The sequence below is a fragment of the Phycodurus eques genome, chromosome 7 (genome assembly GCF_024500275.1).
Source record: "Phycodurus eques isolate BA_2022a chromosome 7, UOR_Pequ_1.1, whole genome shotgun sequence".
NCBI classification, from domain to species: domain Eukaryota; kingdom Metazoa; phylum Chordata; class Actinopteri; order Syngnathiformes; family Syngnathidae; genus Phycodurus; species Phycodurus eques.
In genome coordinates, this window is record NC_084531.1 from 18,661,208 (window position 1) to 18,787,738 (window position 126,531).

The 126,531-nt window shown below is 41.0% G+C and overlaps 5 protein-coding genes across 13 annotated transcripts; 4 read left to right on the forward strand and 1 right to left on the reverse strand.

Moving 5' to 3' along the window:
• The first annotated feature begins 3,884 nt into the window (after positions 1–3,884).
• Positions 3,885–5,722, forward strand: LOC133405340 (galactosylgalactosylxylosylprotein 3-beta-glucuronosyltransferase 1-like). Its single transcript, XM_061682206.1, is given in 4 exon segments — positions 3,885–3,890; positions 5,162–5,255; positions 5,258–5,433; positions 5,636–5,722. Coding segments are annotated over 4 exon segments (363 nt in total).
• A 26,872-nt stretch (positions 5,723–32,594) lies between these two features.
• Positions 32,595–45,573, forward strand: ilvbl (ilvB (bacterial acetolactate synthase)-like). The gene is made up of 14 exons (XM_061681712.1): positions 32,595–32,943; positions 33,365–33,566; positions 35,038–35,165; positions 35,268–35,518; positions 37,079–37,178; positions 37,308–37,405; positions 37,535–37,671; positions 38,398–38,532; positions 39,248–39,362; positions 40,610–40,779; positions 40,860–40,930; positions 41,014–41,085; positions 44,630–44,735; positions 44,808–45,573. Exons 1-14 carry the CDS (start codon positions 32,839–32,841, stop codon positions 44,984–44,986), a joined length of 1,869 nt encoding a protein of 622 aa, XP_061537696.1. The 5' UTR covers positions 32,595–32,838; the 3' UTR covers positions 44,987–45,573.
• Positions 45,574–46,444: 871 nt separating this feature from the next.
• Positions 46,445–62,502, forward strand: fam118b (family with sequence similarity 118 member B). Of its 3 annotated transcripts, XM_061681203.1 has the most exons (7): positions 46,935–47,373; positions 47,694–47,783; positions 50,995–51,247; positions 57,252–57,479; positions 58,189–58,317; positions 58,665–58,962; positions 60,934–62,502. In XM_061681203.1, exons 2-7 carry the CDS (start codon positions 47,701–47,703, stop codon positions 60,939–60,941), a joined length of 999 nt encoding a protein of 332 aa, XP_061537187.1. In that variant the 5' UTR covers positions 46,935–47,373; positions 47,694–47,700; the 3' UTR covers positions 60,942–62,502. The 3 variants fall into 3 exon arrangements, with proteins under 3 accessions (XP_061537186.1, XP_061537187.1, XP_061537185.1); XM_061681202.1 differs by lacking the exon at positions 46,935–47,373 and adding an exon at positions 46,445–46,504 and having other exon boundaries at positions 58,665–62,502; XM_061681201.1 differs by having other exon boundaries at positions 58,665–62,502.
• On the reverse strand, positions 61,009–74,682 carry srpra (SRP receptor subunit alpha). 3 transcript variants are annotated; one of them, XM_061681199.1, is made up of 15 exons: positions 74,573–74,682; positions 74,316–74,454; positions 73,955–74,038; positions 73,679–73,842; positions 71,224–71,384; positions 70,981–71,116; positions 69,752–69,902; positions 69,550–69,671; positions 69,344–69,465; positions 69,180–69,266; positions 68,892–69,064; positions 65,100–65,313; positions 63,890–64,053; positions 63,109–63,207; positions 61,009–63,046 (listed from the first exon to the last, which is right to left on the reverse strand). In XM_061681199.1, exons 2-15 carry the CDS (start codon positions 74,436–74,438, stop codon positions 62,918–62,920), a joined length of 1,929 nt encoding a protein of 642 aa, XP_061537183.1. In that variant the 5' UTR covers positions 74,439–74,454; positions 74,573–74,682; the 3' UTR covers positions 61,009–62,917. The 3 variants fall into 3 exon arrangements, with proteins under 3 accessions (XP_061537183.1, XP_061537182.1, XP_061537184.1); XM_061681198.1 differs by having other exon boundaries at positions 70,981–71,119; XM_061681200.1 differs by lacking the exon at positions 73,955–74,038 and having other exon boundaries at positions 70,981–71,119.
• A 4,449-nt stretch (positions 74,683–79,131) lies between these two features.
• On the forward strand, positions 79,132–114,468 carry st3gal4 (ST3 beta-galactoside alpha-2,3-sialyltransferase 4). 5 transcript variants are annotated; one of them, XM_061681632.1, is made up of 11 exons: positions 79,132–79,424; positions 83,479–83,555; positions 90,732–90,813; positions 91,185–91,274; positions 100,331–100,428; positions 100,850–100,913; positions 101,025–101,120; positions 103,202–103,391; positions 103,736–103,873; positions 113,463–113,615; positions 113,698–114,468. In XM_061681632.1, the coding sequence occupies exons 2-11, from the start codon at positions 83,540–83,542 to the stop codon at positions 113,785–113,787; spliced, it is 1,017 nt and encodes a 338-aa protein (XP_061537616.1). In that variant the 5' UTR covers positions 79,132–79,424; positions 83,479–83,539; the 3' UTR covers positions 113,788–114,468. The 5 variants fall into 5 exon arrangements, with proteins under 5 accessions (XP_061537616.1, XP_061537618.1, XP_061537617.1 ...); XM_061681633.1 differs by lacking the exon at positions 79,132–79,424 and adding an exon at positions 83,201–83,367; XM_061681631.1 differs by lacking the exons at positions 79,132–79,424; positions 83,479–83,555 and adding an exon at positions 86,242–86,375 and having other exon boundaries at positions 113,466–113,615.
• The last annotated feature ends 12,063 nt before the right edge of the window (positions 114,469–126,531 follow it).

Sequence of the window (126,531 nt, forward strand, 5' to 3'; positions counted from 1 at the left end):
ATATATATATATATGTGTGTATATATATATATGTGTGTGTGTGTATATATATGCCCGCCTGTGTGGAGTTTGCATGTTCTCCCCGTGCCTGCGTGGGTTTTCTCCGGGCACTCCGGTTTCCTCCCACATTACCAAAAACATGCATGAATTGGAGACTCTAAATTGCCCGTAAGCGTGACTGTGAGTGTGAATGGTTGTTTGTTTGTATGTGCCCTGCGATTGGCTGGCAACCAGTCCTGGGTGTACCCCGCCTCCTGCCCGATGATAGCTGGGATAGGCTCCAGCACACCCGTGACCCGAGTGAGGAGAAGCGGCTCAGAAAATGGATGGATGGATATATATATATATATATATATATATATATATATTTAATCAACTTTCCTTATTGTGTCTTTTACTTTCTGTTGCAGGCTTTTGTCTCTGGATTCCTGCACATGCATTGATCAAGATGGCCTTTGAGGACCAAGATATGAAATTTATCTGAGAAATTGACAAAGCCGTATCAATGTATTATATCAAAGCACAGATTGGTGAGCGGCGGCGTTTATTTATGAGGTGTGCGAAAGAGACATTTTCAAGGACGCTCCAGAAGACAGTGTGGGTGTCTCGCTCGGGCAACCTGACAAAAAGACGGCACAATTTTATCCAAGTCAGGTTCTCGAAAAATAACTTCACCTGAAGAAAAGGAAACTGCTGAAATTCATCCAAGAAGGAAGGCACTTAAGGAAGCCACTCTAAGCACTTAAAAATACACTGATGGTGTTTCTTTGTGATAACGTGTAAATAGAAATTATTCATGGGAGCAATCAGGAACCATTGTTTAAAATGTACCGAAACTACTGTGTTTATGCTGGTCCATTATGAAAAATAGCACACCTTTTTGGTCAGAGGTTCAGTTTGTGTTGAAAAAATCAATGCTGAAAAGCCATTTGTGCAATTGTTTATCGACGTAATAAAGGTTTCCCCTTCTCGATGCATAGTCACGTATACACACAAAACACCAGAAGAAACAAATTAGGCATATTGATCGGTTAGTCAATCATTAAGAATTTGTGTGGATACATACACACCTGCGGGCAATTTAGAGTCGTCAATGAACCTACCATACATGTTTTTGGGATGTGGGAGGAAACCGGAGTGCCCAGAGAAAACCCACGCAGGCACGGGGAGAACATGCAAACTCCACACAGGCAGGGCCGGGGACTGAAAATATGTGGCAAGCACACAATAAGAATCATGCTCATGGATAAACAGACTAAATGAGCACAAATACAAAAAAAGAAATGGTTGTAAAACAAGATTTTCCTCCTGTTCAGTGGTTTACAACCTTTATTTTAAATAATGACTTGACATTACCTTAGCACACTGATCACGAAAGTGTATATGGCCAAGAAACACTGTTGTATGTTCATATGTCAGTTTTAACCCTGAATGCTATATCCAAGCCATCAAATCGAGTTAATGGTGTCACATAGCTTTGGATACAGGATACTTGGGTTTTACATTCAGGGGAATTCCCTGGGAATTTGGGGGAACGTAATGCCCATATATGGGAATTTATGCTATTAGACTGGACATTTTCCACTGGTCACGTGTTGTGCAGTGGATCCTTCAAAGTCAAACACCCCAAGAAAAATCCAAACCAAACAAATTAAAAAAAAAATATGCCTCAAATGTCAAACAAATCCTGGACTTCAAAACATCATATATGACTCCAAAGGGTGCCAGTGATGGTAAAGAGGAAAAGTGGGGTGGTAACCATAGAACAGGAAATGGAACCCCTCGATTGATGTATCAATATTGAATCATTATTGATGAAATGTCTTTATCCGACCGACATGGGCCGGGAGTTGCCTGTCTGATTGGAGGTGGAACAAAAGGAAAAGGAAGCCCGATGCAGCATGTCGCTACGTAGCTCACCAGCAAGCTTTGTGGGCTTCCCAGCCACGCAGCACTTGTAATCACGATCCAGTTCTGACTGTGGGTGAGTAACACCGTTTTCCGATAGTTTGATACGTTCCGTGTACTGTGAACTGTAAGGACACACATAGTGGTCAGTGCATGTACTTGAAGTAAACATGAAAGAATATGTGCGGCAAATAAACAGAAGTGGGTCCCAAAATATTTGACGATATAGTTTATTACAACTAGATGTGTGGCTGTCCTGTGATCTGGAGCAGGGCTTTTTTATGTGTTAGGGTACCTCGCTGGGGAGCACTAAATGACTTCAAAAACAAATAATGTGTTTTTAAACCTGTTCAGCTCAGTTCAGCAAGGCAAAATGTATTGATTTTTTAGTTCCGACAAGTACGAGAGGAGTCTGTCTGGGGTGAGCAAGAACCTCCACAAAATAGTCTTCACATTCACAAAATAATTTGTTAATGGCTTCTAATATTTTAGAATCATCATTTATATATATATATATATGGACAACATACAGTAATAAAATGAATTTTCTGATATGGCAAAAATCATTCTGACTATCATTCTGAAATCACACAAAGGCATTGTAATTATTATTTGTTTTGTTTGTTTTACATTTTTGTTAAAATGTAATTATTTTACTAGCTTTAAGTGTTTCATTCAGGTTTTAAGTTGCCCACAATTTAAGTGTGAATTTAGAAAAAAAGATGTCTCCTGCCAACCAACAAAAGTCTATTTTTCATTTCTTCCCTCGTCATTCTATTGTCTTCAAATTTCATCCTGTGTGAATGTGAGTGAGCTCAAGTGCTTATTATGCCGCGAGTTGTGAAATGCTAATTAAGGTGTTGTAAATGCACCTCTCATTTCCTAGCAATAAATATTCAGGAACATTTTGAATGACTTTTGAGTGAAGTTTATTTTCCATGTGTCCATGCTTGTTTAAGCTCAGAGGCTCACAAGCTCAGACATGGCTGATGATGTGTGCTTTCTTTCTCCGCAAGTAATGCAGAGCCAAATAACCAATTCTGGAGATGCTGAAGAAAAGAGACATTCTTGTCCTTGTGTTGTTACCCTGTACCCTGCTCATCACAGTTTGGTACCAAAGCGCTATCGTTCGGTTCCTTGCCATCCACAAGGGTACGTATATACTGCAGCCACACTCCACAGGCCGTATTGAAGCTGAAGTGGGTGCTCGAACCTCACATCGCACTTCAAGTTCAGACATGGCGCCTGCTCATTTCGAGGCTCTCTCTTGCCGTGACCATCAGCTTCATTGCGGCTCGGCAACACTTATCCAGTCGTTGTGGATTTCTCATTTTGGAGTGCATGATGATGCGCCCCACTAAAATCTACACACAATTATCTACACACAAAAAAAACAACATGAGAACATGATATTGCAAGAGTTGAGTAGTAAATTTACCAAAGGTTTTTTTTGTTTGTTTTTTTTAGTTCCTTCAAATTTTTTCTTGCACCACATGGGCCAAAAATATGGTGCACTGTTAGACATTTCATCTGGTTTTACAGGACTGACTGGCAACAGTGTTGCAAGTAAGTGACTGCTTTTGTTTGTTTGTTTGTTTGTTTTTTCATAATTTTATTTATTTGCTGGAGCATTGTGTGCATCATTCTACTCAAAAATCCAAATCATTTTTGGCACTTATTTTTGTTTAAGTCACGTGATTTTTAGTGTCCATTGTCAACTCTAAAACACGTTAATTGTCCAAATTTGTCCACATTCAGTTTATTAAAACAAAGTAACGACAAGTAGAGTTTACATGGGTGGAAATGTTTTAAGGAACTTTACCTGGGAAGTTCAATTCAGTTTCCACTTTACTGTGGATACTTTGCTTTAACTGTATTGTATTTTTTGCATTGTTTTTTTATTGTTTTTTGCGACTGTTGACTAGAATAAACATTGTCTATGGCAAGCAGCAATGTACATTATACGTAGTTGTATAATGAAGGTTAGTAAATGAACTAAATTTGTGATAGGTCTGGATGTAATGTATCGCCCCCCCCCCCCCCCCCCCCCCCCCAAAAAAATAAAATAAATATAAACTAACCTGATCTGTTGAAATTTAAAATCAAGTCCTGTATATTCTTGTCAACACTGTTCTTTTCCATCACCTGGAATGATTTCGTAGTTCCAATTTTGCATTATTAACAAAGAGCAACTCTGGAATCGAACAGGCACAAATATGTGCTTGATGGACAATGTAGAAACCTATGTTAAATGCATCACATATTAAAACGTGCTTGAACTCCCCCTTTAGTGTTGACAGTGCGTAGAGTTCACAACAATCAATAGGATCTTAAACTGGCTGCATATGGTTTACAGAAACCATATGTGTGACAATAAATTTGTGACAGCAGCACACGGGGCAAATAAATATCTAAGATTTCATGTTAAATCTTCAACATAAGAAGAAATAATCCACCACATTTTCCTTCCTGATACGGAAAACTCCAAAATCCATGTTTGAGGATTAAAAGGCTTCTTTCTGCCCTGTCTTTCTGTCCATCGACTGTGTTGTCCTCTCACAGTGCCTGCTTTCACTTTTTGCAGCATGTCACAACCTAGTAAAAGAGATTTTTATCATTCCAGAGAGGCTTGTGTCCTGCCACCGACTCTCAGGTACACATTACCCCAGTGGTCCCCAACCACATGTCCTGGGGCCATTTGGTTCCTGGCCCACCCCACCCCGTCGATGATTAGACACCCAATTGGGACACTTTGGTTCATGAAAACCAACTGAAGTTAGGCTTATTTGTACAGCCCTTAATCACAAAAGTGTCCCAAAGGGCTTCACTGTCCCACAAATGACAAATATTGACGACATGGGAAAGGAAAACTCAAAACCCCATTCACACCAGAAATGCAAAGTAGAAATCCTTCGTCCCTAAAGTGTTATGTGTTTTGTGTTATTTGGCCTGCAGTGTAGTGTGACCCCATGTGCAGCGCATAGTGAAAGGTCCACCACCCCACGCCAGCGGCTTGATTGGCCATCACAGGTTCGGCGCAACGGCGTTAGGGCAGTCAGCCTCACAGTGGCCGGCCGGGGAAGGAGAAGGAGAAAAAAAATATCATCAAGGGGGACCGTTGCATCACGCTGCTGTGGCCGCCCATAGTGCACTCTTGGCGGCCACAGCAGCGCGTCAACGGTCCAATGAATTTCAACGGAGGCAGAGGAGGGGAAAATTGTCCCATTGTGGCTGCTGCTCTGATGGAACTCAGAGGCTGCCTGGCGCCTTTGTGGGCGCCCTGCACTACGAGCTCCCCAAGGTCAATGCAGCCGGGAAGGTGTACGGCTGGAAGACGGTGTTCGACCCCATCGGCCCTTTGCCATCGAAATGGCCAGCTTTGCCATTAACCTGAGGCTCATCCTCTTCAAGCCTCAGGTGTACTTCAAGCTTCACAGGGTAAAGGGAGGCTACCAGGAGAGTAGTTTACTGCAGCAACTTGTCATACTCAACGACCTGGAACCCAAAGCAGCCAATTGTACTCAGGTAATTCAATGCTATTTAAAATGGTATTATACTTACAATATTGTAAAAAGATTGCCGTGAAATATTATATCAAAGCTGAATGCGTACATCTTTGCACATTACATTCTTTTTTTGCACTAATTAAACTACTATCAAACTCCAATGCACTGTCCATTTTTAAATTGTCTTTTTTAAATGGCTCTTATGTACATTTCATCATCAGACACTTGTTTGGCACACAATAACAGGGAAGCCCGTCCTCATAAATGAAGAGAAAACACGATTCACAGACCCAAATGTCAAGATTTGACCATTTCTCCCAGATCTCCTATTAAGTGAGACCATACAGTGGACTTGAAAATTGTTTACTGACATATTAGTGAGATTTACAGTTGTAAAAAAAAATATATATACGCAAATTTGACACCAGCTACCGGATGAACCTTGGATTTGTTAGCATTCAAAACCAATATATTGTAACCAATAAATTTAAGTCCTGTAAGACCATGCTGAGATTCTGTTGAGCATGTTTTTTTAATCGAGCCATATTGTTTCTTTTCAACCCAAGTTTCATGGCTTGATGTCTAAATAAAAAAGCCTAAACAACAGAGTGAGGATTAAAAGATGTTTGCGTTTCTTGTTGATTATTTGATGTCCACACTCTGAACTGTCAAGTTTTTCATCTTAATTCACACTGTCCTATTTTTTCGCTTAACCACATTAAAATGTAGTGAATCAAACCGCTCTGTAGAAACATTGCTGTTGTAAAGGCAATGACATCTGTTATTTTACTCTTTACACTCACGATTCCTTGTCTTTACACCAGCCTGTTTGAGAGGGTGGCCCAATCTCATGTAAGTGAGCAACTGGACACCACCCCTGCAAATACTGCTGGGCCAAGGGCAAGTATTGCTTTCATTGCCCTTACCACCAGGGATGGAACTAGTGATTGAACAGGCAGCTTCTACTTGTGGGAGCAGAAAAACAGCGAGCATGTTATTTTGCCAGTCGCTGACGACAGACATTTGAGCACATCCATCTCGACAGCAAAGAGCGAACTTACTGTATATGATTGACAGGTGAAGGGCTGTCACCAGCGCTTTCAGTGGAGACATCTACAGTCCTGCAAATCGAGGGCCGACCTTATTTTTCATGATTTCAGACCATTTTATATGCATAGTGTTTTTTTGTATTCATTAAAATTAGGCTTTTTTTCCTCTTTGGTGCATCTATATATTTATAAATAAAGTCAAAGTATGCTCTCTGATGCTTGTGTGTCATGTTATTAATACGATCGCTCTTCTGAGACTGCAGTTATTATTAATAACTGAAACCACACCGCACAATGGAAATGAAACAGAACCACTCAAAATAATGTATACAGTTAAGTTTGAGAGTCAAGTATGCGCTTTGTAAAACGCCCAATCTGATGGACCCAGTAAGTGCCAGCAATTTATTTATTAGAGTGAAGGCCACCATTTGAGGAGATACTGTATGACTGGTAGCGCACACATGCATTTAATTTGATGGCAAATAACTTGGCCTGCTTGTGCAGCTCAAGATCAATATGGTTCTTCCAATTATATAGGACAAATAACAATGCAGCACTAGTCTACAGCATGGTACACTAGTGGTTAGCACGTCTGACTCACAGCGCTAAGGTTTAGGATTGAATCTCAGCTTTGTCCTTCCTTTATGGAGTTTGCATGTTCTCCCCGTGCTCGTGTAGTTTTTCCTCCGGGTCCAGCAGCTTCCACCCACAACAACGAAACGTGCATGTTTGGTTCATCGGAAATTCTAAATTGCCCATTGACGTGAATGTGTACATGAATGGTTCGTCCATCTGTGCCCTGCGATATACTCGCGATATACTGGAAACCAGTCCAGGGTTACCCCGTCTCTCACCCAAAGTCTGCTGGGATATGTAGAAAGGATGGATGGGTTTAGTGTGGTAGAAAGACAGTGCTTACGGAAAATATATCTCCTGGTCTGTCATTTGATTAATAAAAAATAGACTATTTCTATTTTTTTTTTAAAACCACTTTCTGATTAAGTTTTTTTCCTTTCTGTTGCAGGCGTTTGTCTCCGGATTCCTGAACATGCATTGATGAAGATGGCCCTTGAGGTACAAGACGTGAAATTTTTCTGAGACGTGGACAAAGCCGTATCAACGTATTATATCAAAGCACAGATTGGCTCGAGGCGGCTTTTATTTATGAAGTGTGCGAAAGAGACATTGGCAAGGATGCTCCACTAGACAGTAGGGGTGCATGATACTGCAAAATCATGCGATATGCGGTATTGGGGTTGAATATTGCGATATCGATATTATTGCAATATTTATTCTCAGGGCTTTGAATCGATCCCAACTGGACTGTTCTCTTTGTCTTCGAAGACGTTTCACCTCTCATCCGAGCAAAACGCCTTCTAAGACAAACAGAACAGTTTATTTGTGATCGATTCAGTGCCTTGAGAATGATATTACCTGGATGAATGAGAATATTCACAGGCATGCCCGTAAAGAAATGACATTTTTATTATCTGATGCAATCACTGCAACAACGGTGCTTGAGTCTACTGTATATTTGGCTTACCTGTGTTAAGGACCGTCATACAAATTACACATCCCAGGAATGAGAATTATTAACAGCTTGTCGCAAATTCATTCATTTTTTAATTAATAATTTCATGATATTATGTTTTTGTACGTAATATAATAAGAGAAAGGCACGGTGGACGACTGGTTAGCACATCTGCCTCACAGTTCCGAGGACCCGGGCTCAAATCCGGCCTCACCTGTGTGTAGTTTGCATGTTCACCCTGTGCCGCTGTTGGTTTTCTTCGGGTACTCCGGTTTCCTCCCACATGCCAAAAACGTGCATGGTAGATTTATTGAAGACTCTAAATTGCCTGTAGGTGTGAGTGTTTGTTGTTGTTTACATGTGGTTGTTTGTTTATAAGTACCCTGTGATTGGCTGGCGACTTGCCTCTCGCCCGAAGATAGCTGGGATAGGCTCCAGCACGCCCACGACCCTATTGAGGATAAGCAGTACGGAAAATGAATGAATGAATAATAGTATGAATTGAAAACAAGTTTTTTTTTAATAGGAAAAGCAGAATTTGCCTGATGAAAATTTAATTTTGGCCCACAACTGAATTCTCAGGAAAAAATCTGGCCCGAGGCTACCTAACCCTATGGACCCCTGGTCTATGGTTTGTGACAGTAATATTTGCATACATTTTCAAATTAAATTAAATAAATCAGCGCTTATCTTCAGAGCGCCGGGCACATCCTTAAATTTTCCTGTATGCGGCTCTTGGAAGAAAAGCTTCAGCCACGCTTGATTTAGATATTGTAACTACTATAGTTCATACTTTCCTTGTTGTCTATTTAGACATTGGAATTAACGATTCACATCGGAAGGAGCAGATGTGGACTTAAGCGTACTCCTCCGCTGTCTCAATGCAGATTTGCTGACCACAAGCAAAGAGTGGAGGTGTGTCTTTGAGTACATGCTTGACACCTGAGAAAATCTCATCTTGCATCATCCATTTTCCATTCATTCCTGGCCCCTGGCCCTCGCATCCTCAGAGGTCAAATTGCCTTATCGTGAAAGGCTGCTGCTGAATCAGAATCTCACCATCTGCTTGCTGCTGCTCAAGTACTGACGCGATACGTCGTGAAGTGAAAGCTACCAACTCTGCCGAGGTTAAGACGAGGCCAGATGGAGTGGGCGGCCGAGCTGCCTCGCCGGGTGTGAGCACACTGAGAGAAGTTAGAGAAGACACCAAGATGGAGAAGAGTGGATGCAGCTTCTTGCCTTGCCAAGTGTTTGATCACCAAGCGAAACATAAGTTAGTTGGTGGAGAAATCCTTGTTGACAAGTACTTAAGACCTGACCACCATCACTTGTGATCAAATGGTAGAGTCCTAAAACCTGTTTGTGTTCCCTTTTAAATGTTTTATATTACATTGCCAGTTGATTTCATTCAATAGTTGTGTGACAGGCAGTTAAGGATAAAGATTGAGATTTGTGAGGTTTAACGTTTATTACAATTCCTCATACATCATAAAACTTAAAGAGTAAAGTGAGTGCTTGGTTTAAAAATCACAGGTATGGAATTCTTTGATCTGGATGAAAACCTTTGAAAATAGTAGTAAGCTGCTTGAGAGCACACTGTCGGAAATATGTAAATTAATATACAGTATCATCAGAAAAACAGCATGGTGTCAAATCTGTGATTTTTATTCCACAGAGCCTTGTGCAAAATAACAGGAAGCCCAGCCAATAAAATGTGATCAATTTATGTGGCAGTGTATTTAACAAGCAGGAGAACCAGACAGCCTATTGGTGTGCTTCATGAATGTGTCTTTAGTAAAGCTGCTCACGTAGCGTCTGGTTTGCTGAAAAAGAAAATGAGTCTGAATCTGCCAGTCAAGACAACAAGACAAAACATTGTACTCTTCACTTCCTGTCCATAACATTATTTACTACACAAAGACTGTGCTTTATCAAACTCGACACATTTATGTACACAGTCCAATAAAGGTCAAGTGAAAGACTGTGCATGGATGACGGGCAATATATACCAAATTCTTTGCCACCGAGGTTTATCCTACTTTGGCTACTTTGGTTTACATTCTAATCATCCACAGAGAGATACTGCCCTGGAGGGAACCTGCTGCCTATTATGGGATAGCTGAGGATGTCACTTTATGCAATGTTATGTATCTCAGACTGCCCTTCACATCTTAAAAAGGAGACTTATTCTTAACATACCACAGCTTGTTTGCTCAGTGTTGCATTTATGAGTGATGCAGTGTAGGGCCTTGGATTTGAAGTTTATAAAGCCCAAACAGGACCAAACTGTGTTGGCTTGTCTCTAAAGTCATTGACAGTTCCACTTAGTCAGTGAATAAACAGTCCAAGATTTAGAGTTTGTTTGTGCCTGAAGGAGTTTCCTGACTGATTGTGTTTGGAATTTGAATTACCCCAATGTTGTAAAATCACAATATGGATCAATATCTTTCTTTCTTTCTTTCTTTCTTTCTTCCTTCCTTTCTTTCTTCCTTTCTTTACATTTATCTAACCAGTAATAGCCCCACTGAGATTTACAGTCGACAGTATTTTACAGGAGGTCCTGGCCTAGACAGCAGCACAATAGTTCCATATAAAATACAAAAGAACAAACATCAACCCAGTAACAGTATACAAATCACATTAATATATACTGTACATCACACCATCACCGTCAGTGTTCAGTAAGAGGACATGAGCATTCTTTAGTCAAATACTTAATAATTATTGTTTTAAACCGGCACATAATCCAAGATCAGATAAAATTTTAACAAATTTACACCAGGAAGAGGGTGCAGATTCTTCAAATGCATGTTCACTGAACACAGTCAGTCCTTGTCTGTGGAATGCTGATCATAATCTGTCCATCAGATTGAAGATTGGTCCTGGACGTGACTTTAGAAATCAAAAGGGAACCTAAGGCAGCAAGTCACACATAATGGCCTTATCAAGAAAAAAATACCCGCGTCCTAATCTACAAATGTGAAAAGAAGGTCAAAAATTTTCATATAAACTGCAGTGATGAGTAGGAAAACCTAAATCCGTTACAAATCGTAATGCTACATGATGCACTGAATCAAGCATCGTAAGAGAGGAGAGATTTTGATGCCAAGTATAAAATGTCACCGGAGTCCATTATCGAAGAGTGGCCTAGGTAAATCTTTTTTTTCTCGCAACAAAGGAGAAACAACCTTTGTTTCTACAAAAACAAACACAGCTTCACCAGGAGTTTCTTTCTCTGACAATTACATGGTCACATGTATTGTACAAAATGTATTTAAATAAAATCCCTGTTATTTGTAGCCAAAAAACTTGTTTAATCACTTTGTCATTTAGTGTAACAATCTGACAAACATAATCTTTATTCCCTGAGTTTGGACAGCAAATGATTCTTGAGTCCGATTTGAGTAAAAGCCGAAACTAATAAAGAGGAAGATCCCTCAGAATCGAGAGCTTCTGGGTTCGAATCTCGGCTGTATGGCATCCCAAATACTCCAGCTCCTCCCACAATCATGCTAGGTTAACTAAACTTAACTAACTGTCCATCGGTGTGAATGAGACTGTGAATGGTGGTTTGATGTTCGCCCTGTGACTGGCTGGTGACCAGTCCAGGGTGCCTCTCGACCAAAGACAGCTGGGTAGGCTTTAGCTCACCAGCAGCGCAAAAGGATAATCAGTTTTAGAAAATAGAAGGCTGGATGGATGGATGGCTGATAGTTAAAGTGGATAGTTTTGTGCAAAGAAAGTATTAGGGCCACTATACGAAAATAAATTAACATTAATAGAATAAAGCCAGGCGGCACGGTGTACGACTGGTGAGAGCGTCTGCCTCACAGTTCTGAGGACCGGGGTTCAATCCCCGGCAACCGCCTGTGTGGAGTTTTGTTCATGTTCTCCCCGTGCCTGCGTGGGTTTTCTCCAGGCACTCCGGTTTCCTCCCACATCCCAAAAACATGCATGGTAGGTTAATTGAAGACTCTAAATTGCCCGTAGCTGTGAATGTGAGTGTGAATGGTTGTTTGTTTGTATGTGCCCTGCGATTGGCTGGCAACCAGTTCAGGGTGTACCCCGCCCCCTGCCCGATGATAGCTGGGATAGGTTCCAGTATGCCCGCGACCCTAGTGAGGAGAAGCGGCTCAGAAAATGGATGGATGGGATAGAGAACCAAACAGCCTATTGGTATGCTTAATGACTGTGTCTATAGTAAAGCTGCTCACGTAGAGTCTGGTTTGCTGAAAAAGAAAATGAGTCTGAATCTGCCAGTCAAGACAACAAGACAAAACATTGTACTCTTCACTTCCTTTCGATAACATTATTTACTATACAAAGACTCTGGTTTGTATAACCTGTAAAACCTGCTGACTATTGTGGGATAGCTGAGGATGTCACTTTATGCAATGTTATGCATCTCAGACTGTCCATCACATCTTAAATACGAGACTTATTCTTAACATACCACAGCTTGTTTTCTCAGTATTGCATTTATGAGTGATGCAGTGATGGCCTTGGCTTTGAAGTTTATAAAGCCCAAACAGGACCAAACTGTGTTGGTGTGTCTCTAAAGTTGTTCTTTCTTTCTTCCGCCTCCTGCCCGATGACAGCTGGGATAGGCTCCAGCACTCCCGCGACCCTTGTGAAGATAAGCGGCTCGGAAAATGGATGGATGGGGAATAAAGCCATAATAATAAGTATACGATAACATGAAACATAAAAAAAGTTAAAATATAACAGCTGTAATACAGTATACAGTAACTAGAAAAAAACTAGGATTTCTTTATTTTATTTTATTTTTTTTACAATAAGTTAGATTATGAGCAAGACTGTTGATGACATTGTTGTTATACTGAACTATAAGATTCGTAAACAGTGAAATATTCAATATTTATTCCCATCATGTCCAACAGGACCCTGAGAGGCGAGTCAAAGATGCTTTCAGCTAGCATATGGGTGAGTTCATTTTGTGACAAGTATTAGAATTTGAAATTGATTTAAAAAAGATCAATTATACATTAGTGGTGTTCCCTCTATTCCCTTTTTCCATTGTTCACCACAGAGCCTTGTTATCTTGCACAAAGTTCTACTTTGAGTAACCGATCAAGCCGAGATTTCAGGGTTATGACTGTCGCCGAACACCCGGATCTTGCCATTACATCTCCGTTTGTGCCATTTCACACAAATAGCCTTATCTTTAGTAAGAAGATAAGAGAACCGGCTGTGTCTCTACACAAAGACATGAAACATGCTGCCCTCCTCCATTAGGAACAACGGGTTCTTGCCATCTTACAATCTAAAACACCAACAGTATGTGTGTTTACAGATGAAAATCTGGATGAAGAACAAAATATGAAACCCAAAAGTATACGTTGAGGAATGAAAATACACACATTCTGAAGAGAAGCCAACTTAACAACTACTGAACATATCTTTTTTTTTTTGTCCAAACTTCGGGATAAGTTGGGTCTTTTGTAACTGCTGGGCAATAATACCAGAGCACAGGCTGACACTGTTAATTTTGCTCCACACATACACACATCAGGGGTGTGATTCATAAGGAACAGTGATGACTTTGTGCAATCTCACAGAGACAAGTGCAAAAGTTCACAGGACAAATGTGTGACTATCTTGATGTCTGTCTTCAGCAGCCTTCTAATCAGAATCAGAATCAGAATCAGCATCATCTATATTTGCCAAGCATGTCCAAAAAACACACAAGGAATTTGTCTCCGGTAATTGGAGCCGCTCTAGTACGACAACAGACAGTCAATTGACAGAGAACACTTTTGAGACATAAAGACATTGAGAAAAACAGTCACTGAGCAATAAATGGTTGCTAGTTATCTGGTAATGCCGGTACAAATTCTTATTTTTTTTGACAATTGTGCAAAAGATGCAGAGTCCTCTAGCACTTAGAGCAGTTCGAATGACTAATATAGCAATAGTCCGGTACAATGACCATTGTGCAAAGGGCGCCGAGACTTCAAGCGAGTAGTGCGATAATCTGGGACAATGTTGATTGTGCAAATGTTGCAGATACTCCTCAATCAGTGTGCAAATGGAGCAGATGCTACTCTGGCATCAGTGGCCAGTATTGGTCAACATCAGATATGCAAATAGTGCAGCGTGGCAATGTTGCTCTTACACACTTTGTGTTGGTTGTGCATATCAGTAAGTCATAAGATTGACAATTTTCTCTGGTCTTTAAGAGAGTAGGTAGGTAGGTAGGTAGATAGGTACAATAGGTTAAAGGAAATGTTTGTTTTTAAGTGATATTCCCAGGTTTTACTGTGTGTCTTGCAGCTCTCTGTGAGTCCTTGAAGTCTAGGTCCTTCCATCTTGTGTCTCCTCCTGGTCCTTGTTGTGGTACCTTGTGAAATGAGCTTGGCAAGGTTGTCTGTTTTTTGCGATGTATTTTGCCTTCTTTGGTAACGGCTTGACAAAAAAGCTTCCCAGAAAGACATATTTTGTCAAATTAAAAATTAGCTTTCCTGATGGGGCCTCTGAAGTCAATCTTTATTCTTTCATTATTGAGCGCTATTCTTTCACACACCCCTCGCGAGACACATTGTGCATCACCGCAAGACAATAAACTGTTATGACACGATTAACCATCTTCCTCCGAACACATTGACACACTTTGAGACCTCCACTTCCCACTTGCTCGCTCTGAAGAGAGAGGGTCAAGAAGAAAGCAATTGTGTGCAAATTATTTGGGCGGGAGTGTGAATAATTAAAGATGCCGAGCACTTTCTCCTGATGTGCCTTATGCAGACCAACTGTGTTTTCAATGTGTTTTTTTGTTTTTGTTTTTTTCTTTTTTGGTAGGTAATCCTACTTTCCTTCCAAAACAACCAAGAACTTTACAGTCGTAAAGCTGAAGAGGTTATTAATGATGTTCCCTGAGCAGGCGACTGGGAAAGTTGGGAACGGGCAACTGTGTTCGGGGCCAGTTCAGTAGCTGCCATTCACTGGGAGAAGCACCTTATTATTTAACAATAATTGTCTCCTATTTCACCTTCCCCTCTGGCCTTTCTCACCTTACCATTGTATGTGAAAGAGATGTTCAAAATGATGCAGACTCTCAATTTGCTGGTTAAGTTTGAAATATTACAACTCAAAATAAATTTTTATTTTTACAAGTTTTAAAATAATTTTCAAGATCAAAAGATCAAATTCATCCATCCATCGATCCATCCATTTTCAGCACAGCATATCCTGGTTAGGGTCACGGGGTGTTGGAGCCTATCCCAGCTGACTTCGGGCGAAAGGCGGACTACATCCTGAACTGGTCGCTAGTCAGTCGCAGGGCACATATAGACACCGACAACCATTCGCAATCTCAGTCACACTGTCACTGAGTGGGGACTGAACCCACATTGCCCGCACCAAAGTCAGGCGAGTGTACCACTACACCATCAGTGACCGTATTTAACAATATATATATATATTTTACCCAGTAGTATTGCTGAACATGTGAAGCTGCAACAACAATAGCTATAATATTACATTTGACGCTGTTTACTATACATATATGGAGGGGAGCCGCACTGTGCCACACTGTGAAGACATCTGCATTGAAACATATTTTATATGCCTGAATCCATTCATGGTGATATTCATAAGGCACGAAAAAACACATTTATAGACTTGAAGTAGCATCAAAGAGAATATGAAACATTTCACCACAACATGAGAGAAAGAAGAAATTGAAGTAAGAATGCACTTCACTAAGACCAGTGATTCCCAATCACTGCGACAAAATTATCCAATTTCACTTTATTGGTCCAACATTATTACATTTACAATGAAAATTTTTTTAATAACACTGATTTAACTTTCTTTTTCATAATTTTTACATACAAATGCATGAGTCATAATTACAGTAAATATTTGTATAAAAAAACACTTTTAGGCCATGAGTATAAAATCATCAAATGCCTTCTGATTTGTGTCATTTGATGACATATTCTTATGCCACTGGGAACCTTGAAATGCCACAATTATAGAAAATATTTCTATGAAACACACTTATAGTCCATACATATAAAACAATAAAAAAAAATTAAAAACAGCAAGTATAAAGGTGACTGAGCTTGATGAGGTATCCTTACAGCACTCTGCACATGCAGTTGATTGTTTCCCGTTGTTAGCCTTCAAATGTCGAATTAGTGATAAAGGCGATAGTGTTCACTATTTGGTAAATGGGTGTCTACTGTTGTGGAAAACCTTTGAAAATAATACATAAATACACATCACAGAAAAGCCAAGATTTGAAATGTTCTTTTTACCAAGTCGCCCATCTATTGCAAAGTCTATTGGGGTCATCCATTTGTACCTCCACTACAGTGTCCAGTCAGTGTTCTCTCTTACAAGAATAAACAAAGGATGTTCATGCCCTTCTATGGCTTTTAAAGGTGTGGAAGCACATAACGACACCAGCAGTCTCTATGGGGAAAGTTGTGACAGCACTTGTGTATCACCGAGTGGAAACAACGTTTCTCTTGAAGAAAGCCTGTAGGGCAGGGATGTCAAACCCATTTTTGTTGCGGGCCACAATGTAGATACGGTTTTCCTCAGAGGGCCATTATGATTGTAAAACCATATCAATGTTTAATCGCCTCATCATATTATTACACATAGACAACAAATTGATGGATAGCTAGTTTTGAAATCAGAAGTCAAGGATAATTGTTTGTTTAACTATTGTTCAAGTAACTGTAAAAGGGGTTTGGAGGCAAAACATGCTTACAACAGTTCATTACTATTTATTACATATGAATATTGTCCAAAAACTTTGAACCGATTTTAGCTAGAATCATGGAAGTTGACACAGATGATTTGCTTTCACAGGCCACATAAAATGATGTGGCGGGCCGGATCTGGCCCCCGGGCCTTGACTTTGACACATTTGCTGTAGGGTAATGACAGACACTTCTCCTAAAAGGTTCTCGACTCCAGTTTGTGTCTTTAATGGTGTGTAGAATGTGTCAAAGACGAGTGTTTGTAGAAATACCTTTGTATCACCACGAAAGATCCATTTCATACAATGTATAACATCCACGTATGAGGTGTGACAGAAAAAAAAAAACACTAGCAGCCATGCTCATGACTGACAACTCCTAACTTTCTGTCATCGTGCAACTATAAAGCTATGGTATTTTTCTCTTCTCTTAACTCTGAGGATCCTTCTCAGACGTGTGAGCAGCAAACTGCTGTCACGCTTTGTCATGCACCTGGAGGGGACACAAACATGGAGCAAAAAATGGACTTGAAATTTAGAAAGCCGTTGTTTGAAGTTTGGACTATTGTGAGAAACAAAAAATCATTTCATGAGATTTGAATGATAATTTGACGGGAATTGTAATATTGCTTGAAAGAAGTTTGAATATCACACAAAAAAAGTAATTTGCAAACTATCCTACTTGCGATTTTTTCTGTACATACCTAATAGCTGAAAAGCACGCCTATTCACGCATATCTACGGATTTCCAAAAATACAACCCTCCCCAAAAAAATAAGTTTTATTTGAGCGCGGCTAGTGATAATCAAGTAAAACTGTTGAAAGGGGGCTGGGGGTTGGGCACTGCTGCTCGCTGTCAAGTCGGCTGGCTATCAGCTGGTGACCAACTCTAGCTACTCCTCTGCTAGCATGGCTTTCCTAGCATACTCAACATTTTATTTACCCCCATGTGTTATTGTTATGTTGTCCTTGGTTCTCTTGAAAGGAGCTCTAGAAAGCTTAGCTAGTATTAATATGAGAGTTGGATACAGCAATAGTCGGTTTGTCTTCCCTGGAGAGTGGCGTAAGGGTGACCCAATCAAGAGGCAAGTGTTTTAGATGTGACATTGAACATGTGATGAGAAGGAAAAAAAGGATCACGTTTTTTGGCAACAAAAGAGTAACTTCAGAAGCCCTCGCACCTCAGATGCAACTTTATTATTATATCCATCCATCCATTTTCCGAGGTCGGGTCGCGGGGGCAGTAGCTTTAGCAGGGACGCCCAGATTTCCCTCTACCCAGCCACTTCATCCAGCACTTCCGGGGGAATCCCGAGGCGTTCCCAGGCCAGCCGAAAGATGTAGTCTCTCCAGGGTGTCCTGGGTCGTCCCCGGGGTCTCCTCCCGGTGGGACGTGCCCGGAACACCTCACCGGGGAGGCGTCCGGGAGGCATCCGACTCAGATGCCCCAGCCACCTCATCTGGCTCCTCTCGATGTGGAGGAGCAGCGGCTCTACTCTGGGATCCTCCCGGATGACCGAGTTTCTCACCCTATCTCTAAGGGAGAGCCCAGATACCCTGCGGAGGAAACTCATTTGGGCTGCTCTCGTGATTTTTGTGTGCAGTACATCACAGGCATTGGCTGCAAGCTGAAATTTGAATGTAAACAAACAAGTGTAGTTTTCTAATAACCGTTTATTTGTCCATTGGCCAGTGACCTCACATTACCAGAAATGATCAACAGAAAGAACAGTTCAAATCTCATGTCCCATTTAGTCCTCATTTTAACTTTACTATACTTCTCTTCAGCACCAGCTATCGCCCGTCTGCATACCTCCTACGTGATCTTCAGCGATGTTAGAGGCAAGGCAGTAACTCCTTGTGGTTGAAGGTGAAGCATCACAAACAAGAGGGGAAAAAAAGGTAAGACAGCAATTACACTGCCCATCTTGAAGACTCTCCATCATCCATAAGTGTAAAATGTTACTGTGACTGGTTGCTTGTCTGTATGTGCCCTGCAACTGCCCAGCAACCACTCTAGGGTGTACTCAACCTCTCGCCTAAAATCAGCAGGGATCGGCTCCAGATTGACCTAAAGCTGTGTAAACTATACGTTAGAACACAGTTGTACAGGTGTCGTGTTAGTAATCATTTTCCTGTCAGAGTTGCCTGACTCCATTCAAAGTGCTGTCAAAACAACACTGCAGGGCACAGAATCACTGTCACCACGTGCATGACCTCCTAGCCAAACTGTGACAATATATCAAGCTGATATGATTAGAGTACTGGGCCGTATGTTCGTAGGACTTTCCAATCCAGGTCACTGCTCATTGTGCAACAGACTACAAAGCGTGAGAATGAATCATGCAAACTCAGGCAGCCGTTCAAAGCTTCTTCAATCATTGCAACGCTGCGCAAATGATGACTTTGTCGTGCTTGAGTCAGGGCCAGATTGCCCAAAGCTACATTTGAGCGCCAGGCCAGAAAACACTTGAGACTTCTGCCCGCAACCACACAGCAGAGTGGTTTATAAACACGCAATAGATTGTGCTTCATGGTCTACTCTGCAATTTTAACAATGGGCAGTAATGGAGGGTCTCTGACTTGAGTTTATGTCACTCAAATGCACAAACACACACACAGACATACACAAACACACACAAAAACATCCATGCTTCTAATCATATGCAAAGTTATCCTGCAGAGAACAGGTTCTACAAAAAGAATTAACTTTAAGTGGCGAGATGAATGGAGAGGCAGGGAAAAGCGAGACAGAAGATGAGAAGGCCCCTCTCTCTGCAACACCTCTTCAAACTCAAAGTGCAGTAGCGACGGAATACATTCCTCACAAGATGCTCCTTGCTGTTTTAATCCCCAACCTCGGATAATGGAACGTCGTAATCTGGAAGATAAAGCACTATCACAACAGCGGGCTGCGGAGAAGGCGGGAAGCGGAGAGATGCCTCTTAGCGTGCCACATGCTTGCCCCTATCAAACATCTCGAGACGGCAGAAGCGACCAACGGATCATTTTGGGTTACCTTGATGGAAAACTGAGCGTTTTTTTGGCCAAAAAAAAAAATGCTGAAGGTATTCAGTGAACACAAACTCGAAGATTGCTAAAGGTCGGAGATGGCTGTCCCGACTGCGGAGACATTCCTGCAATTTTCCACAACAGAGTAAAAAAAAACAGGCCTCCAACAATATTAGAAAGACCTGCATTGTCGTGGAACTATCTCTCGATCACTATAATAAAACAGGAAAACACCAATCGTTGTCATTTATATTCCTGCGGGAAGAGTAGAAGTTGTTCAGCGCAAGCACACGGAGTGCAGTGTACAAAATCTTCTGACATGGCAGCTAACGTATACTAAACATGACTACTGACATCTGATAGCTGATTGTTGTAAACTGGAATAGAGAGTGCAAAAATAACCTTGGGTAATGAGCCAAGTGTAAGTGTAATGACAAATATATTATTATCTGATCACCTGACACAGACTGCACTGGTAAATTTCCACCACACTACATATTTAATAAGAGCCAAAATGACAGCCCAAGATTTTTTACTTTAACGAACTAACTTAAAATGCATGATTGTAAACATTTACCTCTTAAAGACATAAACATGTATACGTCAATATCCATCCATCCAGCCATCCATTTTCTTCCGCTTATCCGAGGTCAGGTCGCGGGGGCAGTAGCTTTAGCAGGGACGCCCAGACTTCCCTCTCCCCAGCCACTTCATCCAGCTCTTCCGGGGGGATTCCGAGGCGTTCCCAGGCCAGCCGAAGGACATAGTCTCTCCAACGTGTCCTGGGTCGCCTTAAATGGAAGGCGTTTGGTACGACCAAAACCCTTCTTAAAGCTCGCCATCCAAGCAATCTAGGGACAAGAGCCTTGGTGAGACACGTAAAGAAGAACCCAAAGAACACTGTGGCTGAGCTCCAGAGATGCAGTCAGGAGCTCAGAAAGTTCTAGAAAGTCAACCATCACTGCAGCCCTTCACCAGTCGGGGCTTTATGGCAGAGTGGCCCGACAGAAGCCTCTCCTCAATGCATATGATAGCCTGCATGGAGTTTTCTATATAAAAAAAACAAACAAACAAAAACAAACACCTGAAGAACTCCAAAATGGTGAGAAATAAGATTCTCTGGTCTGATGAGACCAAGATAGAAATTGTTGGCCTTAATTCTAAGTGGCATGTGTGGAGAAAACCAGGCACTGCTCATCACCTGTCCAATACAGTCCCAACAGTGAAGCATGGCAGTGGCAGCATCATGCTGTAGGGGTGTTTTTCAGCTGCAGGGACAGGAAGACTAGTTGCAATCGAAGGAAAGATGAATGCGACCAAGTACGGGGACATCCTAGACGAAAACCTTCTCCAGAGTGCCCAGGATTTCAGACTGGGTCAAAGGTTCACCTACCAACAAGACAATGACCCGAAGCACACAGCAAAAATAATGAAGGAGTGGCTTCAGAACAACTCCGTGACTGTTCTTTAATGGCCCAGCCAGAGCCCTGATTTAAACCCAATTAAGCATCTCTGGATAGACCTGAAAATGGCTGTCCACCAATGTTCACCATCCAACCTGACATAACTGGAGGGGATCGGCAAGGAGTAATCTCAGATGATCCCCAAATCCAGGTGTGAAAAACGTGTTGCATCATTCCCAAAAAGATTAATGGCTGTATTAACTCGAAAGGGTGCTTCTACTAAATACTGAGCAAAGGGTTTGAATACAAATGGCTGCAATATAACAAAGAGTGAAATATTTAAGGGGGTCTGAATACCTTTCGTACCCACTGTATTTTCCTCCTCCAATATGTATCTGTCAGGCATCTTTAAAACACGAGTAGTTTTATTTTATTTTAAAAAATAGTATTCAGCATTTGACTCCTTTTCAGATTGGTATGACTGTTAGGAATTTTAAAATGTTACTTAAAGTAACTCAAAACACAAGTATCTCAAACCATCTTTCCCCATTGAATTGAACGGAAATGCTATTAATCCGTTTGAGCGTCCCCCCCAAAAGAATTTTCTTGCAGTATGTTTTTAATGATGAAAAATAGCACACTAGAATATCATCCTTTATTAAATAAATAAATGTTACTCTTACATCATAATTAAAAGGGAATTAAATGCAATTTAACAGTTTTTGTCACAATTTCTCCTTCAATGCACATTGTAGTGCTCATTCTGGTGTGTGCACTTTGGCCACCTAGGGGCAGTACAAAGACAGACACACTGTACAAATACTGCACTGGCTAGAGACCCAACTCCTCGCTTGGCTTCTCAGTACGGCAGGAATATTAGTCATTCTTCGCAGAGGATAAAAAAATACATGCTTGTCAGTATTGTTCTATTAGCTGTCTGTATATGTTACTGCACCATTTGTGTTCAGATATCTGTTGATTTAAGGTTAACAATACCGCCACATAGATGCTAATGCCTGTGGTGTTTCCCGTTCTATGTTAGCAATAAGCTAGTGGAAGCTACGTAGTTGTTTTACATACACGTGTGATTGTCTTTGTTTTTTTGTTTTATGTTTTTTTTTTTTTTTTTTTTTTTTTTACAGTAACCTTCAGCTGGGAGTGTCAATACACAGCTTTAAGTCTCTTTTTTTAGGAATATTTACTTTTTTGAAAAGCACTATATTTATCGACCAAACTGCTGCTTGTTGTAAAGTGAGTTGTGAGTATCAAGTTTGCGGGGAAAAAAATCAGCCCATTGATGGCTTGTATCTCGAAAAACTCTCGTATCTCAAGGCACCACTATACTATTGTGAAGTTATAATGACTGTCTATGACAAAATGTGATTTCTTTTTAAATTGTAAATTTGTTGTTTGTCTATACAGTAAATGCCTGCAATGGCTGATGTACCCAGCCTCTCACCCGAAGTCGGCTGGCATTGGCTCCAGCTCCTCCGTGACCCTGTTTTGGATAAGCGGTACAGAAAATGAATTGATGGATGCCTAAATGCAGACATCACATCACTTGCTTGTGTAAAAAAAAATAAAAAAATAAAATGCAAATCAATGTGGATGGTGAAAGTTTAGCATGAATTCACTAGGGGTAAAAAAAAGAAAATCAATTAACATTTCCTTAAACACTTCAGAGCCGTAGCTTCAATGATCACACTGCCCTCAATTCCATTCCAAATGAAAACTGGACGGACTGCAGCCACAATCCATTTTAAGGCCTATTATAATTTACGAGGCCCGATGGGGCAATACACCCATAAAATGCACCTACATCCCTGGATAAATTAGCTGCCTAGATTTCTTCAACATGAGGCAATTAAGATTTCAATTTAGACTTTAGTGGCCAAATTGGACTGACTTTAATGGTTTGAATCAAGGGCATGAGACTGGGTGAATAATAAGGATGCTGAGTGACAAGAGCTGGGCTCAGCTGCTTCGACAACGGCGCCACTGGCTGTGACCGACTGATATGTTTGTGACTGCAGAGCTGTTAAGCATCAAGGACGTGAATCCCCAACATGGCTTCCATAGATGGACGCTCGCTTTCTACACAATCTGATTTGGTCTGGATCCAAACATAAGAAGGCCGCATCTGTCATTGTGATTGGTGATGGGGATGAATTAGAGACTAAATTGATTAGTCTGTAAATAGAAAATGGATGTACAAGTGCTGAGCTGAGCTGAATTGGATTATGGTTGTTGAAGCTGTCAAAAATGTTCGTCTATTGGCTGTCCAAACTTGTCAACACCTACACAGTCCATGATAGACGTGTGAGGGGATTTAAAAGGTGTGATATGTATTTTTTGACAGATGTTATTGTCAAATTAACACCTATAAATCATTCTGGTGAATATTTCCAGGAAAATAAAACTCATGCTGGCTTACCTTGGGGACCATTTTCACAGCGAGACGACTGACAGCTTTCTCACTAATACTGACAAACCCATTCAAGACACTGACATATGAAGAAGTACATTTTCGGTCATAAAACACTCCACAGGGGACCATTAACTTTTAGTGGATGAAGTACAACAACAATGAATAATTGATCATTGAGAATTTGGTTGATTGTGGGGAATCTGACTCCATTTTTGGCTATCAGCAGAGGTGCTGTTGAGTCAGTGTATTTTAAGAAGTACAGCATTGACTTTAAACTGCCCATAGTTGTAAATGTGAGTGTGAATGGTTGTTTGTCTATATCCGCACTGCGATTGGCTGGTAAACAGCCCAAAGTCAGGTGCGATAGGCTCACATGCAACCCATATGACATATCGCACTCACATTCACACCTACGGGCAATTTAGAGTCTTCAACCAACCTACCATGCATGTTTTTGGGATGTGGGAGGAAACCGGAGTGCCCGGAGAAAACCCACCCAGGCATGGGGAGAACATGCAAACTCCATACAGGCGGGGCCGGGATTTGAACCCTGGTCCTAAGAACTGTGAGGCAGATGTGCTAACCAGTCGGCAATATTTAGGAATATTATTGATTTTATTCACTTGGATTTTGCAAGTGTACCTAAAAAAAAACTAAAAGTTTTTATGATGGATTTTTGTCCAACCCTATAGCACTGTATTTGTCCTTACCCTATCCTATCTTGCATAAAACCTTTTATTCCTAGATTTTTTTTTAAGAAAAAAGGGAAAGAGCATCCAAAGCACTTCAGCCTGAGGCACTATAGGATTCTCAAAAGAGTCTATTTTACTTTCAGAGGTTTTGTATTGGTTCACAGTGCAAAATCTCTGCACCAAAAGTCTATCATCTGCCTGAATTATCATCCTTTACAAGAAAATATATTCCGACTCTATATCAGCAGAGATCTACTCTTACCCTCTTCTCAATGCTGGTCTCGTTGTTGCAGATCCTGCACCCCGCTATAAAAATCGATGTTGTTTGGCAGGCACTGCAGACACAGTAACAAAGCCACAGGCTACAGCTCCCCTGCTGGCGCATTGGAATTACTGTCCCTATACTATGCACCCTGTGCGACGCTCAGAAATTGTGCAACACCCATCAGTGGGAGTGGCGCCGCCCCATCGAATTTAAAGAACCGATAACCGATCACCAAGCCGATCACAAGCTGGAGCAATGTGTCTGTTTAAATGACTTGTTCATTTCCTGAAAATACTCGTGTACTCTCTACTGAGTATCTTCAAAAGTATTCTCTCTTCAGGTCATGTCTTCTTGTCAGTCAGGTCAAACCAAGATTAGAACATGATAGAAATAATGGGTACTAACTTACTGTAATTAAATTACTTTATTGTAACTAAATTACTTCACACACACCGAAACTTTGAGGATGATTCGACAGAACGCCGGCATGTTTACGTACAACCATTAGTGCTAGCACTAACTTGGTAGGCTACATAACGTTTTGTTGCCTGCTTGCGAGCGGTATTGTATTAAAAGTACGTGAACTTACCTCAAGCAATCCTAGTATGAAAGTCCTCTCCCGAGCACCGGTGACCACCAGCAGATGTTTTTTTCCCATTTTGTCCTGATAATACACTCAACGCAATCCATTGCTGTTGTCAGACGTGTTGCCTGTCTCACACCGCCGACGTTTTTTTTAAATAACTTTATTGGTTGTTAGATATTTACAGTACTATGTACACAAGGCTAAAAATAAACTAGCTTTTGGATTCAAATATACTGTACACAATGGGCTGGCACGGTAGATGACTGGTTAGCACATCTGCCTCACAGTTCTGGGGACCGGGGTTCAAATCCTGGCCCCGGCTGTGTGGAGTTTGCATATTCTCCCCGTGCCTGGGTGGGTTTTCTCCGGGCACTCCGGTTTCCTCCCACATCCCAAAAACATGCGTGGTAGGTTAGTTGAAGACTCTAAATTGCCCGTAGGTGTGAATGTGAACGTGAATGGTCATTTGTTTATATGTGGCCTGCGACGCTGAGTTAATGTCTTTTGTGAATCCAATCAATGACGTCATTGATCGGATCGGCGAATTATGACATTAAAGCCGTCAACATAAATGTAATTCAACATAAAATGTTAAATATGGGCCGATACAGACCAAGCCGATCAGATCGGTGTAAAGTGTAATTATAATTCTGATTTTATTATTTATAGATTTTTTTTTAAATCATCCCACTGGTCGGCACTGCTGTGGAGGGGGCGCGCACATGAATGATCGGGGCTGGGGATAGATACATGAGGTCAGGAGACATAATTAAGTCGCTGGCGGTTATCACCTGCACATTCTGTATTCAATATTTATTATTAATACATAGAATTTGATTTAAGAAGGGCGGCACGGTGGACGACTGGTTAGGGCGTCTGCCTCACAGTTCTGAGGTCCGGGGTCAATCCCCGGCCCCGCCCGTGTGGAGTTTGCATGTTCTCCCCATGCCCGCGTGGGTTTTCTCCGGGCACTCCGGTTTCCTCCCACATCCCAAAAACATGCATGGTAGGTTAATTGAAGACTCTAAATTGCCCGTAGGTGTGAATGTGAGTGCAAATGGTCGTTGGATGGATGGACGATTTAAGAAAGGGGACCGGAGGCTGTGTTCCAACTACAGGGGGATCCCACTCCTCACACTCCCTGGTAAGGTCTATTCAGGGGTGCTGGAGAGGAGGGTCCGTCGGGAAGTCGAACCTCAGATTCAGGAGGAGCAGTGTGGTTTTTGTCCTGGCCGTGGAACAGTGGACCAGCTGTACACCTTCGGCAGGGCCCTCAAGGGTGCATGGGAGTTTGCCCAACCAGTCTACATGCGTTTTGTGGACTTGGAGAAGGCGTTCGACCGTGTCCCTCGGAGAGTCCTGTGGGGGGTGCTTGGAGAGCATGGGGTGCCGAACCCCCTGATATGGGCTGTTCGGTCCCTGTATGACCGATGTCAGAGTTTGGTCCGCATTGCTGACAGTAAGACAGACTCTTTTTCAGTGAGGGTTGGACTCTGCCAAGGCTGTCCTTTGTCACCGATTCTGTTCATTACTTTTATGGACAGAATTTCTAGGCGCTGCCGAGGCGTGGAGGGGGTCCGGTTTGGTAGCCTCATACTTGCATCTCTGCTTTTTGCAGATGGTGTGGTTCTGTTGGCTTCATCATGCCGTGATCTCCAACTCTCACTGGAGCGGTTCGTAGCTGAGTGTGAAGCGGCTGGGATGAAAATCAGCACCTCAAAATCTGAGACCATGGTCCTCAGTCGGAAAAGGGTGGCGAGCCCTCTCCAGGTCTGGGATGAGATCCTGCCCCAAGTGGAGAAGTTTCTTGGGGTCTTGTTCACGACTGAGGGAAGAATGGAACAAGAGATTGACAGGCGGATCGGTGCAACGCCTGCAGTGATGTGGACTTTGCATCGGTCTGTTTTGGTGAAGAAGGAGCTGAGACGGAAGGCGCAGGAAGACGGAAGGCGCAGCTCTCAATTTGCCAGCCGATCTACGTTCCTACGCTCACCTATGGTCGAAATGAGTTTCCTCCGCAGGGTGTCCCGGCTCTCCCTTAGCGATAGGATGAGAAGCTCGGTCATCCGGGAGAAGCTCAGAGTAGAGCCGCTGCTCCTCCACATTGAGAGGAGCCATATGAGGTGGCTGGGGCATCTGATTATGATACCTCCTGGAAGCCTCCCTAGTGAGGTGTTCGGGGACACGCTGGAGAGTCTATGTCTCCCAGCTGGCCTGGGAATGCCTCAGGATCTCCCCGGAGGAGCTGGATGAAGTGGCTGGGGAGAGGGAAGTCTGGGCTTCCCTGCTAAAGCTACCGGCCCCGTGACCCGACCTCGGATAAGCGAAAGAAAATGGATGGATGGATGGACAATTTGAGTTACATAATAAAAAACAAGTGGGATGAAGTACAAATGTAGAAATTAATTCAACTACTTCCAGTAGAGTCCTTATCAACATAGGGCTAAACAATCAACAGGTGTATAATGGTTAAGAATGTTAAACATTTAGCTACTAAAATTGCATGTGCAGTTAATAAAAGTTTTATGATGGTGACAGTTTGAGCCTGGAACAGATTAATTCAATTTCCATTATTTCCCATGGGAAACGTTTGTTCCGCCGTAATTCCTTTGCTTTACCTTGGTGTGTTATAGAGAGATTATTGCTTGGAGAGACAACTCACTCCCACGCATTCCTCTTTACTTGTCTTTGAGGGACTCTACACATCTCCACTTAGCACCTGGAACTTCCATATCAAGCAGTATACTGTATAATCTTCTCCTGCACACAGGGATCGGACTCTAAGTGTTGACTGTGCACAGAATATGCAAATCCCTTAACGTTAATTTGCATAACTTGTGAAAAAAAAATGGTAGTGTCACTAATACTGTCATGTAAATTCTCACCAAAGGGATGTTTTGCTCGAAGATTCTGCTAATTATCGGTCAGATTTGCATTACAGAACAATCTCACTATCAATGTAAAACAATGGTTGGAAGGAGGAAACCAAACATGAAATTATGGATTATTTTGTGCCAGTTTTCAAAGCCTAAAAGCGAGTCATCTTTGGACCAGTCGATGGCTGACACTGGGTTACTCTTGTCACATGTTGAAAAGACAATTCTTCCCCTGCCAACATCCTGCGGAGATTGTTCACCTGACTTTGTGCGTGCACACTGCATTGTTTATCAGACAATGCCTCCTTTTGAGACTCAGCGCTCCCTTCTTCTCTGAGGTCAGCCACAGCATCTTTGTGATGCCCCTAAACATTTATGCCTGAAAGGATAACATCAGGCATTGTGACTCAAAATGCCCTTGCTGTCTCCTCTGACCCCCCTTTCGCCTCAGCCACACTTCCTATCAGCTCTGCATCAGATAAAAATACAGCAGGCTACAGCTCCCCGCAACCCTGAATAGAACAGCAATATAGAAAATGGATGCATCCATTATTATATAATAGAAATTACGCGCACAAATTAATTGTACCAGGCAGATACTAACATAAATAGCATGTTTCTATCTCGCTATCTCAGGCTTATTCAAATGGGGTGAAGTTTGACTTTTCTTTTTTTCCTCTGGTTAACTTCTCTTTAAATGTGTACGACAGTTAAGACTTAAGAATCCTCAAATGCCAATTAAGACATTGCCTGCACAGTTAATCGCAGTTTTATTATGGTGACAGTATATGAGCCTGGAACAAATTAACTCACTTTACATGATTTCCTATGGAAAAAACAATAGTTTTGAAATCAAGGAACTGTGTGTTTTTTTTTAAACCCTTAAAAGAAGGTGTGTGTTTGACCCCTTCAAATTAGCTTCGTTCAGCACTTGAACTGCGATAATTGGGTCACCCTTGGAGTACCAAGGCTGTACAAGCCATTGAATATAAGACACATATTAAGGCTTGGCATTTGTTCTTGGCTGTCGCTATAGCCTCAGTGCAGCTGCCTTTTCAAAAAAAAAAAAAAAAAAAAAAAAACACTTTGAAATGGAAATCAGAGTTTGTTCAATGGCGCATGGCACTCATGGAGTGGAAATGTCTGCTGGGTGGATGCAAATTGACCGATTCAATTGTGCATGGTGCATTTGATTGCTTGCCATGGTCATGCAATGTATGCAGTTTGTGCAAAGAAGCCGTATTTGAAACGTGCTAGACTTGGATTCCATATACAGTGGGTACAGAATATTTTCAGACCCCCTTACATTTTTCACTGTTATATTGCAGCCATTTGTTAAAAATAATTTAAGTTCATTGTTTTTCCTCATTAATGTATACACAGCACCCCATATTCACAGAAAAAAACATAATTGTTGAAAGTTTAGCTGATTTATTAAAAAAGAAAAAAAAACAGAAATATCACACAGCCATAAGTATTCAGACCCTTTGGTGTGACACTCATATATTTAACTCGGGTGCTGTCCATTTCTTCTGATCATCCTTGAGATGGTTCTACACCTTCATTGGAGTCCAGCTGTGTTTATACTGATTGGACTTGATTAGGAAAGCGACACACCTGTCTATATAAGAGCTTACAGCTCACAGTGCATGTCAGAGTAAATGAGAATCATGAGGTCAAAGGAACTGCCTGAAGAGCTCAGTGACAGAATTGTGGCAAGGCACAGATCTGGCCAAGGTTACAAAAAAAATTCTGCTGCACTTAAGGTTCCTAAGAGCACAGTGGCTTCCATAATCCTGAAATGGAAGACGTTTGGGATGATCAGAACCCTTCCTAGAGCTGGCCGTCCGGCCAAACTGAGCAACTGGGGGAAAAGAGCCTTGGTGAGAGAGGTAAAGAAGAACCCAAAGATCACTGTGGCTTAGCTCCAGAGATGCAGTCGGAGATGGGCAAAAGTTGAAAGTCTACTCGTCTGAAAGTAATACATGAAAGCATGTCACAATAGTGTTCCCCTTTTTGTCATAAAGATCTAATATATATTATCTTAGCACCACAAGCATAAATATCACAAAATAAAGGTTTCATGCCTCATTGCATGTCCTATGAATATCTGTTGTGATGATGATCAAATAAACATGACCTGGAACTCGCTTCCCCTCAAGGTAAGCACGTCCAAAAATACCTACCTCCAACATTTACCCCATTATCAGTGTGAATCTATTTTGATTACAATATCTAATGAATGCATCCTTTCAGGGAGATACGCCTGTCAGATGCAATTATCGTTCCCCGTAATACCTCATGAAAAGTCTAACAAATCATCAGTGACTTTCATGCGCATATCAGTGAAGGTTCGTTTGTGTGATGTGTAATGCCCTCCATGCATGTCTTACCAAACCCTGTCGTCTTTTGTAGAATACGTAAAAATGTGTGTCGGGCTCATGTTGTTTGGCGATGCTTAGCAACACTTGGCTTGGAACCGTCACAAGACACGAGACAGTAATTCATGTAATTTTAAGAGGTGTCTGCATTTTACAGGAAATTTGTTTCCATGACAACTATATCATACCGCTAGATAAATTGTACAACTGAAAGTTTGTAAAAAGACTTTAAAAATGAATGATTATATAAAAAGTGAAAATTTAAATAGTAGTACAATGGTATATATTTGTTTATTATGTTAGAATATTATTTTTTTCCCTGCTTGGATAAAGATCCATCCATTATTTTACCGTTAGGCAGGTAAATATGTAGCTCTATAAATCCGTTTTAATTAGTCGTCGAAAGAAATACATTTATTTATCCAGACCTGCAAATTACACAAGCAGTAGTTTTATAGTATTAAAACAATTTATTGGCTGATTCTGAACTGGATATGCTCAATAAAATATAATGAACTCTGTACTTATAATAATGATGATAATAATAATAATAATAATAAAATTTGGCTTTTTATGTTTATTGACAACAATGACATTCATTCAATGCGCCATACAGCAGGGGTGGGGAAACTGCTGCCTGTGGGCCATATGCAGTTGAATGTATTTGTCATGTAAGTATCTATCCATCCATTTTCCATACTGCTTATCCTCACTAGGGTCGCAGGCGTGCTGGAGCCCATCCCAACCATCTTTGGGTGAGAGCCAGGGTACACCCTGAACTGGTCACTAGGCAATCACAGGGCACATATAAACAAACAACCATTCACACTCACATAGTCTTCAATTAGCCTACCATGCATGTTTTGGGGATGTGGGAAGAAACCGGAGTACCCGGAGAAAACCCACACAGGCATGGGGAGAGCATGCAAACTCCACACGGGCGGGGTCGGATTTGAACCTGGGTCCTCATAATTGTGAGGCAATGTGCAAACCAGTCGTCCACTGTTCCGCCCTCATGCATATATATATATATATATATTTATAGAAACAATATCAAAAGGATTATCTCAAGGAAACTGTGATTTAAAAAAAACAAAAACAAATGTTTACCCAGGGATATTCATAATATGAAATAATAATGGCTCTTCAGAGCACGAATAAAAGCTGAAATGACAGAAAAAGAGCTCCCCATCCCAGCCCTAGAACGACTCATCAAAATTAAAATGCAGTACAACACTTCCACCTGCAGGATATTATCTCATCTACAATACAAAAACTGTAGTCACCTCCTACATAGTGGTTATTTCTAAATGTAGGTCACTTAATGCAACCAAACTCACCTGTCTAAACAAATGCATTAAACTATATTTTGATCGAAAGACAGCTAATATACCATTGTATTCATTTCTTTCATACACACAGCCAAATCTTTGACGAATTAACTGACCAGTCAATTAAGTCTGCTATAATGACTTTATATGGCTGTCCCCACCTATTATCCCTTGGAGAGGAAAGCCTTACTTGTCACTGCTGGAAAGCAATCCTCGTGAAGAATGTAAATAAACAAGCTATTTACAACCTCAATTCCAATGAAGTTGGGACGTGGTGTTAAACATAAATCAAAACAGAATACAATGATTTGCAAATCATATTCAACTTATATTTCATTGAATACGCTACAAAGACAAGATATTTAATGTTCAAACTGATAAACTTTATTTTTAGTAAATAATCATTAACTGAGAATTTTATGGCTGCAACACGTTCCAAAAAAGCTGGGACAGGTGGCAAAAAAAGACTGAGAAAGTTGAGGCATGCCACTTCATTGGAATTGGGGTTGGGGTATATATATTTCTCATTCTAATCTCTAAGAGTTTTCGTGGCGTTTACAAACATGGCATGTGCTGACACTTTGCCTCCACAAATTTAGCGTCGCCCGCGGCACGCATTTTAAAAGAGGCGTTTCATACCACTAACCGGAAAATGTTTTTCTTTCCGTCAAAATAAAATGCAATCGTTTTCTATGTGATTGGACTAGATGAAAAACTTAGACATAAAGTAAATAATGCTTATATTTAATTTATTTAATTTAAATTCGATTGATATTAGTTGGTTTTAATGTATAATATTTTATTTTATCAATTAAGATCAATTTATTTTGAAAGCGAATGCTCAACTTTGCACGTCTGGCTAGCGTGTCATCTAAATATGAATGGATGTGTCACTGTCAACATAAGAATCGACTGCACTTTCTTAACCTTTCCCCCCCTAAGTAATGTCGTATTCGCTAACTCGACAGTGAATGCACTAGAATGCCACGACCTTCACCGTGTAGCTCTTGTTTGCATCGGCTCCTGAGCAACTTAGCCTAGCCCGCATTGATGAGATTTTGGACTTCAATGTTTTGTTTGTGAAAATAACTTAATTCCGTTTTTCCGGATCTCCCCTTTATCTCTTTCTTCTTAGCATGGAGTCGTTTGTGGCCATTCTCGGATGTTCTGCATGTTTTGCTTTAGGCGGACTTGTGTTTGCTGCCTACCAATTTGGAATGCTGTATCAGTTTTTCCACAAGGTGAGCGTTCATGAGCTACAATTACAGTATTTCTGTCTAGTCGTCTGTATACTACACAGCTGGAGTGTTGAACGCTAATTTGATTTAAGTGAAGTAAATCATCCCACATCGTCATCATCCCAACTATCATTTCCTTCAAAATGTGAGAGAAGATAAGATCGAGTGCAGACGAACATGTCATCTTACACTTTGTATGCCTTTCTAGAACAAAGGTCAACATCACACCCTGGCTGTTGAGGCATTGCTCAAAGTGCATCACTCACTGTGCGCCTCCACAATGTGGCTATTGTGTTTTAAAAAAATGCTGTTTCACAGTGAACTAGTTGGGAAGTCACTTGTTTATAGATCTATTTGTTGTAAATCACTTCATGCCAGTTTACCCAGATTTTCAAATCTCCCGTCCTTTATTGACATCCCGCAGACTGAGACGAACAGCCCTCGACATGGCGGTGAAAGCGTGGCAGAGGTCCTGCGTGCCCACGGGATCAAATATGTCTTCACTCTCGTTGGTGGACACATCTCGCCCATCCTGGTGGCCTGTGAGAAAGTGGGAATCCGGATCGTGGACACCAGGCACGAGGCCACGGCCGTCTTTGCTGCTGATGCCGTGGCGCGGCTTTCAGGTGCACTTATATCACAAAATATACAGTGGCTGTAATAAGACAACACGTGCTTGTTCAAATGCGGTGGTATATATATATTTTTGTGGTATAAAATATGAGATCAAGCTAAATCATATAAAAAAAAAAAATCCACCATAAATATGACCTATAACCGGTACCACTCAATTGAGAAAAAAAAAAAAAAAAAAAAAAAGTTTCCTTGGGGGGGAAAAAAACAACTGAGATAATGCGGTTGCACAGTTTGCACACCCTCTTATAACTGGGGATGTGGCTGTGTTGAGAATGAATAATCCATTTCAAACTCATGTTATGCCTCCAATTAGCCCCAAATGAAGTCCAGCTGTTCTCATAGGCTTTTCTTAACAGTTTCTGCTTTCTAGCAGAAGCCTGAAGATTTTGTGGCTGCTATTGACTGCTATTTGGAACAGTTCATAATTCCCTCCACCCTGACCAAGGCCCCAGTTCCAGTTGATGAAAAGCAGCCCCAAAGCATGATGCTGACACCTCTATGGTTCACTATAGGTAAAAATATTATGAGGTGCCAATATTTGTGAGCATGACTCTATGGTGTTCTTTTGGTGAGTGTGAGTGTTTGGTGAGTGCAGTGTTGTGTTTGCACCAAACATTTGTTTTGTAATTATGGCCAGAAAGTTCAACCTTGGTATCATCAGAGCATTTTTAAACACATTTTCCCCTACATCTGTTAGGGAGATATGAAGTGTTTTTTACTTGTTAAGATAAAGCTAGCATCTTGCGACGTTACTCTATAACCCAGACATGAAGAAGATGGGCGTGTTGTCTCATGTACCAAACAGCCAGTACTTGCCAGAAATTCCCACAGCTCCTTGAATGTTGCTGTCGGCCTCTTTACCAAAACATTTATTTTCGGCTCTTCGTCAATTTTGAAGGTATATCCACCTCTAGTTCTTGGTATTGTCTCTGTTGTGCCGTATTTTCTCAGCAGTCCATGGCTTATGCTGCAAGTTGTGACTAACAACCACATTTTCTCAGTTGTTTACTTTTATCTCCCTTCTTTAGAATGTTTTATTTTTCTTAGACATTTGAAAGTTGTAGAGTTTATGAAGCATTATACACAAGTAATTACGGTAATTAATATATGAAATTAGAGATTGTTAAATACATATAACTAAAGTAAAATTCATTGAATATTAATGTTTCTAGTTGTTTTTGCTACATAATATTGGCAAAATAATAAAAGTGCCTCTCATTATGATGTGCAGTTTTGCACCACAGTAAAAAACCACAACAATAAACATGCTGTTATATTAATTTGTAATTTTCAATAAAATCACTTTTTATCACATTTTTTTAAAGCCATCACTGTAACCGACAGTAGTACATGAGTAAATATGTGCCTCCGATAATGTAACGTTTAGCTTTTCTCGTCTTGGACAGTGTAGATGTAGGTGTACCTAATGTTGTGTCCTGATACTGACTGTCTTTGTATTAGGTACCGTTGGTGTAGCTGCAGTGACAGCTGGCCCAGGTCTCACTAACACCGTGACAGCAGTAAAGAACGCTCAAATGGCGGAATCACCGTTGTTGCTCTTGGGAGGGGCTGCTGGTACACTACTTCAGGTACAGTCAAATACTACATTGTGGCAAAATGTAATGAGTGTAAATAATGTTGCTTTAATGTCACAACCAATGTTTTCCTGTCATTTATTGTTGTGGGTCCAGGGCAGAGGAGCGCTGCAAGACATTGACCAAATGTCTCTGTTCAAGCCTCTGTGTAAGTTCTGTGCCTCCATCCGAACAGTCCGAGAAATCGTGCCTGTTTTGAGAAAGGCGCTGGCTGTCGCCCAGTCTGGAACCCCCGGGCCCGTTTTCATCGAATTCCCCATCGACACTCTTTACCCTTTCCATCTGGTGTCCAGAGAGTTTGCTGTTAAAACCCCTCCCAAAGGTCTGATGGGCAAAATTGTCTCATGGTATGTGTTTTTCACACATTATGGAAAAAAGTAACATTTGTGAGTGGCGTGCACGTATACACTCACCACTCCTGACGTTCATGATATCCCAAAAAATAATTTGAAATGTGGACTTATCAAACCACAGCACACTTTTCCACTTTGCGCCAGCCCATCTCAGATGAGCTTGGGCCCAGAGAAGCTGCCGGGGTTTCTGGGTGTTGTTGACTTTCACTTTGCATGGTAGTTTTAACTTCCATTTGTAGATTTCGCGACAAACTGTGTTAACTGACAAGGGTTTTCTGAAGTGCCCACATGGCAATATCCTTGATCTTGATGCCGGTTTTTAATGCAGTGCCGCCTGAGGGATCGGAGGTCACGGGCATTCAGTGTTGGTTTTCGGCCTTGCTGCTTACGTGCGGAGAATTCTCTAGATTCTCTGAATCTTTTGATGATATTATTTCCGTAGATGATCCATCCATCCATTTTCTTTTACCGCTTATCCTCACTAGGGTCTCGGGCTGCTGGAGCTGGGATTTGAACCCCAGTCCCCAGAACTGTGAGGCAGATGTGCTAACCAGTCGTACACCGTGCCGACTTCCCTCAATTCCTTGCAATTGTATGCTGAGAAACGCTGTTCTTAAACTGTTGAACTATTTGCTCATGCAGTTGTTCACAAAGTGGTGAACCTCTCCCCATCCTTCCTTGTGAACAACTGAGCCTTTCGGGGATCCTCCTTTTATAACCAATCATGACACTCAACTGTTTCCAATTAACCTGTTCATCTGTGGCATGTTATTAACATGGGTTTTTTAAGCATTTCTCAACTTTCTCTGACTTCTGTTCCTATCCCAGGTTTTTTGGAACATGTTGCACACATCAAATTCAATATGAGTCAATATTTGTATTCATCAGTTTGAACATTAAATGGTAGTGTTCAATTGATTATAAATTGAAAGGGATTTGCAAATCATTGTATTCTGTTTTATTTACATTTTACACAAGGTCCCAACTTTATTGGAATTGGGGTTTGTAGATAAAGATGAGACCACATTTTATGAGCAATTTATGTAGAAATTTAAGAAATTCCAATGGTTTACCATACTTTTTCTTCCCACTGTAAGTGATAGGCAGTTGCAGTAGAACCCTGGCAGAGCATCAACAGGAATGAAATTCAGCGTCTGGTGATATTTAAGCATTCCAGACTTCAGGCTGTAATCAACTACTAAGGATTTGCAACCAAGTATTAAAAAGGGAAGTTTGATTTAGATTTTGTTAATTTGTCCCATTAGTTTGGGTCTTTTTAAAAAGTGGGAGGCGTATATACAAACTGTTACAAAAGTTTGTATATATAACAGTTTTACTACACTGTTCACCTGATTTGGATGTAAATACCCTCAAAGTAAAGCTGAAGATCTGCCAGAAGTTAAAGCATATCTTGTTCTCTTCATTTCAAATCCATTTTAGTAGTGTTTAGAGCCAAAAAGAGGAGAATTGTGACAATGTGCCAATATTTATGTAATTGACTGTGTATATATACAAATCAATTGAATAGTATGTATATGTATATGTTCTTGCTAGGTACCTTAACAACCATCTCATGAACATTTTTGCTGGTGCCTGGGAGAGGCGAGACATTTCACCTCTTCCTATTCACATCCCGCAAGCCACAGACAATCAGGTACGTCGACACTTGACGTAGCTTTGTGGGTATTTTCCTTTTCTTGTGGCATTGTTTGTCAACCATTAAACCTGTTTCATACCTTTTTTTGGTTTGTTTGTTTTTTTGTTTTTTGGCAACACACATTAGGTACAAAAGTGTATTGAACTGGTGAGTCGAGCCAATAAACCTATTATCCTGCTTGGAAGCCAAGCCACACTACCACCAACACCAGTTGATGAGATCAGGTAAAACCGTGTAAAGCCAAAGTATTCTCTTGTTTAATGCTCTTTGTTCTTCACTGTTGTTTGGCAGGTTCAGTCTATGAAAGTAAATTAGATGTATCATCCAATCTAATAAGTTTGATGGCATTACAGGAGTGCTTTGGAGGAGTTGGGCATCCCTTGCTTCCTTGGGGGCATGTCCCGAGGCATGCTGGGTAAAGACAGCCCAATCCACATTAGACAAAACAGACGTGATGCTCTGAAGGAGGCCGATGTGGTAGTCCTCGCAGGTCAGTTTTTACAGTAGAAGTAATGTTTCATAGCCTTTTTTTCGTGCAAAATCTTAACTCAAATTTTTTATTTTTATTTTTTATTTTTTTGGGTTGCATGAGGAAATGATACAAAGTGGCAAAAGACTGGAAGAGGTGTGAAGAGATTTTAATTTTTTTAATGCTATTTTCATGTTTTTTTTCTGTTCCATGTCTGTATCTATTTCAAACTCTTTCTCACTATAAACACAGCCCTTGCTCCAAATGTGTAGCTAATGAGAATGGTCTGATGTTTTGGCAATAAGTCTTTCCCCCTTCCTTGTGTAATTTTCACCCCTCATATAATACTTTACTCTACATTTTACCAGTTTATGAATAATTTAACTTAATTTCAAAGCAGCCTCTGAGTCTATTGGTTGAGAAACATCATGGTGAGTATTTGTGTAACTGAAGTTGATGCAGTGTGTGTATCTCTATAATTGTTTAATCTGTGAAATATTGCAAGATTTATTCCACAAATGCCTGTCAGCCTATCTGGACCTTGATATTTACTGTACAACCTGATGATAAATCTCGGCGGACAAGTTTATGCTCACCTTGTTATCTTGAAAAGTGATGTTACCTGCCATGTTAAAGCTAGCCGCAGGCAACTTATTTTGTTAATTCAGCAATCAATCCTCAGTATGAAAAACATTAAAGAGGTTCAGTGTTTCGAAAAGCCATTAATAGTTTTAATTGTTTTGGCAGGCACAGTGTGCGACTTCCGTTTGAGCTACGGCAAAGTTCTAAACAGACGTAGCAAGATCATCGCTGTCAACAGAGACAGGACGCAGCTGCTCAAAAATTCTGATATGTTCTGGAAACCAACTGTAGCAATTCAAGGTGTGTTCATTCCTCCTTTTTTGTCACTAGCATTTTGTTTCTTGCCTCAATAACCCAAAAATATACAGAATTATGTAATGTAAAGTGGTACCTCTGATGTTAGACCGAATCCATTCCGGGTCTTTGGGCAACCTTTAATTTGTTCATATTTTAAAATCAGTAATTAACATTCAAATACATTTCTGGGTCAAACTGCCATCCTAGAACCTTTCATAACTATACCAGGCATTTTTAGCATTTTCACATGCTTCAAGCTCATACAAATATAAAAAGAAGTTTAGTTATAATAGGAGGCAAGTGCGGTTGTTAAAAATGGATCAACATATTTAACGTTCTTGACTGTTCTGTATCAAAACTTTCTTTTTAGGTTTGTTTTGATTTTCATACTGAGCAGTCAGGACAGATGTTGGGTCCTACACTACTGCTATCTCACAATAAGTTTCAATTCAGGTTCCAGGGTTGTTGTCCCTCTTTGCCATCACTGGTACCTATGTCTATATTAGCATTACAAAACATTTTGTGTGACATTCAGGGTTTATTGTTTCAGAAAATCTTCATCAATTTCATAATTGGATGACTTCAAGGGTTCCACTGTATGCTGTATGTTGCTTTAACTCCTTATGTTACTGGTATATGCTCTTTGAGGGGGGGGTTACCTTATAGGAAGAACACCTTAATTTAGACAGTTAATATCTAAAATGTTTGTCTATTATAGGTGACGCTGGTACATTTCTCGTACGGCTTTCCAAAGGCTTAAAGGGCCATCGCTGTCCAGAAGAATGGCCTCAAAGCCTCAAAGCAGGAGATGTGACCAAAGAAAACATAAATAGGTGAGGAAGCTTTGTAAAATATCCATCCATCCATCCATTTTCAAAACCGCTTATCCTCACTAGGGTCACAGGCGTGCTCGAGCCTATCCCAGCTGACTCTGGGCGAGAGGCTGGGGATACCCTGAACTGGTCGCCAGCCAATCGCAGGGCACATATGAACCATTCCCACTCACATTCACACCTACGGGCAAATTCAGTCTTCAATTAACCTACCATGCATATTTTTGGGATGTGGGAGGAGACTGGAGTACCCAGAGAAAACCCACTCAGGCACGGGGAGAACATGAAAACTCCACACAGGGGAGGCCGGACATCGCATCCTCAGAACTGTGAGACAGATATGCTAACCAGTGGGCCACCACCGTGCCGCTGCTATGTAAAATATAATTTTGTATTTGTATCAGGTTATTACGTGAAAAGTATCCCGTAATTCATGGTATAATGTGAACTGAAATCAAGATATGAGTTTTGTGTTTTAAGTTCGATATTTGTTATGTACAGCACTTTCTTACAGCTACGGTTGATTTTCATATTAAAGTGCTCCAGTAAGTTTGAGTTTTCACTTCACACCAGAAAACGTCATAATCTAATATTATTATTAATAATAAGTATAAATATTTTTTTCAGTACAACCCCCCCCCCCCCCCCCCCCACCACCGCCCTGCAAAATCCTACTTAGAGTACGTATACTGATAACAATCTCATCCACAGTGCTCAATAAATGTAGAATCTCACCATGTCTCAAGTTAAGCATAGAGTAGAATTTAATTCACTCGTATGAACAAGCCATTTTCTAACATTGCTTATCTTGTTTTAATGTGAAAATATCATATCCTGAAATAACGTGACAATTTCACGTTATAATGTGAAAGCATCACATCTTGAAAAAATGTGATAAGTTCATGTTACAACGTGAAAAAACAGTGCATCTCTGTGTTCTTCATGTACTGTCATCACTCTTCATCTAAACCAACGACGAAACATGTTTTATTATGCATGTACTACATACTGGATGAGTCCTTTTATACATTATGAAACATAAAACATACAGTAATGACAGCTATTTTTCTTTGTTACATATCTGATACTAAAAACATCTAATAACTATCCTTTGTGTTTTTGAAACTTAACACTTTGAAGGGGAAACTGGCCTTTTTTGTGATATAAGCCATCCAGCTATACAGAATGTTGATGAGCAAGCAAATGTTAAATTAAGCGAAGCTAATTTTGGTCTTTTTAATCTTCAGGGCAAAAGCCAATGAGAAGACAGAGCATCACCTGAACCCCTTGAAAGTTCTTCACATGTTGGACGAGCAGATGTCAGAAGACAGTATCATTGTAGCAGACGGCGGTGATTTTGTAGGAAGTGCTGCTTACATCATGAGGCCGCGCGGACCACTACGTTGGCTCGATCCAGGTTCTCACATGACATGAAAAAGTCATCTGGGATTGCAATTTAGATGAGATGTAAATTTTGTAAATACTGATTCTCTGCAGGGGCCTTTGGGACGCTGGGAGTGGGAGGAGGATTTGCACTCGGTGCAAAACTGTGCCGGCCTGAATCAGAGGTGCTGTGCTGACGCAGGCTTTTATGAAAGGAATCCATCTGCTTGTGACGTGTCGTGAATGAAATATGACCTGTGCCTTTTAGGTGTGGATTGTCTATGGTGACGGTTCCCTAGGATACACTGTTGCTGAATTCGACACGTTCACTCGTCAGAAGGTACATACATTATCATTGATACTGTTATAAGAAATCTAGGATATTATAATACATATTAAAATACAGTGGAACCTCTGAGGTCAATCGTTGTCATATTTCAAAATACTGTACATTTTCACATAGAAAATAAAAATGATCTGTTCCACGGTTAAAATGTTGGCATCATCAAAACCTTTATTAACAGTATTGTACAGGCAATATTTGAGGTAGTAAATTTAACGGTCTCAACTGTCATGAGTGTAAGAAAAATGTAACCACTGTAAAATGTATAATCAACAAAATACTGTGCTTTAACTTTGTCAATAAGTGACGAAAGGCATGGTCACCCTAAACAAAAGTATTGTGATGCCGCTAGTCTTATTTCTTTGAATGTGCGTCTGCTTACTTCACGTTTCAGGCATTGTCCTTTGTACAGCTGGACAATATGCTTTCTTGTTTAATTAGAGTTTTTCAGGACAATTTTTTTTAATCGATTTGTTTTTCATACATGCAAATCAGGTTCCGCCTGTTCACTCGGGACCTGCTTTGGAGTCACAGGAGTTGACAACACCAGAACAAACACTTACGCCGCTGCATCTGATCCGCTAGTACATCTTGTATTAATTAGGAAACGCGCCTACAATTATCTAATTAGTTTACGGATGTTAATGTTAAATGTATTAAGCGACGGACCGATGTTAGGGATTATGTCACAACACAGAATGAATTAACTTCAAATTCAGAAATGGCCAAAAAGGATGCATTTGGGATTAGCTTTTGAAGTTGGTAATGGTGAAAAATTATGTGAAACAGACCATGATTTTAGTCAATTCTTTTCCAGAATGAGAGTGCTTAAAGAGGTAGATGCTATTCATGTGGCACAACTTGAAGCATGCATCAGGTGCAGGTGGAGATGGGCCATGCTCAAGTTGGAGGCCAAAACAAAAAAGGCAAATTTAATTTTAATCTTCAATTTGTACATCAACATGTACTTGAGCAGTGTAAATAAATGTTTTTTCTGTTTGAAGTCTTCCAGATTAATGTATTTAATTTATGTTAAAATCCCCCAAATTCTCTGCGGGGGCCCGGGGATCCCCCCAGAAACCCCTACAATGTTTTTTTGTTTTGTTTTTGGTCTGTCACCTTTTTCATGCCTTTGGTGTTTGCGTGTCTGTTTTTTAGTGGCTTAAGTATTACAAAGCGGGTCCAAACTGAAGAGCATTGCTCAAACCAGGGATGTCAAACTCAGTTTTGTCAAGGGCCACATTGTAGTTTTGGTTTCCCTCAGAGGGCTGTCATGAAACCATATAAAGGTTTCATCGCCTCATCATAGTATTACACATACACAACATGTCGTCACTAGTGATCGAAAACTAGTTTTGAAATCCGATGTCAAGCATAGTAGTTTGTCCAACTACTGGTATTCGAGTTACTGTAAAGAGGGATTTGGTTAAAAAAAAACAAGACAACATGCTTAAAATATCTCAACCTAATTGTTTTTTACCTAGGACAAGTTGATGTTTTGGTACAGATTTTAGCAGAAATCATGGAATTTGACACACATGATTTTCCTTTGCGGGCTACGTAAAATGATGTGGTGGGCCAGATGTGGCCCCCAGGCCATGACACCTGTGCGTTATACGAGCGACATGGCTTTAAACAGAAAGGAGCTAGTTTACAAAAGCAGTCAGTGTGCCAAACACAGTGATTTGGTCACTATGTTTAACAAATTTCCTGACCTACTCACTTCATAACTAAAAAAAAAAAAAAAAAAAAGTGACTAGCAACTTTAATTCTTGCTTCGAAAAAGACATGACACAAATTATTTTTAATCGTTTTGTGAATAACAAGAAGAAGCTCAGAGTGAATTGTGCTGAACATTGCCAAAGACATGGTGCCCCTTTATACATTGCAAAAGCAGTAATTTTTCAGTATGTTGGAAACTTTTGAGCTGAGATATGTGCTTCCAAGCTGTAAACATTATCAAGGTCGCCTGACTCACCTGTACTCTCCATGAAAAGATAAAGCATGAGAGCACACGGCATTACTCATACTCTTACATCCAGACAAGCCGAGCCATTCAGTTGGCTGGTTCATTTGATTTTGTTAAATAGTTGAACATTTAAAATGTTAATTTATTCGGATTGTGTTTACATAGAACGTTTTGACTAAAGCGGGTATTTTTCCAAGAGAAAGCATTTATTTTTGGATTACAGTGGACCCCACTATACACAAATAGCGGAAATCCATGGATAATTGATGCCCATGATTTCTTATTTTTTATTTTAAACCCCAAAAACGATTGAATAAGCAGGGACGAACCGCCACTAAAGCCTAGTGCACACAAAGATTTTTCAAATCTGATTGTTTTTTTAGTTTTTTTTTTAAATCTGTGACAGACTCCACACATAAAGATATGAAATCAGGCATTTAACAGTTTTCTTTGTATCGTATGTGGTTTGCTCCAATAATCTCAACACAGAACACCTTTCACAAAAATTCTGTTCTATTGTATTCTGTTCTCAAAATCTTGCGTGATTACACGTGATCTCACAAATCCAAAGAGGAAGAAACACTTCCAGATAGGCACTGATCTTTGCAGAGGGTTCCTGGAAGCTGCCGGAGCCGGGAAACTAGTAAAATGTCCCTGAAAAAACAACTTGCTATGGAAAATACTTATTGCCGTCTGAGGAACCCATTTTTATAAAAAAAAAAAAAAAAAAAAAAAAAGACTGGTCTTTTCCTTTTGCTTTGTCAGGGCGGCTCTTGATTCGCTATATTCTGTTCCACGTCACAATTCACAGACTCGAAAGCCGTCTGCTTCCCCCACACACATGAAGAGTTTTGGACGGAAATATTGAATGTTCAGTATTTAAAATAGTCGGCCTTGACCTGTTTCGGACCCTAAAATCAGGACAAATACACTCTTAACACACCTCAGACCTAAGGATAATCTTACAAGACATAATATTTTCTGGCGTTTGACGTGCTTGGTCGGTGAAAAATTGGAAAACAAAATCTGCAGATAAGTTGCCAAACCGAGTGTGCAGCAATCCACTGTATCTGTAAATAGTATTTTTTTTTTAATTATTTCTGTTGGAGTTGACGCTCAAAATCTGTTTCAATCAAAGTGTGTTTGCGATCAGGAGTAATTAAGCAATCCAGAATTCCAGAATGGGGAATAAAAGCAAAGCTTGTTTTGAATAATGACATTGTCATGTTTTTTTCTATAAGCAAAGGGTGGTGGTGGATGATAAAAATGGATTTTTGTGTTTAAAAAAAAAAACAAAAAAGTAGTTGGTTTATAGTATATTCCTTTTTCTCTTCTCACCCTTTGTTGAGGCAGTTTCTCAGAGCCATACAAACAACAAAAAAACATAAACAAGCAGGGGGAAAGACTAAAAACACATGCCTTAAAAAAATCCTTTGAGTTCTTGCTTAGCTGGGGACTTGTGTAACGGCTATGGCACGGAATGCAAAAAATGCTAATGTTTGTACAATAAAAGCATCCCCCCATCTGCGATGGGGATGTTCTTTTTAATTAGTGTTTCTCTTCTGTTTCCAGACACCGGTTATTGCTGTTGTGGGAAATGATGCATGTTGGAGTCAGATCTCCAGAGAACAGGTTCCCATTCTGGGTAGCAATGTGGCGTGTGGCCTGGCATTTACAGGTACATTGTTTGAGCATGATGATCTCCCATATGGTACTGTATTACACTGACCATTCGCTTCACTCTTTGCAGATTATCACACAGTGGCCGATGGGTATGGCGGTAAGGGCTACCTTATAAGGCGAGAGGATGAGGAGCAGCTTGGCAACATCATCTCAGAAGCTCGAAAACAGAGCCAGATGGGCAAAGCAACACTTCTCAATGTCCTGATAGGCAAAACCAACTTTAGAGAGGGCTCCATCTCTGTATAATGCTAAAATGCCAAGAGCATATTAAGTATGTACCAATGTATTCCCTTACTATCATTATATACAGTATAGCAGAAAATATATCCAAAAGCCTTAATAATACACTTCAACATGTTCTGCTTCTAGGATACATTTTGTGCTCTAATCATAATTGTTGCATTTCAATAAGGACACCTGAAGAAGTTAGAAATATGAGTTTTGCTTCAGGGATTTTACCTCTTTTGACTTGATCATTAATATATATGAAGTGTTTGTTAACCACACACATCTTGCAAATAATGGCTTGCCTTGATGATCAAATGCAACCAGAATGCCTTTAATCCTGTTATCAAATTAACATGGAACCTTTATTGTATTTGAAAGCCTGTAATATTCACCAGTGACTGAAGGAATAGAATTTTAAAAATATTTTTGAAAGTTTATGAAAGCTCAATGATGTCTTTTGTATGTTCAAATATATTAACAATAATATATTGCAGAATAAATTGAAACATATTTCAATAATAATAACATTCACCAATTATATAATTTTCAGCAGGGTTGGGGCTCGAAACTTTTTCGTCTCAGGGGCCATTTACGTTGATCCTCCAAGAACCATATGTTATGTAATAAAATAGAAATTATGCAACTGATCAAAGAAATTATGTATTGTGAGTATTTGAGGGTTAAGTATTTTGGGGATTATTTAATTTATTTATTTTTAAGCGCCCTTCCTCTGGGCTCTGTCTTTTTTGAGTTGCATAGTGGGTCAGCTCAAACGCTCTCGCCCACCACTGCTTTAAGGTCTACAGGTACATATGTATTGCAGTATAATTGTAAATGATTTGCATAGGAGGAAAATGAATGTTTACTGCTGTATGAAGGGATTTTGTCAAAGCATCGATCCAAGTACTTGTTAAAATAATTATCTAATGAACTGGTTAATAGTTAAGACAATCTGTGCTTTTTTCCGATTTGACAAATAATGCAAAAAATATTTATATATTTTTGAATGATTTGGCTGAACCCTAACTATTCAATATATTTACTGGCAAGGTTTCAACAATGAGCACTAAAATAAAATTAAAAAAAGCAAAAACAGATTGACGATTTATGGTCAAAACAACAGAAGATGCTAGCAAAGGCTTAATGCACAGATTTGAACATGCCAGCGGGGGGGAAATGTCTTTTTCTAGGTGTCTTGAGATACAACACCAACATATAGTGAACTCCATTTTAGGAAGCGTTGACTGAAATGACCGTAGTTATTTTTCCAAGTGTCAAAAAAAAAAAAAAATAGTTAGCGGGCTTAGTTCACGACAACACACAGCACATGCATGTTATATTAAAAAGATAAATGGTGTGGAGTGCTGTTTACGCAATAGTTTTCCGAGAGGAGATATTCATTTATATTAACGTATATATATTGGAGAGATACACCGAGGCCACCTAATCGTCGCCTCTGACGTCACATACTGGAGTTGGATGTGTGTGTCGCGTTGCTTTCAAAGCTCAAGTTTGGAAAATGGAATACACGTTCAGGTAAAACACGACATCAAAATATGTTGACGTTGTTAGATCGATTGTGTAGGTGGAAACGTTACAAAACTCCAATTTGTCCGGAGGCGTCATCATGCCATTATGCAATTCGAGTTAACAAAAACATGCATGGTAGGTTAATTGAAGACTGAATTGCCCGTAAGTGTGAATGTTTGTTTCTGTGACCAGTTCAGGGTAGCAATGTGGCGTGTGGCCTGGCATCTACAGGTACATTGTACATTGTACCTCGCCACTCGCCCGAAGATAGCTGGGATAGGCTCCGGCACACCCGCGAAATATGGAATATGGATTTATAAGACAGAATGTATCTTAACGGAAGCGGTGTTTTGAACGACTTGTTTCTTGACCGAAAAGTAGACACTGTGTTATCCGAGCGGCACGTGAAGGCGTCTACACTTGGCAGCAGGCGGTGACTTCAACCGCCCCTGTCGGCTCTCGGCTCTCACGCAACAGCAGCACACAAAACTTAAACAGTGGCCAAAGTGAAGCCTCCGCGTTGTTCAAATTTGAGCTCAGAACGTTTGTTTGCCATTTGCCAAGGCTCCCGTCACATTCTGCATGACGAGTTAACCCGAGTTCCTGTGGGTTTTACTTTATTTTTTATTTTTTAACAAGGTTGGAAAGACAGTCGGAACAACTTGTCAAATCAAAGTCAAGTTAGCTTGTCATTTTGAAAGTCGGGTTTCGTTACAAATACTTGACGTGGACTTTTTCCATTAAAAGAAAAAAACAAAAAAAACGACGAGATTGTAAGCAGTATACGTGTACAGTGTTACTCGTTGAGCTGGAATCAGACGGTACTCCGTGAGCAGAATTTTAAACGTTGGGCGCCTACTCCCTCGTGGATAAAGGTGAGTCATTTCCATGCCGGTGAGAGATTATTATTATTATTTTTATTTTATTTTTTTATATACGCTATCTTTTGACTTTGGGTGGCTCAAAGCGCGCGAGGCAACATGCGTTTGTCCTTGGGCTCGCAAAAGCAAATGCTTATTATGAAAGATGCGCTGCTAAAACAAAACGTACTTCCCGTTTGGATCATGACTCAGAAACGTATTCTGGACTGTACATCGTTTCGTTTACTGTTTCAATTCTAAGCCAATTGGCGTGTGAGTGAAAAGTTACATGTGTTCATTGTTTGGTGTGACACGGACTGTTGTTATGGCTCCAGGTGCTGAATGGCCTCTGTTGTAGCGGTGAAAACTGAGAAACGAACTGCAGCTGACTCACAGGATGCAGATTCAAATGGAAAGAAGCCCAGGTAAGCACATGTGATGATGGTGCTTAACGCTCGTGTCTCAAAAGCACTCATTCGTCAACAGTTTGTCATTAAAAAGTAAACAATATATCTACAGCAGTGGTTCTTAACCTTGTTGGAGGTACGGAACCCCGCCACTTTCATCTGGAGTTCACATCAGGAGAACCCTTCCTAATTTGAAAAATAAAACATTTATTTCTAATTCAAAAGTATATATTTTATTGTCTGTATAGATTCTCAGTCATCCAGGTCACGCACAAAATGAACCAGTTGCACACAAAATCATTGTTAAAAGAACAAAACCAACATAACCTGAAATGCACACACAAAAAAACAAAAATTCAATTCAATGAAAATTTACTGTAAGTGAATGTGAATTTTGCTCTTGCCATTTCCCTTGGTAAGTGCCACTCTCTTGGCAGAGGAATGGACTTCGATGTGAAAATTCACAACAAAACATGTTTCTTATTTCTACAATCCTCGAAAAGGGTTCGTAGATAAGAGTACATTTTTTGGGAGCTCTTTTTTTATTATTATTGGATGCGCTGTGTGACACCACAGCAATGCTACTTAACTCAAGTGTATCACTGAAATGTGGTTAAATAAAAATAGTTAAGAAAAAAAAAAAAAAAAAAAACATTTCAGCTCGAGGAGCAGCGCCATAATGGTTAACGCCCACCTTGACACAGCATTGCGTTTTGAATGGCATAAACACGGCATTCAAAATGCAGTCTAAAAAAGGATACACGAACGCACGCGCACACGGTGTGTGTCGAGTCCTCGGTTGAACCCCAGCGACTGCCTCACCGATCTATAGTCTTGTCTTAAGTCTACGAGGTGTGTCAGAATAGTTCTAGGGCCGGTGTCGCAATAGAAATATTCCAAACCCAAAACTGCAAGTTTGCCCCAGATGATCAACCAGCACTTCTACAAAGAGATTCGGTTTTCGTTCAGTGTGTGTGAAGAGGCGAGAGTTGTAACACACGGCTGCTTCACCATTCAAACCATTCGGGTTCGATTCTCAGAATCTCTCTTTTGGGGTGAACGTGTTCCCCTGTGCTCTCCAGGTACTCCGGCTTCCTCCCACATTGCCGAAGTGTGCATGTTCGGTAAATACATACATGCAAATCAGTCGCCTTTTGGCGAAATTTGACGTTTTCAACTCAAAATAGGCCATTTACGTGAATCATATAGATCCGATGAGTTTTTCGCCGGGGGTCGCCATCTCCGTCGATGACGTCATAGGCTGTTGCGTACTCATTGAACACATGGCAGCTAGATCCATTCCACACATCCACCATCCACACACAGATGTAATTGTGAATATTACTACGCGGCGGACTAATATGGGAGCGCATTGGCCTGAGGTTCCCGCTGTCACAGGAGTTGACGAGACCACAAAAAACACTTCTACCGCTTCTGCTGTTAAGAATTAACGGTACTTTTACTCCGTTACAATGATCTAAATGTCCCTCTCTACTTTTATTTATCAATTATTGCTTATTTATCAACTATTTAGAGCCCGGGGCTACGACTTCGACTTCTGCATTGGGCGTTGTTTGCACCAATCCAGTTTAAGCGCTAGCGACGTTTAAGGCTAGTTCACCAATCAAACGACACAAGAAAGTCACATTACCTCACACGTCTTCTATTGGGCTTCCCGGGCATAGCTATTAACACTAGATATGCCAGCCCGGCTGATTGTCGTGCGTATGTGGCGCCCATGTTGGGAAGGTCGTCGTTACCATGAAGGCAACGGCGAGCTACTTTTGTTTACATTTAGACAAACAAAAACAACAGCTTTCATATATTGTAGGATGTGTCTGGCCCTGTGGATATTACCCAAACGGGGATATTTCAGCTCACTTATAACTTTAGAAAACACCGTGCAGTAAATTGCACACACACACACACGCAAACACACTCAGCGCAACATCAGAATTTGCACATTTACATTTTATAATTTTTTTTTTTTATTATTGATGTTCATGCTGTGGTTAAAAAATTGATAGATAGTGAGTGTATTTGTCGAAGGGTGATGAGGATGGAGCTGCCAGGCAAGAGAGCTAGAGGAAGACCAAAGAGAAGGTTGATGGATGTAATGAGGGAAGACATGAGGGCAGTTGGTGTTAAAGAGGAGGATGACACGCTCTGACGAATGCTTAAATGGAAAAGGATGACATGTTGTGGCGAATCCTAACGGGACAAGCCGGAAGGAAAAGAAGGAGATCATGCTGTGGTTAAAAAAAAAAAAATCTGAAGTTACTCACTATTTACTCAGTTATGTGATTAATTATTTCACTGTGTACTTTTTGCTCTTGAGTAATTTTTTGAAGGACTACTTTTTAATTTTACTTGAGTCACATTATTGTCAAGTAACTACTCTTACTTGAGTACAATATTTGGCTACTCTACATACCTCTGGAGTGGACGTGTGTGGGAGAGATCTCCCGAGTCATGACACCGTGAATTGTGATGTGAAATGGAGTGTAGCCAATCAAAGAAGTGCCCTGATTGAGGAACAACACAGCAGCTATAATGAAAACAAATGTGTCTTACCTGATGTAATTTTTTTTTTTTGTATACAAGTGGGTTCCCCAGACGGCAGTAATATTTTCCAAAGCCAGTCTTTTTGAGACGTCATTGCCATTTTACAAGGATCCCGCTTCAGGCAACCTTTGGAAACACTCCGGTGACAAAGGAGTATACCCGGAAGTGTCTGCCCATCTTTGTTTTTGTGAGATCACCGTGAAATTTCTGAGTCTGTGGACTTTTTTCCAGACCGGTGGGGGAACAGAATCTTTGTGTGTTGCAATTATTGGAGCACACTACATGATATGACCAAAACTGTTAAATGTCAGCTTTCTTTTTTCACTTTATGTGTGGGGTCTGTCACAGATAAAAAAAAAAGAAATCTTTTAAGATTTGACTCATCCTTAATGAATGGAATCGTGGAATCACAGATGATTGAGAGGGAAGTGTACAGAGAATAGATGCTTGGTTAACATATGGTAAAGGCAATATAACTCACTTTACTGAAATTGTAACATGTATAATATGGAATTAGTATGTCATGCATTACAACAAAATTCTGTAGTTAGTTACTATAATTCCATTACTATTTGTAATGCATTTTTCACAAACCAGGACATAGTCACGTGTGATTTTGGCATGCCTTGTTTCATGAAATGCATAATATCTGTCTATCCAAAAGGAAACTGCTGCCCAGCCTGAAGACAAAGCATGCCCCTGAGCTTGTCTTAGTGATCGGCACTGGGATAAGCTCCGCCGTGGCCCCACAGGTTCCTGCTCTGCGCTCCTGGAAAGGCCTTATCCAGGCCTTGCTAGACGCTGCCAATGACTTTGACTTACTAGAAGAGGAAGAGAGCCGGCGTTTCCAAAAGCACATGCAGGAAGATAAAAATTTGGTGCATGTGGCTCATGACCTAATTCAGAAACTTTCCCCGGTAAGATGGAATTTTTTTTTGGTTGTAATTCTTTGTTTGCTTCCGCTTTCTACACTGCAGTGTCATAACTTCCAGATCACTATTAGTCTGTTCTCTGACTCATTTATTTTATGAACATGCAAACACAAATGTTGAAGAAATAGATGCAGCTGATCAGAAAAATGCCCAAAACGCAGAACAATTTGTGCTTCAACCAAAATCTAAACTTCAAACCATTATCATGTTTGATACACAGTGAGCATCTAAAAAGTGTACAACAAGAGTATTTTTCTTTTTCTGTTGTGCCAATCATTGCAAATAGAAATATTGTAATGAAATCTATTGAACCGGAAATGAAAGTTACTGCGACTTAAAAAAGGGTCTGGCTGTTCAGTACTTTTTTTTTTTGGTCCAAAGGTGAGTAGTTTTATTTTATCTTGGTTTTATTATGCAGTTCTTAGATGCTTACATTTATGGAAGGTAGCAACATTTAAATACTGCTTAAAACATCGTCAATACAACTAGTAAAGGTTTGAGCCTGAAACGCATAGCAAGTGTAAAAAATAAAATAAAATTGTGTACTCATCATTAACCCTGACGTGGCGAACATTCAGAGGACGATTAGACCTATTTCCCTTTATTTTAGTAGAGGGCTGGGTAATTGTGCAACAAATTTCACGTCGATCACGGTGATCAGCTGTGAGCATATTTACTTAGTCAAACATGATGGAAATGTGTTTGACAACAACCAAACAGTTGTCATTTTCCTGCTCCACTTTCATTTGCAAGTTGTAAAAGTAAACATGATGACCAAACAGTGAACTAAATGCGTCGCTGAGGACAGCAAAATAGATGTCAGCCACGACTTAGAGTTATCCGAAGATGAGGCTATTTTGAGGAGAAGTCAATCAACGTCAGTTTTGTGGCAATGTGTCCGAAGCAATCTGGAGCTCATAGGTGAGGGTAGGAACGTAGATTTGCCTTTTGGCTCTGCTCCTTCCTTGCCACGACGGAACAATACAGAATCCGCATCGCTGCAGACACTGCACCAGTCTGCCTGTCGATCTCCCGCTGCATTCTTCCCTCGGTCTCGAACAAAATCCCGATATACCCGAATTCCTCCACTCGGGGCAGGATCTTCTCCTTGACTCGGAGAGGGCACTCCCCCCTTTTCCGACTGAGGACCATGGACTCAGCTTCTGAGGTGCTGATTTTTATCCCAACTGCTTCACGCTCTGCTGTGAACCGCTCTAGCCAGAGTTGAAAATCATGGCTTGTTGAAGCCAGCAGAACCACATCATCTGAGAAAAACGTAGAGACGTAAGGCTGAGGTCACCTGCGCCTTGAATTCTGTCCATGAAGGTTATGAACAGAATCAGTGACAAAGGGCAGCCTTGGCGGAGTCCAACCCTGACTGAAAACAAATTTGACTTACTTCCGGCAATACGGACCAAACTCTTGACACCAGTCGTACAGGGACCAAACAGCCCATATTAAGGGGTCCGGTACCCCATACTGCTGGAGCACTCTCCACAGGATCGAATGCATTCTCCAAGTCCACAAAGCACATGTAGACTGTTTGAGCGAACTACCATTCACCCTCGAGGACCTTGCTGATGGTGTAGTGCTGTCCATTGTTCCACGGCCAGGACAAAAGCCACACTGGTCATCCTGAATCTGAGAGTCCACTTCTGCCGGACACTCCTATCCAGAACACCTGCGGTGTGCTCCCCCACTTGGAACCCCTTCTTAAAAAAAAGGGAGGGGGGGGTGTACCACCACCCTTGTCTGCCAATCCAGAGGCACTGTCCCTGATGTCCACACGATGTTGCAGAGGCGCATCAACCAGGACAGCCCCACAACATCCTGAGCCTTTAGGAACACCGGGTGGATCTCATCCACCCCTGGGGCCCTGCCACCGAGGAGCTTCTCAGGGACCTCAACCGCAGCGATATGAGTACCCACCACAGTCCACAGACTTTGCTTCCTCATAGGAAATTGTGTCGATGGAATTGAGGTCTTTGAAGTATTCAGCCCATCGGCTCACAACGTCTCGAGTTGAGGTCAGCAGCAACCATTCCACATTATACACAGTGTTGATGGTTCACTGCTCCCCTATAGCTTGAATAGATAAAATAGCAAAATATTCTATTTTTAATTATCAAGTCTACACCATGTGGAAATATGATCATCATGTAATAAAGGTCACTCAACGTATTCTGGCGAACAGTGCAGTCACCTCACAATTAACCTTTGTTACGGTTTGAGGAACTTCTTTCACTTGTACGTGTAACTTCCCACTTTAAAAGTTCAGTGAGAATTACAGACATGAGGCCTGTATTCTGTTCAATCGCGTTGACCAACAATGATTGTTTGTAAACAAACACATTCCAGTTATGCAACATGAATGGTGAACCTGTGTCTTCTTATCAAGCCGTGAACACACTGGGGGGAGGTATGACTCAGGTGGTAGAGTAGTTGGCTCGCAACCTGAAGGTTGTGGGTCCAACCCTTGTGACCATATCGAAGTGTCCTTGAGCAAGATACTGAAACCCTAGTAGCTCCAAATGCTGTGTCACCAGTAGCTGAATGACAAGACTGTGTTGAAGCACTTTTGAGTACCTCGAAGGTAGAAAAGCGATATTTAAGTGAAAGCCCGCTTACCTTTAAAATACATTTATTACATTTCCGTGTCACCGGGGAAGAAAAAATACTCCTCAAATCACAAATTACCAGTTACATTCCTACACTTGTCATCTGCTTTACACCTGCACTGCAGAGGTTGTCTGAGCTTCATTTTCATATCATTGGAAGCTCTGTGATTTGGTCACCTTTTTGTTGACTTTTAACCATATTGTATTGAGCAACATGGACAGAGAAGTTTGGAAAGACCAACTGCGATGCTAATTTGCGAAAACGGCACTGTGGTCCTAGATTGCGGGGAGAGGCTTTCTTTTCCTACTTTAGATTCTGTTGTTTTTTGTCACTTATTATACAAATTATTGTTAACATAACCATATTGTACTGAGCAGCCAGGAAAGAGATGCATCGGCAATTTGTTACAATAAGCTCCATTTCCAGTTTTGTGGTCTTCATCTTCTCTTTTCATCGTTGTTTCCCTACTGTGGTGGCATTGCAAAAACACGCACACAGACACACACACACACACTTAATCCGTGTGATATTCATGCTTGCATGATTTTACACGTAATGAGTTGGTTTGACCTGCCAAATTTTTATGTGATTTGAGAGCAGTGTTTTTCACAGACATTACTTCTGTTTCCTAATTGTAGGTGTGGCATTGAAAAATGACACACACAAAGCCAAAAAAACTGCTATTGCAACTCGATTTAAAAATAATATAAATAAATGACAACTTCAGTGGCACTCAATTTTAGAGGTTACATGCTACTCTTGACCTAATTACAACATTACAAAAATAGATAAAAGTCACACTTGCACCCATGTCACTTTTTTTTTTTCTACCTATTGGTCCAGTCTGCACTGGCGGATTCGGTGGCAGATGGGGGGTCCTGATCGCGTTTGCCTCCTGTGTTAGTCATGTCTCATCGCACTTTTGACACTGAGAGAACTCGCTTTGTGTCAGTCCCTCAGCCTGCTGTCACAAAGGGAGCAAACAACAATTTATGGCTTTATTTGCAATGTTCATTTCACGCCCCTGTGGTGCAGACCTGTGTGTGTGTATGTATGTGTATATATATATATATATATATATATATATATATATATATATATATAATTAATATTAAAAAAAATATTCAAAAGTTTTTTTGGTGTGGATAGATGCGGTGTTCATTGTAAACGGCCAAATTACCCGTCTCTGTCAACAGGAATTGTTTTGAAAAAGTTTGTTCGGAAACTTTCCAAAAAATTTACTCTACGTCTCTCGCAATTTCATCATGATGTTGATTTGGATTTAGAAACATCTATGTAAGAATGCTAATATCATGTAAAATCTACAAACGCCGGGCAGTTTGACCGACTTCTACATTGGATTTACACACAGTTGTCTGCGAAAACAATTTCAGATAATGAAGGTAATTTAAAGGACAGACATTCTTGACGTTTTGCTGTGGTTAAAACGAGACTCATTAGAATATGTCTGAGTTTACAGTATTTGCAAATTTCAGGCAAGAAATAATCAGCCATTCCCACGTGCGAATTCTTTGATCATCCCAACTATTGAGTATCATGCATGTATAGCGTACAGTATCATCCTACCAGTCTCACTAACTTTGAACCGCTGTTAAATTAGAGGAGCTTTATTTTTTTGTATTGAGCCAAATTATTTATCAGTCTGGAAAAAAAGATCAAGGTTTTTTTTTTTTTTTTTTTTTTGTTGTTGTTGTTTTTTTTGGTCACCATCACTGGAATTTCCCAACTCTTAGGGGAAGTATGCAAAGACATTGTCTCTCCTACATTAATTTCTTGTCAGAACTGTGCACTGAGTACAAAGCAGGTCCTAGTGAAACCGGTTAGTTTTCTGTTGGTATAAGAAGCAGACCTGTTTACTTGCCCTTTATTTGGTGTTTGCTTAAATCCTCAGATGGCCTGAGGACACAGTGATCGCTTGGCTGCCATAGACACTAGGTGTGGATAATGGGTTTCTTCCTGTGGAACGGAATCAAGCCGTTAAGTCCATTAGTGCGGTAATCGCGGCAAGTCCGTCTCCCAGAGTTGAGCATTTCTCTCTGCCCAGATCACCTTGGTCACTACAGCTCAGCACAAAGGTTCACTATACTTTAGCACACTAGCTGCTATCCAGAGTTACTACATGTAGTCAGAGACATGGCATCCCCTAATCTTATAATTAGATTCCTGACCACAGTGACAATTACTTTCAACACAAGGTGTTGTTCAGGTGTTCACACCCTGGCCCCGTCTTTTCGACATTCCCTTACACTCAGATGCAGTCCCGCCTCTCTTACCACGGAAAATTCATGTGCAGACTTTGTCCCGTCCCCATTCCGTGTTAGTGTTGTGACTGTCGTCGAATGGAACGGCAACACAGACAAAAAGGTGGAGCAATTCCAAAAGGGGCTTGAAATCATTTTGGGGTTATTATGCCCTGGCTCAAACCTGTGTAGACAAACGCATTGTAAATTAATTTTGAGCCACTTGTTGCAGCCTTGATTTAGGTCACATGATGCGATAAGTCACACCCTGAACTCAAGGTTAATCCTTTACAAGGACTATTTTTAGGAGAGCTCCATGTTTGTATCATGATAGAATTGCTAGAATGGCAAACTTACCAGTATTAACAGGAGGTTTTAAAGATCATTTTAATATTGTTAACTGTCAAAGAACATCAATCCATCCTTTTTTGTCCTCATTAGGGTCACGAGTAGGAACCTATCCCAGCTGACTTTGGGCAAAATGCATTGCACATAAATACAAAAGACCATTCACGCTCACTTTCACACCTTCGAACAATTTAAAGTATTCAATAACTAAAGAAGTGTCTTCCAGCTTTTCCCTGTCTGGGGTCGCCACAGCAAGGCACTTACCTGATTTGTTTGGCACAGTTTTTACCCCAGCTGTCATACCTGACACAACCGACACATTTTTATTCGTGCTGGGGACCAGCAATGGCTCGGTATTGGTGCTGACTGAGAACTGAACCGCGGCGTCTGCGTGCAAGGCAGCAGTATGTACCACTACACTCCCAGTCACTAAATCATTTCATTACACATGTAACAAGGTAACTTCACAAAGTCGTTTCTAACTTCACATTTTCACAGCCTTTGAAGTGTTCATTATTATTTTTTTAAATTCCACAAAGATGGCAGCCACTTGTCAGATTGCTATTATGATAGTTCAATGTCCAAGATATGTATGGTATTTGATATGATCCTTGGAAATTTTGATCAGACTCCAAAGGCTTTGGAGATTGCACTTTATTTAATTTCTATTTATCAGAAAACGCTTTTTGCCGAGAGGCTGCTGTTTCTTGTTGCAGTGTGTAACCACAAATTTGAACAATGTGTCTTTGTATTGTTTCCAGAGAACAGGCAATGTGCGTTCCACATTCTTCAAGGACTGCCTGTATGAGGTGTTCGATGATTTGGAATGCAAGATGGAACACGCCGGGAAACATCTACTGCGCTCCGTGCTGCAGTTAATGGAGAGCGGCGCGCTGGTCCTCACCACCAACTTCGATAACCTGTTGGAGATCTACGCGGCTCACCAAGGCACCAAGCTGGAGTCTTTGGATCTGACGGACGAGAAAAAGGTACAGCTTTCTGTTTACATTGCACTGAGGTATTGATTGAGCTGTTTAGCCTAGTTTGAAGCTAGTCAGCAATTTCAAAGGAGGGCAAGGGTCACTGGAGCATGCACGTGAGCAAAAGCTTTATTATTAGGCCTGACCAGGACAGAATTACAAAAAAAAAACAATTCTTGCAATACTAAAGCAATGTAATTTCTAATTTGTAAATTCCAAACCAACTGAAACATGACCTTACCCCGTATTTGCTCCTTTTAGTCACCATGACAGCCTTTTAGTGAAGTTCCTCAAAGGTCAATATTAGCCCAATAGATAATGATCACAGCTGAAATAGCCTTCTGTTTGCAACAGGTGGGGGACGGTTGAGTCTACTTTTACATATCGGACACTACTTGCTTTTGGGTTAAAAGGAAGCACACAATGCTCAACAAATTATACTATTATTTCTTACCAGTGCTCTCGACATTTGAAATAAATGTCCCCTAATTATAACACCATGCTAACAATGCAGATTGAAGTTTCAAATGAAAATACTTTGCTGGTAGAGACCTATTATTGTGCCTCTCAGTCGTGGTATTTATGTCACGTCTCCATCAGGGCTTTAACATCCTCTTACTGCTACTCCCTCCCTACCCAGTCAGAACAGGATGGTGTGCAGTGGGCTGTATAAAGTGTGTGTTCTTCCATGTGTGTGTGTGTGTGTGTGTGTGTGTAGGTGTTGGAGTGGGCTCAAGAGAAGCGAAGGTTAAGCGTTTTACACATCCATGGTGTTTACACCAACCCGTGTGGTATTGTGCTGCACCCCGCTGGCTACCAGAATGTATTGAGGAACACAGAGGTTATGGTGAGTGTTAGAATACCCATCTATTAGGTGGAAGGTGTACACAATTTTTCAATGCCAATTTTATCTTACTAATAATAATCTATATTGGGTAAATCTCATATTTAACTTGAAGAATATTGGATGAGACATAAACACAACTTAGCTATCAATTGAATATGTAAATTATGTACACATTTTGAAGCTGACATGCTGGTTTAATAATGGCTCTCGATGACAAAACAATGTTTGAGGTGTTTATGTTCCTCTCACGGCACACTGTGTTGTGGAATCACTGAGATAGATAGGATAGTGCTACATAGGAAATGACTGTAGAGACCAGTAATGCATATTATCACCGGGTTCCACAGCGTGAGATCCAGAAGCTGTACGAGACCAAATCATTTGTTTTCCTGGGCTGCGGTCGCACCGTTGACGACACAACCTTTCAGGCGTTGTTCTTGGAGGCTGTCAAACACAAGTCCGACCTGGAGCACTTCATGCTTGTGCGGCGCGAGGACGTGGGGGAGTTCAAGAAGCTACGCGACAACATGCTCGACAAAGGCATCAAGGTCATTTCGTACGGGGACGAATACTCGGACCTGCCCGAGTACTTGGAGCGGCTGGCCAACGAGATCTGCTTTCGAGATGTTTCAACCAATGACTGGGGTAAGGTACAGTGTTCATATGTGGTTTGATGGACAGAAATTCTTAAAGGTTTACGTTACATTTCATTTGATTTAGGGCAAAGGCAGTAACTACACTATCATTCCATCAGCCAAATATAAGTTCTACCAGGTGTTTTGACTATGCAGACTAAAATTCACTCTTGGTATTGAAATTTGGTATATTCCAGAGTGTGTTGGGTGTTTGGTTTAAGGCATAATGTTGCTGATAGAAGACACACCTCTTAGGCTGGATTTACCCTGCAGGTCCAAGTGTTCAATTCCAATGTTATGTCTATATCAGATTTTGATTTGATTCTCTTGTTTTTTAATGTACATTTCAAGTGACAGATCCCACATGACAGAAGACATGAAACTAGGGCTGCGGCTATCGCGATATTTTTAGCAGAGAGTATTGTATGGATACTTGTGCATGTACAGACCCTTTCCAAAAAAAAATTTATATCATGGAAAAGTAGATTTCTTTCCATAATTCCATTCAAAAAGTTAAACTTTCATACATTATAGATTTTGGATGCCACAATTTAAACAATTTCAAGAATGTACCGTATTTCCAGCTCCTAAACAAAATCAGGAATTCAAAAAAATTTAATTCTGTGAAGAAATCAGCCCAGATAAATGTTTTAAACTGAGTGTCACACACTAATCATCTACTGAACTCTCAAAGCACCTGCACAGGTTTCGCCAGGTGTCATTTAATTGTTTGTTTGTTTCAATTGTCTCAGTTGGGTTCAATATGGGGAAGACTGCAGACTTGATAACTGGCCAGAAGACCATCATTTTTTGGAAATGGTTTGTCAGGTGCAGGTATTAATTTAGGCTAATTGGGGTCACCAGAGACATCTACTGTAGTGTGTATGTCTTTGGGTGTGTATGGCTTTGAAAGGCAGGTTCTAGCCTCTGTGAGAGAGAGTTGGCTTATTTCTCCATGAAATGGTTGGTGCATGTGACTGCAGTAACATTAGTACATGTATAAAAATGATCCCTGCATAGCGTCGAGGTCTAGATTTTGCTTCAACCTTTTTTGTAATCAGATTTTAGGGTAACTGCCAAATTACTACACTGGCTGTCCTGGAAATTAGTTTGCTTATTTTGTGATTGACACACCTCTTAGGTAGCACATTTAAATGTGTATGATTTTGCTGTTGTTTAATTCACAGTGGATGTTTTTTGTTTATTCGTGTTGTTTGGGCAGATGTGAACATGTATACATAACCAATCAGTGTATTTCGATGACGTCAGACTCTCATTGATGGGGTACATCTGTATATACCGGACTCGCATTGGCACATATATCATACTGTTCAGATTTGTATCGGGTTTTTTTCGGTTTAAAATCTGATTCCATGTTTTTTTTTCCTGTTAATTGGGACATTTGAGAGCAAAAAAATAAATAAATAAAAAAAGCAAAAAAAAACATCTGAATTGTGTCACTTGAACCATGCAGTGTAAATCCAGCATATGATCCAAACATGCATGTCCAATGAGTATTTTCTACATACAGTGTAACCGCCAGTCGGGCACAATTTGATCCATAACGCTGATTGACTTCCTAACTGTTCTGATTTCAACACACTTCTTCACAGAAAATCATGGAAAGTGAATTAATTCCAGGCTCAAGCAGTCAACATGGCAAAACTGCAAATTAAAATACTTTCAAACTATTCACTTTTTGAAAACGCCTACCAGAGATGGGATGTTGTTAGTCATTACACTTTTGTCATTACAAAAAAAAGCCAAAGCAAAACACACTTCTGAGTTCAACCTTAAAATACTCACTGAGCTGAAGACATTTGCATATTTTATTGCATGGCGTCATGCATGGTGTTTTTGATTGTTATATTTTTCTCCAAATATCGTAACTATGGAGGTTACACTGTACTCGTTAGCTTTGATTGATGACTTCATGTGCCTACATTTGTTTACTGTACAACCTTTCTATCTGTATTTCCAGGGTTTTAAAATGGGGGGTGGGGGCAGCGGAACGGCTTTAACACTCAGAAATACCTCCAAGGTTAGGACTCAATGCTTCTTCTCGCTGACATCAAGCTGTGGCCACATACCAGACTTTCACTGCAGGAAACGAGACTGTTCTCTTCCTTCATGTTCGCCGGGCTAGGAAGTCAAAAGTCCGTTTGCTCCTTCGGAGTCAAAAGAACTGCTGATGTTCCAGTAATTTCAGCTGACTTTGCATGATATGATAGTGTTCATGGAAGGCTTCAATATTGTTGACGCTGTTTTTAACATGCACTTAAATTCCCCATGTTTTTTTCCACAATGCAATATTTTTATTTTGCATTGTGCTCCCACAAGGAATTAGTGTACTGCAATAGCTGACTGCCTGATCATTGTGGCCTGTGTCTGTCATTTTCTTTATGTGGTTATTTAAAAGGGAAGCGAAATTGAAGTTCGGGACACCCCGGTAGAAGTACAACATACTGTTGATGATAAACTATTCATGATGGATGTGACTCACTGTGTGATGGCCATGAGTCGTCACATTGGCTTGTATGGTAAGCACATTTTCACGTTACACCTGCTCTCTGTGTGCAGAGCAGATGTGATGGGGTCCATACATTCAATGAGGTTGGGGTCTTCCTCACTCAACACAAAAACAGGGTAACTACTCATTTACACTGTACTGCATGCAGGACTAGCATGAATATGTCATGACAATAGCTTTTTTTTTTTTTTTGCAAGGCATTGTCCTGCAAGTAGCAACTTGCCACTCCTGTGCAGAAATGTTCTTTGTCTTTTGTATTGTAAGTACTCATGTTTGTAATATAGTATTTATAAGTACTATTTTCAAAATAAAGCTTTTGGTATCCCATACGTTTTGTTGGTCAGTCTGATGACAAACCACAAAGGAAGTTTCACAATTCAGGCCTTGTACAACAGCTTTATGTAGAAATGTTTACATTCTCATAAATAACCTTAGATTCTCTAATTGCAGTACTGCACGTTATGGGGGGAGATGTTTGAGTTCATTCCTCCTATGAATGAAGAAAAAAAAAAAAAAGTGGAACACAAATAACCATTCTGGGGGAAACGGGTCATGTCAATCATTCATTTACAAAAAGTATTTCTGTCTCTCTCTGATTAAATCTAATTATTAATTAGGCTGGTGAGGAACACAGTGCAGTACCGCTTAACTTAGAACAGACACTTGCTCCAGCAGAATTGGGGAACCTCTTTCCTATCAGGGGCCATAGTACATTTATGGGGGAAGAAATGTGACAGCAATCCAATAAATGTTTTGGCACTTCTAATAACGATTTGTCTGAGGTTGTGTTTGGTGTTTGAACTGCATGGTGGGCCAGATCAAATGCTCTGTTGGGCCATATGGCTCACTTTAAGATGTGTATATTTAAATCCAATTCAAGACCGTCAACCAATTCCAACTCCATCTTTTCCTCTTGAGTAGCAGTAGTTCCATATGTCCTTGATGTGAGAGGCAACCATGACAACAGGAGACAAATAGGCACTATGGTCACTAAGCATTGGACAGGCACAGGCAGCTGCTGTCAACCTGACCTCATTTAGGTGGGGTAATGACTGACAAAATGCCAGATATTTGTAGTTAACTAGTTCTTACTGGAATGCCAGATATTTGTAGTTAAACTAGTTCTTACTGGGTAAACCAAGGTCCATTAGTTAGGAGCAATAATTCAAAACTCATGCAAATGATGAGATACTTCTCAATTTGGCCCAAATCATTGAGTGTCAAAGAAAAAGGGAGGCTCCTCTGGTTGTGTGGTTTTCAAATGCACCGTCGTCCTTTCACGCCGGCCTAAAGCTAGGAGAATAGTGTCCTGAGCAGAAAGACAGGACACGAGATATAGTGTAGCACAGGAGGACAGTAAGCACAGGCTTTCAGCAGGGGGCAGCGTTGGCTTCCTCATAATGTCTGACGACAAAGATCAGAGCGTGCAGCCTTCTTAAGCCTTCATCAGGGCGCTGACCACTGCGCGGGCGTTGAGACTGCGGAGGTCGTTGTACGTCTGCCCGGTGCCCACGAACACTATTGGCTGGCCCGTGATGTAGGTCATGGAGATAGCCGCGCCAACCTGTGAAGGAGAAAGCATGGTGCGTCAAATGTTCGAATTCAGTCAAGCGCATTTTAACATACCTTGTCGTCAATGGTGTCAAACTTTGTGAGCACGATGGCATCGATGAGGCGAGGTTTGTCAGACATAGAGTGGTCAGCCAGAGCCTGGTTGAACTTTACCTGATGAGCCAAGACTGAGAAGTTAATATAGACACGTGGCACCTTTCTACACCACAACAGCAGCAACGGGTTTTCTTTATGAGGAGAGTTGATCATCGGTGCTACACTGCCCTCTATTGATGCTTAAAATGAACAATGCTTCCATTTTAAGCAAGTTATCTCAAGTTTCAAAGTCACTGTGGTCTAATTTAACATATATCATTCACTAAATGTGAACATGAGGGGTGGGCGATATGGGCTCAATATATTATAATACTTAATACTACGTTTTGCATAAACAGTGATTGCAATTGCACATAGCAACATTTATTGAATAATATTGTCTTGCATTAATATTCTTCCTGGTTGGACATAATTAGACAAGCGTGTCAATCTTCAGACCTATGAATGGTTTGTATTTTTAAGGGTAATTAAGGCCTTAATTTTCAAAAATGCAATTGAATACGTTTTCGCAATTTGTAGTTCAAGACGGTAGAGTATTTGTAAGCACTTCTACCTCACAGTCAATAGGTCCCAGTTTTGAATCTCATCTCAGGCCCTTCTGTGTGGAGTAATGTTTTCCCCGTGCTCACCTTTTCATGAAGACTCAAGCTTTGAATTTCACTTTTGTATTAATTTTCCTTCCTTCCCTCAAATAGTTTCAAATTCATCTCAAGGGTGGGGGCACTGGGTTAGGGCTTACCAATTGATCGACTGCCTCGTTGCCCACCAGAGCCTCACCGACGAATAGCACAAGGTCAGGCATGTTAACAGCAATGAGTTTAGCCAGCGCTGTCATGAGGGGGGCGTTGTCCTGCATACGCCCCGCAGTGTCCACCAGCACCACGTCGAAAGCCTGGTTGCGAGCTGCACGGACAGATGAGAGTGTAAATGTTGCATTGTTTTCAATTTGACTTTCATTACAGGCTGGATAAACAACCTTCCTGTTTCCTATTGTGTGTCCGTCAGGCAAGTTCAAAGGATTTATTTTAAAGCAGCTAACTCACAGTTAAGATGTTAATATGTGAGTTAAAACAGTGACTATACAGTTTATGATGATGACAGTTCAAGCGTGGAACAATTCACCTTACATTATTTTTAAGTGGAATGTTTGCTTTTTTTTTTTTTTTTTTTTTGTATGTGTCACAGTGGACTTTTTAAGCTGCCGCTGTGGTTTCTTAGTATTTTGATGGCTATTTTTAAGTGGAATGTTTGCTTTTTTTTTTTTTTTATGTATTTGTATGTGTCACAGTGGACCTTTTAAGCTGCCGCTGTGCTTTCTTAGTATTTTGATGGCTATTTATTGAGAATCGACGTCGATCGGTATGAGGTTTCTAGAGGGGAGTGAGAAAAGAAGACAACAAAAAACAAAGCACCAGCTGTGAACAAGATGAAAGTAAATCATTATATACCTAGAACAATGACATTAGATATGAGTGTTGTGGGGGGCAGTAGTGCTACACCCTGTGAGGGAAAGACAGGACAAGGGTCGTGAACCATCCATCCATCCATCCATCCATCCATTGTCAACACCGCTTATCCTGGTTAGGGTCGCGGGGCACTGCAGCCTATCCCAGCTGACTTCGGGCGAAAGGCGGACTACACCCTGAACTGGTCACCAGTCAGTCGCAGGGCACATATAGACACGGACAACCATTCGCACTCACATTCACACCGTCACTGAGTGGGAACTGATCCCACGCTGCCCGCACCAAAGTCAGGCGAGTGGACCACTACACCATCAGTGGGGTCGTGAACCCAGCTGTACAACTGAAGTGTGGTGGGAATGGGAATTTAATCATCTAATTATATTACAATTAGAACAACTTGGAAGTCATCCAGCATCACAGAAGGGAACGCATTCTCATAGTGCTTTTGTTTCAAACGACATGGATGAAAATTATCTATCTTACCATAGGCAATGGCCTCCATTGCAATTCCAGCAGCATCCTTTCCATAGCCCTTCTCATAGAGCTGGACCATCGTTCGTCCTCCGTGCTTCTCCGGAGGGTGCAGCGAGTTCAGGCGGCGCTGGTGGGTTCTCAGCTGCTCCACCGCCCCGGCGCGGAACGTGTCGCAGGCCGCGATCAGCACTGTGAAACCGTTCTCGATGAGCCAGAAAGAGATCTGGGCCGAGAAGAGGACGGGTGTGAGTATAGTAAATGTGACAGTGAAGATAGAAGTGACTTCAGGGAGAGAAAAAACAAAAAAACATGGACCAAGGTCACTATCTAGTTTCAGTGTTATGTCTCTGCTGCTCATCCCTTTTAGCACCTCAGCAGGTACTTTGGCCCACTCTTCATGAGCAAACTATTTCAGTTGTCTCGGGTTTAAATGGTGCTTTCGCCAGGCGGCATGTTTCAGCCCCTTCCACAGATGTTCAATAGGCTTGCGATCAGGACTCATGGAAGGCCACTTCAGAATGGTCCAATGTTTTACTCTTAGCCATTCTTGGCTGTTTTTAGCTGTGTTTGGGTCATTATCCTGTTGCAAGACTGATGGGCCGTGACTGAGACAAAGCTGAAGAGTGGGACAAAATACCTGGTGCAGAAATCTCTTTGAAAGTTACAAAAATTGTTTGATTGCTGTGATTGCCTCAAAATGTTGTGCAACAAAACATTAACTTAAGGGTACCATCATTGTTTCCCAAGCCCTTTTCATGAGTTTGTGTTTTAAAATAATTGTGTTGAACCACAATACAAAAGTAATGTCTAATTTTCATGGGTTAATTTTCCATCACTTTTGTATTTATTTATTATTACCTTTGTCGGATTAAAGTTATTTCTGTGACCACTGGGTTTTTCTTTCATTAACAGAGGGGTACCAACAATTTGTATCCACATGTGTCTGTGCAACTGTAGTCACAGGAACAACAAGCTGCTTGGAGATGGTGTTATAGCTTTTACCTTTAATGCGGTTGTCTTTAATTTTCTTCCTAATCTCCTGAGACAACTTTCTCCTTCACTTCCTCTGGTCCATGTTTAGGGTGGTACACACTATGTCATCAAACAGCGCCGTGATTACTTGTCACCCTTTAAATAGGCCGAATGACTGATTGCAAGTTTGAAGACACCAGTGATGCTAATTAGAAGACACACCTTGTTTGAACATGTCCCTTTGTCAAATTATTTTCCATCTTTTCTAGGGGTTCCATCATTTTTGTCCAGGCCTGTTTCATGAGTTAGTTTTTTTAAATAATTCTGTTAAACTGTAATTTGACAGTTTCATTGAATAATTTGTTACATTTTTATTTATTATTACTTTTTTCAGATTCAAGTTATTTCTGGGACCACTGTGGGGTTTTCTTTCATTAACAGAGGGGTACCAAGACTTTGGTCCACACGTGTAAATGAATACAGTGGACCGTCCACATATTCACGGCCCCTGCCCCCAATTTGAGGATTCTTTTTTATTTTTTTTTTGCAAAATGTTTTACGTATTTTTTTTTTTCATTTTTATTTTTCCTTTTTTGGGGGGGAACCAACTCCAAAAACACTTATCGGTGTTTTATCCTTGCTTATTCAAGAATTTTGGGGAGTTTAAAATAAAATAAATACATTTTTAATGCAAGTACAACCCCAATTCCAATGAAGTTGGGACGTTGTGTTAAGCCTAAATAAAAACAGAATACAACGATTTGCAAATCATGTTCGACCTATATTTAATTGAATACACTACAAAGACAAGATATTTCATGTTCAAACTGATAAACTTTGTTTTTAGCAAATAATCATGAACTTACAATTTTATGGCTGCAACACGTTCCAAAAAAGCTGGGACAGGGTCATGTTTACCACTGTTTTACATCACCTTTTCTTTTAACAACATTCAATAAACATTGGGGAACTGAGGACACTAATTGTTGAAGCTTTCTAGGTGGAATTCTTTCCCATTCTTGCTTGATGTACAGCTTCAACCGTTCAACAGTCCGGGGTCTCCATTGTCTTATTTTACGCTTCATAATGCGCCACACATTTTCAATGGGAGACAGGTCTGAACTGCTTGCAGGCCAGTCTAGTACCCGCACTCTTTTACTAAGAAGCCACGCTGTAACACGTGCAGAATGTGGTTTGGCATTTTCTTGCTGAAATAAGCAGGGGGGTCCACGAAAAAGGCGTTGCTTGGATGGCAGCATATGTTTCTCCAAAACCTGTATGTACCTTTCAGCATTAATGGTGCCTTCATAGATGTGTCAGTTACCCATGCCATTGGCACTAACACAGCCCCATACCATCACAGATGCTGGCTTTTGAACTTTGCGTCCATAACAGTCTAGAGGGTTCTTTTCCTCTTTGGGCCGGAGGACACGACATCCACAATTTCCAAAAACAATTGGAAATGTGGACTCGTCGAACCACAGAACACTTTTCCACTTTCCATCAGTCCATCTTAGATGAGCTCTGGCCCAGAGAAGCCGGCGGCGTTTCTGGGTGTTGTTGATAAATGGCTTTGGCTTTGCATAGTAGAGTTTCAAGTTGCACTTACGGATGTTGCGCCGAACTGTATTTACTGACATTGGTTTTCTGAAGTGTTCCTGGGCCTATGTGGTGATATCCTTTACACATTGATGTCGGTTTTTGATGCAGTGCCGCCTGAGGGATCGAAGGTCATGGACATTCAATGTTGGTTTTCGGCCTTGCCGCTTACATGCAGTGCTTTCTCCAGATTCTCTGAACCTTTTAATGATATTATGGACCGTAGATGATGAAATCCCTAAATTCTTTGCAATTGTGCGTTGTGGAACATTGTCCAGCCGTGGCCCAATGGTTAAGATCATCACCTGCCACCGTGGGGGACCTAGGTTAAAAAAAAAAACCCCGACTGGACCATCCGCCAACATCCCCCTGACTCACGGCTGTGGTGTCCTTGAGCAAGACACTGATACCCCGAAATGCTCCCCGGGCGCTTCAGCTGCCCCCTACTCCAGTGTGTTCCACTAACGTGTATGTGTTCACTGTGATGGGTTAAATGCAGAGAATAAATTTTGTGTGCATGCATGCATGTTCATGACAATAAAAGATGATGATTCTTCTTCTTCTTCTTCTTAAACTGTTCAACTATTTTCTCACGCACTTGTTCACAAAGAGGTGAACCTCGCCCCAGCTTAGCTTGTGAATGACTGAGCAATTCAGGGAAGCTCCTTTTATACTCTATCATGGCACCCACCTGTTCCCAATTAGCCTGTTCACCTGTGGGATGTTCCAAACAGGTGTTTGATGAGCATTTCTCAACTTTCTCAGTCTTTTTTGCCACCTGTCCCAGCTTTATTGGAACGTGTTGCAGCTATAAAATTCAAAGTTGATGATTATTTGCTAAAAAACAAGTTTATCAGTTTGAACATTAAATATCTTGTCTTTGTAGTGTATTCAATTAAATATAGATTGAACATGATTTGCAAATCATTGTAGTCTGTTTTTATTCATGTTTAACACAACGTCCCAACTTCATTGGAATTGGGGTCGTAAAATGGCTGTCAAGTATCTGCAGATTTTCCCTATTCACAGTTCGGCCCTGTCCCTACACCCCGCGAATAGCGGGGATCCACTTCGCTCTCTGACAATGGAAGTCAAAATTGAGCATTTGTATCTTTGTAAAGGTACAATTGTTGCTACAACACTTGCATTGAATCTTACTAAATTGCCTACGTGCAGCTAATGTTAAAGCCGGTGTGCTTTTAAATTTACATCTGTGCAATGCAAACTCACCTTTGCCAGGTTGGTGGACTTTCCAACCCCGTTGACACCACAAAAGGTAATGACGAAAGGTCTCCTCTGGCTCTGCGTCTCCATAACGTCTCTCAGAATATCCACCCTGCGCTTGGGCTGCAGAATCTGCACCAGCGACTCTTGCAGGGCCTGCTTAACTGTTGAGGCAACAGCTACAGACACAGAAGACAGATGTGTAGCAATTAAATATGGCAATTTACTGTGTTATTTGACCAAATAACTACATAAAATAAAATAAAAAATGAATATTTACTTAACTTTACTTACTGGTAAAGGTGCCCATGACTTTGCCTTCCAGTTTTTTGGCTACAGAGTCACAAAGCTGTGAGGCGATTTCGGCTGCTACATTCTTTGCTGTGAAGGACAAACCAACAATGATGACCTATCAGTCATCAATGACGAGAATGGGGGAGGCTGGATCAATCTCCTACCAATGAGGTGGTCCCTCATCTTCTCTAAAACTGGCTCCATGTCCTCCAGGTTCAGACTCTTAGAGCCCACCAGTCCCTTCAGCATGCCAAACATGCCCCCAAAACCGCCGCTCTTCTTGCCACTGACAAGATTCCACAACATTTTTTCTAGAAGGTTTTGCATTCACACAATTTCAAACTGAATGATAAAAGCCAAACAGCTATACCTTGTCTTCAATGTTGCATTGACAACCACTCTCTCTTCTTCCTCCTCCTCCTCCTCCTCGTCGTCACTAGACTCACATTCCACAGACTGCAAATCTCCCTTCATGGAGTTTAGCTGCACCCCCTGAAACATTTAGACGTTATTAAACAGTATTCATTTAACTTATACATGTCATTCAACTAGAGAGTATAGTTGATACATACAGCATCAATAGGAGCATCCTGGTTTTGGTCACAACCATTAGGAGAACTCTCTCCATTCTTATCACTGTAGTCCAGGTCCTTGGTACTGCTACCACCCATGTCCCAAACACGCCTCTGTTTCTCCCTGGGCTTCTGAGGCTTTGGAGACTTACTAGGAGTAAGATGACACGCCACCAGATCAATTAATAGCATACGTTATTCAATGAGGATCCACACTGCAATACTTCAAGACTTGCTCGACAACAGAACAATACAGCATGAACGTGTGGTGGAGTTGCACAAAAAGATACAGTATGATAAAGTCTCATACTCTCGGATCAGCATTCGCAAATTCACAGATTTTGGGCTGGGGAACCTACCCTCCATTATTCGCTGAAAAACTCATCTATTTGGTGGTTTGGTGCTCAGACCAATATTAGTCGTGCTTATGTGGCATCTTATTGCCAAGGAACTATATAGAAGTGAGTTTTGGAGCTTCATTTAGACTAGTGTAGATTTTTGCCACCATCTTGTGGCAACTTAGTGCCAATGAACTATGTTAAAGTGAGTTGAAGAGCTTCATATAAACAAAAGTAGGCTTTGAAACCATTTTCTAACATCAATAGGCAAACTTTTTTGGGGGTGGTGTCAATCGTGGATTTTCGCTATTTGTCGTAGGGCTCGGTCTCTATCACCTGCGAATCAAAAAGGGACACCGTTTCCAAATACTGTCTCAGATAAATGAAGTGAACTTAGTACAGTGGAACCTCCAAAGTTCAATGCACAATCACCTAATTTCAGCCTGCATCAAAGGATTAACTCAGCAAGTGTATTGTTTTTTTCTTTTTTTTCCTTTTGTCTGGCTTTTTCTGACAGTCGAGTAAAAGTAAGAGAAAATTACAAATGTGATGAAAACAACAAGAGGCACTGGAAGTTACAATAAACGGAGAAAGTGGTTAGCCTGGCTGCCTCCCAGCCAGTAGTTTGATTTTCTGCTCAGGCCTTCCTGTGACGATGTTCTCCCAATGCTTCTGGAGTATCAATGTGAGTGTGAAAGACTATGTATCTGGTGACCTAGCCAGGTAGTATCCCACCTCTCACCTGTGACCCTGATCATGATAAGTGGTAGAAGATGGACAGATGGCTGAATGGAGTTACCATGACGTAAACAGACTGACTTCAAGCCGTTCGATGTTGGAGGTTGCCCTGAATTATCTTCCGAAAAGGTAATATTCAACATAATCGCTCACCTGACTTTCTCAGCAGGCCCAGCTGTGCGCTTGCGAAAGAACTCTTCTCTCTTCTTCTGCATGATCTCTTCCGCAGTCAGGCCATGGTTGCCATTCTCAACCAGCTTCGAGGCAGAAGACGTGCCTTTGCCTTGATCTGCTTTGACAAGTTTTACCACAGGAGTTGGAAAACATCGTACAACCAGATCTAGTAAGTAATAAAAATGATGCTCTTATTCATAATGCTCCAACAAGAACACTTACCTTCCTTTTTGGTATTCTTGCTCTTCTTGCTACCCTGCTCCTTTTCTTTTTCCCCACCCTTTATTTCTATCATTGACTTCACAGTTTTTTGGGATTTTTCGGACTCCTTAAAAGAGCGCATGGGTGCGGGACTCTGAGCTTTGCTGCTCTCTTCTGCCTCTCTGGTGGAAAACAAATTTGACATTAGAAACACATCATCATATACAATCCCACGCAAAGGTAGATTTGTCACAGACAGCATCTTATGACTGAAATGACTGCTGAAAATACATTTAATAATGTAATGCTGTACATTACAACTCCAACACAAGCGCAGTATAAACTTTTTTGTCTACATACGGGAACTAAAGCCCTGTTTTTCCCCAAGGATACATTGGATGTGCTTGTCCATCATGCATTGGGTTTTCTCCGGGCACTCCAGTTTCCTCCCACATCCCAAAAACATTCGTGGTAGGTTGATTGAGGACTCTAAATTGCCCGTAGGTGTGAATGTGAGCGGAAATGGTTGTTCGTTTCTATGTGCCGTGCGATTGGCTGGCGACCGGTTCAGGGTGTACCCCGCCTCCTGCCCGAAGATAGCTGGGATAGGCTCCGGCACGCCAGCGACCCTTGTGAGGATAAGTGGTAAAGAAAATGGATGGATAGATCGTGGTGGGCAAGTGAAGCCTTATGACGCACTGAGGCTTTCCTAACAATTGTGCCGAAAGAGTCAGAGCTTCAAGGCTTCGGTGATGGTGACATCTGGTGGACAACCGAAGCCATAGCAACCTCTCAAGAGCACGACTGAAGCACTGGCACTGTTTTTTCATGACAGCAATAAAAGTTCAGTAAAGTCTGTATGGTCATTCAAGTGTTTTGTTCATTCATACCAAATAATGATTGTAAAGTCATTACAATAAAATATGCAGATGCTCTCCCCTATACTCTTAAAACACATTCCAGATTAACCCAAAGAATACATGCAAATTATGTTAAATGTTGGTTAAGGGTTTATTTAAAGCTTTGAGCTTTATTTAAAAACTGTACTAAAAGTCGCTAACAGGATTAGAGATCATTCCTACTTTCCAAATGATCATGGCGTGTGAATTCAGCAACATTGTTTTGTGTGTGTGTGTGTGCATGAAAACCTTTAAAGATAATGGTTTGTCATTTGGGGACCTGTATGGTTGACTTGCCAAAATACTCTCACTCTCTCCTCACAACACCATTTTGAAGCATAATGATGCATCTTATATAGCTAGTATGGCGCCAAACCACTCAAATCTGTCAAACCTGTCAAACTGTCATTGGCTCAGAAGGCGTTGAAACGCAATGAGCCAATGAAAAGCTTTGAAACATGAAGGAGTGAAGCGAAACAGCGACCACGTTCGAAGCTTCAAACGTGATCGGTCACGTGACACTGGTGTTTTGATACAAGCGCCGACAGCGTATCGAATCACTCCGCTTCAGGAAGAGTGACACAAGCTCCAAAGCCTAGGTATGATTTGCTCATTACTTTTAGTTCATAGGTTTGATATTGATACTGGTTATAAAGAACACTGAGTCGCATGTTCATTTTAGTCTATGTTGTGGGCTGCTAAGAAAGTGGACGTTCATAATTTGGACACCCTTTAATTGAAACATGCAAACTTTTTTTTGACCCAGCCCCCTAAAAGAATGGGAATAGAGAATCGTTTGGAACCGGAATCGAAATGAGAAACCGGAACCGTAATTTCTCAGATTTTTCTTTGGCAGCGTCCACTCAAGCCATCTCATTTTCCGGGCCAAAGCGAGAGCAAGCACATCGTCAAAATTACTTCAAACTTCATAGAAAACAAGAATGATAATAGTTCATCACATCCATATAGTTTTCATTTGTGTCCGAATCCTATGAATTCCTATGAATGTGTGATTTTGGATGTTGAAATCTTTGTCAGAATCCCAGAAAATCTCATCTGAATTGAAAATTTCAAAAAGGAGTTGATAGAGGGATTTCCCAACAACATACTAGTACTACCTTGCACGAAACAATGAGAAAACGTGATTTTGGTGGACCGCCGCTAAATCCAAGTGCCGGAAATCCAGGACAGTTGAAATGGAAAGAAAATGGTGACCGGTTTTCTTGATTTAGTAACCAATTTTAAATGACGTCGCCGCGGCGGAGCGAGCTGTTTAGCTCCATAGCTCGTGAGCTAATTAGCACGCGAGCTACAGAACATTATCTATGTGCAGCACATAGAGCAAGGCTGTGGAGTATTGGACGGAGCCAACGCCAGTCCACGAGCCCGCCTGCGTCTAATGACACAGCCGTCCAACTCGTTGTCGGCTCGCTGTGTGACACCACAACAATGAGAACTTATCGAGTCCGGAAAAACTATCGTGTCCATTTTATTTATCGACCGGTAAGTCGATATAGTCATTATCGTGACAGGCCTATGTGCAAGTGTACTTAACGCCGTGTCAGACGTGTAATTACCGAAGAAGCATTTTGAAGTCACCCTCAAACTCGAAACTGTGGTTGAGAAGCTTCATTGCTCCCTTTTGCTCCAGTTCATTCTTATAACGGTCCCTGAAATTCAGCTGGACGTCATCTATTAACTTGTCCACATAGGTCAGCGTGAGGATCTTTTGAAAACCCACCTGAACAGCAAGAGGAGCAGAAACACACAAGAAGGGAGGATGAAGGAATCACATAGGAAAGAATACATTCTCACGATATTTTCAATAAAGGGTGCTGCGTTCACGGACTTACCACAAAAATCAACTCAAACTCGTTATCCAGTTTATACTTAAGATTCAGGGCCTCATGAGTGAACGACTTATTTCCACTTCGCTCCTGGAAAGTGACGTGTGGACATGTCAACAAGACTAGCGAAAAAACAATTTACTACACTGCACACTTTTCTTGGGCAGCTTCAAAAAGTCACTACAGGTTAACGATACGGTTTCGGTTTCTTTGAGTACAAAAATAAGGGCAGTTAAAAACGGTTCTCGCGTGAAAGATTGAATAATGTCACGTAGCAGTACTGTGCGCTGCTACCTGTTAGCATTAGCCGTTCGCACCGCTGTCAAGCCCCCCCGTCATCGGACGTGAACCGTTCACCGAGGCTCACCTGCAGGATTACGGAGCGGATCAGTGCGTTGACGGGGCCGGTAAAGGACTCGGGGACCCCGGTTCCCTGAAAGCACCACAGCACTATCCCCCCTTTGCTGAAGATGGTGAAGAAATCTAGCATCTTGTCACCACGTAACCTGGATTAGCGAGGGTAAAACGGGTTAGAAAGGTACAAACTGAAGGCCTACCAAATAAAAATAAAACGGAGAACCGTTTAAGGGGGATTTCCAGATCCCCGGCAACATCATAACTCACCAAAAATACTTAAATAGAAAGTAAACCCCCCACGAGTTGGAGCCACCACAAGTGCAAAACAGTTTTTAGACACGTCAGACCCAGAACCAGGACGTGACGCAGGAGCTGTTTTTTTTACGCATGCGCATGATGACGTAAGGTTTGGCGTCATCTACACGTGTGCTGCGCCAGCACACTCGCGACCCGAGTGAGGATAATGGTGGGTGGATAGATGAAGTCTGCTTGTTCGCTATTTCCTCGAGGTTTGCCATTTCGCGTTCATTGTGTTGTAATTATCCAGAGCGGCCACAAGATGGCGGTGCGGATCACCGTTCGCCAGGATGACTGGACGTACAGTTCCACTGTACAGTACTGTATATGATAAACAAAAGCTGAGTGATGCAAGTAGACGATATACAAACTTCCTCAGGATCTCCAGGAATGGGTGATCTACTTTGACACCAGTTACAAATGTCATCAATTGATTACATGACGGGTTCAACGACTTTAAAATCCTCCCTGTGGGTCTGCTGCGGAGAGACCCATTAAACATTTTCAATCAGGGTAGCCACTGAATGAACTTGTTTTTTGTTTGTTTCTTTGTTTGTTTTTGCTGTTGTGCATATAGTCAATACTGTGTGATGTATGGTGAGAAGTGAAAAGTGACAGCCAAAAATAACAGCTTGAGCCTTTACATCCTGTTTCAGCTAAACAGATGTGAGGTGACCCAATATTCAGTTCCTCTATTTTGACTCCTCTTGCATCATGATGCATTCTGCCAGCAGTCATGATCCTCTCTTAACTAACTCAATTATAATACTCTGCAGTGTGTTGTGTATATGTAATTAATCATCTCATGGAAGACTTCAAACTTGCTTGTCTTATATTGGTAAATTAAAGCGTATGTAAGATAACCAAGGGTGTTGTTTCAGCTTTGCCAATTGGCTGGGACAAGGTCTGAATATAGCCTGTTAAATATTACAGTAATAAGAATTATTTACTCTATGCAAGTGGTCAGCAATATATTTTCCAATGGGGCCAATTGAGAAACTGGAACGGTTGGCGAGAGCCACACCAACATTCTAACCTCAACTGTGTTCCATATTAATTCAATGTAATAATATGAAGCATTAAAATGTCTTTTTTAGTAAGCCACTACTTGTTACAATTAAAAAAAACGGTTTTAAATATAATTATAAGCAGTCACTAAAAGGATATTTATACACATACTAAAATGATATTACTACTGTATGTGTTTAATCAACATTCACAAAATAATGTCCGCAATGTGCGTATTTTTTTTCTACATTTAAAATGTGCTGAGAGCTTTGAGCTCTTTCTAGATACTATAGACAGACAGACAGAGTACTGTATATTATTGACCCTGACTGATATATAATAATACAATGATGAATGAAAATACACACAAAACATATACTGTTGATTTGATTATTATCAAGCTAAATCTCCTGGGCCCTATTCCGTTGACTGTGGAATGCTGTTAACATTCAGGCACTGTTGGCATTTTTTTTTAGAGCAGGCTCTCTTTAAAAAAAAAAAAAAAAATCACTAGAGCTGTCAGAAATGTGACTAAATATAGCAAAAATGTCAGTTGGCAATCCTGCATAAAAATTTGGTAGGTCTTGTTCGTGTGTACCGTCCATATGCATGCTCATCCAAATAAAAGTACCACATTCCAAATAAAAATATGTTTACATTTTATTTTGACTTCATGAACAGTGCAAGTGCAGGTCAGAGACTGTGGATAGGCCAGATGTGCTTTCCCCCGGTCTACTCTTTGCTGTACTTTTAAATGTATTACATCAGTATCACAGGCAGGACACCATCTTTGTGTGGTATTCTACAACACCCGGACAGTTTTACATGAGACACTCACTTATTACGGAAACCTGTTGTCACGCATCTAATTATCTCAACACAGGACGCTGTGTCGCTGTGTGACAATCCACTTTCTTATGTCAAAATATCAGATGTGGCATCTGCAATGCTGAAGTTCTACTGACATAAAAGTGATATAATACAAATTACCAGGCAAATTATTTAAAAACGTTTTCCATCATTAATGGGACAACTAACCTGTACAACAAGTGAAATATTTTAAAGTGGGTAAAATAAACAACAGAGATAATGTGTGGCTGTGTTCCGAATGAACCACTCACATTCAAGGTCATGTTAAATGGGAGTCAGGATACACCATTTAACCATTTAAAGTGCCTCTGATGAACCCCAAATGAAGTGCAGCTGTTCTAGTAGGCCTTTCCTGATATTTTTTTTCGTCACATCTTACAGCACAAGACATGATGTGCAAAGAGCTCCCACAGCATTGGAGGGACCTCACTGTTCAAATGTTCCACTGTACTATTGTATACCTAACATAATTTTAACTATCATTATTTGTTGGTCTTGGATTTTGTTCTTTCGCCCAATTTCTGTGCAGGAAGCGTGGGTTAGGTTCCCACTCAGTGATGTCGTGAATCTGAGTTGACTGGTTGTCTCTGTCTATATGTGCCCTGTGATTGACTGATGACAAGTCTGAAGTTTACCGGAGTCCGCCTTCCGCCCGAAGCCACCTACGATAGGGTCCTGCTCCTCTTGACCCTGAAAAGGATAAGCGATATAGTTAATAGATAGGTGAATCATAATACAGTATTTGAAACAATGATTTTAAAAATTACAATACTGTAGCTTAAATATCACGTTTTAAAGTTAATATATTAAAAATGCATTTGTCTCCCCCCTAACATCTTACCACTGATACATGCGTAGTACTCTCTGCATTTGATAAAATAAACAGCCCCAGGCACACGAGAAAATATAGTTCTCTTGGCAGAACTTTGTTGGCTCAATTTAACATACTGGCAGGCTTAAGTGTTTCACATTTTGGCCAGTGCCCTACAATTTAGCATACTGTGTATTCTTTAGTGCAACTGGAGCGTCGCATTGGTGTTCCTACAATTGTTTTAATATTTGCTTTTATAGGTGATGTCATCTGCCAGCACACTATTCACTTGTTTTATACTAATGCTGCATCATCTTCCCATTTCCCCCGTTCCATAAGAATGACACATTCAGGACAGAAAACACAACTGATAGTCACTTTTTGTGCCAGAGTACATATCGAGGTTAACCTCAAGCCTTGGTAAATGTCAGTATGTTTTATATCACTAACAGTGAAATTGGATAAAAATGAATAAACTGGATAATCCCTTTTTTAAGAAGAGAAAGACTAACATGAATTTTGCCAGCACTATGGTTTACTGTTCAATCTGAAGACAGCCATTAAATGTAATCCTGTCATGCAGTGGTCATCATCCCAGCACTTTTAGAAAGGAGAGAAAACAGGTCAGCGCATAGCAAGCTGTCGCGGTCTACAGTATACTGTATACACCCAGACCACCAACAGTCAGATAAAAAGCTCTCAGCTGTTCGTAACTACGGTGGTCTGGCCCATGTGAGGCCAGACTGACCAGAACATTTGGTTCTGTGCTGAATACATTCAGCTTGCCGTGCAACTGCGAAGCATCAGCTGTGTTAATTAGAGGAGAACAGGGAGATCCAAACATCTTGTCAAGGTTTTTATCATAAATCACCGATATAGACCAAACGGTGAAAAGAGAAGTCTGCAATTAAAATTGAATAGAACAAAGTTAAAGATGTTAAATGTTGGATGGGTGACACATCAGTTATTTTCAGTTGCAGCAACACTATTTGATAAAAACTTCAAGATGTGCATCCTCTGAATGTCTACTTAGAATGTATATTCCATCCATCCATACATCTTCGAAACTGCACATCCCCACTAGGGTCGTGGGTGTGCTGGGGCCTATCTCAGTTGACCTCGGCCGCGAGTACTTGTTCCCAGCCAGTTGTAGGGTACGTGTAGAGAAACAATCATTCACACTCACATTCACACCTAAGGACAATTTCGAGTCTTCAATGAACCTAGCATGTATTTTTCTTTTTTTTTTTTTTTTAAACGTAGGACCCAGACAAAACCCACGTAAGCACGGGGAGAACATCCACAGACAGACTGTACTGCCCTCAAGTTTAATATTTGTATTATTTATTTATTTTTGTTTACATCAGAAGTTGACCTACAGTATGTGTAACTGTTTATCTGCATTTTGGATGAATGCGAATTACGTCAGATGTTCACTGGGAAAAGCTCATGGAAAAACGAACCTGGCATTTTTGGTTTATTTGAGATTTAATTTTCAAGATATCTTTGCTTATCCATTGTCGTTTTTTTTTATTTTTTATTTTTTAAATTTATTTATTTAATTTTTTTGGGGGGGTGGGGGTTGATAGTTCTTGTCTGGGGTTCCAGGTGGTCTAGATAGAAACGCCCCTGCTCATGGGTGCCACCAGGGATTGGGGCCTTACTTCAGAACTGTTCCAAGGCAAACGTGCTAACCATGAAACATTTCAGACACAAAAAAAAGATGGACCTCGATCAGATTTTGACTGAATGAACACAGAAAATTGCACGAGACCACTTTGCAGCAGCCATTCGGGTCCAGGCTCTCCGGTTTGCGCATGCGCTGTGGCGCAGTTGGGAACGCGCCGCTGGAGGAGTGAAAAGTCGGGAAAGGAAGGCGTTCGAAGCGCGACCCGCTATGTGGCTGCGGCGGACTCCACGGCAGTCAGGCCAGCGGTTAGCTCGCCGGTGGTCCGCTCGTTGGCTCGTCTTTTCCGTCTCGTAACGTGATGCTCGCCGCACTTGGCCGCTGCTCGCGGAGCCGCGTCTTTCCTACGGAGGGAACGGCGGCGGCGTGAATCTGCTCGCCCGCTCCCAGCGACGTTTCACCTTCCTCTCTTCGGATTAAAACTGCATTTGCTGTCGGTCGCTTTGGTACGTAAAACTGTTCGAAGGTGGGGGAGAACATTCAATTTGATTCGCGTTTGTTGAGTAAACGAGTCAATTGTTCCATTTGGCAGATGTTGCGGTTACGCCGTGTTATTTGTCACGGTTAGCTAAATGTGCACGGCAGACGTATTGACTAATCACTAGCACTGATTAGCATTGATTCTGTCTGTCAAGCAAACTCCATGCAGGAGTTTAAAAAATAAATAAAATTATTATTTCTTTAACCCGTGCATGGAAACCAATCACACTTATTGTGAAAGCACATCACCTGCGCATCACTTTAGTGGGTGACGTAACGTGACTCGAATTAAGGATTTGAATTGTGCAGACAACTGGCTCCGATGAAGTTGTTTTGCCCATTAAAGTTTAACATACGGAGAAGCTCCCTCTCCTAATTGTGGAACGTTTTGTTTCATTGTGGTGGCATCTTAAGTTGACTGCGCAGATTTATTCCCATGACATTTTCTTTCCTCAAAAGAAGCAAGAAAAAAAAGTTTTTACACCAAAGCACAGTACTGCAAACGATTCTTTTTACTGCATGTTACAGAATGTTGTACAGACAATTAAAAGAAAAAAAATCAAATGTTTAAGCAGTTTTGTTTCAGAATGCCTGTTTTGTTTCCCTAAATTTGTATTGCCCATGGCCAAATTTGGAGTTAAATCGGAAACGACTGACATATTAATGAAAAATATTTGCGGCGTACTGTACTCTATTTTGCCACAGTTGCTTCAAGACACTGTTAATCGACAATCAATTCCACACAATTGACTGAATTCTTAACGATCCTGCATTTCCCCAAAGATGATGCCATGTTGTTTTTCTTTTGATTGAGACTGAATCAACAGCACTGGTTGCCGCACTGGCACCAACTACCAAGTAGCTCACTTTATTTTGCCACAAATTGCTTCAAGGTGTAAAAGGTGGGGGGGTTCAGCATATGTTGAAATGTTTAAATAAATAATCGAAAACTTCTAGTCTTGTAATAAACACCGTTTTGAATAGGGGTATGGCTTTCCTATTGTGAAAAAAGGACAAAATGTTTTTGTACCATGTGGATATAAATAGCTTTGCTATCATGCCAGATTTGTAGCTATGCACTGAGAGCGCATTTATAATAAAAAAAAATATATATATTTTTTAAAGGTGGCATGGTGGACGACCCGTTAGAGCATCAGCCTCACAGTTCTGAGGACCGGGGTTCAATCCCCGGCCCCGCCTGTGTGGAGTTTGCATGTTCTCCCCGTGCCTGCGTTGGTTTTCTCCGGGCACTCCGGTTTCCTCCCACATCCAAAAAACATGCATGATAGGTTAATTGAAGACTCTAAATTTCCCATAGGTGTGAATGTGAGTGTGAATGGTTGTTTGTTTATATGTGCGCTGCGATTGGCTGGCGACCGGTTCCTGCCCGATGATAGCCGGGATAGGCTCCAGCACGCCCGTGACCCTAGTGAGGAGAAGCGGCTCAGAAAATGGATGGATGGATGGATATATTTTTAAAAGTTCCCTTTTTTTTTGTTGTTAAAATTTTATTTTATTTTTTACATTCTTATGCAACATGTGTCATGAGGTTTGGGTGGAGAACAATAAGGAAATTACAGCATCACTTATGAAGAAAGTCTATTATTGTGTCACCGCTGTATTAGATTAAGTATAGTTTCATCCCCTCCATGTTGGGGGCTGTAGCACACAATGAGGAAAAGAGCGATGTTTGTTCTAAAACAGCCTGCAGGGACTCACTTCGTTCACATGGTTACAACTCCCATGAGAAAATGCATTTACGAAGCAAAAGGATTTGATTAAAGACTTGTTTGAGTGTGTCCTCATAAGCGTGGTTAAAACTGTTATATATGACATCCCGATTTAGCTCCTCTGACGGGATTAAAAACAAACAAACAAAGGGTTATGTGCGTGTGCTCCATTGTGATGTTTTTATTTTTTTAAATTTACCCGGCCGGGAGAGAAATCAAGTGACTGCTGATGTGGGTTTGTCATTTTTTTTTATGTCACTCATGACCGCAGAGCTTGCTTGTTCTTTTAGACATTTGCAGGCTAAAGAACACACAGGGTATTCATGCTGTCCTCATATGGGTTCTTTGGAGCGTGGAACCTCTGTCGAACACCATTCATTCTAATTAATGGAAACAGAATTAATCAGCCTCAGGTTTAAGCTGTTGCTGTCATAAAAGCTTCACTCACTGAACAGGCAATATTTATTTTTTTATTTTCTACATTCTTAATTGTAATGCATTTGCACAAAAATGCCAAAGAGACATCAAGAGTTAATCACTGTCACAATATTTGCTGATTCTGTCACCAACCCTGTTGCAGTTACAACTTGGAGGTTTTGTGTGATTTGAGTGGAACATTTGTCCCCAACATGTTTGGAGGAATTCTAATTTGTACTACAACAAGACTTTATAGGCTTCACTGTACCGTACTGTGTTAGGGATTATAAATGATACAAGAACACATCATCATGGCATTGTTTTCTGCATTATTAATCTGTGTTTATGCAGCTCACAAATCATGCCCAGTATATACATTGTATGCATTATCCACAAGTTTCTCAATCCCTCTTTTACCAGAATTCATCATATGTCCTTTTTGTCCGTATTGGTCTCAATCTACAATTTGTGTCCGAGCAAAACAATTTCAGCTTCTGTTATATGTCCCTTAATATAACAGAAGCTGAAACTGTTTTGCAACACACAACAGTGTTTTTAACAAAAAAATTATATAAAATACTGTGTCGTTCTGGATGTTCGTTTGACTGTGGCGTATCGGAGCCTGAAAATGCAAATATTTACAAGAACAAACAATGGTGTAATATTTGTCATGTAAACTGAAGTGAAAACAGCGGTCTGTGAAAATGGACGTGTTGAGTCTTGCTATTTGTAAATATGGTCAGAATGTAGATTTACTGTACTGCTACTTTCTCCAGCCTAGTAATTACTAACCATCGTCTTCATTCATACAGTATGTATACGCAGACAGAAGTTATTTAAAAGACAAGCAGTTGTGCATTCAAGTACTGTTTCTATACAAAGTGCCATCGCTGACCAGTGTGTCATTGGGCACTGTTTTAGCCAGAACCCTGAAAAAATCAGTGACAAAGAAATGGTGAAAAACAGTTTAACGCTAGATCTCTGCAATGCAGTACTATATAGTTCTCAGTCTTTGCCACATTTTTACCAATTATCTTCCAACGTACAATATAATGTACTTAGAAACAAATCTATGGTTTCACTATACAAGGATTTTAAAGCTGGGCTATCAGTAAACATGTCAAACATAGTTTGTAACTATCGGCTAGTTTTATCAGAAAAGGTCTTATCTCATGGGGGAGGGTTTACTCTTGCCGGTTGCCCATTTGCTACGTATGTACAGTAGTTCCCAAGTCTTCTCACGTTTTCATCAATTATCTTCAAACGTGAATTATGTATTTACAAACTAATTTAGTATTTACTTTACAGGGACTTAAAAAAAATGCAAATCTCAGTCATGACAGCCACAAAAGACCGTAAAAAGAGTGCAGTTGCAGCTTCCTGACACCACCAACATTACAGGGAATTTGGTAGGATGGCAGTTTAATTCTCTTTCTCTCTCTCAAAAAATACTCTTTTTGTTTGTTTTGTTTTTTTCTTTTCCCCCATGGAATTCTTAAGTCAGAGTCACTTCCTGAATCGTCTTTAATTATTCCAGTGTGTGACTCCCATCATTGAAAGGGCTGAGGAAAGTATAGGATGGGAAGGGCAGATCTGATGCCGCTGGCTCCAGCTCACCTCACAACATCCTCAGTCATGTTTGAAGTTATTCTAATGCTGATGACTTTAGCTGCTTAACATCGTCATTTATTTTTCGACATAAATGACATCTCTTACAGGATCATGGATTGATTTTCTCAACTCAGCCTCTAATCGAATGACGGTTGTTTTCTCTTTTAGCGCCTGCTTTCTGTTCAGAGCTGCCATTGCATTACTTTAATCCAGTTCTCTTTGCATCTGTCTGACAATTATTCTTTTTTTACATTTACTACAGCGAGAGCGCGAGAAGCCCGGGCTCATCAGTTGTAAAACCACAGAGGACAGACTCACTGGAAATGACCGAGAGAAAAGGTAATATTATCACTCGTTAATGGGGTCATTGGGGAGCAAATTTAGCCACGTTTGCTAGATTTGCATGACAAATACACAGTATTTACAAAGGTATTAGAGGAACTGACCATTGTATCTGCAGAAGTGAATTTCCACTCATTTGAATGACTTTCTACAATCTTTTGTAATAATACAAATCATAATAATTAATTAATAATAACCTTTCGAGTGACTCAAGGATGCCCCTGCCTTTAGTGTTTCTGTGAGAATTTTTGTCCTTAAGTTGTCTATTAATTCACTGTTGGACCTGAGATATGGTCTCTGTTCTTTATCTTTTTATTTATTTCTTTATCAATTCATCCCAAAGGTTAGATGTGCTTGTCAAGTTGAGCTCTTTCACACCGAACTCATACAAGCATGCCTTTTCTAGACCTTGCGTGGTGCACTGTAAAAAAAGAGAGGTACATACCTTAAACTGTTACCACATTGTTACGAAGTTGACATTCAGTAAGGGCTTAGGTGTTGTCAGTATTGTGTTTATATAGTTTACTTTGATGTATTTTTTCCCCCCCTCATCAGTTGAATCTGATCTTAATTTATCATCACACGGCAATGAGCCATGTAACTGTAGCAAAAGTGAAACAATCAAGCCCTTGATTTAATTCTGGTCAAAACCTCCCAAAATGCCAAAATCATAGTCTTTCTTGTTTGGCCTGAGAAATTGCTTAAACTAATCATCATTTTCATGATTTACCAAATTGGAAAAGATGAGGAAAGATGGTTCTGCGTTTGTTTTCTTGCTGACCCAAAAACAATATTTTTTTCTCTGGTATTTTTTAATCTCTAAAGCAGTCTTCAGAAACAGACGCACCCTTCCTCATACTGGGCTGAGCATCAAAATAACACCTTCTGTTTTATACATTTAAGGAACTACTGTATACTGAAGTCAGGCGTCAAATGGGTGTTCGTATACTTTGTATTAAATCCACAGTCTCTTTGTTGGTGTAAATTGAGCATGTTTTTTTTTTTTTTATCCTTTTTTTTTCCCCTCCAAGTTTGGGTATGCTGGATTTACTGTCAGTATTATGTTGCTTCAATGTTGCAAGTTAAACTGGAAGTAACTATTCAGCTGTATTTGTCAGTTGGCCGTTGCGTATTTATAAGTGATGATTGGCTGTGCAGGATGAATTGGAGACATGGTGAGTGCTTCATTATGCGGAAGGGAGATTGTAGATGGGATGAGCATTAAAGTAAATGTATATAGTGGTGCCTTCAATGTCGAATGCCTGAATGGTCATAAACGTTTGACTTGGTTCAAAATTGCCTGGAAAAATATGCTTTAAGTGTCGTACAAATTTTCAAACAGTCATAATGCGTGACTCGTCAAGTCATGCGAGGCATCACTACACCTCAACAGACCTAATTTCAGGCAGGATGAACAAATTGAACGTGCTCGAGTGGTACTTGTAATGTACTACTGTTAAGTGATGTTTAGTGCTGTTACTTGTTTCGCTCCCCATTCTTTTTGGCTTATTGGGACTCTTATACAATACTCACCAGCGTTTTGTGAACAACGGACTTTAACTTGGATATTCTGTGACTCGTATGCATTTGAGTCCATATGTTTTTATTATTTGTCAAGGAACACTGAGTGACAATGTTGACTGCTGTGTTAGCTTCTTGCACTTGTGACCAAAAGGTATGACATATTGTATGTGTGCATTGTATTTTAACATTTTACATTAATTTAGTGGTTGATTTCCATTGAAATTTTAAACTGTGTGACAGTTAATGTGATAAATTGACGTGTGAGGTCCATTAAGCCTTACTAGCAATTAAAGTTAATGAACGAGTCAAGTCATTTTCGTAGGTTTTTTTTTCTTCTACATACAATAAATATGTTCGACGGTAAGTGCTGAAAACAAGACTTGACACAATTTACTGCTGGATTGCTGAGATATTGCATTAAACATTAGAGGCATTTCCTGGGGCCAAAGAGGGATTATTTTTCAAAAGATCATTTTAATAATATTCTGCTGTCAGGTCATAGAGACAGTCTTAACATATACACTATGACAGAAAGTGGCAAGTTTCATGACGTTTTCTCTCTTGAACTGTTTCACGTAATTATCATATTTCATGCTCGCTTTCAAGTATAATCGGAGCAATGCGTTCGTGGTGACATAACTACAGTACACATGTGCTTGTGATTGGCTGAAATGGTAATGATGGCAGCTGCATCAAAATATTGATGACGCTTAGCGGTTGCTGTCATTGAACCTTTATTGTTGACAAGTTTTGCGTAGTATTCGTTTGGTTTTGCAGGGTTAGGAAACTGAACCATTGAACGATACCATGATAGACAGTCTGCTAGTAGGCGACACAATTTTGTCTAAATTGTGCTTGACAGCTGTTGCGTTTTAAGTCTTCAATTCATTTCATTGGGAAATGTTTGAAAGGCCAACATCAGAGAATGGATCACGTTCGACCTTCGAGGTACCAATGTGTTCTGACCAAAACCACGTAAACAAAGCTGAGGTAAGGATAAGTGGTTATTTAAGTGTTCACAAACAATCCTCTCTCTCTTGCTGGGTTTTGCTTCCGGACATCTGCTTGTTTCTTTACCACGCCCATTTCCTCCCTTGTCATCCAAGTAGAAGTTGACACATTGCAGCGCCTTATGACTCAATTAACGAAACGGAGATTGCCATTGACTTCACCTTCTGGCTGAAGAATGTACTGCAAAGGGAGGTGCTAATTGGCACACTTAACCATGTTGTGCAATGAGCAAACATGACGGGTCAAAGGAGAAAGTGAAGATGTTTCTGAAGGCAGCTACAAGTAAGCTCTCTTCCCTTGTGCGTGGCTTAAACCCAATCTTGATATGTTATTTATATTGTGTGATGTCTCATGCAATTATTTATTTTCTTTCACATGTGGACGCAATCTCTACATAATGGTTTGTGTGCAGCAGAGATATTCCTCTATTTTTCATTATAGGATGATATTTTGGACCATTGTCGTCTTCCAGCTTTGTGGGAACAGTTTCGGGCAAGGTCCTTTTCTGTACCAGTTCACAAATCAAGGTCCATAAAGCCACAGCCGGATGAGATTGGTGTGGAAGAATCAAACAGTTTTGGGACACATTAGAACAGAGACCCACTCTCAGGTCCAACATCATCTGACCTCACAAGTGTTGTTCTTGATGAAAAGTTCCAGGACTGGGGAACACAAATGTTCTATTTCAAATCCGAACTACGAGTTTTCCCCTTCAATGTGGGCCAAATGATCAACCATTACATCTACAAAGAAATCCTGCGGCCGTTGCTTCATTCAGTGCGTGAGAAGAGGTGAGAGTTGTGGCAGTTCAACCCATGGCTGCATCACTATGACAATCTGCATGCTCATGATGCCCTGAGCATCTTACAGTTCCTGGTTGAGAAGGACATCACCGCGGTGGAGCAATCTCCCTATTCACTCGGTTGTTTTGACGATATCCTTTGTGACACCAGTCCTGCAACTTTTCTGACACACCTCATATGGGCTTTTAATTCATTCATCAGAATCAGAATCAGAATCATCTTTATTTGCCAAGTATGTCCAAAACACACAAGGAATTTGTCTCCGGTAGTTGGAGCCGCTCTAGTACAACAAACAGTCAATTTACAGAACACTTTGGGGACATAAAGACATTGACAAAAAACAATTGTGCAAAAAGATGCAGAGTCCTCTAGCACTTAGAGCAGTTCGAACGACTAATATTGCAATAGTCCGGTGCAATGACCATTGTGCAAAGGGCGCTGAGACTTCAAGGAGTGTATGCGGTTTAAAGTGACGAGTAGTGCGATCATCTGGGACAATGTCGGTTGTGCAAATGTTACAGATACTCCTCAATCAGTGTGCAAATGGAGCAGATGCTACTCTGGCATGAGTGGCCAGTATATGCAAATAGTGCAGCATGGCGAGACAACTACAGTGAGTGCACAAGTAATACATAATTCATTCAGCTTCCGTTCCGCTTATCCTCACTCGGGCCGCGGGCGTACTGGAGTCGATCCCAGCTATCTTTGGGCGAGGGGGGGGGTACACCCTGAACTGGTCGCCAGCCAATCGCAGGGCACGTATTAACAAACAACCATTCGCATTCACATTCAGACCTACATGCAATTTGGAGTCTTCAATTAACCTACCCTGCATGTTTTTGGGGATGTGGGAGGAAACTGGAATACCCCACAGGCACGGAGAGAGCATGCAAACACCACACGGGACTGGGATTTGAACTCCGATCCTCAAAACTGTGAGGCGGATGTGCCAACCAGTCGTCCACCCTGCCGCCGGTTTTAATTTAATCTTTTATAAATAGAATGTATTATTGTTATCATTAATTTCTGACAATGTTTTTTCCCAAACAGTACTTAAAGTAAGTAGTAGTCCCCCCCCCCCCAAAATATTAATTGCGTTGGAGTTATGTTTGCAAGCTTATATTAAGACCAGACTCTGAGCGTCACCTTAACTGATCTTCCAGCTTGTTACTTCAGTTTGGGTGTGTCACCATGTGGTGACAAAGCAGGATGTCTGGCAAAGACAGTGCCCATGGTGCCACTTCCTGCAACTCTGTAAAGTGCTGTGTTTTTGCCTCAATAGTTTTTGTCACAAGGGTGAACAGCAAAGCTAACATCATGTTAATGTCTTGGGCTGGGATGATAGATACACTTTCTTATTTTGGCTTTCAAAAATTGTACACTACAATAGCAATGGAACAAAATGTACAGTATGATTGAGATTCTATGTATTTGGAATAATTAGTTCCAGAATCCAAACTGTCATAATGCATGATATCAGATAATCATGAGTTATGATAGGTTGATTTCCAAAATTACTCTTTGGCTAAAGAATAATTTGAATAAAGTGTTTGAAGTACAGTATTGTCATCACTTGAACTTTTTGTTAGCCTGCTTCCCTTATTTGTCTTGAACAATTTCGGCCCTGCTGGCTCTAGATAACGATTGTTACTTGTTACTCCCGTGGTCTGGGCTATATTTTTGTCGATGATAATGAATAGGAAAAACTGACTAAAGCTGCACAGTGCCAACCATTAAAGTCAGACTCAATCCACTCGTGACGCTGATTGTTCTAATTTCAACACAAATTTTCCCATAGTCTAAAGCTATGTAATTATTACGTTTCTAGCTTGTACTGTTGCTACAGTAAAACTGTACGGGCAATGTTTGTTTTATATTTTTACTAGGCTTTACATGATCAGGATTTTAGGGCTGATCAGCGAGTTTAAAAAAATAACCGATCACCGAGCTGATCACACAATGGAGCAATGTGTCTATATACATGACTTGTTCATTTACTGTATATACTTGTGTACTTAATTGCTCAAAAAAATATATTTACAATAAATAATGTCTTTGTTCATCTATTTATGCCAGTGAGGAATAGTGACAGAACAAATTAATGGTCTTCTCGTAAATGGCAGGAAGTACATACAGTAATTAATGTATCCACTTTTTGTGACATTTTTGTTTGTTGGTGTGCCATGAGAGTTTTCAATTGTAAAATATGTGCCTTGGCTGCAGAAAGGTTGGAAATCACTTCTCTAGTCAGATCATGTATTCTAATCAGTCAGGTCAAACCAACATTACATGACAGAAATAATGGGTGCTAACTTATTGTAATTAAATTACTTCACACACACCAAAACTTTAGAGCATGATTCGACGGAACGCCTGCATGTTCGCTTACAACGAGCTTGCTAGGCTACAGAACGTTTTGTTGCCTGCTTGCAAGCGGTATCGTATTAAAAGTACATGAACATACCTTAAGCAAGCCTTAAACGAACATCCTCTCCCGAGCACCTGTGACCACCAACACAAGTTTTTCCCCATTTTGTTCTTATAAACAGACGGCACAATCCATTATTGTTCTTGTCGCCATGATAACGAGTGTATCCGGTCGCGTTTGCGTTGACAAAATGAAGCCCAGTGATCGTAAAAAATGGGATGGGGTGGTATCAGAATACAAGATTTTTTTGCAGTATCTGACATAATCGTCCAAGACCAAATTTGTCTTGTAGTCTGATCCGGGCATTATGTGTTGTCTGTCCCACACCGCCGCCATGTTTTTAAAAAAAATAACTTTATTGGAGGTCAGATATTTACAGTACTACGTCAAAAGGCGTGATAAGCCTAAAAATAAATTAGCTTTTGGATTCAAATATACTGTACACGATGGCGACGTGGACTAAATGTCTTTTGCGGCCAATGACATTAAAGCCGATCAGCATAAAATGCTAATTATCGGCCGATGCCGATCAGATCGGTGTAAAGGCTATTTTTTTACATTGCTGTTATAAAAGGTAACCACTGTTTTAAAAAAGTAAAATAAAGTAAATCCTCTCACACTTTGAAGATGCCTTACAGACCAGGAACGTGTTTGCAAAATGATAGCGTCACCTAATGGCTGGAATCAATAAATGTTAGCACACCTGGACCCTTGTGAGGATAAAGCGGTATAGAAAATGGATGGCTGGATAGCATATAATAACTGTATTTATATTAGCATCTACTTGGGATTTTAATTTACTGTATTTAATTAACTGCTCATACTAAACAGCCTGATGCTTTCCTATGTTGGAATAAGTTCCATTTGTGGTTGTATAGTTATCATTGACTTTTTATCTTTGCCATTACTCGTATCCTTCTCTGGTGGCACAAAAAAAAAAAAAAAAAACTACACAGCAGCAACAAAACAAAAAAAACAAAAAACACACACACATGCTCACTGAGCTGAAGTCTCATGCATGATGATGGTTTGGACCTATTTGACCTTTGAAGTATATTTTTTCAGAAAAATTGTCATTGCAATCCATCTAGCCATACATTTTCTATAGCACTTGTCCTTATTAGGGTTGCCGGTAAGCGTACACCCTGGGACTAGTCACCAGCCAATAGCAGTTGGAAATGCAAACTGTAAAAATTACAAAAACCTACATTTTGTCACATTAAAAAATCCACATTTTGCTATTTGAAAAAAAACTAGTATTTTTTTTTTTTTTTTTTTTTTTTTTTTTTTTTAAATTTACACTTTACATTTTAATCAAATGACTTTTGAGGTTCCACTGTATGTCCATATATCTCAGATATTATATTGAAAATAATTATCTCATTCTTTTTTCTATTTTGACTCCAGCATGGTGCCTTAGGCTTCTACCAGTTCTCTTCTTCTTCATCTCCTTTGTCACATACTACTGTTCCTATGCCATACTTCAGAGGTAAAGATGCACACACACGCACACCATTTCTTTGTCTGTCTTTTGTTAATGCTCTGGTATTAAGGTCACTCAACACCAAAAATGCTCGCTCTGCTTAAAAAACTAAGTAAGCTCGAGAGGACTGCAAAGTGCTGAGTCTCTAAGAGTAAAGTAGTCCAAGCCAGCCACTGATTTAAGCTGCTGGTCAATTAGACTCTCATACAGACCTACTTTTGCACTTTTTGAAGCTTCTGGACCCAGTTTATGCCTGGAGCAAAATGTTTTATTTTTTCTTATTTTACCGGTAGTTCTTTTTTGTGTGTGTGAATTCAGCAGCAGTTTTCAGTTTCATGCCAGTGGTGGTGATTGTCTGTGTGTCTGTCTTTTCACAGCTACGCCGGCACCAGCAAGTCTGTCAACAGTAGCAAGTCTCTGTGTGGTGGCTGGCTGACGCAAAAGAAGTGGGAGAGTCTCAACTTTAAGTGCGTCATGGCATGTCTACTTTGTTTTTATGGGGAAGGTCTCCATGAATTATTATTTTTATTTGAACCTAAAGGTGTCTGGTTATTTGGATTTGTTGTAGAAAGTCATTCCATCTATCATGTTTAGCTTCTGTTTTGAGAGGGTTATCGTTGAGCCTCTGTATGTCAATTTTCCCTAGCCCAACAATGGCTTATGTTATCACTATTCAGTTATGAACTCCCCAACCACCTACTCGCTCATGTATATCTGGCAATACTATCAATTTACACAGCTTTACAACCACTAGCCGCTACATTAGGGACACCTGCACAGATCAGAGTTTATACAAGATAGAAAATAAATACAAAGTCAATCAGTAGTATCATACAGCAGTGTTTTTGGTGGCAGTAAACTCAATTCAACTCACTTCACAATAAGCAGCAGTTTGGCAAATAGTGAACGTTTCATAAAAAAAATGGCATAAAGCTGTTTAAGGGCACTCTCAGTTGAGGTTTATTATCAAACTAAATATAGAACAAAGGCATTTACTTGTTTTTACAACAACCAAACTATGTTGCCTTAAGAACGACCCCCCACTAGCTTAATGCTAACATATAATGGATAATACTATTGACATGCTAACAGTTAGCATCAATAGTGATTTTACAACTCTTTAGGCTAAAGATATTGAGCACAAATGGTGGAGCAATACATGTAGACAGATAATACAACAATACTCACAAGCATATATTATTTATCCTTTCTCCAAAAAATGACTAGTATTACAGAAACTATACTGAAGAGAAGTAGAAGTGTTTTCTTTTTCCTTTGTCTGCATGACTGTATTATACAGTACTGCCTCCCAGTGGCCAGGCGGGCACACCAGATTGAGCAGCACACTGAATTGGGTTGCAGCCTTAAATCATGAAGGACAAACTGTTTAATAGTTTACATTCTATTTCATTATAATATTAGTTTTTATAAAACTATACAGTGCTATTTGTGGCTGGAACAGATCAATGGCAGTTCCGTTCATATCAATAAGGAAAGATGATTTGAGATGGGAATGTGTTGGTCACAGAACAAATTAAACTCGTCTCTCAAGGCACCACTGTAGATACAGTCGATAGACTAAGTATAGACTTATTGTGATGCTGCACTTGTTAGATTTCATTATACTGAATAGATGTAGTAAAGTTTCAACGAAGTCTTCATTACTGATCCCTTTCCAAATATTGTTAGTTACCATCTGTGGTCCATCACAAACCTGATCAAGACCACAGTTTATTTTTTTCCCTTCAGCTCTTTACGCTCCACTTCTGCACTTTGACCTTTTAAAATGGCAAGATCGCTATGAGAAAAACATTGTGTGTATGAAGTGTGCTGGTTTTTGGTGCTTGGGTTTCATGTCAGCCATTCGACACTGTGTGGGTCTTCAGGTAATTGTAGTGGCATTTTGTCTAATTAAACCTCTTCCCAGAAGTCTATCTCCATGTCTTATGGAGAGCTAGCTGGCATGTGAAGCTAGTAAATGTATGGGAGACTCTCTGTCAAGACAGTCGGTCATAAACAGCTGGAGTCCAACAGCAGTGAACATGCTGAAATGTTTCACGCAAAATACAAACTGCCGCGTTCCTTCTGCTCCAGAAGCTCTGTGAACATTGCTGTTTTCTTTTTCCCTTTTGTCAGCCGAATCATGCCAATAGAGGATTATAATGAGGGACATAGCAATTCTAATTATTTGCTCATAACGAGCGTGTTTCACCTTTCTAATTGATACCAGAAGCACGTTGGCAAGTTAAAGTATTACCCATGCCAAGCACATCGAGATGTTTTCTAAATGGCTGAGATGTTTACTGGCAGTATAGTTTGCACTGTCTATTGTGTGCTGTGTCATCACTGAACTGCCACAAAAATGACTTTGCTGCCGCATTTATAGCCTTTTTTCTTGTTCCGTAATATGATCCCTATAGTGTATTGCTTGTGTAATACTGATGGAAAAATTTTATATATTATTGCATACAAATACAGTGTTGCTGTAACTGCATTAAGATGTTAGGACCCTTGTTCACTGGGAACAAGAGCAGTTTGCAAAAGTACTACAATGGAGATTCCACAAGGCAATAAACCCCCACACCTCCATTCAGAGACCACATCCTGAAAAGGTCATAAAATGTGATTACACCTACTCAAGCTTAATAAAAAGGGCAGAGGGGAGGCAAAGGTTTAGAAGAGTCCTGCTCGCTGAGAGAGAGGGACTGCTTCTCCTCTTGCCGCAAGAGGAAAGTCCTGGCTCAGGTTGTGTTTTGTCTCTTTGTAAGCGGTGCATGCTAAATTGTGAATATCTGTAGATTTACCGATTAACTCTGACATAAAAATTGTTCCTTCGAGCCGGATGCCAATATATCTGCGATCCTGGGGGTGTTCTTGACGGCTACTGAAGACTGTGTACAGCCAGATGAAATCTTCAAAAGAAGTCCACTTTCAGTGGCCGGTTGTGTCAGCTTCCTCCCCAGGGTCGTGGATTGACGGCATCCAGAACTAACAGCGCCCATCGAGACAGGGAGAAAGCGCAAGCTGTGAGTGCAGTTGTATTGTTCAGGTGCCTAGAACAAAGTTCAAGGCACAAGTTGAAGTCCCTGCCTAGAAGAGTGGAGCTTTAGTCTCTCACTCAATACAAAAACAGGGTTAAAGTCCTGAGTTAGGTACGTATGATATTGTGTGTGAGGTTCAGTGATTGTGTGAGTGACTGCAACGAGTCACCAAACGCTGAAGCAGCGGGACAGCTGGAAACCTTCCATCCATCCATTTTCTGAGCTGCTTCTCCTCACTAGGGTCGCGGGCGTGCTGGAGCCTATCCCAGCTATCATTGGGCAGGAGGCGGGGTACACCCTGAACTGGTTGCCAGCCAATCGCAGGGCACATACAAACAAACAAACAAACAAACAAACAACCATTTGCACTCACAGTCACACCTATGGGCAATTTAGTGTCTCCAATTAATGCATGTTTTTGGGATGTGGGAGGAAACCGGAGTGCCCGGAGAAAACCCACGCAGGCACGAGGAGAACATGCAAACTCCACACAGGCGGGGCCGGGGATTGAACCCGGGTCCTCAGAACTGTGAGGCTGACGCTCTAACCAGTCGACCACCGTGCCGCCCAGCTGGAAACCGATCGGTGTTAACTTAATGCTGTCTGATCAGTTGAAGTAAGTGAATGGCGGCAAGTCAAATATTTTGGCAGTCAAAAGCTGAATATAAAACGAGTGAAACCCGTGATAAGGTTAAGCTTGCTCCATTGAAAGATTTTCCACTCTGTTTGTTGCAAGTATTGTCATAGTTACCAGAAAATGGGAAATTGTTGTTGTAAGAATCAGAGTGACGATGAGATCACAGGAGATGAAAAGTAGATGAAACAAAAGTATGAAAGCTCAACTGAGTACGTGCTCAGGTGGAAAAAGAAATATAATTTGAATGGAAAATTGACAATACCAAAAGCCATTGAATTGGAAAAAATAAATAAATAAATAAATACTTTGAAGAGGAGTTAGGTACAGAAATAGCAGCAGCTATCAGTTTGGAAGTAGAAGCGCAAAAACGAAAAAAAAAAACCTCAGACGCTAAACAAAGATTGTTTATAAGGAATGAAGACAATGAGAAGCAGCAGGGACACAGACTCAAGGGAGGGGCACCTGAGACCTCTGCTCTTCTCTTATCTGGCCCTGTGGGTGAGGAGAAGGCTCCAGCATGTACTGGCTCTCCTTATCCTTCTGTAAACAAGAAGGTGATAACCCTGTATCTACCTCTTCCAGCCACACTAGCGCAAACGAGAAGTAAAACTGGTGGTGTGGGCAATTGGAGCAGAATGATTGGTGGAGTATTAAGTCCAGACTCCTCTCCCACATTGCAAGATTAACTGAAGGGGACCTGGATCCCATGATCAAAGTGGCAAATCCTGCATATGAAGGTGAAGGAAGCAGGGAAGGCAGAACAATTAAAAAAAGAGTGCGTGAAAGCAGAGGAAAGCTTAACACCTTACAAAAGAGAAGTAGAAGAGTGGTGCCGTGATATGCAACAACTGGTTAGCACAATTCACTGAAATGGAATGAGATCAGAAGTAAAAGAGTGGATTAAAAAACATGATGTAAATCTGGCCACTCAAAGCTTAGATGGGTTTATGAATCATGCTAGACATGCTGAAAGTGTAGTATGAAATAAATAAAAAAAAAGAATGTAGTAAACAAACATTCTGGTGTACTGAAGGAGAAGAGGAAGTAAATTATGTTGTAAATCGAAGAGTTGGAGAATGCGGCAGAGGCCGTGGTCGTGGGAAAGGAAGAGAAAGTTGGAATCCGTCAAAACTGAATGCAGAAGATTGGTGGAATTGTGGCAAAGAAGGACATTGGGCAAGAGATTGTCTTGACTAGATAAGTCTGTACACAGACAAATAGTAAATGATGCCCGTGTTAGTGATATACGAAGAGAAAATGATATAAACTAATTAGAAAAAGTAGCTAGACAAAGTTACATGTTTTTGTGTGATTCAGGAGCATGTAGAATAGTGATCAGAAAGAAAAGAAAAAACAACACAATGTCTAAAGAGAACGTCATTGTTATAGTTGCGAGTGGAGCAATAAATATAGACACCCTGACAAAACCACTAGTTATCTATGATCCAGAAAGTGGAAACCATGTTAGAGCACCCCTAGTAGTGGCCCCACAGTTCCCAGTAAATTTATTGGCCAGAGATTTAAAGACAGTATTGAACATTGCAGTTGTTCCATTCAAAGATGGAATGATGGCAAAATGATTGGGCAAAGAAAACAATATATATGTGCATGAGGGCCATGGGACTCCACATTTTTATTGGGTTTTGGATTTAGTGAATGTACCCCCTGTGTGGGTAGCGGAAGAATTGCTTAGATGTACTGAAAGTAAGGTTAATAAGCCTGAAGACAAAAAAAATAAAAATAAATTTGCATATCATATTGAGATACATGGAGACCCCTGGTCCTGAAGACAAATTTGAACATGAAGTAATGAAATTAGGGCAACAAACAGTGCAATTTGTCCTGGAATTAGACTAGTGCAGTAGTAACAGTCGCTATAAGGGACAAGGCAGAAAGACTGTTTTGTAATCATACAATTTTACATGTGTCTCTAATGAAAAGTAAACGAGACATGGGCAACTTTAGGCCTTATGGCAGCTAGAGGGCAAAGAGCTACAGATTGAGAGTCAAAGTCTGGGAAAAGAACAGACTATAGCAGAACATTGCAAATGTGGAGAATGTACCTAGGATGGCATATAAGAATGATGCCAGCGCAGCACATTGCAGACATATAAATAGAAGAGGTATGACAGCAATTTTGTTTTTTAATCACAGAGCAGCTAAACCAGCTTCCTGATGAATTATGGACAAAAAGCAGCTTTGATGTTGGCTTAATGACAACATGTGAGCCAGTGGAAATTAGAGCCAAAGGCGCATATCGTCCATGAGAGAAAAGGGGGAAAAAAATAAAAATAAATAATAATATCCATTAAAGCAAGATGCTAAACAAGGTATAAGACCAGTAATTGATGGCTTGCTAAAAGCAGGAGTGTTAATTGAATGTTCAGATTTACCATGCAATACACCAATATTTCCAGTCAAGAAAGCACCCCCATCTGGAGGATGGCTCATAAGATTGCAAGCAGTAAATACAGTAGTGATTGCTAGAGCACCAAGAGTGCCAGATCCGTGCATGTTGTTAAATCATTTGGATCCTGAAGTAAAAATATACACGTAAACACTATTACCTTAAGGATATTGTGAAAGTCCAACAATATTCTCCCAAGCAATCAACACTTGCTTGGGCACATTTGATCCTCCATGTGGAAGTCAGGTTTTGACTTACGTGGACGACATTCTTGTGGCATTGAAAAATGAACAGGACTGTGAAAAAGACACATTGGCTCTGTTGCAACACCTTGTCAAAACAAAACCAAAAATTAACAAAGCTAAATTATGATTTTGTGTCACAGAAATGAAATATTTAGGTCATATGTTGACGACAAGCGGTCGTCATGTGGACCCAATGAGAAAAGAAGCCATCTTGTCCCCTCCACAACCTGAAACAAAACGACAGATGATGTCTTTTTTGGGGCTGTGCAATTATTGCAGGAGTTGGGTAGCTAATTACGCAGATAACGACACCGTTGCAAAACTTGATTTATGGGCCACCAATGACAATGTCAGACAAAATTCAATGGACAGAGGAAGGACAGTTGACAGTTGATTGTCGAAACGGTCACATGACCTCAGTTTTGTTGCGAAAACATGGAGCAAAACTCAGGCCAGTAGCATACTATTCAACTAGGCTTGATGCAGTTGCACGAGTATGCCAATTTGTGTGCAAGCTGTAGTTGCAGCTCCAATGGCTGTGCAGGCATCAGCAGAAATTGTGTTGTTTCATCAGCTGACACTCAAAGTTCCACATGCAGTCTCAGTTCTCCTCCTGCAAAGCAAAATGACATTTTTATCGCCTGCTAGGCAATTGTCATGTATAGCGGTGTTGCTATCACAACCACATATAACATTACAGAGATGCACAACATTGAATCCAGCCACATTACAGCCAACACCACTAGATGGTGTGGAACACAATTGGTTGGAAGCAAGCCAAGCAGCTAAACTACCAAGGACAGATCTTACAGATCTGCCCCTGGAGGATTTATTGCATATTTATGTGGATGGCTCATCACAAAAAAGACCTAATGGTACGAATGCTACGGGATATGCTATAACTACGACAGGCAAACTTTTAAAAGCAGGACAATTACCGCCAAATTATTCAGCACAAGCAGCTGAACTAGTAGCATGAACAGAAGCATGCAAATTGATGAAAGATAACAGTGACAATTTGGACAGATAGTCAATATGCAGACAGAGTAGCTAAAGAAGCAGCTGTCTGTATGCACGACACATTTTCAGTAGACCAGAAAATAGATGAAAACACACGACTCGACAACACAATATTAAAAGATATGCATAAAAGTGCACCAGAAAATTCAAAAACATTTTGGAAAAATAAAGGTGAAATAACAAATGACGGAATAATGTGTAGTGAAAAAGGTAAACCCATCCTCCCGAAAGGCTTGTTTAAGTGGGCAGCAAGTGGGCAGCAAGAGTCATGAGCCTTGCCATGTCTCAACAGGAGGGATGGTACAGATAGTGGAACAACACTTTGCTATATATGGATTCAATAATTTCTTAAAAACCTTTCGTCGAGTGTGTGTGACTGGTGCAAAACCTAATTCACAAGGCAATATCAGGCCCGAGAGAGGCCAAAATCCACAAGCGCAGTATCCTTTTTAAGCGGTGCATATGGATTTTATTGAATTGAATAAAGTAGGACAATACAAATATTGCCTAGTGCTGTTTGAAGTGTTCTCAAAATGGGTTGAAATTGTTCCAGTAAAGCACCCAGATGCTATTACTGTGGCAAAGGCATTGTGTAAATATATGAAGTGACTGAGAGGGTATCCAGTGCCCCTCCCGCATCAACAGGAGGGTAAAGTGCGATCCAAACCATTGGGGTCTGTCCTTCTTTTGCCCTTCTGAAGGGGCGAGAGTGAGAAGTGGCACAGGAGCAGAATAATACACACATTTGGTCAAGAACGGGACAAGAATACTGCTAGATACAAACAGAGAGGTGACTTGCGAGTAACCTCTCCCTCTCAGGAGATAGAAAGATGATTTCTTTCTGACTTAAGAAGAAACCAGGAATTAAAAAGAACATGCGAGATCGCATTGACTGCATGCCAAGACCAATATTAAGTATAGTATTGTTGTATGTGGTGTTAATGATTCCACCACTGATATGGCTTTTGCATAGTAGGGAAGAAAATGGTATTGATAATATTGCCAAAAGAACATCATGACATACTCCATGAAGGTTGGAATGTATCACATATATATTTAACGAATACATGGTACAGGTACGTTTCAATGATTGTAAAAGTAAAAACTTGATCCAGTTGTTATGTATGTACAAAGATGCCTGCTTCCTCAAAGCACCCTACACGAGATGCAATGTCTATTTTTATAAATACTAGCATTAAAGCATGGGAAACAAATAATGAGGAAATGACTGACATGGGGATAATGATTTTATATAATCGAATAGTTCTTGATATTAACTGCGGGATAGGGAGGCGTTTGTGCCGTGATCAATGAAACACATATTCCTGAAAATGTTGGAGACAGACATGTAATTGCTGAAGCCATAGAAAGAATGTAAATTATAAGAAATGCTCAATCCCAAGATTATGTGAAAAATAGTTGGAATCCCTTGTCATGGTTTACATCTGATAGATGGACAAGAGTATTGTTGAAAATTATAAATAATTTTTATATTGTTGTTGTTTTGTTTATTTGCTGGATGTATCTTGCCATGACTTCGTAACAATATGTCCTAAATGGTACATCGCACTGTCCCCTGATTGATGTTGAGTGATGAATATATGACTTTGTTGAAAGAAGAACAATATGATGTTTGTGAGACAAGAGGTTGAAGTACATCAATGATGAAATACATGTTATGGTTATTGTCATGAAAATCATTGTGAAATGTGACAGAATGATGAGTAATGTATTTTTATTTGATAAACAGGAGGGAAATGATGGACATTTTTTTTATATATTATTGCATAAAAATACACTGTTGCTGTAACTGCATTACGATGATAGCACCCTTGTTCACTGGGAACAAGAGCAGTTTGGAAATGCAGATCAATCTACAATGCAGATTCCACAAGGCAATTAACCCCCACACCTCCATTCAGAGACCACATCCTGAAATGGTTATACAATGTGATACCACCTACTCAAGCTTAATAAAAAGGGCAGAGGGGAGGCAAATGTTGAGAAGAGTCCAGCTCGCTGAGAGAGAGGGACTGCTTCTCCTCTTGCCGCAAGAGAAAGGTCCTGGCTCATGTTGTGTTTTGTCTCTTTCTAAGTGGTGCATGCTAAATTGAGAATATCTGTAGATTTACCGATTAACTGACAAATACCCATTCTGATATTTCTCCCACAGCATTAGCAGGCAGCTGCAGCTCTTTCTAAAACTGGATGATTTCTTCTGGCGAGAGCATCTGTCAACGTTGGCACTACCTTACGGCATTAAGGGCAGTGGTATGTAAACATTTTTGCCTGCTTTTTCCTATTATTATTATTTTTTTTTTTAACTTACATCTTATTTTACATTTAGATTTGGGGCCATTTAAGTTTCTATAAATTTCTCCAAGGACCATGCAAATGAAAAAATATGATGCAATGACAATTTATTTATTTATTTTGTAGATTCGGCTACTGTCAGCAATGTATAGCTGCAATACCTCTACTCTGACATACAAATTATCTTCAAACTCTGTATACTTGCTTGAAGTCATCCACTTTAATTTGTCTTTAGAATTATATGGCACGACAGATTAACTGCTCCTGCGGGGTCATGCTTGGCCCACGCGTCACTGATCAACTCACTGCTTGCTTTATTAGTTTTCTAACAATCTCATATTTTTAGCTGCTTTCTCTGCTCCTTCCTAACCCCATCCAGAATTGCAGCTGCTGAAAGTTCTTGCAGTAACAGCAAATTATCAGGTGCCGGCCAACATCAACAAGTAAGTGTGACACAGCGAAGTGCCTTGGTATTGGTTTTGTATTAGATTTCATAATGATGGATGAACTTAAATTAGTCACATTTCACAATATGTGCTGCCTTTCTTTTTCAGCCTTGAATGCAGAACCTGTGTTGTCATAGGCAACGGCTTTGCCATTAAAAACACATCGTTAGGAGGCATCATTAACAAATATGATGTGGTCATTCGGTAAGAATACACAAAATATAATTTATTGTGGCGATATGCTTTTCATTGGATGGCTATTTTATGTTTACATGTATTTTGAATTTTGCGAAGGTCGCTCGAATTTGTATTAATAATATGCTCAAGCGTTAATTTACAACTAGATAATGTATTTACCGTATTTTATAAAGAAGACCTTTTGTATTTTTCTATTCCCTTCTTCAGCTGTTCCCTACCACACAACTAGTTCATAAATTACTACAAAAAAAAAGAATTTAACAACATTGAGTATTTTGAATCTTTTGTACATCATAACAATTATTTTTTTCCCTTATGCAACAGATAAATACAGAAGTAACAAATGGAGTACTACATTCCAATGATCTCTATGTTCATTAATTATCAACATTGAGATCTAACTCTTGTGCTTTCATTTCATCTCTGCAATCAGCAAACCTTTTGGAAACAAAAAAAAAAAAATTTAGTCTTGTCAGGCGTGAAGGCGCAAATTTGACTTAACAGCCTTGGAGCAGACACATGCACACACTGAGTTGTTATAAGCCTCTTTCAAACAGCCAAGCTGTTGGCCTGGTTACAATGCATTTTTCTCCCCAACATCAACGTGTCTGGGTCCCTCCCTATCCTCTCCCTCTGAAGCAAATCAGTCCCGGAACTTGTAGGTTATTGATGGTCTGAATTCAATGCATGCCTGAAAGCAAACGTCATTGGACTTGTGCCATAAAAACACAACTTGAACTTTTATAAAGCCTATTGAGATTTGTGTGCAACCAAACATAGTCAAGGATTTTCATAATACTATTAGAACTTTTATTTTACTGAAGAAGGTAAACACTTGATTAAAATGTTCAGCCTGATATTAGGAGGACACATAAAGTATCCGGATTAGGCAGTTTACACAAGTCCCTGAAGAAGAATATAGAAGGTCTGGAATTTGGGTCAATCTGGATTAAGGTGCAAATACAGAAATGTATTTTCACCGTTTGCATCACAGTCCATCTCGCAAGAATCATAGTGGTAACACCTGTCTGGGTGTTCGGAATCAGAATCATCTTTATTTGCCAAGTATGTCCAAAAAACACACAAGGAATTTGTCTCCGGTAGTTGGAGCCGCTCTAGTACGACAACAGACAGTCAATTGACAGAGAAGCCTTTTGAGACAAAAAGACGTTGACAAAAAAAAACAGTCACTGAGCAACAAAGGGTTGCTAGTTATCTGGTAATGCCGGTACATGATTATTATTTTATGGGGACAATTGTGCACAAAGATGCAGAGTCCTCTAGCACTTAGAGCAGTTTGAATGACTAATATTGCAATAGTCCGGTGCAATGACCATTGTGCAAAGGGTGCCGAGACTTCTAGGAGTGTATGCGGTTTAAAGTGACGAGTAGTGCGATAATCTGGGACAATCTTGATTGTGCAAATGTTGCAGATACTCCTCAATCAGTGTGCAAATGGAGCAGATGCTACTCTGGCATGTGTGGCCAGTATTGGTCAACAACAGATATGCAAATAGTGCAGCGTGGCGAGACTACTACAGTGAGTGCACGAGTAATATATAATTGGCCCCACAGAAATGTGACAACGGACTTGAGTCAAAAAATTGCCAGCATGTTGTAATGGAATTGTAGGTTAGGTGTTTAAGAAGTTGATTGCAAGAGGGAAGAAGCTGTTGGAATGTCTGCTAGTTATAGTTTGCATTGATCGGTAGCGCCTACCTGAGGGAAGGGGCCGTAAGAGCCGGTGACCGGGATGTGGAGGGTTCAAGAGGATTTTGCACACTCTTGTCTTAGTTCTGGCAGCGTGCAAGTCCTCAAGGGTGGGTAGGGGGGTACCGACAATCCTTTCGGCAGTTTTGATTGATTGATCGATTTCTGTGAGAAAGGTCACTCTAAAAGGTTTTTAGGTTAAAAACAACTCTTTTGGAGAAAGGTCCATATCGTCACTAGAAATCTCCTACTGTATGGCCAACTCCAAATTTGTTTTTTTCATATTTTTTTCCACAAATCTATACTTTTGGTTGGTCCCCACGTGGGTCTGTTTTGAAAAGGTGATGTGATTATACCTCCAATTTCTCCTCTTACAGATTGAACGACGCTCCGGTGAGGGGCTACGAGGACGACGTTGGTAACAAGACCACCATGAGGTTCTTCTACCCCGAGTCAGCCTCCTACAACCCAGGCTTAAACAACGAGCCAGGCACACTGATGGTCTTGGTACCTTTTAAACAGCAAGATCTACGGTGGCTCAAAGAGATCCTTTACAATGAGAAGAGGGTACAGGATGTGTGAAAAAGCTCTCCCTCTCTTGCTCTCGCACTTGCACACTCAGACACAAATTGCTTTCCCCAGACCTTGCCAGTCAACCATGTCAGGAACAAGTACTTATAGGCCAGTGTCAAAATGCTTTTTTTCCCCATAGTGGGCGTCTGTCCTTCTAGTAGCAGCCTGTTGGACCTAAGAGTTGCTGGGCCATTACCTTCTAATTATGCACATGGCTTTGCCTCCAGTCATTAGGGAGTTACTGGCTTGCTTGCATCTCTTGTTTGTATAAATTAAGTGAGTGTAGTGGAAATTGCTTATCTTTCTGCTTGTTTATGTACTGTATGCATGCACCACAGGTCAGGAAAGGCTTTTGGAAGCCCCCTCCCCAAATCTGGTTGGGTGATATCGGTCAAATCCGAGTGTTGGACCCGTACTTTTTGCACCAGACAGCAGAGAAGCTGCTCCAAATCCCCCTGAACCCGAAGAGTAAACAGGTGAGCCTTCATTTATCTGTGCTGATAATCATTCATCTGTAGGGCAGGCGAACAGAAACGATGGTTGCAATTAACTGTGACCAGTCAGCATTCTTAACCACAATTTTTCCTGCTGGGAATCATTTGTGTTGTTTTGTTCCGTTTCCCGTCTCCCACTCGAATGTTAACAAGGGTGGCTGGAGTATCCGCCGGCCGGTCAAGGGTACTTGGGTTGAACCGTCCACTGACGGTTCAAGTGTAGTTGGGTCAATAGTAATTTGTGGGGGATACAATTACTCCAGATTATGAGAAAAATCTTCACATTCTGGAATTTCGATGCAAGATAAGCCCTTTACTTCGTCAAGGCTGCACCTTTCAAATGCTGACAAATACAGTAATTGGCTTTTGATCGAAAGTCAAAATATAGTTTGCATTTCAACTGAAAGGGACAACCTCCAGTCTTCCCAAAAGTTGGTTGTTGTTGTTTAGTAATTTGACAGTGCAAGGAACAAAAAAAATCACTTAGGAAACTCTGAAGCCCTCTTAGTGGGGACAAAGAGAAAACATGACGCAGGGGCATTATTGCAGTGAGCTCTTGATCTGTTTTCACTTGAAAACTTGGACCTCTTCTCCCTCTTTGGCTTACGAGCCTGGACTTTGAAACACTTTCCCCCCCTAATGACCTCTTCAAACTCCTGGGAGCTTATGTGCCTTTTCTTTTTGTTTCTGCCTTGTTACCCTTGCCAGAGTCCCTTTTTTGTTAAAGAATGAGAGGTGGTTATCCTTTTTGTACTACAGTCCATACAAGTGGATGGTGCATGAGAGGACAAAGCCCTGGGAAGGCAGCAATCCTCAAGGCGAGCAGCGGCCTTGGCCGACTAGAGCTCTGCACCATCTGCACAAACTTTATGGAGCGTTCCAGAGGAGGAAAATTGTGTTTAGGAGCTGCACCAAGCTAGAAGGGTGCAAATAGAGACACAACTTGTGCCTGTAGACTATTAATATTGCGGTGTTGACTAGTTTTAAATTTCAATTATTATGCAAAAAACTACTCAACAGAATACCACAAAACCTTTTGGAGTGGTAAGGCGTGGGCCAAGGAAGGAAGGAAGGAAGGAAGGAAGGAAGGAAAAACATTTGGGGCAGATCTAAAAAGTGTGTTTATGAAGCTGCACTGTTTTCGTGATGGTCCATATTAGTATTGTTTGTATCCTGCTCAGTGGCATTTTAGTATGAGCTGTAAACACATTTCATAGCATAATCTGTCTTGCTTTCACACCTTTTTCTGGTGCAAAGCTATAAATGGGTTTGTAAACTAGGTCTCCCCTCTTTTTCTTCTTCCTTTTTTGTTTATTCTTGATGAATCAATTGTCAGAGTGAATGAAATAGTCCTAATCATCACATTTAGCAAAATTGGCTTTGTGTTTGACACCTTGAAGTATATGGATATATGATGGAGTACGTCTGAAACTAGGAAACTTACAGTACATGATTGATTGTGTATTAAGAGTTTGGTTAATTGATGGCCGCTTTTATACAGTCTTTTTAAGATGGGATTGTCCACCTTGTTTCCGCGTAGCTGTCCTGAATAAACGGGCAAAGTCGCCCATCTCATATGCCACCTTCGGAAGTAGTATCAGTGCTTTAACAGAGCCGGGATCCAACTATGTCCATCCATCCGTTTTCCATACCTTTTATCCTCACTAAGTTCGCAGGTGTGCCGGTAGCCTATCCCAGCTGACTGGCCGAGAGCTGTGGTACACCCTGAACTGGTCGCCAGCCAATCGCAGGGCACATATAAACAAACAAACATTAGCACTCACATTCACACCTACGGGCAATTTTAAGTCTTCAATTATCCTACCATGAAAGTTTTTGGAATGTGGGAGGAAACTGGAGTACCCGGAGAAAACCCACGCAGGCACGGGGAGAATATGCAAACTCCAAACAGGCGAGCCCGGATTTGAATCCAGATCCTCCGAACTGTGAGGCAGATGTGCTAACCAGTCGGTCACCGTGCCGCCTGCAACTATGCGAATAGTGAATACTGAAATAGTGGGACAAGCATGTGAAATTTCACCTTCGACACTCACTTCTCCTGCCATGTTGTGTTGAAAATAATTCTTGCTGTCCGACAACTATTGTAATACTTAACACCAGACGGTCCCGCTGACTTCCTCACGTCTCAAATTGTCTGATTGACGTGTTTCGCCTTTGCTGGGTTATGCCTAAAAAGCAACAGCGGGTTGTTGCCTTGTCTTTTGTTATGACGCTGATGTTATGGGGATCTTTGTGTAAAAGAGGCCGTTGATTAATCTTGATGCAATAGAAACAATTGAGTTCATTACTTGCTGTAAGCAGCAGAGGTGCTGTTGAGTTACACCCAACTAGTTAGCAATGTAAAGTCGAAGGGACGGCACAACTCTGGGCATCTTTTTTCCCTCAGAACAGCACTGGCATTTACCCATTGTTGATCAGGGAAATTTAGTGAACTACCCATCCCTAACACCACCTGGCCAAACAAGATTGCAACAAGAGGCAAATCAAAGAGTTTAATTAAAACAGACTAAATGGTGTAAGTATGAAAGCACTTCTGCCTTCCAAATTTGCAGCCCTTCGATAATAAACCTCATCCATTAGAGTCTACTGTTTGCAGATAGTTCTCCTTCCCTGCCAAATAGACGACCACCCCACCAAAAATCCCACATTTGTGTATACTCTCCACCACCACTACCTCTTTATCTTCTGCATTGCAGGCCCTTGTAGAAAGCCACATGATCCTCCCAGTGTGTGTTCACATCCCTCTTCCAAAACACAGACATGTGCGCTGCTCTTAGCTTACAGTGGTGATAGTGTGCAGCCCACTCACCAAGGCTCCGCAGGCCTGTGTCCAAACTACACAGAACTCTGGCACCGGCCACTTGACGCTCATACACACAGAATGTCAGCTGATTCATCATCCTTTCAAATTCTACGGTTTTGTTAAAACTGCTGGCCAGATGCATCCCTCAGCAAGACACGTGATCACCTCGTTCTTACATGGCCGTATACTTGTATAAAGCTGCATTTTAGAAATGTTAAAGGCTAAAATCCAAATTCCATGATTACCCAGGCTGTCATGATATCCTACTTGCTCCCTTGCCAAGAACAAAAAAAAAAGAGACATAAGTTCATGACTGTCCGGCCATTCACTCAGTGAACTTTGTTCTTCTGACCTTGTACTGATTAAACAAACATGATAACGCTTTAGAGCTATTTTATTGAATTCATTAAACAGAGACCAATGCATTCATGAGAGAAGCCTCATATGAGACAAATCTATATCATTGGACATGTCTGTAGACAGTAAAAACCTCTAGTCTTGGTTCAAGTTAACAATACAGAGTCATAGCTGGAGGATGTCGGAAGTGGGTCATTGTGAGCCCGGACGTCCATATGAGTTATGGACTATCCAAATGTCAAACTAGTTAAGATAGGGAATGGAAGAGAGAGGAATGTTCACTGTCCAGCCCACGTGGAAGTGATTCTCCATTGTGAGCACAGATAATCATTGACATGCTGTCCTTTGGAGATGCTTAAAAAAAGACTACACAACAAACATGACTGAACTCGTTACTCTTGTTAGTTTTATCCCATGGTACCACGAAAGTCGATGACTATCCATTCCTTGACGCTGGTTGCTCTTCGAGCCGGTCGTCTTTTAAAGATTAAAGGAGAGGTTTGCAGTGTTTAAAAAAAAATAATAATAATAAAAAAATAAAAATTAAAAAAAAACAGGTCAGTATGACCTGATAATACAGTAGACCTCCGAATACTCTGGGTTCAACACCTACGGATTCACCTACTCAGATTTTCTTCCCAAATGTTTTTACTTTTTTTTTTTTTTTTTTTTTTTTATATAAATACTTTTTAGATTTTCTTCCCCATTTGTATTTTATTTATTTTTATTTTTTGGATGGTAACCAATCCATAAAACACTATAATTTGGGGGTTTTTAAATAAATAAATAAATTTTAAATGCCCCTCCCTCGTTTGCCACTTGTTTGAGAATCATGCTCGTGCACATCAATGAGGGGCGCGGCTTTGGTCAGAGACTTAGTGAAGTGAGGCTACATTTAAATCTTACGAGCAGTTTTAACACTGCAAACACCGCCATTATATTTTGTATCATTTGTTCCAAAATCTTGCCAACACTCCATCCATCCATTTTCTACCACTCATCCGAGGTCCAGTCGCGGGGGCAGTAGCTTTAGCAGGGACGCCCAGACTTTCCTCTCCCCAACCACTTCATCCAGCTCTTCCGAGGGGATTCCGAGGTGTTCCCAGGCCAGCCGAGAGACGGACTCTCTCCAGCATGTCCTTGGTCGTCCCCAGGGTCTCATCCCGGTGGGACGTGCCCACAACACCTCACCGGGGAGGCGTCCTGGAGGCATCCGAATCAGATGCCCCAGCCACCTCATCTGGCTCATTTCAATGTGGAGGAGCAGCGACTCTACTCTGAGCCCCTTCCAGATGGCCGGGCTTCATACCCTATCTCTAAGGGAGAGCCCGGACACCTTGCGGAGGAAAATAATTTTGGCCGCTTGTGTCCGGAACTTGTTCTTTCCCACAGCTCGTGATCATAGTTGAGGGTTAGGAACGTAGATCGACCGGTAAATTGAGAGCTTCGCTTTCGGCTTAGCTCCTTCTTTACCACAACGGACCGATCCAAACTCTGCATCACTGCAGATGCTGCACCAATCTGCCTGTCGATCTCTCGTTCCATTCTTTCCTCATTCGTGCACAAGACCCCAAGATACTTGAACTCCTCCACTTGGGGCAGGATCTCATCCCCGACCTGGAGAGGGCACGCCACCCTTGTCCGACTGAGGGCCATGGTCTCAGATTTGGAAGTGCTGATTCTCATCCCAGCCGCTTCACACTCTGCTGCGAACCACTCCAGTGAGAGTTGGATATCACTGCTTGTTGAAGCCAACAGAACCACATCATCTAGAAAAAGCAGAGATGCAATACTGAGGCCACCAAACCGGAACCCCTCTACGCCTCGGCTGCGCCTAGAAATTCTGTCCATAAAAGTTATGAACAGAATCGGTGACAAAGGGCAGCCTTGGTGGAGTACAACCCTCACCGGAAACGAGTCCGACTTACTGCCTCCAATGCGGACCAAACTCTGACACGGGTCGTACAGGGACTGAACAGTCCGTATCAGGGGGTTCGGTACCCCATACTCCCGAAGCACCCCCCACAGGACTCCCCGAAGGACACGGTCGAATGCCTTCTCCAAGTCCACAAAACACATGTAGACTGGTTGGGCGAACTCCCATGCACCCTCGAGGACCCTGCCGAGGGTATAGAGCTGGCCCCCTGTTCCACGGCCAGGACGAAAACCAAACTGCACCCCTGAATAGACCTTACAAGAGAGGCTGAGGAGTGTGATCCCCCTGTAGTTGGAGCACACCCTCCGGTCCATCCTCCCATGCACGAGTTTTTGCTTCAGCGACCACCAAAACTGCATTCTGTTTGGCCAGCCGGTACCCATCAGCTGTCTCAGGAGTGCCACAGGCCAAAAAGGCCTGATAGGACTCCTTCTTCAGCTTGACTGCATCCCTCACCGTTGGTGTCCACCAACGGGTTCAGGGATTTCCGCCACGACGCCTTACGGCCACAGCTCCGGTTTTCCGCCTCAGCAATGGAGGCGCGGAACATGGTCCAATCGGACTCAATGTCCCCCGCCTCCCCCGGAACATGAGCAAAGTTCTGTCGGAGGTGGGAGTTGAAACTCCTTCTGGCAGGGGATTCTGCCAGGCTTTCCCAGCAGACCCTCACAATACGTTTGGGCCTGCCACGTCGCACCGTTATCTTCCCCCACCATCGGAGCCAACTCACCACCAGGTGGTGATCAGTTGACAGCTCCGCCCCTCTCTTCACCCAAGTGTCCAAGACACTTGGGTGAAGAGAGGGGCGGAGCTGTGAGAGAGAGGGGTGCCCCTCTCATCCGCCGAGGCGAACCCCACCGTACAGGCGCCGAGCCGGGAGGCAATAAGTATACCCACACCTGCTCGGAGCCTCTCACCGTGGACAACTCCAGAGTGGAAGAGAGTCTGACCCCTCCCAAGAGGACTGGTACCAGAACCCAAGCCGTGTGTGGAGGCGAGCCCGACCATATCTCGTCGGAACTTCTCGACTTCACACACCAGCTTGGGCTTCTTCCCTGCCAGAGAGGCGACATTCCACGTCCCTAGAGCCGGCTTCTGTCGCCGGGGATTGGCTCACCAAGGTCCCTGCCTTCGGCCAGCTCGCACTGCACCCGACCCCTATGGCCCCTCCCACAGGTGGTGAGCCCGTGGGAAGGCCACCACGTCATTTTACTTTCAAATTACAGTTTAACATTAACTGTCATAAAGGTATAAAAGTAAGCAAGCTGCATGGTGATTAAATTAGAATGTTTGCCCCTCAGTTCTGAGGTTTGGGTTTGAATCTCGGCATCATGTTTCTTCGTGCTTGTGTGGCTCTCTACGGGTACTCTGGCATCGTCTCACAAAAACATGCATGTTAGGTTAATTGAAGACTCTAAATTGTCCATAGGTGTTAATGGTTGTTTGTCCACGAGTTCCCTGCAATTGGCTGGTGAGCAATCCAGAGTGTGCCGCCCCTCTCACCCAAAGTCAGCTGGGATAGGCTCCAACTCACTTGTGACCCGAGTGAGGTCAAGAGCTATGGAAAATGAGGATGGATAGAAGTAAGCGAGGAAGTTAATCAGTCGTTGTGTTGGAAAGATAAAACGTGAAATGTGAAAACATCAGCTACAAATGCAATTCTAGTCACATATGTTTGCTTTTTGTTGTTTTGATGTGCTATTTATTAATTGATGCTTATTTATTATTTTCAGTGAACTTACCTTTTGTTCGCAAATGTTATGTGAAGCTTATAAAAGAGGAGGTGTCTGTTTAGTTTCATGCTGGTCAAGTAGCAAAGAGAGAAAACGGTAAGGAGAAACACATTTTATTAAGTCATCACAATTTTTTGCTTGTTTGAAATGTTATGCTAACCATTAAATTTACATAACTGAAGCCACTTGGTGCACATTTAGACCCAGGCAATTTGATTTTACTTAAAATTGTGGCTTCTATTATGTTTCTCGTGAAACAATAAATATATTACAAATGGAAACGATCCATTACAGGGTGAAACTGTCTGTTGGCATCATAAAAGATTTAGTAGCGATAGTGACAATCTTTTAAGTAAAATATTAACGTTCTTGTTAAACACGTGTAACAATAAGCATCTAAGATGGAAACAGTAATCAACTAATGTGTGTACTCATCTATATCTTTGACGCTCACAAAGACTGAGTAGCTCACAATGGGAGGTTCATTCCATCATTCTTTAATACTGCTGACCTATTGTTGAGCTACGTTATAATTACTAAGTAGCCTGAGTCTAAGCCAGTATAGGGGGATCCAGTTACTTCCTTGTATTGCTATTCTAAACGGTCTGCAAAAAGACACATTGGTGACTTGTGTGGTTATTGGTTATCATCATACTTTTGCTTTTGGACATCACTGGAATCTTTCATCCCAACGTTTTGCAAGGCTAAGTTTTTCTGAAGACGTCCGTTCGGCTAAAGCAGCCTTCTTCCTAATCTCGTTGTAGCAGCTTTTGTTGTTTATACAATTTCACTGTCCACTTTCATCAAGTCCTAAGAGAAACCTTCTGCTGTCTGAACTTCCTCATTGGACCCTGAGAGTAGCTCGCATGTTTGCAGTCCTGTCACTTATCCCATAAATCCATCTTGGTTGATAACAGTTGTATATACTTGACCTTTTATCCGACTTTCAATGTTAGTTAAATGTGCACAGAGTACTTTTCTGTTATATAATCCATATAAACACATGAATCACGTCCAGCTCCATATTGTTCTCATAAGCCAAGTCTACTAAGAAAACAGATACATAGATCGACAGATATATAGATACTTTATTCATTCACAAGAATTTCAGTAACGAGTGAAATTCACAGAATTTCACAATTTTATTTACAGAATTTTAGCAAACACTGTTGTTGCTTTTATTTACTCAACAGCAGATTGGAGGAGGCCCTTTTTGTACAACTAGGTGTTTCCATCCATCCATCCATTATCTGAGCCGCTTATCCTCACAAGGGTCGCGGGCGTGCTGGAGCCTATCCCAGCTGTCATCGGGCAGGAGGCGGGGTACACCCTGAACCGATTGCAGGGCACATACAAACAAACAGCCATTCGCACTCACAGTCACAACTACGGGCAATTTTTTTAGAGTCTCCAATCAATGCATGTTTTTGGGATGTGGGAGGAAACCGGAGTGCCCGGAGAAAACCCACGCAGGCACGAGGAGAACATGCAAACTCCACACAGGCGGGACCGGGGATTGAACCCGGGTTCTCAGAACTGTGAGGCTGACGCTCTAACCAGTTGGCCCACTGTGCCGCCCAACTAGGTTTTTGTTAAAAAAAAAAAAAAAGACTTATGGGGAGAGGTAGAGAAACTGTAGAATCAACAACTAAAAATTCTTGTTTCTCCCCGTAACATAAACGTGGACGTACACAACATTGTGGAGAGATTACGCCCTCAACATTAAAGTCATCTCCACATAATGTAAGGACATCTTTAATACTTGGTTCATCTGAGAGACATTTTACTACCTTCAGTACTGCTGTTTTGTTCAGTAACATAGTTCAAATGTGCTCAGCATTTAATTATTGAATGTGTTTGTGAACAATAGCATGATCTATAAATTGAGGATTAAAATTACCACAATTTTTTTTTGAATGGGGGGGGGGAGGAAGCGTCTAATTGAGGAAGGTGATTATTTTTCTTAAATTAATGACGCATATGCCATTTCATTAGGGCATGGCATCTATGAGCAGAAATGTTATTTTTGTTTTCGCTTACAGTGCCTCATGATTTCTGATGTTTATCGACATCTAGTGGCATAACGCAGTTGTGCATTGAAAGCACAATGAATGGGAAAAAAGGTGCTCTTGAACATTACAGCACAGCTCTGTACTATTGCACACACGGGTCATTTGAAGTGGAGCTAAAGTCCAAGAGCAGATTTGTAATTCACGAAAGGAACATTGATTTGAAATCAACCATCTCTACGTCCTTTGTTCAAACTTGAATGCATTTCTCCAGGTTTACCACTGGAACCCTGGTGGTTTTGAATTCTATGCAGTCATATCTTTCAACATGAGAGCTGAAGTAAAAAAGATTGAATCATCAAGTTAGGGACCCGATTGATTGGCAATCAACCATCGATATTTCCGTTATTCATTTTAAGGTGTTTTTGTTGGGTATCACATCAGGAACCCGACTGATTCGATTGATTGATTGATTATTCATTATATCTAGTCGAACATTGGTGAGGTAGTTAAAGTCAAACATTAAACCATCAGCGTAAGAACCATTTTGATTATATTATTGTATCAGGATTCATTCTGTAGGGACACAGCGAGCATCTGTTTGTAAAACAATGTTAATAGTTTATATTTCATACAATAGATAGACTTAAGGATGATGAGAAAGTTTGAATAAAACTAAGACAGTCATTAATGAGATGCGTTTCTCCTCCAGAAGCCGGTACATCCCACTACGGGAATCCTCGCCGTATTCGTGGCCCTCAATTACTGCGATGTCGTCCACATAGCTGGTTTTGGGTATCCAAACTCTAGGAACATCAAGCACCCGATCCATTACTACGGCTATGATACAATGAAATCAATGAAGGTAAGTGACGGTGTTTCTTAGTGAGACATGCCTTTTCCCTGCCCGTTTAGTCCTTAATGGTCTATTTGTGTCCTTTTTATAGAACTCGTACCATGACCTCAATCATGAAGCTGAAGCCTTAAAAAGACTGGAGGACTCTGGTGCCATCTTGTATCTGCACCCACATTTATGATACATGTACAATGGGTTGCGCAATCAATCTATGCCTAAGGTCATCTGATTTTAGTTGGATTTACATAATGTGCTGTAAGCACACCAATAGGATTTCCTTCTTGGCACTTCTGTAGTACTGAAGAACTACAGGCTAAATAAGATCTTTAATATACTGACTCAACATTTTGCATCAGATTTTTTGTATAGATTTTGTCAATTACACTTTCAGTGCAATCATTAATACTTTGACTTTGATAATTGCTTAATAAATCATTCCACTGTTGTGATGTCATAGGACAGTAGTTATGTTTAATAACATTATAGATTCACAATCACATTCGGGAGATTTAAGTGTATATATATATATATATATATATATATACACTTAAATCTAAAAAAAAAAAAAAAAAAATCTATATATAATCTATATATATATATATATATATATATATATATATATACACACACACACACACACACACACACACACACACACACACACACACACACACACACACAGATGGATGGATTATATTCACACAGCACTTGGTCTCCTCTTGGACTGGAAATATGAAAGGTAAAGTAGTTGTTTTCTTTTATTTATTATTTTCTTCTTTTTTTCTTCAAAAGCAATGTAAGTGATACTGGTACCGCTGGATATTTTTTTGTTCTACATAAATAAATTTTTTATTAAAAGTCAGTGATTTTAGTGGTATATTTGTATTCAATATCACTGTTGACCACTAGATGGCAGACAATCTCCTTTGGGTGCATCCACGTCAAAATCTTAACATGAAATGACGTTGACATTAATACGATTAGAATTATGAGCAAACTATCCTGTTAAGAAATAAAATAATAATCATCTTGATAAGGGTTGATAATTTTTTAAATTATTATTATTTTTTAACAGTGCTTGTGTTGAATCTCACTGGACTCTGGTGTACCTAATTTATAGACAATTTCAGCACTAGAATTACAAGCTCACTTATGTACAACATGGACATCTGGACGAGCAGAACAACATTATACTATTGGGGCCTTGTGCAAATGGTGCTCACATGGCAATTCAGTAGTATTACCATGAAGGGATTTATGCCCTTGGCATTATAAACTAGTTGGGTTTATGTTGCGTGACAATTAACTATGAATGGATACGAATAGAAAGCTAATGTAAAGCTTTTTTTGTTGCATTCTAAAAGCAGGGGTGTAGTAACAGTGCATTCTATTATACTCGTCCATCTCTGCACAAACACCCATTAACGGCATTTAGAAAACGGTTTTAAGATCCAATTTAAGGGCAGTATCAATAGAACTGGACAAACATACTAAATTTTCTTAAAATAATAATTATAAATAGAGTTTTGATTTGGGTTTGAAATGTTTTGAGTGAGTCTGTCTGTATTATGTGTGAGGGGAGAGAGTTCCAGAGTTTGTTTGCCGAGCAGCTGAAGGCTCAGGCACCCATGGCGCTGAGGCATTCCAATAATTTCCATATTCCCAAAATTCCACACTTTTCCACAATAAAAATTCCCATATTAACTACCAGAAATTCCCATTCCCCAAATTAAGGGATATTTTACATATCTCCTCCTCCCACATTTCTTGACCGATTCAAACCATTCCAACGTCGTCTCTCGTTCCAAATTTCAACAATTCAATTAAATCCACGTAATTTCAGATTAGTGTCAGATCTACAGCATTCACCCACAATTTCTACAAAAATTGTATTCGCTACTTATTTCATCACACTGTAGAAAAGTATGTTTTATGATCAGGTGTTGGCTAACATCTATATGTGTCTTGCCCATATTTGCAACACAAAAATTAAAAATCTCTCTAATCATCGCACTGAGTCAGTTGGGACTGAGAACAACAAAACAAATCCCCTTTAAAACCCATTATGTCACACGAGAGAGCCCTTCATTACCAGTGGAGGGGCTACTGTCCCACAGTGAAAGCGGCCTTTTCTCTTAATCCCCTTCCCAACCTCCCTAATACGCATCTGCTTTAGGTGTTCCATGTCACGCTTGAAGGCCTGCCCTCACTTGCTTGCTTGACACAACAGGGACTTGCATAATAGTGTGAACGTGTCCACTGCTTATATGACCAGTCAAAGTCAGGTCAGACGCTGCAGAGGAATCTATTTGTAATGCAAACACAGTAGCCCTCTGCCTGCATACAATGCTACACATGACAATCACGTTATGTACACTGTGATGCTTTTCTTGAAACGTGTGCTACAGTCGGTGCATGTATATTTTTCGCATGGCTGAAATGCTTCACGTGGACCTGCAGTGCATTTGTATGTCATTTCCTTGATGTGCATCTGACTTCCCTTTTCTGCCGACTTTCCCTGTCCTTTCTCTTTCATGTTGCGCAGTGGTGGTGAAACCGCACAGTGAGCATGACTTGAATGAGACAAAGTATTTATTAGGCTTGGGTGCATTACCATTATTAGTGTTATTATTACTCACTTTTATATTGATAAAATCATTTAATATATATATGGCATTATGATATAAATAACTATATTACCTCTGTTGCTCAAAATTGAATGAAGACAAGTATTGATTAGAAATTAATATATCAAACATGTTCAACAATGATAGCATAATTAAAACTGATTTAATACATTAAATAATACATTAACTGTGTCAAGCAATTATAAAATATGTATGTAAATTATATTCAATCAAGGTATCAGGAAGTGTGGATGCAGTTCATGTATTGAATCTTAATTTACTGTACAGGTGTGCGAATGTTGTGGTCGGTGATTGTAACGGAATAAAAGGAAAACCTGATGTGTTTTGTGGAGGAGGAAAAAAAACAAAACTCACGCACACACACACACACACACACACACACACAGGGGGCTCTAGTTTGGGCTCTGACTAGCGCAAATCCAGCGCAATGCTTGGTGCAACTCTGGAAGGAGGCGGGTTAGACGAGGTTTTGGTAATTTCGTGGACGAGCGTTACGACACCGCCTTTAAAAGTGGGATACCTGGTGTGGGCGTCGTCACAGCCGACTTCAGTACTGTCCAATTGAAGAGGCTTCTTTCATCCCCTTTAAAATTGGTACAATAGATTTGTATGGCAACATCTCTATATGAAGAAGAGGATGCACAGATTGGTGCATGACTGCAGCACTGAATGTGAGCGGGTACCCTTATTAAATACAAAATGAGTTTGGCGACTTAAATATTCTTCAATTAATTGATTTCTACAAGGATTAAGAGGGTGAGAAGCCTGCTGTTGAAATAAGTCTGACATCCACCACACGTCAGAGGAGTTGGCATGTCTCTCTACCTGCATGTGCCCTCATCGAATTCACAAAAATTGGGTTAGATCACCTGCGCCGCAACTTAAAAGTGGTCCCAGTAGGAGTAAATTCAGACTGACTTTCTGACACCAAAATCTCAATCCCCCAAGCGCATCTCCAAGGGCACACCCTCACGATGCCGACACGCCCAATTTAGCACAGATGGGTCTGCCAAATTGGCAAACACGTACAGCGAGTCTTGCGCTTGCGCGAAAATCAAGAGTCAATCAACCAGTTTTTACCCTGAAGCACAGCTGTGTCGTCTACGAAAACAGAGCCTAATGTATCTTTCTTAGTGTGTGTGTGCGTGTGTGTGTCATGAGTAGTCAGTGGACATTTAATGTGGGAGAATACACAAGTGGAACAGGATGCAGTCGGGCTACCCGGCGAGAGGGCATCTGGCTAAGCCCAAGGGCCAGGAAAGTTTCCATGAGTCAGGTGCTCTATAATCCCACCCCCCCCCAATGGCTTCAATATTACAAGTGAGGGGAGAAAGACAAACAATAAACAATCCACCTCCTACTGTATTTCGATGTTTTTTTTCACTCATGGGAACCAAATTATCTAAATCATCTCATCTTAATTTATGATCACTCTTAATAGGCTATAACTGCATTTGTGTGTGTGTGTGTGTGCGCTTGTGCCATAAAGGTCAGTCATATCAGCTGATGTAAAGACTTAATAATACCCACTCATTTTCTGTTATTGGACTTCTGTGCTAATCACGGATTGTCCATGACGAACACCATGTTCAAGCATAAGGGTGTCCACACGTGCACTTGGCACCAGGGCACCCGAGGTCGCAGTTCAATGATCAACTTTCTGGTCGTGTCATTGGACTTGCGCCCGCATGTCTTGGACATTCGGATGAAAAGAGGCGGGCATCTGTCAACTGATCACCACCTGGTGGTGAGTTGGCTCCAATGGTGGGGGAAGATGCCGGTCCGACGTGGCAGACCCAAACGTATTTTGAGGGTCTGCTGGGAACGTCTGGCCGAATCCCCTGTCAGAATGAGTTTCAACTGCCACCCCCGGCAGAACTTTGCTCATGTTCCGGGGGAGGCGTGGGACATTGAGTCCGAGTGGACCATGTTCGGCGCCTCCATTTTGGAGGCGGCCGACCGGAGCTGTGGCCGTAAGGTGATCGTGCCTGCCGTGGCGACAATCCCCGAACCCGTTGGTGGACACCAACAGTGAGGGATGCCGTCAAGCTGAAGAAGGAGTCCTATCGGGTCTTTTTGGCCTGTGGGACTCCTGAGGCAACTGATGGGTACCGGCTGGCCAAGCGGAATGCAGCTTTGGTGGTCGCCTAAGCAAAAACTCGGTCATGGGAGGAGTTTGGTGAGGCCATGGAAAAAGACTTCCGGACGGCTTCGAAGACCACCACCATCCGGCGTCTCATGAGGGGGAAGGAGTGTGTATACACTGTGTATAGTGGGGATGGGGCGCTGCTGACCTCGACTCGGGACGTTGTAAATCGGTGGAGAGAATGCTTCTAAGACCTCAACAATTCCATCGACACGCCTTCCTAAGAGGAAGCAGGTCTGGGGTCTCTGAGGCGGACTCTCCTATCTTTGGGGTTGAGGTCACTGAGGTGGTTAAAAAGCTCCTCGGTGGCAAGACTCCGGGGGTGGATGAGATTCGCCCGAAGTTCCTAAAGGCTCTGGATGGTGTGGGGCTGTCCTGATTGACACGCCTCTGCAACATCGCGTGGACATTGGCGACAGTGCCTCTGGATTGGCAAACTGGGGTGGTGGTCCCCCTTTTTAAGAAGGGGAACCAGAGGGTGTGTTCCAACTACAGGGGGATAACACTCCTCAACCTCCCTGGTAAGGTCTATTCAGGGGTGCTGGAGAGGACAGTCCATTGGGAAGTCGAATCTCAGATTCAGGAGGAGCAGTGTGGTTTTCGTCCTGGCCGTGGAACAGTGGACCAGCTCTCAGTTTACCAGTCGATCTATGTTCCTACCCTCACCTATGGTCACGAGCTGTGGGTCGTGACCGAAAGAACAAGATCCCGGATACAAGCGGCCGCAATGAGTTTCCTCCGCAGGGTGTCCGTGCTCTCCTTTTGAGATAGGGTGAGAAGCTCGGTCATCAGGGAGCGGCTCAGAGTAGAGCCGCTGCTAGTCTGGATTAAGAGGAGCCAGATGAGGTGGCTGGGGCATCTGATTAGGATGCCTCCCGGACACCTCCCTGGTGAGGTGTTCCGAGCACGTCCCACCGAGAGGAGATCCAGGACACGCTGGAGAGACTATGTCTCCCAGCTGGCCTCGGAACACCTCGGGATCCCCCCGGAAGAGCTGGATGAAGTGGCTGGGAGAGGGAAGTCTGGGCGTCCCTGCTAAAGCTACTGCCCCTGTGACCCGACCTTTGATAAGTGGAATAAAATGGATGGATGGATGAAATATTTCACTTCATATATGTACTGTAATATGAGTTTCATTACTTTTTTAATCGAACTACTAAATTAAAACTTTTCCATGATATTCTGGTGTTACAGTGTTTAAAAATCAAAACAAAAACAAAAAAACTTAAAAATGTGTCCATTTTTTTTACTTTTGGAAAACATTAATGTAATCTGAAGGAGACAGAAGTACAGCTTCAACACTTGTTTCCCCTGTTCCACCTGGACATTTCAGGCCATTTTCATAAGACGAGTTGTGACGTATGCCAGTGTGATTCAGGCCTGGGGAAGAAAGAAAAACGTGGCGAGAAGTGAAAAAAAAAAAAAAAAGCCCAGCTAATTCCACAAATATGCATGAGTATTTTTTGGCGGCTGAGTGTCAGACGCAGACATATTTTCAGTGTTAGTCATAGTTCTGTTTGAGATGATGCAGCAGCATGTCAGGAATAATAAATAGAGCTGTGGCTGCCATGTGTGCACACTATGGAATCAATGCTGGATGACAGCAGTGACTGCTGGCACCAGTCCGTCTGCTTGTCCATATACAGTGTACTGCATGTGTGTGTACTGTACGGCTCCCTTGACAACACAGCAGCCCAGATTTGATGTGTTTTTGTACACGCGGACATGGCAAAGCAGTTCACGTGTGTGCATGAACAAGGGGCCCAGTGTTCGAGCGCAAGCCGGGCCACCGGGCTTAGCTCCACTGCGACAAAGCGCCAAAACCTCAGAACCTAAAAATGACGCGGTTAAAAATGGAACATGTTACTCAGCACCAAAAAATAGAAACCAGCCTACTGCATAGTTAGGGTTGTTTTAATGCAACATACAGAAACAACAATACTAACAGAGCAACGAATATGAACTAACATTCCCGAGCCACAGTATTATTTTTTTAGTCCTCAAATGTCCATGAAAAAAATGATGCAACCAGCCATCCCATTTTCATCCATTGTTTATTATATCTTTAGAGCATTTGTGGGTTCAGTGTTTTGGGGCTTTTTATAACCCTTCCACTGGGTTTGTTTTGTTTTTAGAATTGCATGGCAGGTTGTAAGTTTGGCCACCCCCAATGTAAATCTAGAACTTTCCAAGTAGCTTTTAGTAGGCCGGGGGGTGGCTTTTGCCATGCCACGACAGTGTGGGAAGACTTTTGTCTTAAAATTGTTTATGCAAAAATATCCACGATTTACACGTGTTTTCCAAATCCACAAATATATCCACGATGTACACATTTTTTTAGATCCACTAATATATCCCTGATTTACATGTTTGTTTGTTTTTAAATACTGTGTGTGCATTTTTCATTTGTAAATATTCAATTCTGTCTGTCAATTGTTGAATGTGCATTTGTGGATGAGCGGCCAAGCGCATTTATTTTTGGGGACAAACACAGTTTTCAAGATATTCAAACATACAAACTGAGAATATTCACGTGTGGGAAGGCCCGTCCCCCCATCCGATAGGCGGCAGTGTTGCTGTCTCCGTTGATGACTTGACTGCATGTCATTTTTATGGCCATCCAACAGTTAAGTGTGATTCGCAAAAAAAATTTCCAAATCATTTTGATTTTGAAATGACAGCTCAGATTTTTCTGAACATGGTTTAATTGGAATCCTGCAGTGGTCTAGTGTCCCCCAGAACTGGTTTGGTTTTGGGATAGCTAAGGGAAATCAGGGTCAATGGCAGATGTATATGGAGCTTTCAAATTAGCTTTATTATATAATGCAACTTCAGAACGTTCTTGGATGCAATCTTGGCACAGCGTCCCTTCTCTCAGTGGTGTACTCTGTGCCATAGAACAGACAGAGTATTTTGTTTCATTATTTTAAATCCAAAGCATTGATGTCTATGTATTATTTGTCAGGCTTTTTATTTTGAAGACGGCCCAAGGAGCTCGTTGGCGGCATGTTACCGTAATCCCAAGTATAAACAGTCGTTGGGGCGGCTGGCTTGACTTCATCTTTCCAACTGGGCTGGCCTGACCGCAGGGGTTTACTGGGGATTTCAGCACGGTCAGACCATAGACTGTTGTGTGTGTGAATATCTTAAAAACTGCATTACGTTTGTCTCAAAACAAATGCTCGTGCCCGCTGATCCACAAACACACCCACACCTCTGCAAATACAATTATGTTCCCTCTTCTATTAAATTGTCTGTCAGGCATCTTCAGGAGGTTTTCTTTTTTTAAACAGTAGTTCACTTTATACTTGTATGACAGTTCCTAAAATATTGCCTGTACAGTTAAAAAAGGTTTTATGATGGTTACAGTAATGCAATACATCATCCATCTTCTATCCAGTGGTGTGTAGTGAAGGCCTTGTAAGCCTTCTCAGCCTTCAGAAGCACTGACCTACATTTACAATTAAATTAAGTTATTCATTAGTATTATTAATATGTATTATGTATAACATAATACAAAATATTACTTCATTTCCAACAGTCTCTTGTCTCCATTTCATAGCGTGTGTCTTGAATGTCCAGCTTCCATTTGTTTTAGATTTGTTTTTTTTTGTCCAATTAGATTTCAGGTTCTGTGTGTTGCCATGTCAATGTAATCTGCCCAGGTCCTTCAGAATCCCGATCGCTGGTTTAGGACACACAGTGGTCGACTAGTTAGCACATCCGAGTCCTCCCTTTTCAAAATCTCAAACACACTAATAGATTCGAGGTCATATTTGGAAAAATATGTCATGTTTGAGACTAGATTCAAGGTTATATTTGGAAAAATATGTCATGTTTGAGACTATACAGAATGGCACATGACCAGAGAGCCAATCACAGGTTTCGGCTATAGGAGGAGGCAGTGATAGGAAAAAAATAAATCAGAGTTATTGCGGGTATTTTTCAAATGTAACTAAAATTGTAATCATAGAAATTTAGAAAGGAACTGTAATTTATTGACACATTTTCTCCCAGTAATGTAATGAATTACAATTACATACATTTTGTAATTTCTACAACACTAGAACACTGCAATAATGCCGCACAGTCCTGGTTTCAAGACAGACCCATGGCATTGTGAAGTTTGCTGTTTGCATTTGTGTCTCAAGATGTCACTAGAGCCAATGCAGTATTGCTGTAGCTATCCATCTCTGACTGTCTGATAAATGTTCATTCTGTCTATTGTTAATTGTGACATAATTTTAATGCTCCTTTTTAAAATTAAGACTTCCATCATGCAAATGAGACAACCCTAACCCCACCTGTTGTAACATTACACTCACACAAATCATCATTTATGAGCATCCATTTTCTATACTGCCTATCCTCATATGGGTCTACTAGATATGCTGTGTAGTGACTCTGACCTGGTTGTCATAGCCCCCCCCCCCCAAACGCACACACAACTGATAGACTCTGCATTCCTCCCTGCTGCCCCGCTGTGCAAGACGGCCACCAAAGGACGCCTGGCGTATCTCACCCGGATATTAAACAAATTAACAGATCCCTCGAAATCTGGATTCCAGTCATCAAAGACTCCTTTCCTTCTTTTGAAGTGACAGAGTGACCAAAAGGTTGGACTCTCTCAAGCACTTGGAACATTGGTGGAACGTAGATGACCCCTGCTGGCGTTTGAGAGTTACTGGAATGTGTGGACTCTCATTCGAGGTTTCTTTAACTGAAGATAAATGTCTGTTTTGATATTTCATCAACTCTGCAGAAATATTACAAATGTATGCCTTGATGTCTGTGTCATTGTGTTAGCTTTACAGGTCCAGCTGCAAGACTTTGAGAACCATTCGTCTTGCTTTGAAGCCAAACAGTATGAACCATAAGCAGTTCATTTGCCAAGACTAAAGTTTAAACACTCATTCTATATGCTTGATCTCTATGAGTAAGAGTACAAAGTTGGGAGTATTTCATATTAATATATGATTTTTACACCATATTTTATGGCTAAATTGTAGAACAGAATTCAAGTCGATGGGCATGATCTTCTCCAGTTTATTTTCTTAGACACACCTCCTGGGTATTTAACCTTTGACTCCCGCCTCTTCTCTCTCTCTTTGTCCTGCTTCTCTGCTGTTCTTCTTGGCTCGCCAGCTGCAGGATGGCTTCGACCACCCTCTGCCCCTTCCTTTTCCTTTGTCCTTTCGTACCATCACCGGGGCGCGAGCGGCCGCCTGACCAAGACGGCGACGCTTTCGATGGAGGAAGCCGGCCATGCGGCTTCGTTCGCTTTTGCCAGCTGTCGTCTGTTGGGGGAGGCTCGGTAAGCAATTCTGTACAGGTCACGCACGCAGTTGAGAGCAAGAGCGGGCCCCACCATGAGTTCAATTGGCAGGAAAGTTACGAGTGCACCCCGGCGGATCAACAACTTTCTTTTGGCACCTCTTGTGTTATTTTTTGTCCATCTTCTTCAACCAAACCTGCTTTGTTTTCCTCCCGAGATGCACGGAGAAAGACCATCCCCAAAGACAAGGGGCCTCATGTACAAAAGGTGCTTACGCACAAAAACGTGGCGTCCGTTCTTTTTCACGGCAAAGTTCAGATGTATTGAGGCAAGGACTCAGAATTAATTTGTTAACCAATGTATTTAATGAACCACTGATATTTGTGAGGACACCTATTAATTGATCAAGGCGATCATTTATGCCGCCTATGCCCTCACAATCGCGTCGTGACTCCAGCACATGCATTGAAAAAAAAGAGTCCTTTGAATTTACTTCATTTGAACATGTATATCGGTTGCACATGATTAAAATGTGTTTAAATTGACATAATTTACCCCTCCTAAAAATTTTTTTTTTTTTCAGCGTGCATGTCCACTCCTCTGTATTAAAATAATAAATGGAGTAATCACAAAGGAGTAAAAGTTTTTGATATCCTCTTTGATATGCTGATGAGCTTCTATTTGAATTCAAAAGATTTATTACAAATACCACACATAGAACATTTACGCATGAACCTTTATCTCACAGGGCTGAGTGTAGGTTACTGTATGAACACATTTGTTATGAGTTATAAAAATACATGGTATTAACCTTGTGGGGTGATCATAGTGAGCCATGTGTCCTCCCATCACCCCTGAGAGAGCAGCGTCACCCATGAGCGCAGCGATTCTCTCCTCGAATGGGGTGGGGCCCTCCGCTTCACATCCACCTTAATGTCTGACCACTTCTTTTTTAGGCAGAGATCGGCATCTCAGGTGCAGGGTTCATTTAAATGTGATTTCCATATTCAGACATGGGCGTGGAAAGGGAGGAGTCGGCTACTCCAACATGTGCGCTCATTTCCACGTTGATTGGAATGTACGAAGGAAATGTGCTTGGTTTCATACATACGACGTTTTCTGGATTAGAGCGTACGCCATGTTTTAGTAGGAAATCCACGGCAGTCTTTGTACATGAGGCCCCAGCTGATCTACGGTCATGAGTAGCACAACAATCGTTGCCGAAAGTTACAAGATAGCCGTAAAGGAGGGTGGTATGCACTAATGGTTGAAAAGGTTGGAAACAGAATTGGTAAAGCCAAATTAATCCATAGACATATTTTTGACGATGGCACGTTCAGGGTGCAGCTGCGTCCGCTCTTACAAGGTTGATGCAATAAAAACATTAAAATAACAAATACTGAAGCCTTAATTTATTAATGTAATTATTATGTTGTCCAATTGAACGGTATGCAGAATAATTTGTATCCTATTACATAATATACTGCAATAACTGTCCTGCGGTAATGTTCTTGACAAAATTTCGAAAATATGGAAATTCAGACAAATTTGGACAAATTGTTCTGGAAGTGAATTTTTATAGGTTGGCAGCACTGATTATGGTGCATCTTTTCCTGTAGACTTCCGTGCTGCCCAGCATTTTGCGGCATACCGTCATGTAAAAAAACAATCACTTGTGCGTTATAGCCGGGGCGTGAATGATGAGGCAAAATAGTGGGGAGTCAGTTTTTCTCCTTTATGTATTTAGAATATTTTTTTCCTCCTACCTGTGATTGATAATGAAGATGAGAGTAATGGTCCAACAGAGAACGTACCTTGTCCCCCTTGTTCTTCTTGGGGGAGCCAGAAGAATATTTGTTCCTCTTTTGTTGACACATGTCACGCATCAGTTCATGTTGACTGTAAATGGAATGTATGGCATGGAGTGATGATAGACATGGTCAATCTTACTGTTGTGGTTATATACAAAAAAGTCGTCAAATATTGTAGACTTGTCCGCGTTGACCCTCGTTCCCTCTCTGTCTTTCTCTCGGAAGCGGACTATAATTGCCTGTTTCCTCTCATGGGGAAATGCCTTTTTTGGCCTGTAATGTGCACTTACGTAACGGTGTCGGCTTTTTAATATCTAGTCGAGATTTTTTTTTAGGAGGAAGCTTCAGCCTTTTGTACCTGTCGACCTGCTCTCAGTGTGCAAATACCCTCCCACGTCCTCTCTTCTTCCCCATCTGCTTGTAACGCTGAGCCTTGAATAATGACAATTGAAAACAATAGAACCACTCGAGGGTTGTTTCATAATGCTTTAAATTATGTTTTTGCTGATATCCGCTTGTGGCAAAAAAAAATAAAAAATCTCATGTCAGCTTGGTTACTGTTAGGTTTGGACATCAAGCATCAAGAACCGATCGGAACCAGGACTAACGTTCCGGTTTTCCCGGAATTGTTCAAATTTAAAACTTCGGTTCCCAGTTTCGATGGCTCCAGTCCGCTGACCCCAATGAAGAGAGTGGCGAAAACCAATGAAGAACTGAATGAAGAACCAAAATTGTACCGTGCGAGTTACGGCACAATTTGTGAATGGATTGTGGATGCTGGGTATAACGTGTCTGCTTGCACTGTTGTTCGAGCTTTCGCACGGCAACGAGACTGACTCGAACCTGGCGTGTTTGATTGAAAACTTGCCCAGCTGTTCATTTCGGATACAGAAGATGAGGACTTTGATGGATTTGTGGATGCGGATTGATCAAAAAATAACGTGACTACATTGTTATATACTTCCATAAAGTACAACCGAACTCAGTTTTGCTCCCGCTGCCTTTTTAAAAACATTGTTTTAGCGTGCATGCATGCTAGCGTATG

Excerpts from the sequence above, each read along its gene's own strand:
- st3gal4 (XM_061681630.1), top strand. The coding sequence starts at position 86,318 with ATGAGCAAACATGACGGGTCAAAGGAGAAAGTGAAGATGTTTCTGAAG. Across the intron at positions 90,814-91,184 it reads TCCTATGCCATACTTCAGAG|CTACGCCGGCACCAGCAAGT; the intron begins GTAAAGATGCAC and ends GTCTTTTCACAG. Across the intron at positions 103,874-113,462 it reads TGAACCCGAAGAGTAAACAG|AAGCCGGTACATCCCACTAC; the intron begins GTGAGCCTTCAT and ends TTTCTCCTCCAG.
- ilvbl (XM_061681712.1), top strand. The coding sequence starts at position 32,839 with ATGGAGTCGTTTGTGGCCATTCTCGGATGTTCTGCATGTTTTGCTTTA. Across the intron at positions 41,086-44,629 it reads ACACGTTCACTCGTCAGAAG|ACACCGGTTATTGCTGTTGT; the intron begins GTACATACATTA and ends TTCTGTTTCCAG. Across the intron at positions 44,736-44,807 it reads GTGTGGCCTGGCATTTACAG|ATTATCACACAGTGGCCGAT; the intron begins GTACATTGTTTG and ends CACTCTTTGCAG.
- srpra (XM_061681198.1), bottom strand. The coding sequence starts at position 74,438 with ATGCTAGATTTCTTCACCATCTTCAGCAAAGGGGGGATAGTGCTGTGG. Across the intron at positions 69,903-70,980 it reads GGGCCTGCTGAGAAAGTCAG|TAAGTCTCCAAAGCCTCAGA; the intron begins GTGAGCGATTAT and ends TCTTACTCCTAG. Across the intron at positions 64,054-65,099 it reads AATGGAGGCCATTGCCTATG|CTCGCAACCAGGCTTTCGAC; the intron begins GTAAGATAGATA and ends CTGTCCGTGCAG.
- fam118b (XM_061681202.1), top strand. The coding sequence starts at position 47,701 with ATGGCCTCTGTTGTAGCGGTGAAAACTGAGAAACGAACTGCAGCTGAC. Across the intron at positions 47,784-50,994 it reads TCAAATGGAAAGAAGCCCAG|GAAACTGCTGCCCAGCCTGA; the intron begins GTAAGCACATGT and ends TCTATCCAAAAG. Across the intron at positions 51,248-57,251 it reads TAATTCAGAAACTTTCCCCG|AGAACAGGCAATGTGCGTTC; the intron begins GTAAGATGGAAT and ends TATTGTTTCCAG.